This window comes from Phyllostomus hastatus, unplaced genomic scaffold, assembly GCF_019186645.2.
Source record: "Phyllostomus hastatus isolate PE091 unplaced genomic scaffold, TTU_PhHast_1.1 phas_contig_148, whole genome shotgun sequence".
In the NCBI taxonomy this organism is placed as follows: domain Eukaryota; kingdom Metazoa; phylum Chordata; class Mammalia; order Chiroptera; family Phyllostomidae; genus Phyllostomus; species Phyllostomus hastatus.
Genome location: NW_025333607.1, coordinates 12,240,598 through 12,383,709, shown reverse-complemented (window position 1 = coordinate 12,383,709; position 143,112 = coordinate 12,240,598). Strand labels below are relative to the sequence as shown.

Genomic DNA, 143,112 nt, shown 5'->3' with positions numbered 1-143,112 from the left:
GACACATGAACTGCCGCCCCACAGATCCCTTGAGCTGACGCTCAGTAACAGGCGGATAACTTCTGCTATGCTTGGGAGGTGCTGCGGAACAACCCTACCCGGGAAAAGACACCTGTACTTGTGTTGGGTCCAGGGTGATGAGTAGGAACTAACACTTAAGTTTTTAGCATCTTCAACAAAGTAACCAGCTTTTGGATATTTAGTAGCATGAGAATATCTAACATGTCTGAGATTCCAGAAAATATTCCTGAAGTCTGAATTAATTTACGAGTGAAAACAAAAAGCCCTATCAAGTTAACGTGGCAAGATCATTTTAGGTAGGGTAGGTCTTGGGGACAGTAGCTGGAAGAATGTTTGAAGAAAGAATTTGGAAACATTGTCTTATGCAATTGGGGGGATTTCACTTGGCTGAGGGTGTTAGGTGAGCACTTGAACAAAATCCCAAGTTCTTGCCCTTTTGATCTCAACAACCTAGACATGGGAAACGCAAATGTGAATATATTTAGGTTCTGCTAGCTGATGAAAACTTACAAAGCATAAAGGTGCTCCAGCTCCAATTGAACAGCCCTATGAAACGGGTGGATTAGCATACCCTGTTCTTAGGAGAAGAAACGCCAAGAAACTCACTGTAAACGGAGATGGAATTTGTTCCCTGGTAGGCTGTATCCGGGGCCTTGCTCTTCAACTGCCATGCTCTCGCTGTGAAATACGTCAGTGATTTGTTTTGGGGTGGGTGTGCTGGAAGTTTAACTAGTCTTGTCAGTAACAAATAAGGGGGAAAAAAAGAAAACATGCATCTGAAAACACACTCTAAGATAGCCCCTCCAATATTCTTTCCCTCAGCTCCATTAAATGTTGGCTCTTAGAAAGGATGTCCAGAAATTTCCACTTCACCACTGGCAGCATCCTAGGCCCAGCTGCTGTTGTCCCACCCGGACTGTTGGAATGACAGCCAGGTCTGCGTCCGGCCCCTCACCCAGCCTCCAGAGAAATGCTCCTAAAACATAAGTCATTGCAGGTCACTCCCCCACTTAAAAACATCTGCTGGCTTTCCATGGCACACCGAGTAACACCTGAACTCCGCTCACCGGGCCTGCGGGATCTGGCCTGGCCGATCTGGCCTGTTGCCACCGCTCGCTTACTGAGCTGCAACCAAACTGCCCACCTGCCCTTTGTCACATCCTTTGCTTTTATGTTCTGCATGTATCAAAATCTAAATAAGTTGTTTACTTTCTTATTGATTACCCCCACTAGAACTTGCTCCGAGGGGGTTACTGCATGTGCCATCCTAGCCCCGGCGCTGGTACATGGTACGCCTGAGTCAAGATGGGTTGAATTCGTATCAGAATGAATGAGTTCCCTCTTTCCTTCAGATCAAGTATACAGAGAGCCCCCGTGGGCCAGGCGCTGTGTGGGAATGCAGACAGGACAAGTTCCCTGACCTCGTGGAGCTACCTTCTAGTGAGGGAATCGGACGACAGGAAGTGAGATGCCTGGTGTATTATTCGATAGTGGTAGGTGTCCCAGACCAGAAAACGCAGATCACAGGTGCCATGGAAAGTGGTTGGGTGTTGGGAGTCAGGCCGCAGGCAGCATCCCTGAGGAAAATGAGAGCACAAATCACAGGTGTGAGAGGAGTGTCGCAGGCCCTACTGGGGGTCGTGTAGGGGACAAGCCTGGGGAAGGCAGGATCCAGCCTCCGGGAAGGCAGTTGTGGCTGCAGCGGAATGAGTGAGCAGAGAAGTTGGGGGGGGAGTCTGAGCTGGAAGGGGAGCCAGACCACGCGGGGCTTCAGAAGTCCTGGGAAGCACACGGAGCGAGGAGGCCTCCTTGGAGCAGCAGGACAGAGTGCTCGGACGTTTTAACAAAACCACTCCAGCTGCTCTGTGGAAAATAAGGGGAAAGCAGGAAGAAAAGTAACCTAATTGTGACATGATACGGTGGCTTGGGTGGTGGCGGTGAGAAGTGGCATTCTGGGTTTTTAAGATTTTATTCTTAGGGGAAGCAAGGGAGAAGGGGAGAGAAACATCCATCAGTTACCTGTCGCACACCCCCTCCTGGGGACCTGGCCCACAGCCCAGGCGTGTGCCCTGCCTGGGAATCCAGCCAGCGACCTTTCACCTCGCGGGAGGATGTCCGACTCACTGAGCCACACACCATCAGGGTGCATCTTGGATGTTTTTTAAAGGCAGCAGATGGCTAGGGCTTGCTGATGGGTATGGGCATGAGAAAGAGAAGGGTCAAGGGTGCCAAGGATTTTGGGCTAAATGGCTAACTCCAAGGGTGTGTGGCTGTTCTTGGAGACAAGGAAGACGGAGGGGAGCAGGACTAGAGAAGATAAGGCGCTTAGGTAGGGACACACTACGATGGAGATGCTTAGGCTTTAGAGCAGAGTTCGCCTCTACTATGGATATGGGCCTGGGGTGCAGGACATGGGTTTGGGCTGTAGGCAGTGACTCAGAACACATCCACAAATACCTGGTCTTAAAGCCAGGAAGCTAGATGAGATCCCCAAAGGAGCAGGCGTGGGAGGAGATCAGCGAAGGGGCCCTGTGACTGAGACACTTCGTATTCAGAGTTTGGGGAGTGAGGGAGAACTCCAGAGGAAACTGAGGAGTGGCCAACGAAGAAGGCCAGACAAAGGGGGCGCCTGGAGGCTGAAAGAAGACAATGCTCCAAGGGAGAGAGCACACGGTCTACCTGTCAAATACCAGGAGGTCGAGCGGGGCCAGGGGCCAGCATCTACCACTGGATTTGGCCACGCGGAGGTCACCGGTGATCTTGGTAAGAATGGTTTTGGTGGAATAGAGGGAATAAAATGTGACGAGAGTGGATCCAGGGGAGACTGGGGCTTTCGATGGAAGTAATGACGCTTCACACCACCACCAAGGAGCCCAGATGGCGTTGCGAGCCTCCCGATGTAAGGCACTGGGACACACGTTAACCAAAGGCTTCACCTGAATATAACCACGAGGAAACGACCCGGGAAATCCCAGGTGTAAACCATTCTGCAGAACCACTGGCCTGCACAGAAGGAAACAGGCAGGGAATGTTTCAGACGAAAGGCGGCTGCCAGGTGAGCCGAGGCGACACGCTGGCTCCAGGACGGTCAGCAGATGGCCGCACACCCAGGCCGCATCCCCAGCACTTCCAGGCTCTCAGTACCCGCAGCGTCGCCCCGCCAAGGACGGACTCAGGAGGGGCATTGCCCAGTCTCGGGGAATTGGGGGTGGGAAAGTGGTCCCCTGCCCCAACCCGTCCTCGGGAGCAGCCAAGAGAGGGGGCGTCGCTGGCAGGGCCCTGAGAACTGAGCGTTCAGGGTCCTCCCCGCTCCTCGCACCCGCATCCTCAGCCTCAGATCCGGGAGCCCTGTCCCCAGTACCTCTGGAGCTCATGCCCGTGCCCCCTTGCCCAAGTGGTCGCTCTGGTGCAGGCTGACCGGGGCTGTCGCCCTCTCCACCTTCAGGTGCCAGAGACCTTAGAACGGACACTTCCAGCTACCCGCAGCCTATCACGCCGCGGCCGGGCAGCACCGAGCCTTGCCTCTGCTGCCAGAGGGGGCGGTCGCCCAGACCACGCCCCTCGGGCCCCGCCACGCCTCCAGACCACGCCCCTCTGGGTATCGCCACGCCCCTCCAGGTCTGGCTCCTCGGGGTCCCGCCCTGCCCCGCCGCTGCGCTAGGCTAGGTCCCCGGACTGTTCAGTTCACGCGGTTCCCATCTCTCCACACATCCCGGCCTTCCAACGCGCTCCCCCCGGGGGGGGCGCCCCCCACGACCCCGGACGGCCTCTGCCGTCCCCGCCCGGGCCACACGTGCCCAAGATTAGGGAAACTTCCAGATCTCAGTCCCGCCGCGGGTAGGACCCCGGCTCGCTGTCCCCGCAGCTCCTCCTGGCCCTCGGGGTTCGGGGGTTCCCTCTGCCGGGCGGCGGTGGGCTGCGAGCTGCGGGCCTCCCCGGGCTCGGCCAGGCCGCGTGGCCGCCTGAAGGTGCCGCGCAGCCTGGCGAGGGGCTACACGTGGCCCTCTGGAAAACAAAGCTGGCTCGCGCTCAGCTGCCTCCCGAGTAGATGGCTGACAATGTAATATTTATGAACGGAGAGCCCATTAACATGCAAATACTGCGCTAATTCTCGCCGCAGCTCTGAGGGAGCGGTAGTTCCTGGTCGGCTGCGCCCGCAACTTGTCTTTGCGGCCCCGTCCCTCCTGCCCCGCGGAGGTGGGCCTCGGACTTCACACCAGCCGGACCTGCTGAGGCCGGCCGGGGAGCCGTGGGCCTCCACGCGGCTAGTTGCTGCGCCCCCAGCCGCCTCTGGCCACCGGATTCCCAGTCCTCCTGGTGAAAGGATGGGAGAAAAAATGACCAGGTGGTCCCCAACCCTAGGGAGCCACGTCCTTAGGGGACACTGAGGGGCGGGAGGCCAGCGCTGCGCGAAGGGGCTGGAAGGCCCCTTCTGACGGCGTCGTGCTGAGCAGGGTTTGTGCAGGTCAGGGCCAGAGACGCCCAGGGAGGCTTCAGAATCAGGTTTTACTTAAGTACCCGTCCCGTGGGGCTGTTCCAGAGGGTCAGTTCTGAGGTCACCGAAATGCCCCAGGAGCTGCCCCCGCTGGGAAAAGGGGAATCTGGGTGCTGGAGGAGTGAGGTCTTGGGAACGCCAGAGGCGGAAGGGTGTTTAGATGACCCGCATCAGTCTGGATGGGGGCTCTCTCCCGAAGTCCCCTTCAAGGCCCTCTCAGCCTCTCCCGTTGACCGGGGAGCAGCCTGGGGGACGCCTGGGGAGGGGGCCCCCAGAACAAATACCCAGGCCCGTAGCCCCTCCCCAGAAGTTTTTTTTTTAAGATTTTATTTATTTTTATTTTTAGAGAGAGGGGAAGGGAAGAAGAAAGAGGGAGAGAAACATCAATGTGTGGTTGCCTCTGGCACACCCTCTACTGGGGACCAGGCCCACAACCAAGGCATGTGCCCTAACTGGGAATTGAAGCAGCAACCCTTTGGTCTGCAGGCCCACGCTCAATCCACTGAGCTACACCAGCCAGAACCCTCCCCAGAAGTTTTAACAGAACCGTTTAATAAATCTGAGACCTTTCCCCAGCACATCCAGCGAGAGGACGGTACCTCCTCTCCTGGGGATTTCAGCTAGGTTCTACCTGGGGCCTCCCCAGAGCCCCTCCTCCCTCCCACTTGTTTTGGGGGGGGTCACTTAGGAAGACCACCAGCTGTCCCACACTTGAGGAATAAAGAACAATAGCTTTCAGTGCCCGCCGCAGTCCCCTCCATCCGTTTCCTGCTTCGACAGTGTCTGGACAGAACAGACCGGGGACGCCCCCTCTTACAGCGTCTGACCACCCCTACCTGCCAATCTTTTTTCCAGTCGCCACCTTTGATGCCAACCCAGATCAGCCAACGTCGTTTTTTGAGCTTCACTCCTTATCGCTGAGCAACCAGGAGCTCCCAGACTCGTCAGAGTCATGCCACGCAGGTGGAGGCCCCGTCCTCCGCCCGGTCAGCCTCTGACCCTGCACCTGTGGGCCTCCCACACCTACCTCTCCCTGGGCTTCTGTTTCCACCACGACGATGTGGGCTGCAGGGCGGGGCCACTTCTTCTGGAAGTTGGCCGAGGAGACGCTCAGAGCACCCACCATCTCTTAAAGCTGCAAAACCAGCGAGGTGGATGTGCCCTCCTCCAGCACGTGCAGAGGCCGTTCCACGATGAGTGGGGTGACACTCAGGGTGCCGTGGAATCTGCTGTGAGCCTGGAGAAGAGCCCGACCCAGGCCCCCGTGGACCTGCAGGCCCTGCGTCCTGCCCACGCAGACCCCGAGCCCTGACTTCCTGGAGAACCACGTCCTGGGTGAGCAGGTGAGACCCATCACGAAGTGGAAGACACCTGGCTCCCTCCGCAGGCTGCCAGCGCCCAGGCTGGGCTGGGCGAGCGTGTCTTCCAAAGGCTCACCCTCGAGCACCACCAGGAGCCTGTGGAGCTTAGAGGCCTTTGAGAGGCCCCTCTGCATCCCCCTGGGGTCTGGCTCCTGCCTGAGCCTCTCCCTGCAACCACTAGGCAGCCTCTCACCACCCCAAAACCTCTCCCAGGCCTTGGACCAAATGGAAACAATAAAGCTTTCTGCAGAAGGAACAGAAAAAACTGCTTTGCCCCAAATTTCCAGGGACCCTGGCACTTAATGTTGAAAATGGTTGACAAACAGTTTAAAGGGGGATATTTGGCTTCGTATGCAAGGCGAACAGATGTTTTTGAATATCTTCTTCTCCCTGTGCCAAGCGCCACGCTAAGCTCGTATTCTCATACCATCAGAGTGATCCTGAGGAACAAGTATCGTTTTCCCTGTTTAAGCAATCAGGAAGCTGAAGCTTGGAGCCATGCAATGACAGGCCCTTGTCCCCCAGGTATGAAGGGCCAGAGGCAGAATGATAAGATGGGTCTTGACTTCAACGTTGGCAGAATGAATTTCGATCATCAAGGACCGTCATGGGTACTAGCCAGGTTTCGTGAGGCATCATAAGCACGAACAGGGACCCTCCCTCAGCTTCAGTCGGTAGTTTTGTCCCAGCCACAGTGACCAGAGTCCTGCCGAGGCCGGGAAGTGCCCTGTGCTGGTGCCGCTTTGTGACACGGGGGAGCCACCTCTGCTTCCCCCGGCTCCCAGACAGCCCCTGCCAACCCATCTGTCTGGGGGCACACTTCCTGCCATCTCTCCGTCCAGGCGGAGGCACAGATGTGCCCCTGAAGTTCTGCCCACCGGGAAGACTCCCCTTCCCCCTGGCCTGCAGGGCCGCCCTGGAGTGGGGCCGCAGGGCTGCAGCCGTCCACTTGGGCTGGCGTCAGCATGCTGTGCAGAACCATCTGTAGAGCAGACCTGACCGTGTTCCTCCTTCTCAGTCCGCTGACCCCAGGGACGTTCTGTGACGTCCTGGGGTGACGGGGAAAAGAGGCCACGAAGCAACAGTGGCTGCCAAAGGCGTCTGAGTCACCTGCTCCCACATCTCGCGTCCTCCGAGCCCGCTGCCCCAGCCGGGCTCCCCTGGCCACGCCACGGGGTGAGCTGGCAGCGGACGTCGCAGCCAGGAAGTCCTCGCCGTGCCCAAGGGCACCCAGATTTTCTTCTGTGTTATTATCTTCCAGGAATGTCATGTAATTTCACTTTCGACATCTCGGTCTGTGATCCATTCAGAGTTCACGTTGGTGAAGGGTCCGCTCTGTAGTCACTTTCTTTTGCAGCGCCATTGGTTGAAAGCATCATTATATTTTAGTTTTTAAATTTACAAATGGTACAAATGGACCCTTTTGAGAGTGTGTGAGTGTGTGTGTGTGTGTGTGTGTGTGCGAGTGCACTTCTGAGAGCTCTAACCTTTGTTTAGTTAGCTTCAGGTGACCATCACCGCAGTCAGACACAAAACGGCGTCATCCTCCTCCCAAATTCCCTCGTGTTCCCCATCGGGGTTCGACTCTCTTCCTGGCCTCTAACCCCGGGCAGACACTGGTCTGTTCTCCGTCCCTAGAATCGTGCCTTTTCCACAACGCCATATAAACGGAACACATGCCACAAATGGACTCCAACAGTGTGAAACTTCCAATATTAGCTTCTTCCACTCGGCATAGTATCTTTGTGATTCTCCAGGTCACGTGTACCATAGTTCATTTTATCAGGGTTCCGTGCTCTGGGTGGACGTCAGCTTGTTTTTCCACTCACTCGCTGAAGAACAGTTGTTTCTAGTGTTCGATGACTTATTAGAGTTGCTGTCAACATGCATGTAAGGCTTCTGTGTGAATATGGTGTTCGTTTCTCCAGAGCAAATACCTAGAAGTGGGTCCCCTTGTTTTTTGAGTCGGTTTACATTGGACTCGCCGGGACTTGCTGGGGAAGGCAGCCCAGCACACACCCCTCCCAGGGTCACGGGGTTGTCTGAAGTGCACAGGTGTCATAGGGTCTCCGATTTGGTCATAGGTCTGTGGCGCTGGCAGCTGGGACTCCCGGGACCACAGCCCACGTGGCCCCTACAGGTCTGGAGGTTCTGCTGCTTCTAAGCCACTTAGGAAGCGGGGGCTCCCACCTGCAGGAGCTGCCTTCCCTGGTGTTATAAGCCGCCAGCCTTCTGAAGTCCTGCCCCCTCTCCAGGCCCTGACGGCAAGTAGACCCCCCAGGAGCTGCGGGGGTTTTGCAGCAGGTCCCCAAATTCTCAACCACTCTCCCCACTAAAGCGTGGGGTCTCGTTCCCCTCCCCTTGAACTTGGGCCATCCTTGGCAACCTGCTTCCAGTGAATAGAACGTGGCCGAAGGGATGCTGCATGACTTCTGAGGCTAGATTAGAAAAGGCCCTGGCTGGCGTAGCTCAGTGGATTGAGCACGGGCTGCGAACCAAAGCATCGCGGGTTCGATTCCTAGTCAGGGCACATGCCTGGGTTGCAGGCCATAACCCCCCAGCAACCACACATTGATATTTCTCTCTCTCTCTCTCTCTCCCTCCCTTCCCAAAAATAAATAAATAAAATCTTTAAAAAAAAAAAAGGCAAGAAGCTTCTGCTCGGAGCGCTCTCTCTCTCTCTCTCTCCCCCTCCCTCTCCCTTCCTCTCCCTCTCTCCCTCCCTCCCTCCCTCCCTCCCTCCCTCCCTCCCTCTCTCTCTCTCTCTCTCTCTCTCTCTCTCTCTCTCTCTCTCTCTCTCTCTCTCTCTCGGAACCCAAGCCCCATACCCTCGGAAAGCCAAGCAGCCACACAGAAAGGCCAAGTGCGGATGCCTGGGCCCCAGCCGCAGCTGCGGTGCCAGCCAACAGCCAGCATCCACCAGGCCCGTGAGCGAGCCCCGGGGGTCCCAGCCCCAGACACTGAGTCCAAGGCCACGCTGATGCTGAACGGAGCAGACAAGCTGTCCCCCCCAAAGGCCACCCAAACAGCAAAGGAAGTGGTGTCACTGTTGAACACAGCCTTCGGGCGCTTTATTACCCAGCAGCAGGGCAGTGGACAGGCTCCTCCTCCCACCGCAGACTCCCTCCTCTGCGTCTTACTGCTTGTCACCTCTCCCCACCCCTGGAGCACCCAGCATAATGTCTTTAGTGACACCCGTTTTGGGAAAACTAAAGCCAGAAAAAAGAATGTGATAATTTGCTAGTTATGCCTCCAGATATCTTCTCCCCTTCCTCTATAATTATTGAGTGTTAGATTAGGACATGTGCTTTAGCTGAAGACTACATTTCCCAGCATTCCTTGCAGCTAGATGTATCCTTGAGATTTAATTCCAGGCAACGGTCTGCGAGTGGAAGTGATGTGTTCAACTTCTAAGCCTTGGCCATAGAACCCTGGGCATGGGCTTCGCTGAACTCGCCCCTTTTCGCACTGGGACACAGATGAGATGCTGTCCCAGCTGCAGCCGTGCGGGAGAGGATAACAGTAGGAGATGAGGGACAGCGACAGCACAGAGGAAACCTGGGTCCCTGAGCGACCCTGCGGAGCACAGCAGCTTCTCCATCTTGAACCACCGCCGTCCGCCTCTGGGTTGGTGCCTGCAACAGAAAGACACTGTTATCTTGTTTGAATGACTGTATTTTTGGGTATCACCATTGAAGCAGCTTAGCCTCTGCCCACATAATACTGGCAGTAAGTGTCTCAAGCCCCGTGATTTCACTGTCCCTGAGTCAAGCACAAGGGAGAACCTGGCTGCTCCCTAAAAGGGGAAGATGAGCCCTGGCTGGCGTAGCTCAGTGGATTGAGCGTGGGCTGCGAACCCAAGAGTCGCAGGTTTGATTCCCAGTCAGGGTACATGCCTGGGTTGCAGGCCATAACCTCCAGCAACCGCACATTGATGTTTCTCTCTCTCTCTCTCTCTTAGTCTCCCTCCTTTCCCTCTCTAAAAATAAAATAAAAGCCCTGGCTGGAGTAGCTCAGTGGATTGAGCATGGCTGCGAACCAAAGTGTTGCAGGTTCGATTCCCAGTCAGGGCACATGCCTGGGTTGCACGCCATGACCCCCAGCAACTGCACATTGATGTTTATCTCTCTCTCTCTCTCTCTCTCTCCCTCCCTTCCCTTTCTAAAAATAAATAAATAAAATCTTTTTAAAAATAAAAATAAAATATTTAAAAAAAGATATGTGATTTACAAACATTAAAAAAAAGGGGGGGGGATGAGAACACAGGGAGGGAAAACACAACTAACACTCAGGAAGTTGTCCCGCCCTGAGCTCTCCTCGCAGGGCGCCGTCCAATTCGTCCCGGCAAAGGGGACGTGGGAACCCAGGAGAGGAAGAACTTCCCTTCCCATGGAACTCTCAGGAAGACTCTGCAGAGACACTGGCATTATGTTGAAAGTGAGGTTTGGATGGCTGGAGATGGGGGTCAGAGGAAGGGAAAGGAGGCGAAGGGTGGAGACAGGAAGTGTCTGATCCTTATGGGCGGGGGCGGCCAGAGAGATGGTACACAGTTTCAAGGGAGAGCTACACGTAAGCCCCAGGGCCCAGGTGGCAAACACCAGGCCCGAGGGCAGAACCCGGCCCTCCACCTTGTTGTATCCGCACGGCACCTTGTTTCTACCTGGTGGCAGTGCTGAGCTCTCGCTTCACTGTTAAGGAGGAGTTACATTTACACAGTCCTAAATTACATTTAGCCTTTTGAAGGCAACTGCGAGGCTGACGTGGCCCCCGGTGGAAATGAGTTTGATATCCCTGCCTAAGCCCGTACTTCGCGGCTTAAATTCAACGTGGTAAATTCACAGGTTTAGTATCCTAAATGATTTTTTTCTTGTTTTTATTAGAGAACTGTCTGCAAACAAATCCTTACTTGATGAGAAGTTTAAGCATAATTACATCTAGTAGTATATTACATGCATATTTCATTACTTTATTAAATCCTTCAAACAACATAGTTCTTGCAATCATAATTAACCTCTTTAGAACATCACCTCACAACGGAATGAATGAACCGTAAACCTGAGATGTTCTTTCTAAAACCCCCCCTAGTCTGTAACGTCTGCAGGGACCCCAGGTGACGCCAAGTGGTAGTGGCCCGAGGGGGCAATGGTGGTGGTGGTGCCCAGCTCACCCACTCCTACCCCCCTTCTGCTGGTGACTGACTTTCTGGCCACAAGGAAGAGCATGCCAGCCGGGCCTGGACTACGCAGTATCCCTCCCTCAGACCACAGTGATTGGACCAGAGGTGGTTATGTGGCCAAACCGGGGCCAATCGGAATTGCTCCCTAGGGCTGATGGGCAGAGGGAGGGAGAGATGGGGTGGAGGTGTTTTACCCGCAGAACTATTAAGCTGGGGTTGCCCCGTGGAGGAAGAGAGCCTGTTGGCAAGGACAAGCGGAGATGAAAGATGGACGGTGACCTCACGGAGTCAGAGTCCCTGCAGCTCTTCCTTCAACCCGATGACCTATTCCTAGGACCCTTCCAACTGCCGAACCAGTAAATCCCCCTTTGAGCCCCTTATCTGTCCCCTACAATCAAGTGTCCTGACAACACAAGGTGAACTGTAAGGGAGCCACTAGGGTCAGCCACATCGTACCATAGCTCACCACATTTAGGGTGCCCTTGACTGAAAAATATACTGGCGTTTACATACTACCAAGGAAGGGGAAGAGGCTGCCAAATAAACTCTGACAAACCATTGACTGTAAGATGCATCCTGGTTTCAGAAGCATGAAAATACGGAAAAAAGTATTTTCCAGTGCTGATGAAGAATGGTAGCTGTGTGCCCTCAGAGACTTGATCTCTATCATCCTCAGTATTTTCATCTATAAAGTAAGGATGACAATTTCACCCTCACAGGACCGTGAGGATTAGACGTAACAGATGTAAAGTATCTACACACACATGTTCTGAACAGCATTATTCCTAACAGCCAAGAAGTGGAAAGTACCTAAATGTCCATCAACTGGGAGTGAACGGACCGAAGGGGGTATAGCCACACAGCGGAATACTACTCAGCAATGAAAAAGGAAGGAGGAGCTGAGCCTCAGAGAAGTGAGACGCACTGTATGTTGGGTGGTTCCGTTTCTACGAAACACCCGGGAAAGGCAAACTGTAGAGACCACGAGGAGAGTCGAGGTTGGCGGGGGCAGGGTAGGCACAGTAAATGGGCGTGAGGGGTCTTACTGGGGTAATGGAAATAGTTTGAAACTGACTTATGCTGATGTTTGCACAGCTTGCTAAATTTGCTAAAAATTCACTGAATGGCATCCTGGAGATGAGTGAATTACACAATGTGTACAACATGATTCAATAGTTATAAAAATAGATGTACAATGTCTAGAAACGTTTCTCAACATGGTGAGTTACTTAAGAAACGGTGACTCTTCTCGAATCTGCTTGTGGCTCAGGTTCGAAGTCCATAAAGCCGCTCCTTCCTGGGCTCCTGGAAGGAGCAACACTGTGTTTCTTTGCTTCCTGATACTCCCTTCTCCTGGCCACACCCCCTCTGAGGGGCCGCGGGGACACACCTGCCCCGTTTTCCTCCCCTCTCTGCTCCTTCCCAGGCTTCCTGCTGGGTCCTCCCCACCTCCCCGGCTTCAATCCACGGGTCCCCCTAGATGGGCGCTATCCAAGACATTTAATATGAACCATTTGGGGAACTAAAACCTGCTGGGTAGCCATTTTTAAGAGAGTAAAAGGAAAAACAGGTAGTTTTAATACCAGCCCTGGCTGGTGTGGCAACTGATGTTTCTCTCCCTCTCTTTCTCCTTCCTTTCTACTTTCTCTGAAAATAAATAACATCTTTAAGAAAAAAATTTAAAAATTTTATTTACTTTTAGAGAGAGGGGAAGGGTGGGCGAAAGAGAGGGAGAGAAACGTCAATGTGCAGTTGCCTCTCATGTGCCCCAACTGGGGCCCTGACTGGGAATTGAACTGGTGACCCTTTGGTTCCCAGGCCGGCACTCAATCCTGAGCCACACCAGCCAGGGCAGAAAATTTTAATACAATTTTACTAACCCAATAGAGCGAAATAGTACCATGTAAACGTGTAATGGATATAGAAATTATTAGTGAGATATTTTACTTTTGGGGGACTAAATCCTGGAAACCCAAATGTATATTTGGCACAGCAGATCTCAGATTGGACACCGAATTTTTATTGGAAATTCTCGATCTGTTTTTAGCTTGATAAGCTCCACAATTGAAAAAGTCGATTCGCATAACCACATTGTTGCAAACATCCTGAAATTTTTTCCAAGAGGTGGATCAAGGAGCAGTTTTTAAATTTCAAGTTAATTAACACTGAGTTCTTCAGCTGCACATTTTCCACTAATTGCAAGTGCTCAGCGGCCCCCTGGGGCCGGTGGCTACTGCGTCGCACAGCACGAAGCTAGATAAATACCCGAAAAGTGTGCGTCTTCATACCAGTACACTCGTGCCGACGATTTCCCATATTTACCTCTGCTCTGCAGACCCGTCGAACAAGTGCCTACTCAGCCCCGCACCTGGCTGTGGAATGAGCGGCTCCCACGTACCCTGTTCAAAACTGCGCCCCAGAGAGAGGCTGACCCCACCCACCAAACCTGCAAAGCCAGTTTCCCCGTCTCGGGTAACAGCTGCTCTTTCTTCTGCCGCCCAGGCCGACCTTGGTACTCTCCTTGACTATTATTCTCTCTCTCTCCTTCCTCGTATCTGGCCTGGCGATGGAGCCTAAAAAGTATTTCCAACATCCCACCACTTCTTGCCACCTCCGCGTCTACCAGCCTAAGCCACGCCCCATCATCTCCGGGAGTTACGGCCGGAGCCTCGGGACTGGTTTCGCCGCTCTGGCCCTGCCCCCGCAATCTGTTCACCAACCAGGGGGCTGCTTGGAAGCGAAGTCGGCCGGGTTCTTCCTCTGCTCGGAGCCCTGCAGGACTCCATGTCACGCAGGAGACGGGCCCAAGTCCTTGCAGTGCCCCGTAAGGCGCTCCAACAGCTGACCCTGCCCTCTCCATCCCCACGTTCTCCTGGGCGCCTCCTCCACGCTGGCCTCCAGGATGCTCGGGAACACAGTAGGTCGCCAGAAATTTGCGTGGCTGGCTCACTCGGTTCCCTCGGGCCTTTATCCAAAACTCACTGTCGACCTCTCAGTGAGGCTTTCCCGATCTGCCCAAACCCCACTTCTCCCGAATGCACATTTCCTAGCCTCCTTCCGTTCTCTCCTTATTACCATCTAATAAATTTTACGTCCGTTCTGCCTCTTCTACTACAGTATAAGCTCCGGGGAGGGAGAGGTTCGTGTGTTTGCTTTTGCTGTTCTAACCCCACTGTCTGGATAGTGCCTGGAACTTCTTAGACGCTCAGTAAATAAATGAAGGAATGAACGAATGGCTTCCAAGCAGGCAGAAGAGGTGGAGCAAACCCCGGCGCAGCTGCTGTCTTCAGAAGCCTGAAGCTGGGGCCGGGGAGCCCCAGGAGGGCGGGGGCAGTGGAGTGGTCTGGGGTGGGCGTCGAAACCTTCCGCGCTGGAACTTTCTGTCTGAATTGCGGGAGAGGGCGCGAGGACCGCGGCGCCCGGGAAAGCAGCGAGCGGAGCGGCGCTTCCCAGCCTGTCGCCTCACGGGAGGCCAGGAGAGAGGCGGATTGGCTCCCCTCGCTACAGCTGCCCCCGGCCCGGGAGGCACGAATGCCAATACTCCAAAATGCAAATCGCATTTTCAAAGTGCAAGGAGGTGGGGTGGGGGGTGGACTTGTTTTGAGGATCCGAAGTGATAAGTGCCCCCACAGCGGAACGTGGAGGGCTGGTGGCGCTTTGTCCCGGGAAGAGGCGCGCGCGCGTCATGTGACCGCGCGGTTCCCAACCCCGCGGGACGCGCCGCCCCCGAAAAGGGACTGTGGTGGGCGGCGAGGCTGCGGAGGATGGCGGAGGACGCACGGCAGCGCGTAAATCCCCTGGTCTCCGCCGCTGGCCCGCCTCCGGGGTCTGTGTGGGCCTAGACCACGGCCGCTCAGGGCCGGGAGCGCGGCCTCGGGACCCGGGGCTGCTCGGCGCGGGCGCGCGGGGCAGGGGGAGCGGGCGCGTGCCCAGGTGCGCGCCCCCGGGCTGCGCTTACAAAGGGGAGCCCTTCCCTGGGCGCCCGCGGACCGCTCGGAGCGCCGCCCCTAGCGGCCCTCCGCCGCTTGCGTCCCAGGCTCCCCCGCCGGCCGACCCCGCCGCTGTCTTTCATTTCTTTATTTTGATGGAGGAAGGCGGAGTCGTCTATCTCGGAGTCGAAAATCTTTCCAGGAAGTTTGTTTGTGCCTATTAATATTTCAGTTCCTGGCAGCTGCTTTAAGTGCTGGGGGAGGGGCAAGGGCCAAGTTCAATGCCGGGAGGGGGAGCTGCTGCGCGCGGCCGGCTGTTCTCCGCAGGCCTGCGGCCGCGGGGCCGAGAGGCAGCCCCGGGGCCTCCCGGACTGGTCCCCCTCCGTGGGAGGCGGCAGCTGCCACCCAGAGAGCTGGCGGGCGCCCTGGGAAGCGACGCGCTCGGGGCAAGAGGCGGACCCTGCGGCTGCGACACAACCGAGCGCGCCAGATCCCTGCTTCCCGGAGCCGGGGTGACGGAGGGAATGGAGTGGGCCAGCCGGCCGCCAGATGTCCGCGATTAGCGAGCGGGGGAGGAAGGGAAGGCGGCGCTGGGAGCACCCAGGCTCGGGAGGCGTAGCCCCGAGAGCGAGGGCCACATCTGCCCTCCTGGGAACCGGAATCCGAGCCGGAGCCAGAGCCGGGGCCCTGACCGTGTCAGGACGCCACTTCTGACCTTGGTTGGGCCACGCTGCGGGAGGGCGCTGCAGCAGAAACTTGACCCTAGAAAGCAACTAGATGCCTCACAACCCTTGAAAGGTTATCGTCATCTTCAATCTACAAGCGGAAGTGTAGCTCAGAGCTAAGTTGACCTGCACGAGGTCACTGCTGCTGCCCTACAGCAAGGTCCGCGGTTTCGGACACACATCTTGCAAGCAAGGGTGCCCGGAAGCAAGTGCAACTGTGTTCCGTGGTATCAGCCTACAGGATCGGCCCCCAGGGGGGACCGCAGGAACCCGGAGGATTCTGGACTCGGAGGACCAGGTTTTACTCGTCCTTCACGTCCGAAGAGCCTGCTCAGGCTTCCAGCCAATCTCACGTCTGCAACGCCAATCACTTCGCCAAAGAAAATTTCCCTTTAACACCCATCAGACGCGCACTTGAAGGGTTGGCATAGCCACCTCTGGAGGCTGGGCTGCTGCCCAGGCTACTTCAAGTGATAACTGACTGTCCCCAGGGTTAAAAAAATGTAAGGCATTACACACAGCAACGTCACACTATGTCGTCCCCAGTCCAAAGTCACTCGTGGACACTAGGGCGACCTTCCTGCTCAAGATCATCGGCCCCACTCCGTGTGGGGCTTGCTGACCGCCTGGACAAGACGGGCGGAAGGCAAGTTTGCCTCATGAACCTCTCACTCTGATCCCCCGCCCCGCGCCCCGCCCACGCTCCAGCCATACGTGCTTCTCCCAAGTGATCAGAGCCCCACTAGCCCGCGGGCCAGAGAGGAGGGTGTGACAGGTTCAGGCATTTTGAGGTAGGACTTGGTGATGAGAAAGTCTTCCCTGACCCCCATCTCCTAGGAAAAGTACTCAAAAGAAAGCCCGGGTGGAGCGGAGCAGAGCTGGCCGCGGCCTCTGCCTTCCTGGGTTGCCCCGCGTGGACATCCCGTGGAGGAACGTCAGCCCTCTGCTGGATTCGGTCAGCAGGGGGCGCTGCGCTCCAGCATGGCTGCCTGCCGTGGGCTTCCTCCCCCAGCCCTGAGTCGGGTCCAGAGTGCCCTGCTTCTGTTTGCTTTCCGGCGGCTGAGGTTTCTGGGAGGGGGGTCCTGGAAAGGAACGCCTTCTCCCCAGCTTGGGTGGGCCAGGCCCTGCCAGCTGCAGAGAGCCTGCCAGGCTGCGGGGTGCAGGGCCTGGAACAATGGCTGGCGGCATCAGCTATTTTAATGCAGAGTTAGGCACACAATCCTTGCTAAAAATACATACAAAGGAAAACCCCAAAGTAGCTAAGCCTATTTTAATACCTTTTATTTTCCTTGTTCCTGGCTTCTTTGTCTTCCCCTTGCGACAGGGGAGCTGCATTTCCCTGGGGGGTCCACCCTGGATATGGTCGGGGCTCCCACCCATGTCCTGCGGACCCACAGCCCAATCTCGATCACGGCCTGGAACAGTCAGAGGGTGCAGAGGGGAGAAGAGGAAGGGCCAGCAACCATTCCTTTGAGTGTGATTTGCATTGAATAGAATGATGGCACCACTTCTAAGACACGGTGGCTAAAGAGGATCCTAGGGGTGGATGAGGCCTCTTCCCACTGCCCTCCCCACCCCCCACAGCCCTCTGTGGGGGGGACGGAAGTGTGCCCAGCACCTGCCTAGGAAATGGCTAGCATCGCCCTCTGCTGGGAGGGAGCACGTCCGACCGGCTCTGGGCTCCTGGGGGCATCATTTCTTACCTTTTCAGGAGGGAAGCAAGGGCAGCAGAGGCCCTTGGGGGTCAGCTGTTAAATTACTGAAACAAGGGGGCTGTTAGACTGATGGGGCTCTGATGCATGGGGGCCCACAAAAGCAACCCGAATCACAGCCTGTGCATGCTTCCAGATTCTGAAATCAAACCGATACAGACAACCCATCACAAACAGCCGATGAGGCTTTTAGCTCTAGCCTAGCAAAAATGTCCCTTCTTTGCTTCCGCACTTGCTACGTGTACGTCTGTTCCCTAGCTCCTGGAGGAGCCCTCCTAACCACTGCTGGTTTGGCGCTGAAAGTCCCATTCAAGTGGACTTTTGCTGCCCTGGCCAGGTGGCGCAGTTGGTTAGAGTGCTGTCCTGATGCGCCAAGGTTACAGGTTCGATCCCCTGTCAGGGCACATACAAGCATCAACCAATGAATGCATAACTAAGTGCGACAACAAATCAATGTCTCTCTCTCTCTCTCCCCTCTAAAAAGTCAATAAATTAAAAGAAAGAAAAATGAAGACTTATGCATCCAAGGCAATCCAACACGGTCCACTCACTTCCCTTCACTCGTGTCCTCAGCAGTCATGGCCCAGACCTTGGGGAGAGACCACAAAGACCTGGCCACAAAGACCTGGTTTTCAGGTACAAGGAACAGGAGTCGGGTCGGGGGAAGGGAGCAGGTAAACAATTAGCCACAGGACAGAACCCTGGGGGCCCTGACCAAGAAGGGCAGGAGGCGGAAGCCAGGGCAGATACTGGCCCGCAGATACTGGCCCCAAAAGGATGAAGGAGCATCCGTGGGCCCCCTGCTTCTGTCTCCCCCTCCTGCTCCCTGTGCCCCCCAGTTCCACAGCCAGTGAAGCTCACCCCAGAGCCCTGCCTGGAGCCCACACTTGGGGCCTCTTGTCGGTGCGTTCTCTAGGAGGCTGGGCCCTCACGAGCTGCTGACACGGAAGGGGGGGGCGGGTGTCCTGACTGGGGTAGAGCACAGATTAGAAGCCTGTGGACCAGCTGAGAGGCCCCTGCAATGAGGGGCGGGCCCTGCCCGGGTCCGAGGGAATGGGGAGCTGTGCCACTGCGTCCCTGCCTGCCCCAGGCTGGGGCTGCCATCTTATTGCAACGGCAGGAGCCTCAGCGGCCTGGGGCCCCACCATCACACACAGCCTTTCTCCATGGCACGTGGGTGCTTAGGGCCTCGTCTTGGGCCCAACCAGGGCGGTGTCCTGACTCTCCCCTTCCTCCGACTCGCGTGGCTCTGGCTGGCCCAGTGGGGACAGGTGCTGGTGGCCCCGTGTGCACCTTGGCTCCCTGTGAACCTAAGAGCGCCTCCCTCTCTCGGGCCTGGAGGGCCGCTGAGCCTTGCCTTCCCTCAGGGTCCCAAAGTGCCACTCAAGCTGGGGAGGGAGGGAACTCTATTCCAGGTCTCTGCCTGCCCCCAGCAGGCGGCTCCTGAGGACAGACCCTGTCCCTGAGGTGGGGGGCGGGGAGGTCCTGTCTTGTGATTTGGGAAGGGAACAAACGCCAGCTGTATTCTGGGCGGCACACGTGGGATCCTTTAGTGTTTGGGGAACTAGGTCGGAGGCTGGGGGGATTCTCCCTCGTAGGGTGATCTGCTAGAGCAGGGACTGTCACTCCCTGAGGATCACTCCCTGAGGGGCAGTGGCAGCTCCAAGGTTCATTAAGGAAGCCGGTGAGACGCACAGAGAGGCGATGAAGAATAATGATGATGAATGTGGGCGAGCTGAGCCCTGCGTCTCGGTGCTACCGGCCCCACGCGGGGCTGTGGATAAAACTGAAGGCCTCCGCCGCGTCGGCTCATCAAGGTAATTAGAACTGCCGTGGGGGAGGGGCAGTGCTGTGCCCTGACGGTCTCCCCTCTGACCTTGGCCCACTGACCACTGCAGCGGGAGGAAGAAGGGAAGGGGGGCAATGGAAGTGGGGTCTGCTCTCCCTCAGAGGCCTGGTTCTTGGGTGGGCTGCTTTGGTGGGTGGAGGACGTGGGCGGGGGACAGTTAGCCTAACACATTTTCCTGGCTGATTGATGGCTGACCGCAGGGGCGTGAGAGCAGGCCCTCAGCAGAAGGGGTGAGGCCACAAGAGGGGGCGCACAGCAGCCAGTGGCAGAGCTGGGACCCGGAGGGGCCTCCTGACCTGGGGGGCTGAGGGAGGAGCTCTTTCTCTCCTGTGAGATATTCCTGTCCCAGATGGGAGTCCTCGGCGGCCCTGAATCTTCGTCAGTCAGCCCCCAGTTTCACAGGCAGCAGCCCACAGACGGTACTGGGCAGCAGGGAGGGAAGAGGTGGCTGGGAAAGCCCAGAGGGCTGGAGGAGCCTCAGGGGGGCAAGGGGAGATGGAGGAAAGACCAAGGAGCTTCCGGAAGAAGGGTCTGGGCTCTGCCCTGGCCCCCGGACCCTCTGGCTGTCTTTCTGGCCCACCGGGACCCGTCACAGCCCTGCGGAGAGACTCGCGGTGGTCTCTGGGCAAGGCTCCCTGGGTCTCACGCCACAGACGAGGAAACCGAGTCTCAGAGAGGTCGAGTGCTTGCCCCAGGTGACACCGCTGGTGAGCAGTGAGGCCAGAGCTCATTACGCCGGATTAGGAGGAAGAAGCTCTCCCCGTGAATCCTAGGAAGACGTGTCTTTCCGCCCCACCGCACCTCGCCTGGAGAGGCCGATTCAAAGTCGGGGTCAGAACTGTGGGTGGAACAAAGAAATGATGCGCAAGTAGAAAACGCTGCCCGAGGTGCCGTCTGCCCAGAGGACGGAATCCCTGCCCCACCGTGGGCGGGGAGCCCCCCAGGGGGCGGCGCTTCTAGGCCGGGGCAGCACAGAGAGGGCTGTGGCGGAGGCAGCAGGCCATTCCCACCTGAGGCCTTGGGGGTCTCTCCACAGGCTTCCCGGGCTCCGGCCCTCGCCCTCCGGCCAGGGCGGGCCGGGCAGCACCAGAGGAGGACCAGGGCCTTCTGGCCTAAATTGGGGGAAAGAGGACCGCCCCCCCCCACCAGCATCCACTAACCGCTGCCCATCCTCAGCCAAGGCCCATGAGCTTGCGTATTCCACCAGCTCTTCGGACTTAATGAAAAATCCACAAAGTTCAGGGAATTTACGAGCAGTGAATGCCCGGTGGTATCTGCTAACGGGTGGCTCACTGCCCAATACCAAATGGCCCAGGGAAGGACAAGGCTTGGGTGACCAGCCCTAACCAGGGTGGGCAGTCGAGCCTTTCCTTGCTTCGGGGTGACCTGGGGCTGGTGGGCCGAAATGTGGTCCTGGAGCTTGACTGGGAATCCTGGAGCCCAAGCTCCACCCCCTCCTTTCTGTGGAGCCGGCCCAGTGGGTTCAGTGACGCCGCAGGGGGCATGTGAGGGGTGGAGCAGGGAGTGCGCAGAGACCCCGAGGGAAGGAGCGGCCCAGCGTTAGCATCCCCCAGGCTGGATGGGGCAGAGGCCTGGCGCCCTGCTGGGAGGGCAGTGGAGGAGGAGGAAACGGGGCCGCTGCAGCCTGTTCTGGCACCCACCATGTGAGCCCTAAGCCGGCTCCTGGGGACCACATGCCCGCCCTTGGCCCTGTATCCATTTTCACCAGGGCACACTTGTCTCCTGGGTCGGCCAGATTTCTCCTTCGGGAGGATGATAAAAGGAAGGGCCCTTCCGGACGTCCCAGGCCTGTACTGACTAACGAGAAAATTCCCAGCGGTAGGAGTGGGTACACTTGGGAATGAGGGGACTCCTCAGGGCTTGGTCTGGGCAAGTCCACCCATGCGGCCTCCCGAGTGGGCTCCCGGGAACCGCGCTGCGTTACAGACGGGCAGCGTGCCCTCTGCATTCACAGGCGGGACACCCAGGCACAGGGAGGGCCAGCCCCTGCCCCGAGGCCACCCAGCCACCCAGCTGCGTCTGTAAAAGTTGGGGCCTGGGACAGGGACTGCTCGACTGTCCCCCCAAGACACACACACATTCACACATGCCCCAGCCTTTCCCCACCAGCGGGCCTTGGTCGCCCTGCGCAGGGGCGGGGTGGCAGGCGCGTCAAATACCGGAGGTGCCCCGGCCCAGGGACTGGGTTCCGCGCTCGGCGGGGTGTTAGCAACCCGAGCAGAAGGCCGAGGGGACGGAGCCCGGGCGCCCTCTTGTGGCCGCCGCGCGAAGAAGCCGGGAGCCCGGCGTCCCCAGGCTCGCAGCCAAGCGGGGGCGGCAAGCGACCGGAGATCCCCGCTCGCGTGGGCGACAAGATCTCGCGGCTGCAGGCTTTTTTTTTTTTTCCTTACAAAAAGCAAGCATATTGGTGGTGAAACGGGATTTCTGTAAAATCAATAAGATCGATAGGGCCACCGGATCGGTAAAACGAGCGAGAAGCGCCCTCCCGCCCCAGGCCAGCGGCGGAAGCGGTGGGGAGCAGCGCAGGAGGAAGTTGGGGCTATTGTCGCGGCCGCCCAGTTTCCATTACCCGGCCGGCCGCCCGCCGAGGGCGCGGCCGCGGAGCCCCACCCGGGCGGGGGCGGGCGGGCGGGCAGTGGGAGCAGCGCGAGGGCACCGCCCGGAGGCTCCGCCCCCCGCGAGGCCGCGGGGCGCCCGCCCCTCTTTGTCCGCAGGCGACGCCCCGCCCGCGGCTTTGCGGGGCCCGCCGGGAGCCAATCCGCCGCGGCTGAGACTGCCGCCGGGCGTCCTCGCCCGTCTCCCCGGCGGAGAAACACCTCACCAGGAGGGGAGGGGACTGGCTCCGGGTCACCCAGCACAGCCAGGACCTCAACCCGGGACCCACCTCCCGCCCCCCTACCTGCGCGGGCGGAGGCCCAGCGGTCAGGGAAGGGCTGCCAGGTCGCTGTGGGGGACACAATTAGCTGGCTAAATAAATCCCCAGCATCCTCGGAGTTTTAAAAAATCGCCATTCTTTGCAGAGGCCGGTCAGAGGCGCCGCTTTCTGGTCTGGAAATCAGAACAGAAAGGGTAACGTGGTGCGGCTCCCGGGTGCTGCCGGCCCGAGACTACAGGCGCTTACATTTGGGGTCAGCTGCAACCACGGCACGGCAGGGCCAGCCTTGCCTTCCGGCCCAGGGGCGGGAGCAGCAGGAGGTGGTGGGTCCGGTAGTGCAAGTCTCCGGAGGAAGGGGGTTGGGTCGATGGGGTTAGGGCGCCCCTCGCCGGGGCCTCTGCACTCTCCAGAACCTGGCACGTGGTAGGTGTTCCTTAAATAAGCATCTAATGTCTGCAGGGGTGTTGTGACTTGCGCTGGGTGGTCTCTCGCTGAGCAGAGAAGGCTGGGAATATCGGAGGGACTATTTTGGAGCCTGGCAGGAGCTTAGGGGCTTACAAAGGCAGCGAGGGGTCCACCTGGGGGAGCAGAGGCTCCAGACTCCGTCTCCTTGGAGAGAAGGGTGCAGGGGAGCCTGAGGGCTGGCATAAGTGCCCAGAGGGTGTAAGGGGCCCCGTGAGTGCCCCGCCCAGGGTGGGGTGGAGGCTGGGCAAAATGATCACGGAAGCTTGCTGCTTGTAAAGGTGACAATTTACTACAGGAAGTGCAAACAGTGAATCACCGGCAATGTGTTTGTCCAAGGCAGTGGGCCGTCTTCTCTAGGGTTTCTCCTTGAAGTGGGGGATGATGGCGTGGGGAGGGCTGGCGGCCACGGCCAGAGCTGAGTCTCAGCTGTTCAGTTTACCTCTGGTCTTACAAACTCAGCAAGGTAGACAGTATGGGTTTGTAGAAGGAAAGGCCTCGCTCACCCTTCCCCGACTCCTCCCTCTCCAGAGCCGGGTGTCCTGACTAGCACCCCCGCCAGCCATTTTCAAATTTATGTGTGACCAGGAGGTCAGGTGTTTGGGTTTGTTTCTTTTAGCGACTGGCATCACACTGTAAATGTTGTTGTTAAAAGATTTTATTTATTTTAGAGAGCGGAAGGAGGGAGAAAGAGGGGAAGAGAAACATTAATGTGTGGTTGCCTCTCTATCGCCCCCTATTGGGGACCTGGCCCCCAACCCAGGCACGTGCCTTGACTCAGAATGGAACCAGCAACTCTGGGTCTCAGGCCTGCATTCAATCCACTGAGCCACACCAGCTAGAGCTAAATACTGTTCTGTAACATGCGTGCTGGGGATGCTTCCAGTGCAGCGCGCTCATAGTATAGTCACCTAATATTCCATAGAGTCAGTGCCCGCCATCTCAATGGCCATTTGGATTATTGCATTCTGCTCTGTTATAATAATCACTTTTGTGCACAAATTTCAGTACAGGGGCTGGAAGTCGAGGGAAGGTCCCAGTTTGAGTCCCTGTAGGTCTGAAGGTGAAGGTGTAGAACACGCAACGTGCCGTGCATACTGAGCTGGGTGGGAGAGTGTCTGGGCTGTGGATTGAGACTCTGAGGTCCAGACTCAAGTGTGTGACCAGGTAAGTTGCTGGTTTTCCTTTTGGGCCAGAAAAGGGCTGCGGTCCGCGTAGGCCCAGATGTGTCCACTAGGTGGCGCCACAGTCAGAAAGTGGAGGCCCTGGCTTCAGAGCCCCAGTTGCTGGCAGAGGTTCCAGCGTGGGACCCCTTCGTTCTACAACGCTGGGCAAGATTCTCCTAAGCCGTGAGCTCCCTCCCTTGCACACCTGGGGTGGGGCAGCCATGAATGGTTCTACAGGTGAGCACTGCCCACGGGCTCTGGCCAAGGAGGGGGACTGAAATTCAGGCTGTGGGACAGGCCCTGACAGCCCAGAGGAGGGGCTGCTTGCTTCTCATTCGCTCAAGTCCAGGAAGGGCGTGTGGCCAGAGTGGAGGAAGCGGCAGTTAGCCCTGGCTTCTGGGAGAGAACCCCAACCACCCGCCAGCACCGCGCAGGGCCCCTCCCCGGGAGGTGGGGTGACCCTCTGTTGCACTGGGTGGGCCAAAAAGCCCATTTCATTTTTTCCATAAAGTAAAAGACATTTTTTTCATTTTCACCAATAACTTTACTGATTTGGATATTTTCAGTACGTCGGCTATCTCCTGCTATTTGCTTCCAGTGGGTAGAGGCCAGGGGTGCTTTGTTAAACTCTTTCCAGTGCATAGGACAGCCCCACAGCAAAGAATTAGCTGGCCCAAATGTCAACAGCACCAGTAAACTCTGCAAACCACTTTTGACACATTCAGTCGGTCACAGCACCTTCTCCACACACTGCACAAATCTCTTCTTGTGTTTCAGTTGTGTTTTTCTCTTTCTTGAAATAGTAAAGCATAATACACTGAAAATGTTGGGTGTTTTCTTCCATCTTTAATAGTAAAGTGGCTACACAAAACCGACTCATCCTGGTAAGATTTTTAAAAAATGCACACTCAAAGGACAGCTGGCACAACACAATCTAACCAAATTGTTTTCAATGACATTAAAGACAGCTGAGCACTTGCCAGAGCCATTGTACAGAAAAAACGTGACGGACTTTTTGGCCGACCCAATCATCTGTGGCCCAGCTGTCCTCTGCAGTCCTGCTGCCCAGGACAGTTCTTGTCACCCGTCAGCACTGTCTTCACAACGTCGTGATGACAGCCCCACCTTTCCTGCAGCACCCTTGTTCTCGCCACCACCACCATCAGCCGGACCACAGCCTCCCCCGAGACCGCCACCTGCCCTGGGCCACCACCAAGGCTTCTTAACCGTCCCCACTTCTTCTCCTGCCTCCCCACTCCCGACAGAGCAACCAGGACACCTTTTCAAAACACAAGCCAGATCGTGTCGCTGCTCTGTTTAATGCCCTTCCTGCTGAGGCTCCCAGTGCACCCGGGCGACAAAGCCCTGCCCACCCTGTCTCCACTTTCCTCCCTGACCCTGGCCCCACTGCTCTGCCCAGGCCTCAGGTCCTGAACCCGGGCCACCCACCCTCCTTCACACACGAGCCATTACTTCCTGCTGTTCCCTCCCAGGAAGGTTCTGCCGCTACACGGTGGGTGGGCATCGTGGCACTTCCTCAGGCCTCAGACAGAATTTCACCCTTTCATTACCTGACGTCATCTCCTTGTTTACTGGGCCTGTCTCTGCCCAGTGGGATGTCAGCTATTGGAGAGCAGGGCCCTTGGGGGCCCCCAGGGTCACCAGCGTTGGGCACGAGAGGAGAGTAGGTGACAAGGACTATTTGTTCAATGAATTGTTAATTAAAATGCTGTAGAGCCCCTGGTCCAAACCACTTCCTAGCCCTGGCGGGCAGCCTGGTGACAGTCCTGTCCCTAGACGGAAGGCAGCACCTAGTGACAGGTGTCAGGCTGAGGGTGGGACAATCCTGTCACCCTCGGTGATGGTCGACTCCTGACCCTGCTGAGTGCACGCGCAGCCGGTCTGCACGGCCCCAGCAATGGGTCTGCCCTCTCCCAGTCAGTGTGGATCACCCCAGCTTATCTGCAGCACCTGTCCCCTCCGTGCCAAAGTCCACCCCGCTGCCTACCCTGGGGAAATGGCACTCCTGCTAGGGAGCCGACTCCTCCTCCTCCTCGCAGCCCGGCTGGCTCGAAGACAGGAGCGGTGGGAGCCGGAGGAGGGAGGCGGTCGTCCGGAGCACAGAGCGGCGAGCACTGACTTCTTCGGCTGCAGAGTCCTGTGAGAACAGGGCGCAAGCTGAGGGAAAGGCTCACATGTGTTTGCAGGGCGTCTCTGTGTCGCCACAGCCCGTCCAGGGGTTCAAGGCCAAAGCAGGAGCCTCCCTCGGCCAGATCCTCTAACCGGTGACACTGCTTCCTGGCTGCCCAAGGCACCTACACACCTGGCCTCCCGAAACCTGCCAAGAAGCCGCGCAGGAAGAGCCCCGAGGAGCCCTTTTCTTAGATTGCAGAAGAGGAAGCCCTCCCACCACCAAAAAAAGAGGAAGCCCATGAACCCTTGTGGACGCCTCCCCTGACGCAGGGCGTGGAGAGGGCTGAGGCCAAGGGCCTAGGAAGACCAGCCCACAGGAGACAGATGGCAGGGAGCTGAGGCCAAGGAGAGGGCGGGAGAGGGCCCGGAGGCGCGGCAGGAAGTCGGCAGAGACGGCTGGAGCAAAGTGCAATGGAGGTCTTTGAGAAGGAAGCAGTGAAAGGGGTCAAATATTGCAAGGCAGCCCAGGGTGCCAAGGTGTCCGCAGCTTTGACCACAGAGATTGCCGGGAAACTCTGGAGGGGCAGAAGCCAGCCCGGTGGTGAGAGTGGATGCAGGAGCCGCACCCCTGTTCCTGAGGAGCTCACACGCGTGAAGAAATGGAGACTGGGCACCAGCTAATGAGGATGGGGCTGGGCCACGAGAGCCTTGGAGGTGGAAGTTGGGCCTGCCCAGATGGCCAGGAAGAGGGCATGAAAGGTGCAGGGAGAGTCCCCGGACCGGGCTGGAGTGGGCCAGCCAGACGCAGAGCACAGGTGGAGGGGGGCCTCCTCACTCGCCCGCAGGAGGGGTGCTGGGCCTGCAAGGGTGATTGTAGGGGAGTGAGGGTCGCCCAAGGCTGCGGGAGGAAGCCCAGGGCCCTGCAGCCACAGGACCTGGGCCAGGACGCTGGAGAGGGCGCAGGGGCCAGGAGCTCTCCATCTGCTCGTACTGCCCACAAGTCTGAACAGGTCCCAGGGTTTTGCTTCCCTCCTGCAAACCCTTCCATGCGGCGGCAGTCCTGTTCCTCGTGTCAGGATTGTGGCTCCACAGGGGCCAGTTTCAACAACAGAGCACATGGACCGTGGGGGAAACTTCTCATAAAAGCCGGCAAACACACAGAAAGGGGGACTCAGGCCTGCATGCACAGGCAGAGGTGTACCAGCTCACCCAAGCATGCATATCGAGGGCCCACAAAAGTGGCTGGGGGAAACTGGGAAATTACGTTCCAGTGGAAGAGGAGCGGGCAGCTCTGAGCCTAGTTCTGGGCCTGCCGTGTGCGATTCTGTGCTGTCGGGTGGGTGCAGTGCTTCCGTCCCCTCACCCCCAACTTACTGTTACAAGGGGGTGGACGAGACAGCTGCAGACTCTCGGCTCAGAACAGCCTGTGGGGCTCGGCCTGGTGGCTCTGACCCCACGGCAGACGCCCCCACCGGGACTGCAGTCTGCCCAGCCCTGGTCCCCAAGGACGGTTCAAATCTAGAGCTTGCGCTAGCCACTCATTCTTTCAGTTTGCCCCCAGACTTTGGGCCATTCTGGCCGGCACGGAGCTCTTCACAGCAGGGCGCCGGGAAGTGTTCAGAGCAGGAAAGACGACCCTGGGGAAAGGTTTCTGTCGCGTCCAAGAGGTCCGTTCGCTCGGTCCACCCCTCCCATCGCACAGGACGGACATGAGTCCAGCCCAGAGGAGCCGGGTGTCCTGTCAGCCTCAGAGCTGGTGGCAGTGTTCGCCCCCACACTGGGGACTGTCCTGGGGAGACAGGGAGGCCGAGGAAAGGGGGAGGCAGCCCACTCGGGCACCAGCAGTCAGAACTCGGAGCCAGAGAGTGTAACGGACTCTGTGGGAGGCCCACTTTCGGGCCGGAAGAAACAGAAACCTCCGCTTTCGTGACAGGCCATCGCCCAGGGTGGGCGGGAGGCTATCCGCGTCCTCCGTGTGTCCTGTGCCGTGAAGATGCTCCCCGAGGCTCTCCGGAGGCGCACGGCCCCTCCGGCAGAACAGTCCTCGGAGCAGCCCAGCGGGGCATGAAGGCGGTGTCTGCCTCGGGGCTTGGAAGCTGCATCAGGGGTTGAGTGATGCTGAGGAGGCGAACGAGCCTTCTGCTCCGGGGAAGATTCTGCTCCGTTCTCCCAGCCCGCTCACGGCGACAGGTTTCTGGGGACACGTCTCTGCTCCCAGAGAGAATCAACCGAGGCTTCAGGCTGCCGCTGGTCACCTTATTTAGAAGAAGATGAATCCCGAGGAGTCCCTGACAGTCCCTGTGGGGGACCCTACAGGCGGAAACCACCCCCAGTCTCCTTGTAAGACTGCCGAGAAAAGAACCTTAAAAAAAAAAAAAAAAGGCAGCCCTGGCTGGTGTGGCTCAGTGGATTGAGCACCAGCCTGCAAACCAAAGGGTCGCTGGTTCGATTCCCAGTCAGAGCACATGCCTGGGTTGAGGGCCAGGTCCCCAATTGGGGCCATGCATCACTTATTCTCCCTTTCTCCTTCCCTTCCCCTCTCATAAATAAAATTATTTTTTAAAAGATTTTATTTATTTATTTTTAGAGAGGGAAGGGAGGGAGAAAGAGAGAGAGAGAGAAACATCAATGTGCGGTTGCTGGGGGCTGTGGCCTGCAACCCTGGTATGTGCCCTGACTGGGAATTAAACCTGCGATGCTTTGGTTTGCAGCCCGCACTCAATCCACTGAGCTACGCCGGCCAGGGCATAAAATTCCTTAAAAAATTAAAAGGTTCAGCAATGCCACACAACACATTTAACAATCAGTGTGTCCAACCCACAGGGTGGGAGAAAATATTTGCAAGCCATATAAGGAACTGACATCCAGATTACATAAAGAAATCAACGACAGGAAATCAACGACAGGAAAACAAGCCGATTTAAAAACAGGCGAAGGATTCACATAGACGTTTCTGCAAAGCAGATGCACGAAGAGCCAACAGACACATGAGAAGATGCTCAATGTGGTTAATCATTAAGGAAATTAAAATCAAAACTGCAATGAGACACCACATTTAAAAACAAGTGCTGGCAAGGCACTGAAGTCTCGTGCGCTGCTGGTGGGAACGGACCGCGGCGCAGCCACCAAGACGGCATGGCAGCCGCCCCAAGAACTGAAAATAGAACTACTGTATGACCCGCAATCCCGCTTCTGCGTGTACAGAGAGGCGCCGGCATCACTGGTTACAAAGGAAATGCAAATGAAAGGCAAAGAGAGACAGCCCTATGCAACCACTGTGTCGGCCATAAAAACAAAAACAAAAACAAAAACCGGGCATTGGGGGGGTGCGGAGGAAAAGGAACCCTCGCACATTCCTGGTGAGAGTGTAAAACGGCGCAACCACCACGGAGGACAGCTGGGCTGTTCCCCAAGACCGTACAGACGGAAGGGTCACGTGACCCAGCGATCCCGCTCCTAGGCAACTACACCCGGAAGAAATGAAAACAGGCTTTCAAACACGTGTTCCCCAGCGTTCCTAGCAGCACTGTTCACAAAAGGCCGAGAGACGGAACCCCCCACGCCCCTCAGCAGAGGAGCAGACAAGCTGGGGGCACCCTAGGGGCGGACCGTCGCTCAGTCACAGAGGCGCCAGGATGCGGTGCACGCTGTGACCTGGATGAGCCGCGAAGACGCGACGCCAAGTGAAAGGCGACAAAGATGCTGCGCGCCGGGAGGCCCTGCATACGCGCTGTCCCGAGCAGGCAAAGCCACTGAGACGGAGACCAGGTCAGTGCTGGCCCAGGGGTGGCAGCAGAGGGGAGTGAGGAGCGCGAGAATGGGAAGCGGCTGTTTAACGGGTGTTCTAGGGTGAAAAAACTTTAATAGAGGCGGTGGTTGCGCAATATTGTGGACGCACTAAATGCCACTGAAGTATACTTTAAAATGGTTAATGCGATATGATTTTCACCTAATGCAAAGAAAAAAAATCCAACGATGAGCTCCATGTGTTGATTACAGAAACACACCAAAACAAGTTCTTCGGGGAAAACAGCTTCGGAGAGGAGGCAGCAGGGGAGAAGTCATGAATTTGTATTCGTTTACTTGTTAGGAACACAGCACACACGGCCCGAGGACACTGCTTGCCTCCAGGGACCGAGGTTTGAGTCTGCGGCGGCTGGGGACAAGACGGAAGGCTCGTTTTCATATGAGCCTTTTGCATTTTGCACTATGTAAATGTTAGTATCCAAAAAAACTTAAAGGGGTGGGTAAAAATAAAATTCACATGGAAAAGAAAAGTAGCAACACTAGCCGAAACAATTTTGAAAAATGGGAAGGGAACTTAACGCACCCAGATACTAAGCTTATTTTAAAGCTGAAGTAATTAAGAAGGTGTGACATTGGTACAGTAGACAAAAAATAACTCATCAGAAGAGAGAGCCCAGAAACAGACACACACACACACACACACACACACACACACACACACACGAGCATACAGGACTCATAAATACATAAATAAAAATATATAATGATATCCTCTGCCTATTTGTATATAGGAAATATACAAATCTTTGTACAAAGGATAACTAGTCTATGAACATCAGTGGAATAAATTTAGTTATCCCTATACAAAAATGAACTCCTCACACCAAAAATAAATTTCAGGTTACCCGAGACCTAAATGCAAGGCACATTTTAAAACAGAGAAGATACCTTTACCTCCTTGGGGCTGAGAAAGACTTCCTAGAGAAGAGATGGAAAACACAAAGCATGAGAATTCAATCCACTTGCATCAAAACTTCTAAACAACAGAAGGCGTTACACAAAGTAAAAGGACGACTGGAAGTGTGGCACCAGTTACTGTGGATGAACGTGACTCAAAAACTGGCGCCTCCAGATAAAAAGACTCTCACAAATCAAGAAAAAGCCCAACAGAATGGACCAAGGACGCAAGACATGCCATTCGCAGAAGGCCAGCAATGTGAGGAGATGCTTATCCTCAGTGGTTACGAGAATAGAGAATACAAATTACACCGCAGATGAGAGTCTGTTTTACACCCACTGAACTGGTCAAGTGATCAAATCCGTCGGGAAGGATGTGGAACCCGGGAACTCCTGTGTATTGCTTTTGAGAGTTTAATTGGTACACACATTTTAAGAGCAATTTTGCAGTATCTATTAGAACAGTCGAAGACCTACATAGCTTATGACGACTCTGTTTCTTTGTATGAACACGGGGGAAATTCTTGCACGTGAGCAGACAGACATGGACGGGAACGTTGCAATAGTGGGAGCTGGAGAAAAACCCTGAATGTCCACAGCAGAGTGACGACCAGGCGCTGTCCACTCGATGGACGACTGTAGCATGTGATGCTAATCACAAAAACAACGTAGATCAGGAAAAAAAGTCAAATGCTATCATTTCATATAAAATTCAAAAATATTCTGCAAAACCATACTATCTCCTCTTCCAGCAACATACATTATTATAAACACCCTATGGCAGAGGGTGGGGGTAGGGACCGATTGAAAGAAGGTAAAGCGGCCATGGCTGGTATGGCTCAGTGGATCGAGTATGGGCTGTGAACCAAAGGGTCACTGGTTCAATTCCTAGTCAGGGCACACGGCTGGGTTACGGGCGTGCGAGAGGCAACTGATCCACTGTATCGCTTGCACATAGATGTTTCTCTCCCTCTCTTTCCCTCTTCCTTCCCCCCTCTCTAAAAACAAATAAATAAAATTTTAAAAAAGATAATTATCTTTAGGCAAAAGCAAGAGGAATGGTAGTCAGGAGAAAGCACACACTAACGTTTTATTACTTAGACAAGATCTGACGCAAATAAGGCCAACCAGCAAGCATGATCGGTGGGTGGTGGTCAGTGTGAGAAGGCTCATTTTATGCTCTGTACACTTTCCTGTATGCTAGAAGTAATTGTAACTAAAAAGTAGGAAAAGACTAGAAGGAAATGATAACTCTTTTGTCTTGGTGATAGGTTTGTAAATTTAGATTTCATCTATGTATGCTAAGTTTTCTCCAATAAATGGGTATGGCTTTTATAATGCAAAAAGTCAATGGAAGTTACATATTTTAAAACTCACCAGATAGACCCAGGCCAGGTGGCTCAGTTGGTTGGAGGTTTGATTCCTGCTCAGGGCACATATCTAGGTTGCAGGTTCAATCCCTGGTTGGGGCACGCATGGGAGGCAACCAATTGATGTCTCTCTCTCTGTCTCTCTCTCTCTCTCTCTCTGTCTCTCTCTCTCTCTCTGTCTCTCTCTCTGTCTCTCTCAAATCGATAGATACATTACCCCAAGGCCTAACCTGAAGAATGCAGGCCGAAAACAATCCGCTCTTGGGCTAGGCATGGCTGCCCAGCAGGAGACAGTGCAGCCAGAGGGGGCCGCGCCAGGTGACTACCTACCTGTTAAAACTGGGCCTCCCAACCACTCTGGGATGGGGCCCTGGAATGGGACCCTGGCAAGCCGGCTTCTAACCACGAACACAAAACCAATACCACCACTTAGGATGGCCCAGCAACAAAATTAAAAGAAATCTGGTTGCACGGGCTGCAAACCAAAGGGTTGCTGGTTTGATTCCCAGTCTAGGGCACATGCCTGGGTTGTGGGCTGGGTCCCTAGTGGGGGCCACGTGAGAGGCAACCACACATGTTTCTCTCCCTCTTCTGCCTCCCTTCCTCTCTTAAAAAAAAAAAGAATAAACAAAATCTTAAAAAAAAAAAAAGAAATCTGGGCTCTCAACCACTTCGTGAGGTGGCGGAGCCCACCTGCCCTGCTCATCTGTCTTCTGTGTTCTGTTCACAGTGTCAAACTATCTTATCGGAGCCACCTTATTTTTTTAGTCTCTGTTGTTCCAGATCAGCCAGTACCCTGACCAAAAATGGCAGGAAAGACCACTGAAGAGTTGTGCCTCCATTTAAGAACCATCAACCTTTTAAAAAGGCAACCTAAGCTCACTAAAAACCAGTGGCCAAATCTCCACCAATTCATCTATAAATTAATGCAATATTCCAAAGTAAATCTCAGTAAGATTTTTCATGAACTAGGACAAGCTCAGGACTAAATTCATATGGAAGGTGCAAATACAGTCAAGGAAAAGCATCAGAACAGGGAGATCTGCTTGTATAAAAATATATTTTAAAACTATAGTCATGTACAGTGTAGAACTAACAGATAAATAGAAAAGAATTCAGAATCAGACTCATACATATGTGGAAATAAGCAAAATTCATAAAAAAAATGAATAAAACTAAAAACATGGTTTATGACGAAACACAGACATGTACACACACAAAACACCATCAACAAAATTAACAGACTAGCAATTAAGTGGGAGGAGAGACTTATGTGCAATGTAGGATTAGTATACAAACTGTTTTTAAATGCTAATGAATCAATATAAAAGATTACCCAATTGCAAAACAGATAAAGGACGCGGGCAAGTTTAGGAGAGGAAATACGAATAACCAAGAAACACAGATGCCTGCCCTGGCCAGTGGGGCTCAGGTGGTTGGAGCGTTGCCCCGTAGACTTGAGGGTCTTCGGTTCAATTCCCAGTCAGGGCAACCAATCAATGTTTCTCTCTCACATCAATGGTTCCCTCTCTCTCCCCTGCTTCCTCTCTCTGAAAGCAATGAAACAATGTCCTTGGGTGAGGACAAAAAAATAGATAATTAATCTTACCACTTACCAGGGAAACACTCATTACAATGAAATTTCACTTTTCACTCATCAGATTGACCAAAATTTAAGCCTGATAATATCAGGTGTTGACAGGGAAAAAAGCATTTTTTCCCCCTCTGATACAGCACCAGTGGGAGGGGAAATTAGTTCAGCCACTCTGAAGGGCAATTAGACAGGATCTACTAAAATTAAACACACACAGAATTTATAATCCCGCAATCTCCTTTCTTGGTTATCTACTCTTAAAAGGCTCATGCAGACTTGCAGAAAGACTTAAAAAAAAGGGTGATCACTGGAACACCCCTTTTAATAAAAACTTAGAAGGAACCTAAAATGTTCAATAACAGAAAAATCACCGGAGAGCCACTCTACAGAAGACGACACAGCAGACTGAAAGAACGCAGCAGACCTGCGCTGTTAACAGGGACAATCCTCCCTGGCACAACCCAGAACTCACAGAAGCTGCAAAATGCAGACCGTATGAAACACATTTACATCTCTGCACTGTGCCATGTACTCCCCCTGGTTTATGCACCTACCACTGGAGGTATTTACATTAACCTTGACAAAGGGTAAACATTATCTTTGTATAAGATATGCAATTACAGGCTTTTTAAAATCAGCATTTGTAATCGACTGTGAACTCGCTCTTTTCATAAACAGATCTGCAGTCACCATCCATTGGCAGGTTGAACTGGGCGAATCACACACAAGCTTTCGCTACAGCTGGGAGAGATGGGTCAGCTGCTCCAATGTATTCCTTTGCCCCCCTTGCCCGACAGCCTGAGTTCACATGCCCACGTGAATTCTGGAAAACCCAGCCACCTAGTTTCCCCGCTGATGAACTAAGTATTCTAATCACATCACAACCTGCGCGTGGCGTGTCAACTCATAAAAATGGAGCCAATGCCTCCCCTTTGCATTACAAAACAAAGGAAGCAGAATAATAAGCACCTGAAATAAGGACAGGGCAGTAAATTAAAAATAAGGGTGTTAAAAAGGACAATAAGCAACTTGGTCGTTAACAACTTTCAGTAAAAAAGTTGAAGAATCCTGGGCAAATATATGGGGGATGAGTACAAATCTGAGCTCATTCATTCTGAAAAGTTAGTGTAAAGAAAGATCTGCTCTACTCCAAGCAGGTACACATGCACACATTTTTGGGTTGCTGGCAGAAGTGTTGAACTGAGAAAAAGCTGGGACAGACGCAAACGTGGCTTTTGGTTGTAGATTTGTACTCTAAGCCCGAGAAACCATTAGCCACCCCTGACTACTCTGAACTGGCTGCTGTTCCTCTCCCTTCCCACAGGTGGCGCACACTCAGCCGCACGGATTCCGAGGCGGCTCCTGCAGCAACAGCTGGCGGGACTGTTCTCCGGTCCCGCTTCCCGGTTCTCCAGCACAGCAAAAACCAAGAGGATAGCCTCATCCTCTCTCCCCAGATTTCAAAAGAAAAAAAAAATCAATGTCTGAGACCCTGCACATTTATTTCAGCGGGGTCTCGTTCACAACAGTTTGTGGCCAGGGCACTCGGTGCTCTGCGCTGCCACCCCTCGGGGCGTTCCAAAGTAGGCCGCCGCCCAGCACTTCCAGGGGGGACGGTGGGGGCTGGGCCGGGAGCACGGGGGCGGTAATTTTACAGACGTCACTGTCAGTAAGAAGAAGTTGACGCTTCCTTTCCACCACTAAACATCTGAAAAATTGTGATCTGTTTTAACTCACTGAGGTAATTCACGAAAACTAAATAATCGGCCAGAAATAGTTTGCTGTTGTTTTTTTTTAACCTTTTGAAACAAAAAAGGTCATTTAAAACATTTCTTCTTGTCCTACCCAAGTGAAGAAATGCAGAGAGGAACTGTATTAATGAAACATCAACAAGTTACAGATAAACATTTTAATTGATTAAATATATTATCTTCAAGATCCTTTTGAAATCGAGTTTGAACTGTGCTAGTCAACAGCCAAAGGCAGCATGAAAGTTTGAACCCGGAACATTCTGACGTGGCCACGCAACAGGAACCACTGCCACCTGACGTGACGAACACCGCTCCCAAGAACAATGGTATTTTTAGAAGGTAATTCATCTTAACATGTGCAAGGACAGGTCTGTAATCAAAGGCTGGGAGAAATATATATTAGTGCCTGCTTTTTAAAAGTTTATTTTACATTTTAAATACAGTATTTAAAAAAAAAAAAGCCAGGAGGTGCTGAGCCCCGTGGTTTCACCGAGGGACAGCCCGACAGTACTCCGCTGTAACAGTGCGGACACCCGTGAGCGGAGACTACGGAACCCAAATTAAAAAAAAACAAAACACAGATTAAGCACTTCTTAGGAAAAACAATCCAGTTTCTAAACGAGAGAGAACAGTTAGGTATGTACAAAACCAGGTATTAAAAAACAGAAACGCAGCACACAAAACAAACAGCCCCTTCCTGAAGTAGTGAACTGTAGAGACTGCAGCTAATCAGTGAAAACCCTCCTACGAGAAGTGATGATTGGAAACTTGGAAAATCTAAGTATTTCAGTAACAACATAGAGTAACAACATACGTGTGTATTGCCATCTTTGTCATCTGTGTTCTATCTGGACTACGCTCCCTTCTGAAAACAAGAATCTCTAGGCTAGTCAATCACTTGTATGTATTCAAGGCAATTAATGAACCCATATCTGTTTTCAGTAAAGAAAACAAAGGTGTACCTCCTCCCCTTGATAAAGACTCAATACAGATTAAAGCTATAAAAAATTTAAGCACGGGCATACGCACTTCCGATCCTCTCCAGGAAGCAATTCCGGACGGGAACCGTGCAGGGTCGGTGTCTAAGGAGTAACATTAAAAATGGACTGTCTCTGGCAGTGATTGCCGTATTAGTGCGATGTTACTCTTCATACACTGAGTTCTATTTAAATGATTTTGTATACTTTTATCCAGTAGGTGGCAATTTGAGTTTACAAAATCCCTAACTATATGCTTGTGTAGAAAACACTTTCAATTTGAGATGCTCTGTGAAGCCAAACAGAGACAAAAGTGAGTGCATTTTGCTTTGCTAGCGGTGGCATCAACACCAGATGCAGAGAAAAGGACCACGGGCTCGTGGAGGCTTGCTTCCACGGTGTCTGCGGTGTTCCACGCAGTGACACTGCAGCCCCGTTTGGACGTTCTGTTTTAAGATGATCTCAGAAAATAACTCTCTGTAACATAACTCTGAACTAAATAGCTGTAACCCAAAGCAAAAAACAATCTGGGTCATTCACAACCAGATTAAATTGAGGCAATTTCCCACCCCTATGATAATCCATGAGGTCTCAAGTTTTTAAGTTTTAAAAAATGGGGATCTTCAGTGTCAGCTGCACCTCATGTGGACTGTAACATCGGGTTTTCAAACGAGATAGGGCCCTGGAACTGTGAGCTCTCCTAAACACAGCAAGCAGGGAGCAATAGACTAACCTAACCATTAGCCAGCTGGGGCCGACCTTGGGATGTTTATTTTGGAGACTTGAAAGATTTGACATGTAGCTCATTTTACTTCAGTGTCCACTAGTGACTCTGCCGGTCAGCACCCAAGGGCTGGATGAGTCTGAGGAATCCCTTTAACCCCAAAGGATTAATGCTCAAGAGTCTCAAGGAAAGCCTGGTTCCCAACGAGAGTTCACAAACCATCGGACCACAACCAGCGGGTACACACTGACCGCCATGCTCCACCAAAGTCAAAAGAAACTTCCAGATTAAATGCCGTCTTCTGCCCAACCCGAGACTCCAGACTGCAGTAACATCTTTATCTAGTGTAATAGACTCTGTAGTAGACTGACTTTGACCTCCACAAAGAGTAGGAGTTGTCAAACTTGAGGAGATAGACTCCTCTCCCTGGGTATTGGTGGCTGCCCGCGTACACTTCTTCGTGACAGTCCCGCCGGTACACAGGCACGATCTCATCCAGCAGAGGCTTGCTGGCGTTCTTTTTGGCTTTCTCTTCACTGCTGACGTTTTCTGCGAGAAAGAGCAGAGACAAGTCATGAACAGATCTAGGAAAACCACACTGCACCGAGCACTGAATCGCCATCCTTTCTTTCGGAAACTTCTCATTAGAAATTCACTCGATCCATTCTACGACTTACTGCTTTCAAGTGTGCACTGGCTGGGCCGCGGGCTCACTCACTCGCACACCTGAGAGCCACTGCTACGTACCTAGTACCTAGCACTGCCGGGGCCCTGGGAGCCCAGGGGTGGGCCCTGGGAGCCCAGGGGTGAGCGTCTGGTGGTGGAAGCGGCTGCAGCCCCACCCCCACCTGCACCCTGACCACTGCTCTGATTGCTGAGCCCACTCTCTCCTCCCACGTCCATTCGGTTCCCAGCTCCTCCCGAAGGAAGACTCTCGCTCACCTGAGCAAGACCACAGAAACCCCGCTCCCCATCCTCGACAGTCTGGAAGTCCTCAGTTTTAGGATGCAAGGGAACCTGCGAGGACTGCTATTTTCTACCCAGCTTAAGTACAACAAGTAAAATGAGAAAACCACATGAGAGGTAGGCATTCAGAGACACTCTAAAATTTCAATCATTTTCACTGGGTTTGTGTAGCCTAGGGATGAGCCGAGTGACAAAAATATGAGCTCTGATTCCAGGTTTGCCCCAGTTAACAGTTTTCTGAACTATAATGATATGAGGCTGGGGGAAAACACCTCTAGGAACCTACAGGAATGAGAAGATATTAAACAGAAACAGCCTCCAGGGAAACAGGTCGAGGGAATGCTCAGCATAGAAGACCAAAGACCTCCAGGTTTATAACAGGCAGAGTGAGTCGGTGGCCGAGGTGGCTGTGGTGATGCTCGTCTACGGCCACCGCCAGGGGTTCACACGAGGGAAGTCTGCCCGGCTCCCAGAGTCTAGGGGAGCTTAAGGTGCTGCGATAATGAACTATCTATAGTGTGCACCCTGGAACACCAGGTAGAAACTACAAATAACGCTGTGTCACTGGCTCATTAGTTATGACGCACGGACCACAGTATGACATATGCCAGTGACAATGGGGGAAACGGTGCAGGGGAGGAGGGGGTGGGGGGTCATGTGGGGACTCCATGTATTTTCTTGGCAACTTTTCTTACAAGTCTGCAACTATTCTAGAATAAAAAGTTTGTTTAAAAAAGTAGACGACACTTATAAACAGGCCCAAATCAGCTCTGCCTGATCACAGCAACACTGGAAATCTCATGCCCTTCCTTCACAAACGCCATACACGGAGCCATTCAAAATGCACACTGCTGCCTACGGGGATATCCATGCAACTGGTTACTGCTCCATTAATTCGAGATCCAATTTTTGTTCAAAATCTGTAAAACTCAAGGTTACTAGGATAGATGAACAGTGCTTCCTTCATCAATTTAAGCAAAGACTCAGAACCTGGAAGCAAGATAGAAAAGGGGAGAATGACAGGAGGAGGATGGGGTACCACCCACCCACACTCCTTCAGAGAAAATTAACCCCTCTGTCTTTCAAGGCCTCATGGGAAACAACCACAGCAGCAAACAGAAACACTGGACTCCTCTCCCATCTGCCCGAGCTGAAAGGATCCCCACAAAACACACAACGTGGACGAGACGTGGTGGCCCGTGGCCTCGATGAGGCCAATGCGTGGACCAACAGTCTGTGAGCGGCATCTCCCATCGAGAGAAAGTTGTGCTCGCTCCTAGCAAATGGTTCTCAGGAGCAATAAATGCTCACTGTGGTTGCTGTTAAAGGAGGTTTTAATGGGTTAGTTTTGGCTGCAAGTTGTCTTTAGGTTCGAAACAACACAAGGACAGACAAGCCATCTTCCATCTGGGGGTGTTACAGGTTCAGGAGGGCAGGGCTCTCCCCTCTAGACCAGTTTTGGACCCCAGCCCCTTCTACCAAGGCTCCTCCCGACAGCAACAACCCAGAAACAGTAACAGCTAAGGGCTCAGGCTAGGAAGTAACGTCCTTTTCGAGGATCTCCAGCAGGCAAGCCAGGAGAAACACACTACCTACTTCCGAAGAGAGACTTCTTCTGTGGTTCACAAAGCTCTCTGCAAACACGATAATTTGTGCTCACATGCGCAAACTCTCCTTGCAGACACTGGTGAACAGCCTGGTTTCAACGAGCCCTGTGACGCACGAGAAAGGCCAGCCCAGCTCAGTCCCTGGTCCTGATGGCACGGAGGGGCCCCTGCTTGGCTGGGGTTTCTCTCCCACCTCTTTTGTTTTTTCACGCTGGTGTTTTTTCCCCTCTGGTTCGGTCAGTAGTATGTGCGGATAACCCTTTACCTTGCTGCTGGTGCTCAGAAATAAAGGCCACAGGAAACAGAACGCCATGTAAGACGACGAGCTCCTAGACGACAGTGGCCCGGGGTGTCCATACAGGGCCCCAACTGTGGCACGGTGTGATGACCACACCGTGTCGCTCCACTGTGTATCTCCACAGCTGGCATTTAGCCTCCCTCCACACACCTCCGATGACTCCCTCCCTCCCTCTTTAAATCCAGCTAATGTCCCCGCCCAGCCGTCCACAGGAGCAAGCAGGCTGTTCACCAGGTGCCTGAGAGCGAGTGCCCAGAACCGAGAGTGTCCGCCCCTCCTCCCAGCCAGGCCCTCCTCCCCGGCTACTCGGCTATTCGCAACCGGGGCCACAGATGCTCAGGCGCCTCCCAGGCACAGTGGCTCCAAGTCCCAGGTCCCAGCTCTCTAGCTAGCAGTGTGAAGGAGACCAGCTTCTCAGTACATGAAGCTATACATTTTATAACCTACTTCCTAGGCCAAGATAGTCTGGACTCTCTTTGGAAACAATTTTGTCTACTAAGAGAAAATAAAAAATTACATTTTAGTAAAACAGGGAGGAACAAGTGACAAAAAAATTTCTTCAGGTAGGATGTTCTGGTGAATTTCTGTATTTACATTTAAAAATTTTAGAATAATGACCTAATGACCTAATGACCTAATAATGACCTATAGTTAACATCAGAGTAAAATTTAAATAAATTCCAAATTGGCAGAATTTCTTACTTTCTCCTTTGAAATTTGTCAAAATGTCCTGGCACACTTAGCTTTTCACACACACAGGGCTGGAGGTAAAATATTCAGAAAGCAGAAAATAAATGGCTACAAAGACCCTGGCATTCGAGAAGTTCACGTTCAGGCACCAGTCCCACGCAGAGGCTGGTCTCCCTCACAGCCCTTCCAGCCCGAGGTCCCGCTAACGACCGGTGTGACCTCTGCCGGTGACGCGCCCACAGGAAGCACCTGGCTGGCCGCCCTCCGACCGCTGCTGTTTTTTGCCAACGCACAGCCCAGCAGCGACCCAGCGCGCGCACACGACGGCCCTACCTTCCTCCTCCTCCTCGTCGTCGCTGGACTCGCTGACGTGCACGCTGACGGCAGTGTTGGGAGAGTCTGTCCATTCAAAATACACCCCGAACCCAATGTCATAGCTGTCTGTGGCGAACTCCCAGAAGAGGTAGGACCCTTCTTCGTGGGTGGGAACTCGGACAGTGACCACTTCTCCTCGGCCCACCGTAATCACGGAGTCCGCGTCCTGCCGAATCTTCTCTTTAAAGTCTTTGATCTGGGGCCGCGTCCACATGGATGGAGCTGCTACTACCGGAAGAGATTCTAAAGACAACAGGAATGACAAAAGCTAGAGGATGAGCCTTCACCGGTGGGCAGCAATACTTGCAGAGAACCACCTGCCCAGCTGAACTTGGGCACCAAGTTCAACACAGTCTTCCCCAGATCGTGGACTTGGAGGAACATGAAAGGCCTGCCCAGGGAAGTCTCCCCGAAGTTACCACACTGAACAACGTCACGGGTATTCAGAGGTCACCACACCGCTTCAGGTCAGATAAGTGATCCAGAATCTTAGAAGTGGTTTTTCTTAACATTCTAATTACATGTGGGGATCTAAGAATGGCCCTGGGCACTTCCTCACTGGAGCCTTGCCAGTCTTTATCCTATCTGTAACAAAGTAGAAAGACCCAGACTCAGAAAGAAATTCACTTTTTGCTGTGGACAAAGAAAGCTGGGCTCCGACTTCGGTCTCTGCTGGAAGGAAGCCTTGACCTCTCCGTGCCCCCCAGTCCCAGCAGCTGTTCTGAGGGAACTGGGAGAGACAGAACAGCTCAGGTGGGACAGAACTGCTGGGGACTCGGCAAGGGGGAGGGAAGTCTGGTTACTGGGCAGTGTCCACGTGCACAGACCACTCCACGCGTTTTCCAGTCAGTCACAGAGCTTTGGGCAAAGGTTCATGTGAAAATATTCACAAAGTGTTAATAGGAAAAAGGAGGGGGGAATGTAAGTCAAGGCATTTCAAGGTCTTTTCTGAAACTATTCTGTTACTTGTTCTAAAAAGACAAGGATCTGAAACCCCCACCCCATCACTGTCCCTGGAATGCTCTTCTCTTCTCTCTTCCTGAGTTGACTCTTATTCTTGTTTCAGATTCTCAGTTCAAGTGACCCCTCCCCAGGACAGCCTCCGGTGACAGACCTCTCTGACCAGGTCACACCAGAGCGCACTTCTCTCCCCACCACAGGACTCACTCACCAGGGCCACCATTTACGTGTGTGTGTGTGTGTGTGTGTGTGTGTGTGTGACTCCGTCTCACCACCTGGCTGTGAGTGCACAGAACATCTCCAACTAGTCACTGAATGAATGAATCAGCTGCCCATCAGAAACCAGTAGACCTCTAGAAACGCTAAGCCATCTCCCTGGGTAACATGGCACTTTAGTCTCAGAAAATTCACTGCAGTGTGTGGCAGCCAGCCTCCAAGACAGCCCCCAGGAATCCCTGCCTCCGGGTGTTCGTGCACTTGTGGAGTCACCACCCAAAATGTGTTAAGGCTGGCGCCTGTGACCCATAGAATGCAGCAGCAATGCTGATGTACGCTTCCAAAGTCAGCGCATAAAAGAATAAAGCTGCTTCAGCTTTGTCCACTTCTTTAAAAAAAAAGATTTTATTTATTTATTTTCAGAGAGAGGGGAAGGGAGGGAGAAGACAGGGACAGAAATATCAATGTGTGGTTGCCTCTTGTGCATCCCTCACTGGGAACCTGGCCTGCAACCCAGGCACGTGCTCTGACTGGGAATCGAACCGCCGACCCTTTGGTTCACAGGCTGATACTCAATCCACTGAGCCACACCAGCCAGGGCAGCTTCATTCACTTTTAGATCCTATGCTTGGAGGGGAGCCAGCCACTGTGGTGAGGACACTCAAGCAGCTCTACAGAGAGGCTTCTCCAGGCAAGGAACTGAGACCTCCTGCCAACAGCCAACCCCCACCTGCTGGTCAGCTGAGGAAACCCTCTGGAGGCAGAGCCTCTAGTCCTAGTCAAGCCTTCGTGTGACTGCAGTCCCAGCCAACACCTCAAACGCAAGCTCAACTGCGTAAGGGACCAGGGCCACCAGCACTCGGCTAGGCTGTTCCTGAATTCTGACCCACAGAAAGAGCAGGAGGCAAAAGTTCGTTATTATTTTAAGCCGCAAAATTTGGGTGCAATTTGTCACACAGCAACAGATAACCAGTATCTACAATGAGACAACCCTAGGTGTGCGGCGGACATCTGATTTGCTCCCCTGCACTATTCCAATGGGTGCCAGAAGCATCAGATTCAGACTGTACAGAGTGAAAATGCATCCAGCCCTCGAAAAACTGTAACTGCTCTCAGAGATAGTTAGCCTGACCCCCTGACCTCTGCCTTCGTGGAGTCTGAATCGCGCCATCGGGACGCCGTACCTTTTGGTCCGTTTTCCAGGGCTTCCTCTGCAGCTTCGGGCTCCGGCTCCTTGTTGGGGCTGTCCGTGTGCGGTCTGGCCTGTCCGTTAACCGGCATCACATCGTTTGGTGCAGCTGCGTTCACTTTCGACGACGTCGGCAAAGCAGCCCCAGCCACTGCTACTTCCTGTTGCTTCTGTAACGCTGCCTGCAAGTCAAGGAAAAGTGCAGACACGCTGACCAGGAGGGCTAGCAAACGAGACATCTGCCCTGCACTGCGTTCTGACACGTGTTTCCACCCTACCCAAGCCTTCTGCTACAAGAAATTACTAGTACACTTCATCGGTTTTTATCCTATCCACAATGGGTAGTAACAGAACCCACAGCTAAAAGTGACACAAAATCAACAGGGATGAAAAACTAACTGAAAATCACATTTTTGTTATCTGGGGATCACTAGAAAAACTAACAAAGAAAAATTAAGTAGGTAGAAACAATCAACTCAAAATAAAATTATTAAGGGCAAAAACTGACCCAGTAACATTGTTCCTAAAATTCAGAGAAAATCTTGATAAAATTCAGGTGTATAAAATTTGAATCAGGAGAATGAAACTTGGTAAAAACCAATGGTCACAGAAGAAAATTCACAAAGGCAAAAGCTGTAATTGGAAAATCTGATATTGGCCCCCAAAGCAAATAAATCAAATATGGACAATTACACCAATATGGACAAAAAGAATCAATAAATTAAATTTTCAATGTAAACTACAAACATAAAAATTCTTACCACAATCAAATTGAAAACTGTTAATCATATTAAAAATACTGTCCTCAGAATTAAATAGGGTTATAAAATGGATCTTGAGATCAAAATACCTTCTCAATGAAAGTTCATCACTGTTTACATAATTATAATTAAAATATGTATATTCATGAAGTCAAAATGGGAGTAAAAACATCTTAATCCCAAAGGGCAATTACTTTGGGATATTCCTCTCTTATCTCAAAGATGATAATAGATATGATTACTACTAGAAACACTGAAATAACCCTAATACCTTCAGTAACTTGGAGGGAAACTTTAAGTTGAATTATACATATGGAAAAGTATACAAATCCTAAATGTACAGCTTGATTATTTTCCATAAATCAAACACACCCATGCAACCAACATGCAGATCAAGACATGAGCTGTCCCTGGCATCCCTTTCCACGCCCCCCCCCACCCCCACCTCCGGGAAACAACTATTCTGACTTGTAACACTACAGGCATCCTTGCCTGTCTTTGAACTTTATACAGATGGAATTATATAACATATGCTCTTTTTTTGTGTGTCTGTCTCTTTTCACTCAACATTATTTTTGTGAAGTTTCACCTACAGGATTACAAACTGCATTTTGTTTGATTGCCTTGCTGCAGAATATTCCATTGTGAACGCAGAAAACTCATTTATCCACTTTACTGCTGCTATATAGTTGGGCATTCAAGTACAGCTCTTTAAATATAAGTGAGCCTATGTTTACAACAGTAAAAAATATGTACATATGGAAAAACGCCTTTGTAATCTCATGGTTTAGGGATAATGACATATTGTGGCATATCTGTACACACCCTTCACTTAACTTACCACTCACAAACCAGTTACGTTAACAGCAACACGGCGCTCTGCTGCCAGGGCAGGCTAGTAGCACACGGAAGATTTTAAATACCTTTTCCCAAGGCCTCGATTCTCAGTAATTTTCATGTGAGCTTTCTAGAAAGAGTACCACCTTCCAGAAACAGTGCACACAACCCAAACAAGTCAGCACACTGGGGACACTGCTGCACGACGGGAAATGACGGGAAGCAGAACGAGCATCTCTGTTGGTGATGAGCCGGCCCGTCAGGTGTCCCCTCCCCGACCAGCCTTTCCGGGAGCTGTGGCAGAGCCTCCTTTCCCTGGGACCCCACTGCCCGTGGGTGTGCACTGATTACACATAATATGGAGATTGTAATTATTTACACACATCATCTTTCTTTTATACTTTGGGAAGTTTTTAAAAGCACAGAAAGGTACGAGGAGCAGTGTAACAAACACCTATGTAACTATGCCCCCAAGTTAACGAGGTGTTCGCATTGTGTCATTTCGCTCGGCATTCATGTAAAAATTAATACTTTATGGGGCTGAAGTTCCTTTTGTTCTCTTTCCAGCCCCTTTCCCGCTCTCCTTCCAGAGACAACCGATGGATCGGACAGACCGAGGCTGAGCAATGCGATCTAAACCACGGCCTCCCAGCTCCGTCTCAGAGCTTCTCAGGGTTGCCCTCCTCGACTGACTTTTCTTTCATTAAGTGATGGCAACCAATAAACGGGAATGTGTGGGAGCTATCTCATTAAAAAAATCATCTCAATGCCCATCAGAGCAGCAGAGAAAAGGGAGTGATGACGCTAACGTAGAAACAGGCCTTGGAGTACAGAAAGGAATCCCTCAAAACCACCACAATGTCCTGAATAAGCTCTGGGCTGACGTACTTTTCCCCTTCTCATGCTCTTTAATGGCTCACTAATGTAAAAGACTCAGAGGAAAAGGTATCTGAAGTAAGAATATTAATTTTCAGCCCTGGCTGGTATAGCTCAGTGGATTGAGTGTGGGCCTGTGAACCAAAGTGTCACAGGTTCGATTCCCAGTCAGGGCACATGCCTGGGTTGTGGGCCAGGTTCCCAGTTGGGGCCACGTGAGGGGCAACCACACACTGATGTTTCTCTCCCTCTCTTTCTCCTTCCCTTCTCCCCTCTCTAAAACATAAATAAATAAAATCTTTTAAAAAAATAAAACAAAAAAAGAATATTAATTTTCCAGGAATTTAAAGAGCTAGGCAAAACAACAAAGATTACTTCATTTAACAAGAAATGCTGAGCAACTAACTATAAGGTAACACTTTTCTTCACTCAGGTTTTCTGACAGGTGTTAAATGCTTTATAAATGAAAATTACTTTAGTAAAACACAGCCAGATTAAGTTTAAAGAGGCATTTCATGCCTCTGCAAGATGTACAAAAGATGGTAAAAGGAGTTACCTTCCAAAGGTAGGAAACACTTTCACAGAGTAGCTAGTTCTCATTTTATCCCTCTGATGGTCCTGTGGGGACAACAGGACACGACCCAGGATGTCACATCCCTTCTAACCGACTGGGAGAAAAGGCAGAAAAATCAGAGCCGTTGGGAACTTGTCTGAGCTTGGACTGGATAACGGCCAAGGCGGGACGGAGTCCGGGGTCCCCGGATCCGCCTGCTCACCCGCACCAGACACGGCTGGGGGAGGGCACTGGAGGGAGACCACCGGTGTGTTGTGGGGCAGCGCCGTCCAGCTCCTGTACTTCACGCAAAGGTCAAGGTGGGCCCAACCTGGAGCTGCAGAGCCAGCCGACGGCTGTAGGGGACGACGGGGTCCTCCCAGTGGAAGCTGTCCGGGCCTGTGACAGTGCCCTGCCCGAAGGACGTCCCTGAACTCACGCTAGTGACCCGAGTCCTCCTGGTGCCAGGACCACTATCAGAATCGACTTCAGGCTCACTGGAGTGACACTCGGTTCACACAACTCCTGAACACGCCTGGGACAATGTAACAGTGGCCACATCATCTGTCACTTTAGGAGCGCACATTTTCTTATATAATTGTCAGCATGACACTGAAGTTTCCCTTAATAAAGGTCACCTAAGAGTTACTCTATACCTGGGAGGCTAATGCAAAATTCATTAGCAACTGTTAAAAAAGAACCTGGGCTCTGAGGAAACTGAATCCTCCCCGGGCCGGCCGCTGGGCTGTCCGCCGTACCTGCTGCTGTGCGAGCTGGACCTGGTACAGCTGCTGCATGTACTGCTGGTAGTGCTGCTCCTGCAGCTGGCGGATGAGGATCTGCTGCTGCTCGTAGTTCCCCGGGTACTGCTGGGCGGCGTACTGCTGGAACTGCACGGCCGTCTGCGAGTTCAGGGCTGCCATTATCTGCTGCCTGGAAACAAGCACACGCACCCGTCTGACTGCAGTGGACTGGTCGTGATGGAATCAAGTGTTCTCGCTACGTACTTTTCTAATGTGTGACTCTTGGAAATGACCAGGCCAGTAATGTACGCTGATCAGCATGTGCCCAGGCCCAGAAGAAAGACTTAAGGAAATAAACTCAGCCCCTAATACTTCACCACCCAGGGTTTCCAAGGAAAACGGGCTGGAGAGAGGGAATAGTGAGCACACCGCCATCAGGACCACGGTCACCGTCACATCACGAGCCTCTCCGTGCCCTGGGTGCCCTGGCAAGGTGCCGGCAGTGCTGGAGGCGCTGCGCTGTCCCGCCCACTCTCCAGCCGCCCTCGGAGGCAGGCTGCACAGGGAGGACACGGAGGCACGGTCACTTGCCAGAGATGCCCTGCCCGTGGACACATGCCGGGGCCAGCACTGCAGCTAGGCAGACCGGCTCCAGCCTGCCCGAACCAGGACGCAGCAGAGGAGGGGCTGTCCCTGTGGCACTCGGCTGTTGGCCGGGGCTTCTCTGCCTCCACACGTGACAAGCAGCAAGAGGCGGATGACTGGCTTAAAGATGTTACAAGCGGAGGTGGCCCTGATAAGAATCGATGAAGCTGGTGAGGATGCCAGGGCTCCCAGCACTCAGTTTTAGGCCTGCCTCAGAAAGGCACGCTGAAAATAGCACCTGGGCACACTGCGTTCAAAGGCACTAACTCCCATGAACCATTACGACTCCCTCACTTTTTGTCACAGAGGAACCACCACATGCCTGAGACATACGAGCAACTGAACAGGGACCTCCAAGCCATCTGCTGACAGGCGGACAACAAAGCAAAGCCTCACCCACTCCAAACAGACGGGGCACTGGGCCCATCCCCCCAGAGCTGCGTTCCCGGCTTCTCTCCCGAGGAGGATAAGGCCCTGGGTGGGGCTGAAGCTTTCCTGAGGAACGACTCAGAAATGAGGAGAAATCGGCGTGCTCCAGTTCAACTCGTGTGCCCTGCTGCCCCGAGGGCCCCAGGCCTTCTTCCCACCGTGTTTCATGGGCGTCGGTCCCTTCCTCCTGGGCCCAGAGTGGCTCCTGGAGGAAGCAGGAGCCCCGAGACGGCCGCTCTCACAGCCCTCGCAGCGCTGGTTTCAGCTCCCAAGTCCTCCACCGGAGGACACCCAGCGCAGGTGACCCCGCCCAGACTCCCTGTCCTGGGAACTGGAAACTGGGTCTCTCGGAGGCCAACCTGTCTGGCAGGTGAACGACAACAAAAAACTCCTACATCCAGGCTGGCCTAGCCTGTGTGGGCCGAAGAGGACACAGACAGTGTGCAGAGAACGGGAAGACTAAACAGAGGCACAGGCTGAGAGGCAAAGACGAGAGGTCATGTGGACCCCGAGACGGGGAGCAGGCGACATGCTGTGCTCCTGTCCCAGTCCCTGGGCTGGGGAGCACATCCAACACCCTTCCAGTGCATTCGCTCCTCCTTCTGCAACCAGATGACGCTTCGGATGCAGCCTCTTTGGCCACAGACCATGGGCGTAAACAGCCAGTGGCTAATGCCGGCCTTTCTGCCAGCCACACAAACCGTGCCATCGTTCGAAGGCACAACACAATAAAAAGTCAGTCCCACACCGTGGCGCCCCCCACCCCCGCCCCCGCACACGTAAGCCACACTGCGCGCTTACTTCTGCTGCTCCAGCCGCAGCCTCTCCTCCTCCAGCCGCCGCCTCTCCTCCTCCTCCCGCCGGAGCCTCTCCTCCTCTTCCCTCCGGCGTCTCTCCTCCTCCTTCTGCAGGCGCTCTCGCTCTTCCTCCTCGCGCCTCCTCCGCTCCTCCTCCTCCTTCCTACAGAGCACAGGACAGAGAGAGTGAGCCCTACACAAAGAACCCTGTTTAAAAATAACTTCAGACTTTATTTTACAGGGAAAACAGACACAGCCTTTCGGAGAAATATGGAGCAGCATCAAAACCTGAAGTGCATACACTCCTCCTACGGAGTCGACCCCACAACCCACGTGATCCCAGCAACAACAATCACGGCTGCACGGCAAGAGAGCCAGTGTCCATGGGTGAGCTGCTCCTCACACGGCGACGACGCACCCACGCCTCGCACACGCGCTCCTCGCACACGTGCCCACAGCACCACTGGCTTTTCCCTCCTACGACCTGCTGTGGCTGCGATCCCAGCTGTGCGATCAATTTAGCAGCACGCCCGCCTCACCCGCGGAAGGACCGCTACACCAGGGCGGAGACGGCCCACCTCACACCACCCAGTCCCCAGGGCTCAGCGCGGTGCCGGAGAGCACACCCGGCCAGCGGACTGGGAGGGAACTGAATGGCCCACCCCGAATGCCATGCAGCCATAGAGGAAGGCTAGCACGAATGGCCTGATGTGTAAAGACACCAAACGTATTTGTATAACAAAAACAAGCAGGTAAGTACGCAGAGAAAGGTCTATAAAGATACACCTTGAATCTGGCAATTATTCTCTATGGAGAGAGGAGTGACAGTAAAGGCAAGGTGGGAAGGAAGGTTTTAAGTATGTGCCACATATACGGAAAATAATTGCTACAGCACGTGTGTATTATTTCTGAAATTAAAAGTAATTGTAAAGCTTTTAGTTAAGAAAGAGAAGAACACTCGGAAACCAAGGTGCAGCCCGTGCCCAGCTCTCCCCTAGCCCACAGCCCCTTTGCCAGGGAGCGCCTTCCTGGTGCCCCCAGTGCCGGTGGTCACGCAGGGTGGGGCGGAGCACCGGGAGGCCGAAGGCGGCATGGAAGAGCAGGTTTCTGAAGAGTCTCAGAAAAGACGCTATTCCTTGGTCCTACTATGAGCAACGTCTGGGTCACCCCCTCTTCTCCCCTAACTCCTACTAAGTCATTAACGACACCTGAACTCCAGCCCAGACACAAAATACAGTAATAACATGGCCTACTTTCAGTGCTTCACAGCTGGTACACAGGGCAAGCTGCTCCACAAGCCAGTGCTTAAGCTTTAGGAGAGAGGAAGTCTAGTCTTTAAATGCTTTAAAAGAATCCTATGTCAACTTAATCTAATGAAAAAGTATATTTTTAAAAGGAAAAATGCAATTTTAATGCTGAATAGTAACTTAACCATCAACTTCTCCTTAGCAAGGACCGTGAAGAGCAACACCTCATCGGCCCCGCATTGCCCCACAGCGGTGGCAGCGCGGAAATCGGTCTTCCCGCAAAGAAACCCCACTCCTCTTACAGGAACCCAAGCTTCTCCTCTGAACAAAAACAAGCTTCGAAGATGTACTAAGCTACTTCCTAAAAAATCAGTAGGTTTATTTATAAATGTTATAAACTAAACACTACTGAAACTTGTTCATTGAAAAAAAAAAGAAAACGTATCACGCTGCTCCCTATCCTCTGAACAGGAACCAATTACGCCCGGCGGCCTGCTGTAAACACACACACGTACGCACGCACGCACGCACGCGCGACCGGCCGTAACACAGTGGCGGAGAAGTCCGCCCTCCCGTTAAAGGGGCCCTGACCGCTGCACTTCCGGGTTGTCGTGCTGCCTTCTGGGACTTCCGGCTGCTCCCGCACTACCAGGCTACTTTCCCTTCTCACCTATTATTTCCATTCAGGTTAATGTGAGAAACCGGAGAACCAACTGTTTTTAAAGTGTAACATGATCTTAGGAAAAAATAGGTTTTATAGCAACATATTCATTATGTAGAAAATTTAAATATTCAAAGTTATTGAAAATATAACCTCTAGACAAATACGGTGGTAACTATAATTCTGCTGCACTCACAACCATGACAGAGAATCCCATAGACACAAACAGTGCACTCAGCAGCACCCCCACCCCCTGCCCCTGGAGATAAGGAATAAGCCATCTGGAAGCCAGAGGCTATATGGCATGTCTACAGACTGACATGTAGCACAGCTGACAACCATGATTCATACAAAGTATGAATATTCCAGAAACTCAAGGGAGACAGCCACAAAGGGTGTGTTAGACCAGAAGATAAGGAGGAGAGGGTGGTAGACTTTATGATGCTTCTTCAAAAATTTAATGAAATGAGCCCTGGCTGGTGTGGCTCAGTGGACTGAGCACCAGACTGCAAACCAAAGGTTTGCAGGTTCGATTCCCAGTCACAGCACATGCCTGGGTTGTGGGCCAGGTCCCCAGTAGGGGGCACATGAGAGGAAACCACACATCAATGTTTCTCTCCTCTTTCTCCCTTCCCTGCTCTCTAAAAATAAATAAATAAAATGTTTAAAATAAATTTAGCGTAATGACACGAAAGGAATGCTACCTAATGGATGGGTGGTTCCTCTTAAAGCTACAGTTGGACAGGGGCGGCAAGCCCCTCCCCAAACTCACAAATACCTGCTCGCATTGGGAAGTTTGAGCAATCGCCATCACTGGGGATCTGAGGGAAGCTGGGACACCTGATCGAGAACACTCCATAAAGCAAAGCATGAGTATACTGGGCTGTACAAGGACATAGGGTTTCGTGCCCTTAAACGTCACCTTTTTTTTTCTTGCTCTTCCTTCTCTATTTTGTGGGACGCAACGTACGTTGAGAAGAGATGGCAGCACCTCGTTAGAAGCTTGACAAACTCCACCATGGCGTCCTCTTTAGACATGTTCCCCAGGGCTGCCCACTCTCTCCTGCAAGGAAGAACACCAGGAGTCACCTCCTCTTCTTAACAGAAGGAGAATGAGACTTCAGTAAAACCTAAATATGAACAATTCTCAGTCATTCCTAAAATAAAGAATAATTCTAGTGTAAACAAAAGGCTCAGAACTTCAAGTTTCAACAAGCATGTACTGATTTACTAAATTAGGTATGCCATGTACAATCCAAACTTACTTCATGAACAACAATGTAACTGCACTGCTGACAATTTCCGTACTGGCAAAAGCATATCTAAGTTCTGTTTTACTTATATTTCAGCCTTAACTGGAAAAAACAGTCAATGTGTTCTTTCTGTCACAGCTCCATGTCCCAATGAGGGAATCAATCATGACGAATTCTAGATGGCTGTTTTAAATATTATGAGGGGAAATCAAATGAAGCTGTGCTTGTCTTAGGTTCATAACCAGATGAGTAAGCTTCTTCCACAATATTTAGCCGTAACAAAAACAGATAAATATCTGAAGACTCCAGAAGCTGCAAGCAAAAATGCTTGTTTCGGTTCTAAGCTAATAAACCAGTGATTTACATCTTAACCAACTTATGTTGTCCCAGTTTCAACAGTAGTCACGCTAAATTGGCTCCACAGCACGCACGGTTACCTCCTGTCATTCCCCAGCACGTCGAAGAAGCCAACCTCGGGACACGTGTCTGGGTTGTATGGGCCCAAGAGAACCTGCTTATGCAGGGCCACAAGCTTCAGTTTTTCTTCATAAGTTGGATGAAATGCTTTGCCATCTTTTTCTGTAAGAAAAAAAAAACACAAAGAAAATAATTAGCACTGGGAAAATAAAAAATTTTCCGCACTGTATCCTGAAGTTTTGCTATCAAGTATGTTACAAACTGCCTGTGATAGATATAAACACCATTACGGTGAGATTTTTTCCCAAACAGTAAATTTTAATAGACTTTATGCTGAATTAAAAAAACAATGAAGCCAAGTACCAATATTTATGTTAAAGCTACTACAGAGAACTCAGTAGTCAAGCTACTAGTCAGGCACACACATACAGGTGTAACACTGACATCTTGCACACATACAAAGCATGTTCAACAACCATCTTAAAAGTTTTTTTTTTAACTTCTCACCCAAGGTCATGCTTATTGATTTTGGGGGGGGGGGGGAGGGAGAGAGGGAGAGGGAAAGAGGGAGAGAGGGGGAGAGAGGGGGAGAAAGGGGGAGGGGGGGAGAGAGAGAGGGAGAGGGAGGGAGAGAGAGAGAGAGAGAGAGAGAGAAATTGGTCGGCTGCCTCTCACTCATACCCCAAATGGGGACCAAACCCATGACCTTTTGATTTATGGGAGGATGTGCCAACCAACTGAGCCACACCAGCCAAGGCAAAAAAGTTTTTTTAAAAAACCAGCTTAGTATCAACCCCTTTCAATATGACTGTACCTTTACTTTGAAAGGCTAGATTCAAAACACATCCATCCCACTGAGGCAGTAGGATGTGGCAGAAGGGGCTTTGGAATCAGACAGCCTGGGGGTACACCTGACCTCAGACACTGCCCAGACGCAGAACCACAAACCTCTCTGACCCATCAGCAGAGTAGGGCGTCTACTGCTGCTTCGGAGGCAACAGGCAATATCAGTGACAGTAAGTATTTGATCCTTGCCCTTCCTTGGTGTTACGGTTAGCTCTGACAGGTTTCCAATGGGCAACTAAGAGTGAAGTCAGCTGGACCTGTGAAGACCTAACTGCCAACATTCAAACGTAGTATGAAACATAAAAAAACCCAAACAATCCAATTTAAAAACAGGCAGAGGACCTGAATAGACACTTCTCCAAAGAGGACACACAGATGGCCAGTAGACATATGAAAAGATGCTCTTGTCACTGAATTATCACAGAAATGCAAACTAAAACCACAATGGATATCACCCCACACCTGTCAGAATGACTGTCATCAATAAATCAACAAACTGGCGAGGGCGTGGAGAAAGGGAACCCTGGTGCACTGCTGGTGGGAATGCAGACGGGTGCAGCCACTGTGCAAAAGAGTATGGAGTGATCTCGAAAAATTAAAAATGGAACTGCCTTAAGACCCAGCAATTCCACTGCTGGGATTATATCCGAAGGAACCCAAAACACAAATTCAAAAGAATACGTGCACCCCTATGTTCACTGCAGTGTTATTTACAATACCCAAGATTTGGAAGCAGCGCAAGTGCCCATGGGTAGATGAGTAGATAGATAAGAAAGCTGTGGTACATTTACACAGTGGAATTCTACTTGGTGGTAAAAAAGAAGGAAATTCTATCTTTTGTGACAGCATGGATGAACTTGGAGAGTATTATACTAAGTGAAATAAGCCAGAGAAAGACAAGTACCAAATGATCTCACTTATATGTGGAATCTAATGGACAAAATAAACAAACAAAAGAAAACACAGTAAAATAAAATCTAAGAAGCGGGTTCTCCACCCCCGGCCCCACTCTGTCTGGCCACGCGGCAGGCGGACCGCTACCTCGCCGGACTTCAGTGGCGGTCTAGGCATGCGCTCGGGAACACGAGTCCCAGCTGCTCCAGGCGGGCGGGAGGACACCAGGCTGGGAGGAGAAGGCAGGACTGGGACAGAAATGAAACGGAGTGCTTCCCTAGTAAATGGTAAGCCGCGCCCCCATCCTCCTTTCCCCAGATATATGGGATGGCTATTTTTTATTTTAAATTTCATGGTGCAACTTGACTTTTTAAATTGCTTTGCTCTGCATTTTGGTAAAAAGGTCAAATGAGTAGATCATAATACGTTCAATTTCAGTAATCAGTTAAGATTCTATGGCATACATGGCAGGCATAATAATACCAGCCCCCCCAAGCCGTCTACATCCTGACCCCAAACCCGGGGAATGTTAGATTACACTAAAAGGGGAGTTAAGGCGGCAGCTGACCTTACCTCAGACGACCCACGTGGGCCCAATGCAATGCCAAGGGTCCTTACAAATGGAAACAGAGCAAGGGTCGGAGGGAGACCTGAAGACGTTATGCCTTCTGCTACCTCTGGAGGTGGAACAAGAGGCCGTGAGCCAAGCCCGCGGGGGTCTCTAGAAGCTGGAAAAGCCAAGGCAACCGATTCCTTCCTGGAGCCCCCAGAAGGGACACAGCTCTGCTGACCTCCCCCCTTTTTAACCCAGTGGTGTTTTAAGCCACTAAATTTCTGGTAATTTGTTACAGGAGCAACAGAAAACCAATACAATACACAAAACACGTTTTCCCAAGCAATTAAAAATAGAAATGGCTTCTACAATAGATTTTGTACTCATTTAAGGTGTAAGCAGTTAACTTTACAGCCCTAATAAGACAGCATATATAATCTAACAGAGTATTACAACCACAGTGACCAAGCCTTGCCAAAGGCTTGCCAAGTAAAATTAAGTCCCTTGCACCTGAAATTAATCATACACAAGGTTATTAGTCTCACACCTTAATTGCTAGAGTAGGTTTACGGAGAAATCGTATTTTCTCCTTTTGTCTGGAGGTAAAGGATGTAACAAATGATTCTGATGTCCCATCCAGCCTTTATCTGAGGAAACAAAAGCCATAAAATATATGGGTTGGAAAACATGTTAAAGACAGGTGACTGAATTGCACAACCAAAGCCCCAGTCATTTGTCATTGGATATGCGATATAAAAAAGATGTAAACTGTAACATGAATAACCTAAAATGTGAGGGAGGGAGATACAAAAGTACAGGATTTCTGTGCGCTGTGGAAATTATGAGCTTAAACTGGTAGAACTATAAGACGTTCTATATAAGCCTCACAGTAGCCACCCCTCGCCCCAAACCCGTAGTAGATACGCACACGGAATCAAAGCGTGCCCACCCCGGAACTGCTGACCTGTGCCTGAACACTTCCTAGCGACGGGAAACTCGCTGTCCCAGAGCAGTTCCCCCGTCGCCAGGGAGCTGTGGGTTCTACTCCTTTACTCTTGAGTTCAACTCTCTCATTGCTATCTACAGGATCACTTCTCGTCCTCACCATTAAAGGAAACGCATCTGTCAGATCAGACCTCCCGACAGCCACACGACACCCACCATGTGTGCCCTGAGTTCTCTACCCCCTGGGCTGAGTGTCCACAGCCTCCCCCCCACCCACCCCCAAACCCCAGCTCGGCTCTGTACTAACTTCGTAACGTGGACAGACGATGCCACCTTCCCGAGCCTCAGGGCTGCTACCAGTGAAGTGGAGAAACTACCTTCTCCCGGGGGCTCCTGTGCAGGTTGGGAATAACAGGCCCTAAAGTCCTGATAGCACCTGCAGGGCAGACACGGGCTGAACAGCAGCCCGAGAGACAGAGGGCAGGGACCTAACTCCCCCAGTGCACACGCGGCTCTCTTCTGAGTGAGCTCCATCTGTGTCTGCCCTACAGGACGGGGCTGCAGCCTGAAGCCGTACCAGGGGCCGTGTGAGCTGTGCAGAGGAAGCAAGGCCATCTCCCCCCCACCTCCGCACCCCCATCCCAGGGACCACGCCCTCATCCGTAGGGACCTTAAGGACCGTAGGGACCCTAAGGCCACCCCTGCAGCTAAAATCAGACCTGTTTTCTCCCATGGCCCTCATCACGCGGCTGCCTCACAGGGACTACAGTTTGAATAGAATCCATTCTAACATTTTAGAAATATTAAAATTGAAATCACACCTCTCCCATACCGGGCTGAGAAAAAACACGACTGGTGAACTCTTATACCAGCTGCGAGAAAGTGTAACACGACGCAGCATCACTGCGTCGGTGGACATAAAACACTGGAAACCGCCCCGCATGGACAAAGTGCTCGATAAAAGTTGACTTCCTACCCCCATGGAGCCTACACGCTCCCTACCAAATTTCTGTCACCTCTTCAGCCGCAGAATACCAACTTCCTCGCACGCTGCTACGAGTTTACAGACGGAACTTCTCAGAACCCTGACAACCCCCAGTGAAGGAAGGCCAAGTTTAAATAACTGAGCGGCAGGACGAGGAAAAAGTGCTCTAGGTGCTTCCCACTCCCAAGTTGGACCCCTCTGCGCTGAGCCGGAGTGGCTCCCACTTCAGTGACCGCCAACAGCAAACAGGGCAGGGGCGGCCACCGAGTACGCTCGCCTTGGGAGAGGTCTGCGAGCCGTCCACTTGTGACCTGCGCATTGGTAAATGCAAGGCAGGCCTCCGGCAAATGTTAAAATCATTTAGATAAAGTACACACACAAACATATCCTTGAATACAGTCTTCGCACTTTAGTTCGGCTCAAATTGAATATAAACTAGCAAACTAAAAATTCAGATGTTTACGAAGCAGCGCTGTTGTTGGCAGGTACGATTTTCTTTCTCACACACGTCTGAGGTTTGTGCACCCTCCTATACTAGCGTGCACTACGTCTAGAGAGGAAGACAATAAGAGGGGAAAAAATAAACTCAAAATTTAATAGATATTCAATGGTAACAATTAAACTTGAAATCACCTAAGGCTGCCACTTAAGTCCAGGAAGCACACACTAATTATATATGTTACCAAAGGATAAATTACAGCTGCCCAGTATTTTAAATCACTAATGGGGGAAAGTAGCAACTTGAATGAAATCCGGCATGCCCCAGCTTTTCAGGGCCCAGGGTCGTGTGTAATTCCCTTGCCTTCCTTTGGCGCCTAAGGGAGGCGCCTGGGGCACGTGCACCTAAGTCCCGGGTTCCTTCTGCACGGCCTGTGCCCTCCTGTCACGCACTGACGCTGAGGTCGTCCTCTCTGGCTGCCACTGGCCAGGGCACTGATGTGCAGCAGGATTCTTTAGTCACCAACGGCGACCTTCCCACCAACAGGGAAACTACATCCTCAGGATCGGCCAGGCCGACGCTCTGGCTCTAAGGGTGTGGCTATTAACATGGAGACAGAAGACAAGAGGACTCTCTGAAACCCCGAGACCCCATACAACACCTCCATGGAGGAGACGCCCCTCAACGCCACTGACCCCTTCTGTGAGAGGGGCTACCCACCACCTCGCCCCAGCCAGGGGCCAGTCCCTGTGGGCTGGGGAGGGGAGGGAACCTGGGGATGGACATCTTGTCATTTTTTCCCTTCTTTTTCCCCTTTGAATAAATGTCCCTTTTTGAAGTAAAGAGAAAAACCATTAACGGGGCCATTTATGAAAGTTCTTGTAGATGTTTACGTGTAAGGAAAACAAAAGGAAATGGAACCGTTTCAGCACAACCAGACGCGCTTACCTCCTTGCTATGAGTAACATAACCAAGTGAAATCAACAGCAAACACAGCAGAAACCGAGTCCGAGACTGAAGTTCCTCAGCTAGTTTCCTTCTACCTATCATACCCCCCAAAGTACTTCCCTCCCCCTCCCCCAGATCTATCCACAGCAAAGGCACGGCAATAATGACCAGTGCAGCAATGGGCGCCCAGCTCCTAACACCCGAGTTAGGGTTCCTCTCGTGTCCCATCCCACCAAACGGAACCACGTCTCCTTGGGCACGTGAAGATGTACGTGGCGCAGCTCAGCACACCCGGCAGTACGGACGCCACGGGAGGCCACGGACTAGTCCTGTCGAAGGAACTCAGAAGCCAATCTGAAAAGGCCCCACTTTCTAAAGATGCTACACTGTGAGCATCAATAGTAAGAGCTAAAAAAAAATCAAGTATGTTTAAAGCATGAGTACATATGACATTTTAAAAACTGTCACTTTTTGAGGCTGTTAGAGACACTCATTGTTTTGGAAACTGATAACTAAAAGGAAAAAGCATTTACCTTTCCTATTTGAACAGAACCCCCCCCCCAAACCACACAGTATATGAGGGAGAGTATTACAGTGAAGGAAAGACAACCAGAACATCACTATTTTTTAATCCCCAATGAAATTAAAGCACGCCCATTTTCAATTTGCAAGAGCAAAAAGCAATCATCAGGTTAGCGAAGTGCAGGCCTCCCCAAGGTCCACTAGTGAGTCCACAGGAACCGGACTCCGCATTCCGGGGTTTCCGATGGGCACGCACTTCAGCCCTTCCGCGGGGATTCCCGCCCCTTCCCTGCCAACGCCCCGCCCCCCACCCCTACAAGGACTGTTCCAAACCTGCCAGCACTGTTGTGCAGAATTCAGAACAGAAGCTTCTCTCGCGCTTTACTTTTCCAGATATCTGAAGTGGTTCTCAAAAAAGTGATCTTGTATAAAAAACCAAAATGAATTTTTTCATTAGCTCTTAATGTTTTCAAGTAAATACAGGGTCTGGCACAAATAACATCTTTTTTTTTTTTTTTTTAACTACAAAATCTTTCCTTACAAAAGCAGAAGCATGTAATCCTGTAACCCAACACTATCACACTCAAGCACACCATGTGACGTTTTAGGTGAAATGTTCAGACTAAAACTATGATGCCATTACCCTACCAACCACACTCAAGCAGGTGGATCTGCTTGGACCCTTCTGCTGGGCCCTGTGCATTAAGTAAGTTCCAAAATGTGATGAGGCTACAGGCCAGGACCTTGAAAATACCTTCCTCAGAACATTGCCAGAACCCAGGGTCCCTGCCTGCTGCTCACCTCTTGTTGGGGGAGACCCGTCTGGAATCACACAGACCTGGAACCCACCCTGCCTCTTGCTACAAGTAACTTGAGTGGCCTGGGGCACGATCCTCGGCTAAGAAACCGGGCCAACACCCTCACCGAAGGGCTTGCGGAGGACTAAACAAGAAAGTGTGTGTATGCCCGACTTTTAGTGAACATCTGCTCAATAACTGGTGGCCATTACTACTCCGGAATTTCACGTTAATGCAACCATCTACCAGCTTAATGAGATGAGGTAATAAGGTGTTAGAGGAGGAAAAAGTCACCCCTACGAACTCTAAAATCAAAAATACAACTCCCCAAGTTAACTGCATCCAAAAAGTATGAAGGCTACGATAAAGCCAACCAACTTAGTACTTAACCCAGAGGTAAGAAAACCAGCTCACTCTCGCTAAGGGCATTGAACCACCTTGCTCCTCGCTCTAAAAGCCTTCCAGGGCTCCTCACTGCGTGCTGACAAAAAGGCCATGTACAAGGGCACTCCAGCGGGTCCAGGGTCGGAGGGCTTCCGCCAGCCCTCTCCATCACACCACTCCCTCCTACCTGCCCCGTCCCGGACCCGCGTGCCTCGCCCTGGGCCTGGCTCCGGGCCTGTCCCCCACGCTCTCCCCCACCCTCTGGAATGGCGTTTGCTCCCTGGATCCTCCACAGTGTCCTGCAGTTGTCACTGGGTCTTTCAGTCCTCCTCTGGCCTCTGAATTCCTTACAGGCCAGCAAAAGGGAAGGTACTGTTCACTCATGGCGGCAACCTAATATGAAACTTCACATATAAAACTCAACAAGGTCTGAAGTTTAGGTGGTGAAATGCTGACTTACATTTACTTGTATTTTCATCTGTTACTTTACTTTTACCTTCGTAAGAGTAAAAGGGCAAGTAGCAGACATAACGGCCTACGAGCACTCTGACGGGAATGGAATGAGAAACAGGCTTCCCGACTCCCAACCCAGGTTATTTTCAACAGCAAAATACCCATGCTCTCAAGATTCATATTTATTCCACTGCAGAAGATAAAGTGTAATGTAATTTCCAACTCTTGTGAAACGCTAGTACAAAACCATGAAATAATGTATTGATAAGAATGTCAAATATTACACAGGAAAAATTCACACATTAAGACAAAATAAAAAAACAAACACACACACACACACAGTCAGTCATAGCCCTGGCTGGTGAGGCTCAATGGACTGAGTGCCAACCTGCAAACCAAAAGGTTGGCTGGTTCGATTCCCAGTCAGGGAACATGCCTGGATTGCAGGGCAGGTCCTCAGTCCTGGAGCCCACGAGAGGCAACTGATCAATGTATCTCTCACACATTGATGTTTCTCTCCCTCTTCCTCCCTACCTTCCCCTCTCTCTGAAAGTTAAAAAAAAAAGTCATTAACACATTACTCACTCCACTTCCCATAATTTTCTTACTGCTTTTAGCTCCTTCCTTCCCCCTTCCTCAAAGGCATCTCATGTACCAACAATAGCCTCCTCATCGCTAGCTATGCAATGATCCATGCAGAAAGGCAGCCTTTCGTGGCTTTCTGCTATTTCTCCTTTTAAGTACTTGGATATTGCTTTCAAAGCCTAACTCAGAAAGTGAGTGAACAGTACCTATCCCTCTAGCTTTTCCATCTAAGGTCACTGGTAGATAACTAGACCCTCAAATTACAGGTTCCCTGAGGAGTCCTACCGCTCAGCAAAATATTAGGTTTGGACCATGAAATCATAAATCTGAACCATCGGATTTCATTTAATCCAGCTCCACATATATAAATAGGCAGAAAATGAGTCTAGAAGAGAAAAGGTAATTGTCTAGGTGGTATCCAGGGCTTCCTGACGCCAAAGCAGTGCTGAGTCTACTGCACACTATTTAGCGTTTTAATTTTTCAAAGAAGATATTAACTTCTATTTTCAAATAGGACAGGCTCAGAAAATGAAGTCACCCTTTTTTTTTGTTGTTAGTCAAGTGGCAAAAGCTGGGGTTAGAAGTTGGTTCTTTTCTATTCTTACACACTTCTGGTATAATATACTTTAACCTTATTGAATCTGGAAAAGTAAGTTCTATGAATAAAAATTTAAGGTAAAACGTAGTTATAAGAATTGTGCAGAAGCCACCAGAATTTTATGTTAAGTGACAAGAATTCATCACTACAGGAAACGGTAAGTTCAAGGGTCAAGTGGTCCAAAGCCCGCCAGCCGTTTCCACTTTTCCAAGCGAGGGAAGGCATACAGGGCTGGGCTCACTGTGCAGTGATGATGAATATTTCAAAGGTAAGCTTTTAACACAAAGTGCAATGAACGTGGAATGATCAACTGTTCTGGAAAATTAAAAAAAAAGAGACTGCCATTAGTTCACACACAATATTTTGAAAAAAGCAAACAACCTTTGTGTGTGTCACTACATTTAACTACTCAACTTCAGCTAGTAAAATGCGTACTCCAAAAGATATGCCCTCCACTTAACGTGTCAACACACTGTTCTGGAACCTAGCAACCACTTTTAAAGCCGCATTTGCGGATGTCTCTCCTTGCCCATCTGGCCCACGAGACCTAGCTATCTCTAAGGATCAAACTAACGGTCCCTCATCAGTCTTTCCCACTGCCAAGATCATGTGACAGGTATGACCACCATTTGACCAAGTGAGTCACCCAATTAAACCCACACACCACAATCCTGCTCTAAGGCAAAAGGCACTTTACAATTAATTCTGCGAGGAGCACAGATGACACCTTTAAACCTTACTCCGGGAATTCAGTCTTGGCATATTGCTTATAGGGTAAAATTTTAACCTTCTGGAAGTTACTAAGACATAGTGGGTACCCCTTCTCTTTCGAGTTTGACAAGCCGGAGGGGATGTGTTAGCTTAATACTTCCTCCGCTCTGCCACATCAATGCAAGGAGATCAAACCCTATTCGAGTGTATGGTTCCCCCGGCTGAAAAGAGTATGTAGGAACCTATGGGCAGACTTCTTCCACTACGGGAAAAGGATAAAAATCGGTGGGTGTGATGTGCCAAGCCAGAGGAAACAGAAAAAGGAATGCAGCGGTTAAAAAAAAATTCTAGAATGGGATCCTCTGGGAGAGAGAAGGCTCATTCTTCCATCCTGGCTCACGGAAACCCTAGAAGCTAAACCGGTTAAAATGCCCCGGTAACCTCGGGAAGGCGGGACTCGGACGACAAACCAAGGTTCCAGGCCCCTCAAGGGTGTGACCCAGACCCAGTGGCCAAGCTTGTAGTGACAAACTTCGGGTACCCCCAAGGACGGAGCCCTGCTCCGGTGGCCGCGGCCCGGTAAGGTGAGGGTAAGACTGGTCCAGTCCCCCTGGGAGCCACAGCCCGGGCCGGGCTCCCGCGGCCGGGCAGGGGTGGCGGGGAGGGGCGACGCCGGTCAGGCTCACCTTTGAAGAAGCGCAGCGCCAGGCCGTACAGCTCCTCCAGGCCGAAGCCCCAGCGCTGCTCCAGCCACCGCGCCTCCTCCGCCGCGCCCCCAGCCGCCGCCTCCCCGGGCTCCGGTTGCTTCCCGGCTGCGCCAGGGCCCCGGCCGGCCCCGGGAGGCGAGGGCGGCGGCAGCGGCGGCGGCAGGAGCGGGGCGCCCTCTGCACCGGGCCGCTCCTCCGGGTCCGGGCTTAGCGTGAGGCCGTCGACGGAGACCTCGAGTCGCTCAGCGTTCAGCACCGCCGCCATCTCCGGCTGCTGCGCCTCCTCGGCGGGGACAGGCGGCGGCCACGTATCGACTTCCTGCTGACCTCTGACCTCCACTTACCAACACCGGAATTTCCGGTGCTGAGAAGGCTGCAACGCTCCGCGAAAGGAGCCGAATCCCGGCGCCCCGCCCCTTCAGCACCTACAGTCGGGCGGGCTCCTCAATCACGCGCCACGCCCCCCAGCTCAAGAGGGTCCCGTACAGTCTGCCTGGGTACCCGCTCCATCCCCTCCAGCCCTTGTTCCTCCCGGGGACGCAGGCGACGCCCTCCTGCAGCCCCCGCCACACCGCCCTGTCCCGCGGGTTTCGGAGTCCGGCAGGGCGGCGGCAGGCAATGCCTGCGTGGTGTTTGTGCAAGGAGGGTGACTGCAAAGGCAAGCGCCCTACCCTCCAGGAAGGGACCCTTCCCATCAGTGGCGAGTTTGGTTGGCATAGTTCTTACACCACGGTTTCAATGCGGTCTTCCCTGCAACTCAGGAAATTCAGGGGACATGCCTTTTTTGAAGAAGAGGAAACTGAGGAAGCAGAGAAATCCAGGGGCTTCTCTGCGGTGGTTGTAAACTGGCAGATCCTGGATTTGCAGGCACTATTCGGTTGGTGTCCCTCATTAGGAAAAAGATACAAAAAACGACCAGCAGCCCTAACCTGTGTGGCTCAGTTGGTTGGCCGTCCTCCGGCAAAGCCAGGAGTCGCCGGTTCGGTTCTGGTCAGGATACATGCCTGGGTTGCGTGTTAGGTCCCCAGTGGGGGCGCGTGAAGGGAGGCAGCCCGTGGGTATTTCTCCTCTCACATCGATGTTTCTCTCTTTCTCTTTCCCTTTTCCTCTTTATAAGTAAATAAAACCTTTAAAAAATTACAAGTCAAAAGTTAAGAAAGTGAATTATTTTGGATGAGAAAGAAATCACATGACATTTTGAGAAGTACACCCACAAACATGACACAAATAACCACAACATCTCTATCAAATGCCTGACACACTTCTACGGGGCCCCCAAAAGTCCAGAAACATCATTGTTTCATTTTACTTTTTTAAAGATTAAAAATGCCCTTGACGACATTACGTGTATTCACCTGTGTTTCAAGACTTGAGGGCACCATTTATGGTCCTTTCCCCACATTTTTCAGTTGCACACTCTTGATCATCTTTTTCTATGACAATTATTTGGTCATATTTTCTATAAAGCAAATAGATTGGTCTTTTTTTTAGCATGGCGCTTAAAATGAGTTTTCTTAGTTTTAATTGTTCATAAATTTCAGCTTCACAACTCGTTACTGCCTCACTGGCAATTTTGTGCATGGTTTTTACTGGATCTCCAGCGTTTATCTGGACAAGATTTGTCTGCTACATTAAGAGGAGGTCTGATCCAGTAAAATGAATAAGACACGTGACTTCACATACAGACTTGCTGTGGTTCAACTACAATTTTGAGTCCCATAAACAGGAATTCTAATATATTCCATTTAGCACGATTCACATAAAAACAAAAATAAGTATGGTGCATTTATAAATGTACATATGACATTCCAAGGTAGCTTACTGATGAGTGAAAATCTCCAGTTTCCTTCAGTCAGGCTTTTTAGATTAGGCATTGAGGAAACTGATCCTTCACTTGTAATTTTTCGCTTCTCATGGTTGAAAGGATTTTCTATGGATTCATTTTCCCTTCCTTTCAAATACTCTTTCTGCTCTACTACCCATGCGTTTCCTGTGCCGGCCATCACAGAGCTCCTTTGCCCTCTGGCCCTGCACCTTCGTGAGGTGGTGCTGGCAGAGTCGGCGTAATGGGCAGGAGGTGTAGTCCAGAAAGCCAGACCTACACCCACGGAGAGCAGTCATTTCACTGTATGTGGAAATGACTGCAAACCACATCAATGAGTGCCAGTAAACCTGAATTAAATGGGCCCTAACTCAATCACTGTCCCTTCAGCCAGTCCCAAAAAAGCCCGTGGCCATGGCTATACTACCTCATGTTGGGGGCGGGGGTGGTGGGTGGGGAGCGGGGATGGAAAGAAGTCCTAAACATTTTACTTTAGAAACTTTTACAGAAACATTTGACCAAGTGAATATACTGCTGGGGCTCCTCCAGGGGCCTTGGAGGGGGCCTGTGTAAGGGAGGGAGGGGCCTGAAGCGTAAGCTTCATTAATTTATGGTATCCCATTTCTAGCTATAGGGGACTCCAAACTAATTCTACTACTCCAAGCCAAGTCACTTTCTCCCACATAGCTCGAACGTTTAGACTTGGCTTTAATTAGTTTTAAAACATGCGTGTTACAAGGCCTAACCTCCAAGAAGTCATAAATATATTACCTGGCTGTGTCTAGCTCGGTGTTCTACCATTAGTATTCAATAACTTTTGAGGGTAACATGAGAGGGGAAAATACAATACTTCATGGAATTATAGATTCTATTTCCCAAGTCTCCTATCTAAGCATTTATTTTGTAATCAGAAAAAAAGTTTTTTTTAGAGCAGTATGAATATTAAAAGCTATGGAATACACCTGGGAAAATAACAGGTAAAATATGATAATCATCATTGGCATTTTTTATTCTTATGGAATTTAACATATTGAATGTTCTTTTAAGAGTTTATGCATTTATTTTTAGAGAGAGGGAAAGGGAGGGATAAAGAAGGAGAGAAGAATTGAAGTGAAAGAGAAATACTGATCGCCTCAACCAGGTACCAAACAGGCAACCAGACATGTCCCCTGACCTGGAATTGAACCAGCGACCTTTTGCTCTGTGGGATGACACCGAACCCACTGAGCCACACCAGTTGGGGTACATTTTGAATATTCTTGAAAATTTTGCTCATCCTCTAGATCAAACATTTAAATCTTCTAATAGAACCATCAAGGAATGTCCTGTAGGTAGTTGCTCTTACTGACCTAAAAAATATTAGGGAATGTAACTTCCCTGTAACAACTCGGTGTGGGAAATGAATTCCAGATGTTCACTACAATAAAAGATCAAACTTTAATATGCCTGAGAATCATGTGAGGGTCTTGTTAAACTGCAGATAGTGACTCAGAAAGGAGGCAGGAGAGAGGCCTGAATGCCTGCTTTTCTGATAAGCTCTCTGGGCTGCGGCAGATGTTTGTGGACCACACTTTTAATAGCAAGAGTCTAGGAAACTTATTTGATAGCTTCATTGAGAGATAACTGGTATCCAATAAACTGCAAGTATTCCAAGTTTACAATGGGATGGGTTTTGACGCAGCACGTACCTGAGAAACCATTATCACCATTGAGATAACGAATACCTCCACCACCCCTTCTGTAATCTCCTCCTTCCCTGAGGCTTTTCAATGGACCTTTCTCATAATGCGCTTGTCACAACAGATTCTGACTTCTATGAACCGCTCAGAGAAACGGCCTGCATTTCCATACTTTGGTCTTTTGTCTGGGAGCAGGCACGCAGAGTTAGCAAAAAGGTTTATTTTCTGAAACCTTTCAGATAGCTTCCCCAAGTTTATTCCTATACAAAAGAGAGCACTTCTCAACCAACTGTCTTGTCTCTGCTTCTTTGTTTTGTGAATTTCAGTTACGCTTCATTCCATTCAGTCATTTGTCAGAAGTGTTACCATTTCCGAAATGCTTTCTTAAGTTTCTTCCCTACAATCAACCTTTCCCTTCGTTTTCTCCGCACATTTCCATCTGCTTTGGGAAATGCTGTTAGATCATCAGACAGAGACAGGGGTTAATTGTATGTTTCCTGCTTTACCTGGTGAATTAATAATCGACACTCGGTAAAAATTTGCAGGGAGTCCTATTTAGTAATGCAGGGCAATTTAGCAGTGATCATTATTTTCTGCTCCTTGAGTGCACGCACGTACCTGGAGGACAAAAGCCATGTCCCTGGACTCCCACGGTCCCCAGCGCAAGACAGGAAACACGGTAGGCACTCGGAATGTTTGACTGAGTGAATGAATGCAGGTATAATACATACAGTATCAGTTCAGCTCAATGCACATTTGAAGAGTGCCTTGTACTCCAGACACTGTAGGAAACCCAAAGGTGGGCTGTCGTGTCTAGGTCACGGTCCAGTAGATGAAGCCATGTGAGAGGCCCTGTGTTACGGTTGGGCTGCCAGTACTGGAATGGATTTATGACCTTGATCAGGTTACTTAACTTTTTTAAAAAAGATTTTTGTTTATTTTTAGAGAGAGGGGAAGGGGAGGAGAAAGAGAGGGAGAGAAACAACAATGTGCGGTTGCCTCTCACGTGGTCCCTACTGGGAACCTGGCCGGCAACCGAGGCATGTGCCCTGACAAGGGGAATCGAACCGATAACCCCCTTGGTTTGCAGCCCCAGCTCAATCCACTGAGCCGCACCGGCCAGGGAAGGTTACCTAACTTTTGTTCCCTCTCTTGTAAAATGGCGATAACAGTAGTATTCACTCCTTGGGTTGTTGGGAAGGCTGGATGTGTGAGTACAGGTAAATCACCTAGAAAAAGTCCTGCCTGGTACACAGTGAGCATTTAATAAACGTTGGTCGCTGTTATGTACGATGTTCCACTACAATGTAGAAGGGCCGTTACACTCTGGGGGCTCACAGGTAAGTGTGCCCAGTAATGTCTCTCACTTGGCTTACAGGACTCGGCCCCCGGGCCACATGTTTTATTTAGAACACTTAGCCATCACCTGGTTTACATTTGCTCAGTTACTGTAATGCTGTGTGGTGCACATTTTCATAGAATATAGGTTTTTAAAAGCAAGTAGCTTTGCTATATAGCTCACAGACTCCTCCAATATATTTGGCATGTTAGTTTCTTTTTGTTCCTGCAACAAGTACAAATGTAAATGGAAGAGGGTATGGGGTAATGGAAAAAACACCAAAAAAAATAAAAAGTGCAAATGGAAGAATCTTTATATTCAAAAGTAAACTTTACAAGCTGCTGTGGACTAATAACGCTTGGCTTGCCGAAGTTCTTGACTTTTTTACTTTTCATGTCCATATATGACTGTGTCCAGAATCTGCTATAAAATCGTTTGGAAAACTATTAAGTGATGTTTCTCTTTAAAAGCCTAAAACTTTATTTTTGTTGTAAAATATTGTAAAGCATGGTCTCAAACGTTTAAGTACACTTTGAATTGCTAGCTATTGATGGTCTCATCTGTAAACACTAAATTCTTCCCCTGGCTGGTGTGGCTCAGTGGATTGAGTGCTACTCTGAGAAACAAGAGGCCGCTGGTTCAATTCCCAGTCAGGTCACATGCCTGGGTTGAGGGCCAGATAATCAGTGAGGGGCATGCGGGAGGCAGCCACACATTAATGTTTCTCTCCCTCTCTTTCTTGGAAAATAATAATTTCTCTTTCTTGGAAGTTTCCTCCAACTTCCCCTTTCTCTAAAAATAAATTCTGTCACCTCCTGCCATTTTATCTTGTATGCATTTCAATGTGCTTTTTCTTTATGTGTATTATAAAAAATGTACTTTATGATCTCTTACCTAAATAAATACTTGTAAATGGGGGGAAGAAAGAGTTGGCCTTTTCAGTGTTTTAAATCTGAATTGGTTGCCAGCATTTTAAAAGCTGGAATTGTAGTGTAAAACCATCCAGATTTTTTAGTTACCTTTTAAAAATTAAGAAACTTTATGACACTGGCCCGGCATCGGTGTTAGACCACAGTGACCTGGAGCGAAGTAGAGGCCGTTTCCTTGAGGAGGGGCATCACTATCAAGTTCGCAACAGTCGCCGCAGCCTGTCTGTCTGTCCCTCCCGGTCTCCTCCCGCTCTCAGCGCTTGAATGTCAGGACTCCTTATCTCCACCTGCTGGCCAGAGACGGTAGCGCTGCCCGAGACGGGCTGCCCCGGTACTCCGGGGGCTGCCAGCCTCGCACCCCAGGCTCGGTGGCCACCTCCTGGGTGGCGAAACAGGGACGGGGACAGGACATTTGCCCCGGGGCTGCAGAGCTAGGACAAAAGCTGGAGCTCTGGGTGGGTCTGCCCCACGCAAGGCGCTGTGGATGATGAAACTTTTCTAAGTGATGAATATTAAAACCAAAATTCAATTAACTATGCTAGAAGAAAGACTGAATTATTTTCCCATTCTCTCAATAGAAAATTAAATCATGAAACTGGCATCATATGGAGACCAAGGAGTATGCAGCCAAAAAAAAAAAAGGAAAAAAAATAAATGTAGAGACGTGTAAGTCAAATAATAATAGTAACAATAGCTGTAATTATTACTGTCTTTTGAGCTTTGTCACACTAGTCAGCTTCTTTTTTAACATTTGTGATCATTGTGGTTTTGTTTCTCATTCTAAATAAACATTCATTGTTTGTCCCTAATTTTCTATTCTTTTTCTAACAAAACTGCCCCCCTCCCCCCCGCAGAATTCAATAAGCTTCAGGCCCCACAGATTCTGAATCTGTGCCCTCACTTGGGCGGGATACTCGAGGGCTGCTCTCGGAAGAGCACAGCACTCAAGCCAGAGGCCCGACGTCCAGCATGGCCCCGTCGCTCACTGGTCTTGTGACTCTGAGCCAGCCTGCGCTTCCTTCCACACTCTCACTTCGACAGCACGACTTTCCTAAACCTGCACACGTGCCTGAGCTCCCTGGTGGCCAAGCTGAAGACTGACCGAGGTTTCCCGGTGGACCCTGGCACTCCAAAGCAATGTAAAGAGAGATCTTTCTCTGTGAAATGAAGAAGCAGCCTCCATCAGTGTCAGCTGTTTTATTATTACTACTTTTATAGTTTTTATGGGAGTCTCCCAGAATCCTGAGTCAGCAAGGAGGTAAGGAAAATCTTGTCACCAAACCTCCAAAACATAGTGACAAAGCCCAGCTCCTCCCCCACACCTGAGCTGCTTACACGGAGCCTGTACGTGTTTGTTGTACTGATAGAAAATTGTGGCCGCGTGGATGAATATGAGGAAAGCATACACATGCAGAACTCTGCCCCCCAGAGAGCCGCTGTGAACCCAGGTTCCACTGAGGGTCTTAGCGTTGCTTCCTCGGGGCGCCCACCTGGCCCAGCCCAGCAGAGATCGCTCTGTGGGAGGCAAAGTCACCTCCCGAGGCCCCGTGGCTTTGCCTGGGGTGGCCAGGCAAGGACGAGATTTGAATTCAGTCTCCTTGTCGAGGGCTCAGAGTCCCTCAGAAGGGCACCAAGGTCCAGACACAGGGTTGTTTATTACAACAGTGCTTATAACAGAAGAAATAGGAGCAACCAAAGTGCCCAGTGATAAGGGACAATAACACACCTAATGGTGCATCCATTCGGTGGCATTCCAGCAGACCTGGCTGGTGTGGCTCAGTGAATTGAGCACTGGCCTGTGAACGCAGGGGTTGTGGGTTCGATTCCCAGTCAGGGCACATGCCCGGGTTGCTGTCCAGGTCCCCAGTAGGGAGTGCATGAGAGGCAACCACACGTTGATGTTTCTCTCCCTCTCTATCTCCCTCCTTTCCCCTCTGTATAAAAATAAAGAAAATATATTTTAAAAAAATTTTAAAAGATGCCCCAATATGGGGAGATAGCAAAAATATGTTACTGCAGTAGAAAATCAAGGTGCAGAGTCCTTTGGGCTAAAATATTTGTATAGCTAAAGAAATCAGTATACATGAGATAAATGAGAGAGGCTTTAACTTTCACTTTTTTAAAAAACATTTTTAAACACAGAGTAGATGCGAAATAAATGCTTATTCAGTGACTAAGTTTGGTGAATAGGTTGTAAGCCTTTCTTTCTGACCTTTATTTCCAGAATTAAAGTCACTGCACCAACAGAGCTCAGCCCCACAATCTCTGAAGAGCAGGTTTGGTGACAAGGTTATTGCAAATGTGACCTGTGCAGCTTTCCTCTTCGACCCCAAAAGCTCGGCCATTTTCACACATGCATTTATGACGTGTTTCACCCGTCACTTACTACACGCGCAGGACGGAGCAAGGGGCTGGAGCAAGGGGCTGGTGTTAACTTCTCCCACTGTTTTCAGAGTTCCCTTATTCATTCCACGATGCTTGCGGGTTAGGAACAGAGCCGGGAGCGTCTGCGCATGACTTCCGGAGCAGCAGAGAGGCCGCGGGATGCTCGCTCCTGTCCGTGGAACCCCCTGGGCGGCAGCTGCTACAGGTGCGGAGGGCGAATGGGACGGCTGCTGCTGGGGCGATGTTTGAAATCGCGAACAATGCAGTGTGTGTTAAAGCAGATGGTTGCGGACGGCCGTCCGTCCAGCGGGACACGGGAAACCGCGCGAGCGGACTGGGGCGTGATAGGACATCCTGTGCCCCTGGCCCCACCCCTGGATCACCAGGCCCTTGTCCCCAAGGCTGAGAAAGGCAGAAAGGCCTGGAGGGGAGACACCGCCCGGGAAGAACGGAGTCCGGGGCAGCCAGGCGAGGCCTCAGAGGCTGGAGCTCTGCAGGGCCGGTCACACTGCTTATCTTCACACAGCAGGAAGCCCTGACGCCCAGAAGAGTGTGGTGTGCGGACCCCAGAGCAGGGATGAGGGTGTTGGCTTCCCAGGTGTCAGACAGCAGGATTCTGGCTGAGGCAGATAGAAAGGTGATAATCAAATAACACCCTCCCAGTAAAGCACCTTAAAAGGAGTACCAAGAGTGTGCCAGCCATGCCTGCCCCCCTGGCACACAGGGCTGTGTGCCAGGTGACAGCTACCTATTTCATTTATTTTATTTTATATATATATTTTTAAAGAGTTTATTTATTTATTTATTATTTAGAGAGGGTAAGGGAGGGAGAAACAGAGAGAAACATCCGTGTGTGGTTGCCTCTCGCATGGCCCCCACTGGGGACCTGGCCTGCAACTCAGGCATTTGCCCCAACTGGGAATTGAACCTGCAACCCTTGTTTAGAGCCTGCGCTCAGTCCACTGAGCTACACCAGCCAGGGCTCTATGTTATTTTTTAAAAAAACCCAGCCCTGGCTGCTGGCTCAGTGGATTGGGTGCTGGCCTGTGAACTGAAAGATCACCAGCTCAACCCCTGTCGGGGAGCATGCCTGGGTTGCAGGCCAGGTCTCCAGTTGGGCGTGTGCGAGAGGCAACCCACTGATGTTTCTCTCTTACATCGATGCTTTTCTCCCTCCCTTCCCCTTTCTCTGAAAATAAATAAATAAAATCTTATTAAAAAATCAAAACCTAACAATTTCTGAGCTGCTTGGGAAGCCCAGCTGTAGCTGCTCTCTGGTCAGCGGGGAGGGGGCCAGGGCACACACCCCCCGGGACATGCGCACAGTCTCCAGCCAGGTGGTGGGGCCAGGGAAGCACCTGCCGGGCGTGCAGCCACCTCTACCTGCCACCTCTGTCCCTACACAGCACTCAGGCTCCCTCCGTTTTCCTCAGCCTTCTGGGGCAGAGGGCCTGGGTGCCCCTGGGAGTCAGGGGGCCCCTGCACAGTGGGCGGGAACTTGTCAGACCCCCGAGGCCCTCTCCTCTCTGAAGTGGACTCTGTGTTAAAGAAACGGTGACACTTGTTAAAGATGGCACGGCAGATGGCACTCAGGACTGTGGTGATAGACACTGGGACCGCTACCGCAGAATTCTGCAGGGGAGGGAGAGAGACTGGCCCCACCCCCAAGTGCAGCCTGGGCAGGTGGGAGTTCACAGCCAAGCAGCAGCGTGGGGGACGGTGGCTGGGAAATTACTGAGAGGTGATTAATAAAATGACATTAAAACTACTAAAACTCCATCGGGATAGGGGGGACTCTGGCTAAAGTGGTCTAATAGGGTTCTTGCTGCAGACAGGCCAGAGTGATCAGACGTCATTGAGGTGGGGGGCGGGGTGGAGGATGAAGAATCGGATTCGTTATGGGGGGGTGATAAGGCATTCTTATTAAAACTGGATTTCACCAGGAAGTGCACAGGTGGGCCCAGGAGAAGCTTCTGGAGCCGGACTGCAGTTCTGTCGAGCAGAGAATCCTTGCCACCCTCGGGCACCACAGCTCCCTTCTGCACGCCCAGGGTCCTGGCGCTGGCCCAGCGCCCTGACACGGGACGCGGTGGGAATCTCAAACCGGTGTCCCTCCAAGTTGTCCCGGGCAGCAGCAAGAGTGTTGATTTGGAGTCTCCCCGGCGGAGAAGAGCCAGGCAGGACCTCGAACCCCTCTCAGCTCTGCTGACTGAGACTTTGGGGCTTCTTCCCGCCCTCCCCTCTCCTGGCCGCTGGCTGTTGTCCGTGGTTCCCGCCAAAGAGGGTCAGGAGAAATGAAGACATCGAAAGCTCCACTTAGCCTCCTGGGATAGTCGACTGGCAACTCTGTTTTTAAAAAAGAGTGGGTCGAGGAGGAGACTGGAAAAAAGGTTTTATGTGGATTCCAGTTCCGCCCTGTTCTGCCTGTAACGTGCAGCGGAGCAGTGGCGGAGAATGCATTCCTAACAGTTCTGCACCCGGAGGGTGCTTCCAAAGACTTGGACTTGCAGGTTCCGTTTCCAAATGCCCCGGCTTCTCCCAAAGAGACTCTCCATGTGGTGGGCAAGGGCGTTCCGATTAGCACCTGAGTCACAGAATTCTAGAAATCCTCCATTCCAGTCCTCAGACTACACCAGCACATTGGAATCCCCTAGGGTGTTTTAAAAACTTCTGATGCCAAGGTCCCACCCCCGGAGGCTCAGATTTCATTTCCTCTGAGGCGCACGCATCCTGGAGTCAGTGTTTTAAGAAACTCCCGGGGCCATTAGGATATGCAGTCAAGTTGGGGGACCTCCTGCCCTCAGCTTCCTCCTCCACACACCAGGAAACTGAGGCTCAGGGCCTCCACCCCTTGGGCCCAGTTTCTTCCGCACATTAGCCCCAGCCGCCTCCTCCTCGGGGAAATGACAGATCTGTGTCCCCGTCGGGGCCCTCGCGCCCTAGGTGCGGCTCATTGGCATGCTAATGCTCCAGCGGCCTCACCTTTGGGCAGCTTCGCAAGTACCTGTCAGCGGACCACTTCCTCCAGCCGCCTCTCCAAGGCTTCGGAAGCTTAATGCGGCCCCAAGACCCTTTCATCCCCTCAGTGCCTTTCATCTGAGCCTTTTAAAGGGCCGTGAAAAGTTTCAGCTATCAAAGAGCCCGGGAAGAAGGTGGGAGGCAAGAACCACCTTCCCCATTTCACTGCTGGCAAAGCTGAGGCTTCTGGGAGGCGCTGTCAGGGGCCCCAGTGGAGCCCTCCCGTTCCTCTTGAGATAAATCAGTTGACAGAAGCCTGCAGAGCCTGCAAGGAACCCCACTGAGAGCCTTCTAGAAAGAGATGCTGACCCAGACAGCTGGTCTTGCTTGGACGCCCGGACTGTAATCTCTTGTGTCTCAGCACCTTACAGGGATGCTGTGCTCCTCACCTTTGCACCGTGGGGAGCTCACACCTGGCCGCCACCGTTGGAGCTGGTCCCCGAGTTCAGCACACACCTGGGACCCTGCCCACCGGGAGCTCACAGGCCAAATGGGACCCGAGATGAATACACCTGAAAACATACTTGCGAAGCAGTGGGTGAGATGCGACAGGCTTGCAGCACGGGTGCCGGCCAGGAGCCCGGCCAGGTGGAGGCCCCGAGGCCCTGGAGGGCGGGAGGGGGTGTGGACAGAGCCCAGGGTCCCTCACTCAAGTCACAGCGCCGCCAGGAACCTCCTGAGGACACGGAGGTGCCCGGAGGGCTGTGTGCTGTGGTGCGTCCATGACCGCGTACGTGCTGGCCCGGCGTGGGCTAGCTGCCTTGAAAAGCCCTCTTGCAAGTGCGCTCCTTGGCTCCTCAAAGACACATTCTGTGGGTGAGGAGAGCAAAGCTCAGAGACAGCTGATGGGGGACAGAGGAGAAGACAAGCTCGAGAGCCTGCACCCCGCCTGGGTCGGGACCTGACCCAGGGACTCCCGGCGTGAGGTCACTCCGTGCCCCGTGCACCGGAGGCAGCCAGAGCCTCAGGCGCTTATTCCTGATGAACTGTTCACCAAGCACCAGTGTCGAACACCCCAGGCTGGTGCCCGGCTGGTGCCGGGGCTCAGCTTCCGCCAGTCTCCCAGGGATGGACACAGTGACCCGGTGACCCAGGGCTGCAGTCGGGAAGGCAGGATGTGTAAGCGGCACTGCTGGGAGCTCCCTGCCCCCCTCCCCAGAAGACCCTGGCCTAGTGTTGGGGTCAGGGCTCCACTGGGCTGTCCACACCCACACTACTCTGTGGGACAGAACCCCGGGCCACCCAGCTCAGGTCAGAAACACGGGCGACTGCGTGGGAGGAAGGGAGAGTCCCTCGGGTGGGGCTGTGCGTGCCGCCGGTGTGGCTCGGGGTGTGGGCCGGCACCCAGGCACTGCTCTGTGTGGTGCCCGAAGAGGCGCCTGCTGCAGGAAGAGCCGCGGGGCTAACCCAGGGAGAGGCCGTTCAGAGGCCGGGAAGGGTGCTCCTCGAATAGCCTCTCTCCATCCTGCGCTGGCAGCCTGGAGCCACCCCTCCAGCCCGCAGACTCAAGGTGCCTCCTGGGCTCCCAAGTCCAAGGTGCCCCTGGTCTGCCAGCCACGCTGTCCACTCAACCTCATGCCTCTCGAGGCTCCAGTGGGCCCGGGTTTCTGACCCTCTCCGGACCTGAAGACTGTCAGAACCTCTTCGGGCCCAGGCGAAGGCTGTCGTCCCCAAGGCCCCAGCTCAGACCAGACCTCTTGCCCCAGCCCTTCTTGGAGTGAAATAAATGACTCTCGTCTCCTCCCCCCACGCCACCCTCAGACGCTCTCTGAGCGGGTCTGGCTCCGGGAAAGCGGGGTCTTCCCAGGACTGGCGCGTCCCGGGCACATCCCCAGTCCTTCCAAACCTAGAATGCGTGGCAGATTTCAAGAGTTTAAGAATAACTGCATAACAATAAATACAGATGCTTGAAAAGCATGAAAAGGAACATGGGAAAGCCCCTCTCCCCACTCAACCACCCCCTCTCCCCACAGGTGGGCACACACACAGATTTTGGGTTGCCAGCTGTGCGTTTCTTCCAATGAATCAATCTGAGACATACCGAGAGCCTGTCACAATATCATGGTGTGCCAGGCTCTTGGTGGGGAGGCGGTTTGGACAAACTAATATTACATGTTCACGCCCACAAAGAAATTATATTCAGGTTAGGGAAACACCATTAGTTTCATAGACATGAAATTTATATTTATTATACATATAAAAAGCACACACCCACACGTGTACCTGTGTGCAGGCCCACACACAGGTACATGTACACACACAGAAAAGGTTTCCCGTGAAAGGGCTGACAGCAGCCGCCCTCAGATCTGTTTGCGGGTCTTTTCCTCTTCTCTGTGGTTTACGTCTGATTTCTACAGAAACTAGGACTCCTGTGAGATGCCCGGGAATCCACGGAACTTTGAGGGGCAGATGAGGGCAGGTGGGCCGAGAGAGAGAGAGAGAGAGAGAGAGAGGCCTGTGGTTTGCAGGGGACAGAGGCCCTGAACAGGGTCTGGCAAGGTGGCCAGATGTGGACAGAGTATCAGGAGGAGGGACCAAAGCAGCTTGGAGTGGGAGTGCACAGTGGGTGGCAGTGGACCAGTGGGGATGGAGAGGGGCCTGAAGGGGGAGCGCAAGCCCCGGATTGGTCAAAGGGCTCTGAGGCCAGTGACCTCAAGCCTCCTGGAAACCAACGTGCAAAGGCCTACAGCCATCAGTGCCTGCAGGCCCCCCCTCCCCAGGGACCTCCAGGCTGAGCTGTGCTGGGATAGGTCAGTCCCATAGCAGGCACCATGGAGAACTCGCAACAGCGGGGTCTCCAGCTGCCGTGAACCCAATGCGGTCCTCCCTCCTCTAGAAAGTTGCTGGAGTGGGCTCCTCGGGTCTGCACCACTGGGAGAGCACCCCTGTGTTCCCCCACCCCCTCTTGCCCAGGGCTCAGAGGTAGGTTCCTCCCACCACTTGCACCTCAAAACACAACCTTACCGCCTCCCCATAGGGCTGACCCAGGGGATGTGCACCTGTGGTTGCAGCTTGCAGTCTCTGCTCCCAGACTTACAAAGAAACACTAAACTGACCCTCCAACTGTGGGGGTCTTTGCCACCTTGGCTGACATGACTTCTAGCCCCTTCATCTCAGGACAGGAGCAAACAGAAGAGAAAAGACAGTTCCTGCAGATACCCCAGGACTCATCCCAGAGCCCCCAGAACTTGCACCTGACATCAGGGAGAGGACAGGGGCCTCCCTGGTGAGGGACGGTTTGCTGGGTTCTGTTCTGGTCCTTCGTTTCGGCGAGAGTGGTTCTCCCAGGCGCTGTGTATTTCCACAAGGCAGTAAGGACTGCTGCTTAGGCTCACGGTTTCATGAGAGGCTGCAACATGGGCACAGTCTAACTCCACCATGCCTTCTGCCTTTATCTGCTGGATACTTCTACCAGGAGAAAGTTTTCTTTCTCAAACAGTTTACCCTGAGTTACACTCATACAGAAAGAGCAGGATAAGTGCTTGCTTCCTTCTTCATGCGCCAGAACAAAGGGTTTGTTCCCTAGAACCTCCCAGACATGGCGGTTTTTGTTTTTCAATGATGACTGTGACCTGGTGGGTTTTAGTGTGTCTGATGTGTTTCACTCTATTGCTTTGATTCTTATTGATCCTCAGACTGTCCTGTTTGAGAGCTCTGCCTCCATAGCTTCTAATAGTTTTGTCATTTTCAGATACGACTAAGTATTCCAGACTTCCCAGGTGTTTGGGTAGGACGAGCTATCCCAGCCCAGACTTGGTGTTGCTTCCTCTTCTGTCCAGACGGATGCTGGGAGTTCAGATTATTATGAGAGCTAAGTGCCCAACCGCCTGAGAGACAGGGACAGTTTATTTAAACCTCCGTGTTGGTGGTGTACACTAAAGTGGATCAGAATCTATTTGAGCACGCCCTATTATATCCTACGGCCTCCAAGAATCTGTGTTTGCTGGGGACAGTTCAGGGTGGTGTTTGATATGCCCAGGTGCCTCTCAGCTACGGTGGGCTTCGAATCTCCAGCACAAGGCAACCTTGAAGATGCCTACCCAGTCCATGCTGGCAGGGACACGGAGTCCAGCATTGACCTTAGGTTATTCTGGGTATCAGCTGACACTTTTATAAATTATTTGGGGGCAGAAAAGAGAGGTATGGGCAGATGCTGTGTTCTCCTGACGCCTCTCTCTTTACTTTTCTTTCCAGTGAGGCCTCATGGAAGACCCGTGGTAGGCACTCATTCAATACAACGTCACATCCCCGCCGAGAAAGTCAGAGAGCTCCTGAAGCCAAGTTAGCTTCGCTGTGAGGTTGGAAGAAAATGAAGTGATCAAATGAAGTGGGGTTTACATCAAATGACGATGTTAAAGAGACTTTCTGTGGTATCACAAGCCCGTCACCAGCCAGCGTGAAAGGTCCCTTTTGAACACGCACTGCTTACGAACGCTGCAGTGATATGAGATGTGGCGCCCAGATCCGGCTACGACTGCCTGGTTTGAAAACAGAGGCAGAGTTCCGTTTAAACAGCACCAGTGAGGGTCCACCATTCTAACCCAATGTATGATTTCATGCCAGGTAGACACCTCTTTGTGTCTACGTATAAAAAACTATCAGCAAAGAGAGTGATTTGCCAGCCGATGATATAAAGGCTCACCTGGTGGCGGGGGGGGGGGGGTCTCCCTTGCTCCGAAGCTTTGGGTAGAAAAAGCTGAAAGAAGAAAAGAAGTATAAGAGACACAGCCCGTTGAGTTCAAGATGTATTTTGTGTTTGTTATTTGAATGTATATGGGGTCGCACTAAACCACAAACAAACGCTTCTTAGCACGGATCACTTTCCGGGCACATCACTGCCTTCTGGGGGCGCGTTGTCTCTCAGTCTCTTGCAACCACTGGTTCTGACCTGAACGCCGGGGTCTGAAGAGGCCCGGGCAGGAGGGGAGATGAAATCAAAGCGAGGCCAGGATCAAAGGGGCAGACAGCCCCGGGGTCTCAGGGCGAAAGCAGCGGAGCCACCGACCCCCCCAGGCAGCCTCTCCCCGTCCTCTCTTTAACAAACAGCCGGGGCTCCACGCCGCCCGCCGGGGCTCAGGGCAGTGCAGAAGGACTGACTCAGACAACAAAGAGACCTGGGGAAGAGAGTACTTAGCACTTAGAGAGGACAGGCAGGCCCCTGAGAGATCTGGGGGAGCCAGGAACCACCGTGGTGGGGAATGTGGGGGGCAATGCTGAGGATGCAGGAGAGGACAGCAGTGGACAGTAGCCCCGAACCAGCAGCTCCATCCTCCCCCCTCCCCCTGAGGTGCTTCAGACAACCCCCCCCCCTTTTTTAAAGCTTACTGCTTTCCTACTGCATCTTTACTTATATTTGCTGGCCTTCCCCCACTTCACAGAAAGAATCCTTGAGCCTTGTCTTCTCTGTCACCCTGCCCTCCCCTTGTGTCTATTTCATTTGACAGGCCAAATACAGCTCAGGGCCAAAGCAAACCAAGCGGGCAGCCAGCGAGCCTAGGTGCTGGCAAGGGGACTCCTGTCCTCGACCTTGGCGACAGCGTCTTCAGCTAGCCCCGAACTTCACTTGGCTGCCCCGAAACTGCTTACACTGGCTTACTTTGATTGGAAAAAAAGAGAAAGCCCTACTTATAGAGTCAACTTGAAATAGACTTCAATGTCACAGATTATCTACTTGGGAAAAGTATATTGCAATAATTGCTTTTTAAGATATTGCCCCAAATTGGGCTCTTTTCCATTTTCCAATTTGGGATACAGGTATAGAAGAATTAACAAATTATTCATGGTACATTTGCAGCAGGGTAACTGAGTAAGGAATCTAGAAATTGCATTTAGAGCAAACCACTTACGATTTCATAGGTGTCCGTCAAACCAAAGGGAAGTGGGAAGCTAACTTGAATTTTGAGTGCGTGCACACGTCAGAGCTTCTGCAGAGACCAGCGGAAGCTCCGCTCTTGCTAACCCTCACCAACGAAGACCCCAATGGCACTGGGAAATCTATTCCCGGGGTGAAATGATCTCTCTTTCCAGATCTATGACACTGCACCCTCTGCTTCATTTTTTTTTTAAATTGAGATCTCACCAATTTTCCCACTAATGTCCTTTTTTTTATTTCCTAAGGATCCAACCCAGAATACCACATTGCATTTAGTCATCGAAACACTAGGTTTTAAACATAGACTTACAACATTAATACAGGCACATGATTTAATAAAATAATAACAAAGCTGCACCAAAGGGAATACAGGAAAGACTTCCTCTCCAACCCCTCACTCCCAGTCCCAGCTCTGGGTTTCCATTCTAGGCTATTTTTAGGCGCATGCAAGCAGACACAATTAAAACTTCATTTTAAGCAAAGGGAGGAGAGAAGGGGAAAGGCTGAAGTCTTAATTCAGTATAGATGATAATACCACACAAGCTCTCGGGTAAAGTCATAACGTAACGCTTGTTTAGTTCGTTTGGATCATGATTGAGCCACAGACTGAGTGCGGGAATTTCTTGCCACCAGTGTAAAAGGCGGAGAAAGGCTGTGGTTGCCCCCGGCTGGACGGCCTCCGCAGGCCACCCGCAGTTTCCACGTGTGGTCGGCCGCCACATTCGCCTCTGCAGGTCCATTTTCCGGGCCCACCGCAAAGCAGACCCGCTCGCTCGGGGCCTCGCCAGTGTGCCCAAACAGCAGGGGAGTGAAGCTTGGCCAGAGGCCTCGGGAATTTCCACACAGGCCGGAGAACCCCCAGGACTCCCAGCCCTTGGCAGAGCTTCTGGGTTGCTGGGCCATCTCTGGCTGTCAAACCTTAGCTGGCAGCCAGCAGCCAGCAGCCAGCAGCCAGCTGCCAGCAGCCAGCAGCATACACTGGTTTCCTCCTGGGTTTGGCTTCCTGGTGCTCGTCCCTACAGCAGCGGAACTCAGGTCTGCAGAGATCTGGCCCTGTCACCGCTGCCTGCTCCTGGGAACCTAAGGAGCCCCATGTGCCTGAGAGACAACACCGCCCACACCCACCCCCACCCCTGGAGTGGGGAGGACAGGGGGCTTTGCCTTCTTCCTGAGGCGGCAGGGGACTCCGCGGTGAGCCTGGAGCCATGTCTCGAGGCCAGCCTGGAGCAGTGGCTTTGGAGCCAGTGGGCCTGTCCAGATGGTGAACTCTTTCCTGATCCGTAAAGATGGGACAGAAATGCCTAATTTATAGAAACACACTTAAAGCACGACCTCACACAGGGACGCTTCGGAAATGGCTTTTGAGTTAATGAAAGAATGAAAGAGCACAGAACAATAGAGGGTCCGCCCCGTCCCCAATTCCATATCCTTCTGCCTGAAAGTCCCCAAGGAGCAGGCAAAAGAGTAAGGGAGGAAGGGTGGAGAGAGGGAGAAAGGAAGAAAAGAGGGACGGAAGCTTGGGGCAGATGGAGGGGCAGGCGGTGAGTGTTACTGGGTTGTCTCTTAGAGCCTCAGGGGCCATGCAGGGGTCTGGGACAGGCCCTGACACCCCCGCCCCGCCAGGAGAAAATCGAGCTCAGAATGCTTCCAGCAGCACCCAGAATCCCTCCTGCGGTGACAGCTGGAATGTCCACCCAGGGTGAGAGCATCCAGGCTCTTGCTGAGGTGGCCCTGCAGCATTCTGGAATGGATGGCGCCAGGACGGGGGCCCTGAAAGGCCCTGGTGAACTCAGGGCTCAGGTTCTGGGAGCGGGAAGACCTGGTCTCCTGAGTTCCTCTCCTGAGGCCTCGCCCTGGTCTGTGTGTTCCCTTTCTAGCACGTGCATCCCGGGACAGCCGCTTCCTCGAGGTCAGTGGAGGGGCAGCACAGAGCCTGGTGCATAGTGGCAGGTGTGTCCACCAGTTGCCCATAGACTCCAGTGAGAGAAATGGGTTTCTGCTCCCTAAGATGAAATGGGGAGGTGGGGGGACGACCCTTAAACAAGGGCAAAAAGGTAGAGGCTAAAAGGAGTGGAAACTTCTGGAGCCCCTTTCCATCTCCTCCCTTCCAGCGGGCTGTGTCCTGAGCATCAGTGGACGCCTCCAGAAAGGCCACATCAGCGTCTGCTAAAGATCACCGTACTTTCAAAGCTGCGCGCTCAAGGAATCCTTATTCCCAGGCCCGCGCCACGTTCCAGGCAAAAAAGGGTTGACCCCGCCCCCAACCCCCAGTTCCCCAGGGTGAGCTTACTGCCTCCCTTTGAGGTCCCTTTATCTGCGCCCCCTCCTTCCGAGTCAGGATGTGTTAGGGAGGCTTGAGGAGGTCAGGGGCGGGCTGTTTGACCAACCTGGCCCAGGGTCTAGCACGTATCAGGGGGGGTAAATAAATGCCTTTGAAGATGACAGGCGGGACCGCGGGCAGGGCTCACCACCAAGCCCTGCAACAGATAGGCTGGCCCGAGGCCCCCCGCGCCGAGTGGGTGACCTGACCCCTGGGGGAGGGGGTCGCTGTGCCCCACTGGCATAGGCGGTCAGGGTCCCAGGCCGCCCCTCCCAGAGCACAAGCGTCCCGGGGATGTTGATTGCGGCCCAGGGGCTGGCGGGCGGATGGACGGGGGAGGGCCCGGGAGGGGGCTCCGGGCCCAAGTTCGCGCCTCCCTCCCCGCATCCCACGGGCAGCGGAAGCGATTATTCCCACCGGTGTCTGGCGGGGCCAGGGGAGGGCTCACACCCCGGGAGCCACGGGCCTCCCTGCGTCCACCCCTTTGATCGCCCGCCACCCTGGTCCCCTCCCTGGGCCCTGGGGTCCGTATAACCGTAGCCTGTGCCCTGCTCGGGGGCACACCAGGGTCGCGCAGCGATGGCCGCGGCAGGGTCCCGCCAGTTCCAGCTCGGGGACAGCGCCTCATTCCCGGTGTACCGGCCAGTTCACACGGGCGGGACGCTGCTGCCGCCCCCGGGCCCCGCCTCCGCCCCGCTGCACCCCGCGAACCCCTCGGGCCCGGGCCCGGATCGCGGCGCCCCGGCCGCCTTTTCGGGCTTCCTGGGGAGGGGCCCCGGCCCCGCCGCACTGCCCCCCGCCGGCCGGGACGCGCCAGCGCCCCCCAAAGGCGCGGCCGCCCCGTCGGCCTCCCAGCGCCGCAAGCGCACGTCGTTCAGCCCCGAGCAGCTGCAGCTGCTGGAGCTGGTTTTCCGCCGGACCATGTACCCCGACATCCACCTGCGCGAGCGCCTGGCCGCGCTCACGCTGCTCCCCGAGTCCAGGATCCAGGTGAGCGGCGCGTCGCCGGGGCGCCCTGGGTGGAGGCCCTGGGCCCGGTGCCCGCGCGGTACCTGAGCCGCGGTGACCTCGACTCCAAAGCAGGGACCACATCAGTCCCCACCGCACAGGGACTTGGCGAGGCTTCAGTGAGATGTGACTGGGGGGGCGGGGGGGCTCGATGACCTCTGTTACCGGTAAGTATGATTAGCCGTCCCCCCAACCCCCCCACCGCCGGGAGGCTGGCCGGCTGGCCCCTGGAAATGGTCAGAGAGTAGGTCCTGAGCCGGAAGGTGATGGGAAGTATTTTCCCACTTCTTCCTGGAAGAAGAGGCGGAGGAGGCCCGGCTGGGCTTTCCCTCGGGCAGGAGAGTGGCAGAGGAGAGAGGGAGGGCAGGCCGGGCTCCCCAAGTCAGCCTTGGGCCCCAGGCCACCGTGCTGGCAGGGCTGGGGTCTCGAAGTTTGGTTCCAAAGGATGGAGCACCTGGGGATAGAGCTGGACGCAGAGGAGCTTGTCAGAATGTGCAACAATCGAGTGCAAGGTGCGGTGATGGCTGAAGTGAGACCGGAACCCTGGAGTCCGGTGGTGATGAGACGTGCGCCCCTTGCAGCCCCTTCGTCTGAGCCCCGGCGCGGTTTGAAGTAGGGGCGCTCGTTTCCACCCCGGGGGAGAGGGCGGGCTTGTAGCTCTGCACCCCGTGGGGTCCCTGTGTCTGCTTCCACGGCTGGTGCAGTGGCTTCTTCCTGAGTGGGACACCTTCAGTGTTTGTTGGGAAACAGTGGGCAGAAGAGTGACGTCCATCGAACAAAATACCTCCCTGATGAGTTTGACAAGGAGTACTTGCACTTTAAAAAATTGATTTTCTGAATTATTGTAACATCTATCATCTTTTTAAAAAAGATTTTATTTATTTATTTTTAGAGAGAGAAGGGGGGAGAGAGAGAGAGAGAGAGAGAGAGAGAGAGAGAGAGAGAGAGAGAGAGAGACATCAATGTGCGGTTGCTGGGGGTCATGGCCTGCAACCCAGGAATGTACCCTGGCTGGGAATCGAACCTGCGACATTTTGGTTCGCAGCCCGCACTCAGTCCGCTGAGCTACGTCAGCCAGTGCTTTATCATCTTTAAGCATAATAGTATTGTTTTCCCCCAATGGAAGTGCTTCTGCGCCCCAGTATGGAGCCAGGAGCTGGGGCGTATTAATCGGGAGCTTCTGCTCCGGAGTCCAACCAAAAGCTGGTTTTCTGTCCCCTGCTCCAGGTGTGGTTCCAGAACAGGCGAGCCAAGTCTCGGCGCCAGAGCGGGAAACCCTTCCAGCCTGCAGGCCGGCCGGAGCTCCTCCTCCCCCACCCCGCCCACGGAACTGAAGCCAGACGTTTGCGGCCCCAGCTGCCCGCCGAGGTGGACGTGAACTGCCCACCTGATTCCAGCAGGGTCGGAGGGGGCAGCTCTGACCTTAGCTCACAAGGTCAGCACTGTGAAACCTATTCGCTCCCGGAAGACATTGGTTCAAAACTGGACTCCTGGGAGGAACACATCTTTTCTGCCTTTGGTCACTCCTGAGGATTCTGGAACTCAGGATAAGCTCGGAGGAGCCACGACGGGCCGGCAACCAGGGAGACACGTCAGAATGCGGTCCTTTCTGGCTTCCGTGTTAAGGACAGTGTGAATCCTGATGACGGTTCTGACGTCATCTGTCACCTGGGGAGGCTCCTCCCCTTCGCCTCCGAGCCTGGGCCCCGGCTCATTTGCTTTTCCCTCTGTAATGCGCCCACACCCCACCAGGACTTCTGGCTGTTTCCACCTGCACATCTCCAAACCTGCACGCTCCATTCGGTCTCGATCCGTGTTCCTTCTTGCCGGTTGTGTTATTTTTGAACTGGTTTTAAAAAAAAAACTCATTATCTCAACAACAGTGCCTGAGCTTGACTCAGTTTCCCGTTGGGCTCGACAGCCGCCGTCTTCTCACGTCTCCTGAAAGGTTTGTAGCCTTAAACTGTAATCCAGGGCTGCCCAACCTTCGGGCGTCTCTGGGCCACACTGGAAGAAGGGTTGTCTTGGGCCACACATTAAATATGTTGCGACACATAATCACACACAAAAAATCTCATAGTGTTTTAAGTAAATTTATGGTTTTGTGTTGGGTGCATTCACAGCCATCCTGGGCTGCCTGTGGCCCACGGGCCGCAGGTTGAACAGCCCTGCAGTCTAACCCATCTCCATCTACCGTCAACCCAGCACAAAGCTTTACTGCTTTTTAATTTGGTCTGTCACCTTTACACTCAGCTGTAGCTTCAATGATTCTGTGTCCAGATTATTTCAAGTGCTCCCTGCATCTAGGTTCTCAGCTTCCAAAAATTACTCTATTAGGTCAGATAGGTAAATTGCAAAACAGAAATAAATTTTTGGACTGCTTAATTAAAATACAGAGTTTTGGGTTTGGTTTTTAAAATTGTTAAGACAAAAAGTGTGAAATACATTAGACTTTAACAAATGACTGATTTTAAAAACTTGACATAGTTTTTTTAGAAAGTTAAGCTAAGAGTTGGTTAGAAAAAAGCAAAGTCATGCAAAAGGGATAATAAAGACTCACCCTCAGGACAAAATTTAAAAAAACTGTCGAAGAAAGTTCATTAACTTCTTTAAGTCACATATCCAAAGATTTTAATAAAGCCATATGTGTAAAAGTAAAAAAAGAAAAATTACTGTCTTTGGAAATCTGTAGTAGTCTCCGACTGCTACCAGATTATAGAAACCTTTGGTAACCCCTCAGATACACGACAGCTGTAACCTACAGAGTAGGTGTGGAGACCTTCTTAAGGTGACCCATCCGTGAGTTCTGCCTCTGTCTCAAAGACACTCCTTTCAGCTTCTGGGACTAAACAAATACCTCCTTCAAACACCGGAGAACCCCTTCTCTCTGAAGTCTGACACTTTCGCTAGTTCTAGCTTCGTGCCTTTCCTTCGATCACTCCAACGTTAATTATCCTTAGCACTTGTTACTGTACTTCTATGCAACTTTACTGAATTATTAAATGCTTCCCACAAATGCTTCATTGTAATTCTATTTAAATAATTTCTGTCCTTTAGACAGTGTCTTGCTCCAGAGTTGTTCAGTATAATATATTATGGGGCCATGAAAAAATTTCCAAAAGAACTTATACCAGCAGGCCACTGTGCTGAGAAATTTAACTTGGTTAAAAACATATCTTTGGCTTGATCAAAATCTAGTCTCATGAGTCTTTTGGTTTCAGGAGATCTCTCTATCCCAATTTATACATTAAGAACATACATAAATTACTGTTTCTAAGTCAGCCTGAGATAAGTTATTGTTTTGCTGTTCTGAGGGGTTTCAAACTGCTGAAGGCCAAAGGAAACTGTATGGGAGGTAACCAGAGGAGGTTTCTTTGTAAACTGCACTTTGGAGAAGGCTAATGAAAAGCCGTGGCTAGGGCCAGGACCCGCGTTCGGTGGTTCCTAGGAAAGCCTGAGCCCTGTTGAATGTCCTCCAGCTTATACACGCCAATTGCCCCAATGTTCATAGAGGTGGTGTTCAAACGGCTTGCACTTCCCAGGGTAGCAAATCCACGGTTAAAAGCAACAAGCACATAGTTCAGGCTTTCGCAGCAGACTTGACTTTGGAACCCTGAGAACTGTTGGAAACCACAAATGAGATGGTAAACATTAGCGATTATTTCAAGTGTTGGCCATGTGCCGAACACCATGCTCAGGGCCAACTGCGGGGGCAGCCAGGTGTCACGGGCCTTCCTTTGCATTTAGACGTGTGACATGGCCAAACGAGATACCTTCGCTGAAAGACCTAACACTTTAGAGTCCACTAACGATCACATTTACAAGCAAATCTTGCAATTAGCTTATTAATTGTAGTATTGCATTTTTACTGTTGTTTTCCTCAGGGAACACTTTTTAAAATTTGGTTACATGGATCTTCTAAGAACAGTAGTCTGCACTTCTTTCAAACTCCTAAGAGACCCTAACTGCTACGTGTGTTACAGGCATTCTCTGTTTAGTCCTCACAACTGCCAAATAAGGTCTATTATTTAAAGATCAGGAAACGTAGGTTAAGTAGAGGTTCACAACCACACGGCTAATAAAAATGACAGCCGGGACTCAAACCTAAGAGTAACTCACTCCGTCGCTTACCTACCACCATGTAATGCCTCTATACTGGCCTGGCCTTGTTAAACCTGGACTAGTGATGACATCACAGGTTTAAAGGCAACCCCCTCATTAGAATTTCTACATCCAACTTATTACTGTCTCGTCTTTCAAAGCGATCATCAAGAAAGAACACACTTTTATTCCAGTGCCACTAATGTTAGAGCTCGTTTGAGACCCTCATTTGTTCATCCATTCCACAAATATTCGGTGCCATATCCTAAGAAGCCTAAAACACCAACACAAAAGAACCTATGCATCCCAATGTTCATAGCAGCACAATTTACAACAGCTAGGTGCTGGAAGCAAACTAGATGTCCATCAGTAAATGAATGGATCAAAAAACTATGGTACATTTACACAATGGAATTCTATGCAGCAGAAAGAAAGAAGCAGCTCCTACCCTTTGCAACAGCATGGATGGAGCTGGAAAGCATTATGCTAAGCGAAACAAGCCAGGCAGTGAAAGACAAATACCATATGATCTCACCTTTAACAGGAACCTAAACAACAAAACAAAGAAACAAGCAAAATGTAACCAAAGATACTGAAATAGAGGACAGGCTGACAGTGACCAGAGGGGAGAGAAGAGGGAATTTCAGGGGAATTTCAGGGGAAAAGGGGAAGGGTTTACAGGAACAAGTATAAAGGACACATGGACAAAAACTAGGGGTGGGGGTGGTAATGGGAGGGAAGTGGGGAGGGAAGTGGGGAGGGGTGGGTGGGCGGGCTGGAATGGGAGTAAAAGGCAGACAACTGTACTTGAACAATGATTAAAATAAAAAAAATATATTTGGTGCCTGTGAACAGATGCTTTACCAAGGCCTGGAAATAAAATGATGAGAGAACCAGAAAGTCCTTCCCCTCATTGGGCAAAGAAGGCAGCTGGGATGCAAAAGAAATATAAAATCGCACATGTGACGCGTGCTGGAAGGAACAGTAGGAGGGCCTGGGTGGTGCGTTGTAGCCAAGGGAAGCTTCTGAGGAAGTGATGCTGAAGGTAAGGAGACTGCAGCTGTTACCAAGGTGAGGGAGAGAGGTAGCCAGGGGTCTGCATGTGCACAGGCCCTGGGGAGCGAGGAGCAGGACGGAGAAACTGGTGGGGGAGGCCAGGCCATGCCTGGCTCTGTGGGTCTTGTACAAGTTCCGAATTGTCCTGAGAGCCCTAAGACTTTAGATGGGGAGAACAAGAGCGATTCTGCATTTTAAAAGTATTGCTCAACGACAGCTGCTGGGTGAGGACCAAGTGAACCCTGGCAGCTGATAAAGCAGGAGACGGCTGCAGTGTGCCGGCCAGTGGTGGCCGCAGCTGGGCGGAGTCGCAGTGATGATGAAGCTGGAGAAAGGTGCGCGAATCAAGGGAAAACGTGTGGCAGGCAAATCTTTTGGTAGGTTCTCCACGGCAGCAAGGCAATCTGGTATCTGAACTGATTACAAGCAATTTGGAAGCGAGTCAACCTAACTCGTGGTGTGCTTGCTCCTCGCTCAATCTGGCGTCGACAGCTTTCTTTAGAGCTGCAGGAAGCTGCGAGGCAGTGGCCGTCTCACTCCAATTCACGTACGGACGACCCAAAAGGACAACTTTGGATCGTGCTGACTTCTTCTTCCCCAAACAGAAATAAAATTCAAACATATTTTTGGGCACAGTTCCTGCAGTCAATACGTGATGGCACTGGAAGTCATGGACAGCACTTAAATATGTGCTAAATGAGTGTGATTTAAGTGTGACAAGTAAGCCTTAAGAAATGTAAAATGCAAAAAAAGTGTAAAATATACTTACCTAACGCTAGGCAGGACATATTGAAATGGACCTCTCACTAGGTCCATAGGTAAGACCAGTAACTTATTTGCATAGTGTTTTCCACAGTGACGTAGGGTGGAAGAAAAATCCTCCTTAAGATAATACTGGATGGTATTGTAATTCAGAATAAGTTGGTAATTAATCTGTACTGTTTCCCGTAAAAATAAAAGTTAGTAAAAATTACAGTTTATTAAAACTTCTGAAGCAGAAGGAATACCTATCAGCTTATATTAATTAAATAAAAATGTAGACAATATTAATTTTCATAGATCAATTTATTTAGAATTACAAATATTAAGAATAAAAGATTTATGCTTTTCTTAATTAACATAACAGTTGAGCTAAATATAAACTCTGCACTGAAGTTCTGCAGTGGCACAGAATATGGAAGCATTTTTAAACTATACAAAAATTTCAAATGGAAAATAATCTTGTTTCAGTTTTATTATACATTAACATATAAAAAGCCTCATTTTATGAGACATCTAAAAGAATTAAAGCCACTTCTACAGCTATATCTTAAACTCCAAATCTGAAAACAATTTATTATATTTTGACTTTATAATATTCTATATTAAAACAAAGAGAATTCCAAATACACACTTTTTACAAGATTAACATTTTAGGCAGGGTTTTCCTTAAAAAACAAAACAAGAAACCAAAACCACAACCAAATACAAACCTTTTTTTCCTGTATTTCACAGCACTGGTTATTATATGTTTTCCTTATAAAATCTTTTTACTTTATAAATGGTATACTGTTGGATTTTAACCAGCAATCTGGTTCAAAATTTGTGCAAATAAACAAAAAATACGAAAATAGTGTGTTATCAGTCTTTCCTTTTTTAATAAATCTCATAACAATAGCGCTTTTTGCCCTGAATTGACAGGAAAAGACATGCCAAATCCACTCGCTGAAATTCAGCACTTTGCAAGTTACGTTTTTTTCCTGCTCCTTCATTTTCTTTCAACAAACAAAAGCTTCTTTTATAAATTATGATAAATTAAAATATTTATTATTATAAAACGGTCTACAGAACCATGTCACGTTGCAAGCACAGGCTCCATATACTTGCACAGCCCGTACCTCCCACCTGCGAGGTGGTGCCTTCCTCCGACTGGGGCTTCCCCGATCTCACCACGTTCTTTCGAAGACTGAGATGGCGATCAAGTAAACGAACTGGAGATGTCATGTTCTAGATGGAATTTCCACGCTGCCATGCATGTGCATGAAAAGCCCGTGTTTCTTCGTGTTCTCCGTTACAGTTGTCTGCGTGTGTAGGGTTGAATTCATGCACATTAAAGAAAAGGGTCAATGTATTCTTCCGTGAAATTATGTTCAGACATTTTCAGTTTAAAAGCTACTGACTGATAAACATACATAATACAAGCAATGCTACTGCAGCTGAATAATGAAAGAAAAATAAATATATTGATGGTCAGCAATGCTGGTTCAAGAAGCAGTACAGTATATTAAAATGCCTTATTTGGAGGTCGAAATTTCCCTTGTCTTCCAGCAGCTGGGGTATTTGGTGTTGGAAGCCTACAGAAAGGAAATGAACTTCTCGCAGTGTCTATGCGGTTGGGGTAACAATCCCTTCCTCAGTCTCTGTTGGTGTTGTTTGCTGCAAAGGCATGTAAGTTTCCCATCTGGCTCAGGCCACTCTGAATATGTGCAACATGGATTTCTACGTTATTCTGAAAGCAACTGAAGAAAGAAGAAACATGGTTAACTGCTTTATTTCACTACATTAAAAACAAATTTAATGAGAAAGAGCTTAACGTTAGTTGGGAGACAGCTAAGATAAGGATCCCAGGGAAGGAATACATCTCCCCTTCACACGAGCCCTAATTCTACATCGAAGTCCCTGGAAAAGTACGCTCCAAAGGAGGAGGAGCCAAGGAGTGCTGGAAAGAGGACGGACTCTTTGACTGGGGAATCTCGACTTCTAAGTTAGGCCTCCATGCTAAACCAAAACCTAAGTACTATATGTCTTCTAATTCCTTTATATTAAAAACTCCATGTGAAGTTTCTATTCTATCAGACTGAATACAAATGAAAAGCTCTTTTGCAATTTATTTAAAGGATACAAATTATATACATATTGGGTTGGCCAAAAAGTTTTTTTTTTTTCCTGTAAGATGGCTCTAGTAGTACTTAGTTGTCTTCAACTTCATTCCAAATGATTTTGTTAGACTGCATTATGACAGCTGACATATCAGCAGGCATTTAAAAAAAATCAAAGTCAGTGATTTTTTGGTATGGTCATTTTAATACTGAAAATGGAAAATACATACAACATTTTCTACATATTATGCTTTATTACCTCAAGAAAGGTAAAAGTGCAACTGCAAAGTGAAAAAGACTTGGGCAGTGTGCGGGGAAGGCGCTGGGACTGAGCGGACGTGTCAAAAGCGGCCTGCCAGGCGTGGTGCTGGAGGGTCCTCGCTGGACGCCGGGCCGCGGTCGCGAAGACTGGTGGAGGTTGACAGTGATCAAACCGAGACATCAATTCAGATGGCTGACAACCCAAAATATCCAAACCCGTAAAGTTATTGGTGAAAATGAAATATGTGTCTTCTATTTTTTATGGAAAAAAATAAACGAACTTTTTGGCCAACCCAATACTTCACAACTATGCACAATTCTTAAAACCTGTACTGGAAATCGCTATGAATTTAATATAAAAACCACTAGGGTGCATCTAATGAGTTACCTGATATTAGAAGCATCTATTGTACTCTTGATATCATTCAATGAATCTGTGAGTGATTTGAATTCAAAGGAATTCAGGTCTCCTCCTTCTGCTAGACACTAAAGGAAAAAATATTTCAAAATTTAAGTGGATTACAGTTCAACTACAGACAAGAAAATACCGGACATAATCTATGTCATAATTATTTTAGCGACAAATGAGCAAAGTTTACGTCAGTGTCAAAATGAAGGAAGTATTTTCTCCGAAACACACCTTAATCTGTAATAAAATAGCGGTTAGCCTGGAGATGAGGTTCGTCAGGTTTTCGTTCCCCACACAGGGCTGCCCCGTGGAGGAGTTTGCGTGCCGCACGATCTCCTGCGCCTCCTCCTCGCACCTCCGCCTCATGTCCGTGGGCTGGTCCGCGGGCTGGAGCCCCTGGTCTGGAGCGAGCTGCACGGGACGATGGAAACACAAGGTGCACATTCATGAGGCTGTCTCGTTTGTGTGCTGTGCCTGTTTTCAGATTTGGATTTTTACAAAACCAGCATTTATGACAAAAAGGTGGGGCACTCTTACCTTAGAAGCTTTTTACTCCTAGAATAGTTTTCTAGAGAAAAGAGAATTCTAGGTAATTCTCTTTTCCCCAATGGGAAATTTCCCACATTCCCAAATTCACTATTTATGGCTTATTCCATTTGACTTAACATTTGATCTCTCTCTGTGCATATCTAATTCTTTTCCCTTATACGCTTTTATCCCTAAATACTCATTTGTGTTTTCTCAGTACAAGGATATTCTCTCCCATAAGAATAGTGCAATTATCACACTCAGGAAATTTAACACTGATATAACACCATTTTCTAACAGACTATCGTCAAAGTTCATTAACTGACCGATGATGTCCTACACACGGCTATGTTTCCCCTTGAATGCATGTGGTTGTCACGTCTCTTTAGAGTCTTTTATTCTGGAACACTTCCGGAGTCTTTCACGACCTTGATCTTTCTAAGAAGCACCAGCCAATTATTTTGCACAGTCCCCTCAGCGGGGGTTCGTCTGTTCCCGGAGACTCACTGAGGCTGCGCAGTCCAGGTGGGAGCTCAAGGACAGCGATGGCTGCTTCCTGGGGCCCCGTGATCAGGAGGCGGAGGCACTGGCGCTGACCTGTCCCGTCACATGGTGTCGTCTATGACCGCTCGGTTAAGGCAGGTAAGTGTCTGCCCGATTCCCCACAGAAAGTACTTGTGACGGGATGTTTTGAGGCTCGGTAAAGATTTTGTTCCTCATCAAATTTTATCCGCTACTTTTAGTATCTGTTGATGATTCTTGCCTTTACCAACTTTTCCTACAATGGCTGACAAATGGTCTTTCTCATTTTTATTGTTCCTTTTATGTTCATTAGTGGGTATTTTTCTGAAAGAACTTTTCCTTAAAAATTAGTTAATTAATTATTAGTGGACTCATGGACCACATTTTATTCAGTGGGTTATAATCTCTTCCTATAATCACTTATGCTGAAGCTCGAATGTCCCAGATCTGGACAGTGGAAACCCTGTCAAGCTGGATCCTTTTGATATGTCCCCTTGTTCTGGGGGCACATTTTACTTCCTGCCACAAGGAGATGGTCCAGGCTCGTCTTCCACTTTCTCTGTCCTAGCTCTGGAACCAGTCCCTTTTCCAAGGAGCCCGGCTTCCTTTTATCGGAGAGCAGCGCTCAGAGACCGAGGCTGGGGTGCGAGCTGTGGCCCGTGAGTGCGTCGGGGTGCCGTTGCTCTAGGCTCGCTCAGCACGCCTCCACACTCAGTGATGGTCATACTGTAAAAATAACCGTGAATTCATACAGATTGCTGCCTATTTTAATCTAATCTGACGACCCACGGGCTCCGTCTCGTCTTCCCCTTCTTCGCAGGGGCAGACCTGACTCCCGTTCTTCTCGGTACACTGGTTTACTCGTCCGCTCAGTCCTGGAACACAGAGTCTCAGAGCTCTCATCCTTTACCGCTGTGAGAGAAACTGCACCAACTGGAGTTCGATATTTGTTTAAAGTCTGGTTTACAGGGTATACAGCCAAAATGCTGTGGCAAAGTTACGTGGATTCACGTTGTCCCCTCAGGTGTGTCCATGCTGTCCCTTTGGAGTGCGGTCAGGCTCATTTGTTTGTATTGCGTTTACCCATATTTGCTAGGGAAACAAACACTTAGAGAAATATCAGTCCTTCTCACTCCCCCACCTCCACCCCCACCCCATTCCCAGATTGTAATGGTTTCTGGCTTATCCTTCCTGTGTTTTTGAAAGACGAAGCAGATACATGTGTATTTTATTTCTGCTTACCCGAAAGGTAACACACTATATGTACTTTTTTGTATGTTACCTTTTTCACTGAATACGTCCTGGAGGACCCGCATCAGTAAATGCAGCGCGTCCGGGCTCGCTCTGACAGCGGCACAGGGCTCCACTGTGTGGACCGCTAGACATTAGATTACTGAGGCCCTGGGTCTGGGCATTCAGGACTTGTATCATATTTTGTAATTACCAGTAATGCTGCAATGAGTAGCCTTGTCCTTTAACACTTGCTTAAAAAATTGCAATTGAAGTTTCACATCAGTACATGAAAGTTCACAAATCATGAAGTATATGGGTTAATGAATTATTACCAATCAAGTATGCCTGAGAAACCAGCACCTAGGTTGAGAAAGCGAGCATCGCTGGCCCCTCGAGGCCGTCCCGACGCCGTCTCCCAATGTAATCCTCTGAGCGTAACAACCGCCCTGACTTCAGGCATCACAGACTGGCTTCTGGTGGCTTTTGAGCTTTACATAAATGGAATCACCCATTATACGCATTTTCTTTTGTGTCTGGCTTTATCTGTTCAACATTATATTTGTGAGTTCACCCATGGTGCTGCGTGTAGTTGAGTTCATTCATTCTCATTGCTGAGTAGTATTTCATTGTATAATTTTATGACAGTTTATTGATTTATTCTAATACTGATGGGTATTGAGTGATTACTAATTCTTGGCTATAATGAACAGTGATGCTATGAACATTCTCGTATACACCTTTTGGTAAATATCTGTTCACATATATGTTAGGTATATGCTTAGGAGTAGAATTTCTTAGTCACAGTGTCCTCTCTGATATATTCCTATTTCAAAATCAGTATTGTACCTCCACAAGAGTATTCTGAAAATTAAGTTAATTTTTCTTCATTAGATAACGAGCCTATCACAAATGACGTTGTGTAAAGAATGAAACTATACAAAGAGACTGATGAGCAGCCCACTGCTGCTGCACGACTGGCTCTGTTCTATCAGCTCAGCTTGCTCGGCCTGCAGCTCTCACAGCAAGCAGCTGGCCCAGAGGGAGAAATGCATTGGCTAGAACAGCACGTTTTGCTATGGAGTATGTGATAACTACTAGAGAAAAAACTGATGGCTGGAGGAATGAGTAAAATACACTCAGAGTCTAGTTGAGGGTCACCACAGTTCATTTCCCTCAGTTTAATTATCGTGTATTGACAGTATTGCCATGGCCGACATATGGGATTCATCAATGAGGCCAGTGTCCTAGAAACCTAACTGTTTAAGAATCTCATATCACAAATAAATGTGGCTTACTGGAAACATGAAACCTCTAAGGAAAAAATAACTGCAGGAGCATTCTAAACTCATCTCAATCATTTAATTCAAATTTTAGGTGAAACGATCGAACCACATTCAAATACACAATTTTACATGCATGATAATGATAATTCACAAACAACCCTATAATCTATGTGTCTGTAGTTCGACAACTCACAGTTCTAATGGAAACTTTAAAGGAGGAAGAAACAAAATTGTATACACAGCATGATCATAACCTAGTGAGAAAAAGCATGTAAAAAATCGATATATATAAATAAAACCAAGGACAAGTAAATCAAAATACGGTCTTTGGAATAATAGAATTAAGAGTAACTACTTTTCTAAATTTTTTTGCTGTGCTGTATCAGTCATAATCCAAACAAATGATAAGCTCACTTGGATGTAAAGCACTCTGTGACACTGATGTTATAAGGAATACAAATACATAAAATATGGTTCTGCCAAAGGATTTTTTTGAAGATATTGGCTTAGTTTGGATTTCCTAAAATGTAAAGGTAACAGTATTAAGCTTCAAACAAGAAAGTGTAGAGGGCACAGCCCCTCAAGGGAAATTCGTGCAGGTCACCCACCTCATAGCAGAACTGCTGAACTTTATGCAAAACTTTGTTTAGGTCCTTGTTCAACTGTTCGAGCTCCAGAACAATGGTCGCATACCTCCGCTGAAATTCAATGCCAATGGGCAGGGAATATGATTTCTGAGAAGAAAAGAATCAGATTTGGATGAGGAATTTTTTTAAGCAGTGCAATTTCAATGATCTAATAAGAGGTCTGACTTACCTGGTACCAACCAAAGGTCATTGAAATTGTCAACACTCAATGACATCTTCTTGTGTGCACAACATTATGTATTGCTTGTTTGTTTATTTTTTAAAGGATTTTATTTTTATTTATATTTAGAGAGAGAGGAAGGGAAGGAGAGAAACATCAATGTGTGGTTGCCTCTCATGTGTCCCCTACTGGGGACCTGGCCTACAACCCAGGCGTGTACCCTGACTGGGAATTGAACCAGCGACCTTTTGCTTCACAGGCCCACACTCAAGCCACTGAGCTACACCAGCTGGGGCTATTTTTGGAATTTTCATTTGGTCCTTCTTACTGCTGTAGTTTCCAGTCCTCATCTAATAGTCTCATTTTTTTTCTAGTATCTTTAAACAAATTAAGCATCTAAAATCTATGCCTAAAAATTCCATTATCTAGAATATGTCAATTGTCTATACTTTCTTTCGGTTTTTGTTAGGGTTATCATGTCTCCCATTGTGTCTGGGATTTAAAATGGAGTGTTAGACACTGTATGTTGAATATTGTGGAAATAATTTGAGATCTAGTATGATGTCATATTCCTTAAAGAGGGCATAGTTACTTCTGGTGGGCTGCTTAAGGCCCTAGAGTTCTAGAATCTCTTAGTTCAGTTTCAGAGACATGACAATCCGAAGCTTCCATGTTCCAGGTTCCAACCCAGAACACGGAAGGTGTGCCAGCTTCTCCTGACCCTTGGTGGGACTTTGGACTCTGATTTTTTGTCCTCCCTACCCTTGTAAGCCATTCAAGAATGCGACTCAGCTTCTAAGCCATCTTTTTTGAAACTTGCAGAGCCAGACTTCCCCTTCTGAGTTTACATCTTTTCCCAGATTCTGTCCCTGTAATTATTTAATGCCTGGTTAATACTCCAGTGTCTTATTTTTATGTTTTATTCCAGAGGAAACAGTTATTCTTAGCTATTTGAATTAGAAAGGTTAATTCAGCATTGGCTGGTGTGGCTCAGTGGATTGAGCATGGGCTTGAGAACTAAAGGGTTGCTGGTTCAATTCCCAGTCAGGGCACAAGCCTGGGTTGCAGGCCAGGTCCCCAATTGGGTGCACACAAGAGGCAACCACACATTGATGTTTCTCTCCATCTCTTTCTCCTCCCTTCCCCTCTCTCTAAAAACAAATAAATCTTTAAAAAGATACGAGACAACGTATTAAAAAAAAAAAAAAAGGCTAACACAGATCACCTAGTCTACCATTACCAAAAGCAAAAGAAAGCCTAATTTTTCCAAAATGATATGTTCAAATTCTTTTAGAAATGTGTCTGTTTCTTTAGAAAATGTGTCTATTTTCTCCCGATAATGTGGGTAAACGCCACATTTAAACTCTGTGACTGGGTTGAAGAAGGGACAGGAAGAGGCAGACACTGAATCGATGTCTTCTTCACGGCCTCCCATATCTGCCCTTCTCCATCACGCGTGCGGCTCTGGGCCTGCGGCCCCGCCGGGGCTCCAGTGTGCAGCCTTCAACCGTGGTCTTTGTTTCGTCCAGTGCGTCAGGGAAATTTAAAAAATCCTTCATACCTTGTTAAATATCTGCTTCCATTTATCCTACTTACTCCTTTTGTACTTGTTCTGTGTGAAATTATAAGGGCTAGGAAGAGAAGTGTTCAGCCTACCACCTTAAACTAGAAGTTTCATGAAACCTTTTAAAAGTTCAAACACGCCGACCCAGCCATTCTGCTGTCCAACGATGGAGGCTGCAGACAGACCCAAACAAACGCACAAAGCTACATGGACACGAGCATTTACTGCAGCCCCGTTTTGGTCAAGTAATGGAAACGACCCACATATCCATTAAGGGATTATTTAGTTGATGTACAATACAGAAATTTTAAAAGACTGAGATAAGTTTCTAATGACAGGATTCCATTTTTGTCAGAGAATAATTTTCAAGACCATATGTGATAGTCGTATGTACTTCCTCTGTGTATGTGCATATACATCCACAGAGGAAGAAACCTATATGCTAAATTTATAGTCTATACTAAACTGAATAGCATTTATTTACAGGAGAGCCATTATAAAGAATTGTTTTCTTTATTAAATAGTTTTATAATATTTGAATTTTTATAATAGAAGTTATTTTTAACCACAAATAGAAGTTATTTTTAACCACAAATAAAGCAAAACAAATAATAAAACATATTAAAACAACTAGATTTCTACAAAGTTCTCATATGCCAAGAAGCCAAAACAACATCAAAACAGGCCTCTATGTAGGAGAAGGTAACACTGCTCGGAGTGGGGTAGCTCAGTGGGTTGGGCACTGTCCTGCAAACGGAAAGGTCACTGGTTCAGTTCCCAGTCAGAACACAAGCCCAGGTTGCAGGCCAGGTCCTGGGTTGGGGGCATGCGAGAGGCAACCAATCAAGGTTTCTCTCGCAACATCGATGTTTCTCTTCCTCTCTTTCTTCCTCCCTTTTCCTATTTATTTATTAAAGAAATACAATTACTTATTTAATGTTTTCAATTTTTGATAGCCTATTCATCCGATAATTTCATATCAAGCCTAAATGAGTTAAGTAGGGACCAAGAAGCCTGTTCTGGTACCTTTGCATAGCAGTATGATCTTAGACTAAAATCTCTTGACATTTTTGGTCTTCAGTTTCCAATTCCATAAAATGATGGATTTGAATTAGATAATTCAGACTTTAAAATTCTACAACCCTAAAAGAGAACTGCTCCTCATTTAGTTATGCATCTACTTGTCCAGCCACCCCTGTACCATCCCCTCCCAGAGCTGACTGATGTTACAACTCCCTATTCCTGCACACATGACAGATGTTGGTGGTCAGCTGTAACACTCCGCCCCTCCCCCCCCCCATACTTCCATGCAGTCATTTTCCCTCCACTGGAGACGGTGTGGTACTGGAGATGAACTCTATTCACCATCCTAAAAATCCATGAGCAAGTTATGACTTTCAACATAGTTCAACCTAAAATCTATATTAATTAAACCTATTATTAATCAATGTCATCCCAGTAAGTTCAATAAAAAATAAGACAAAACAAAACACCAAAAAAAAGTTCAAAAACTTTCTTGGCATTTTCTACATAAAAATAAACAACTCGGATAAATCTCTCTTATGAATAAAACTGTCATATTTCTGGACTGATTAGGCTAATAAAGTAGGATACACAGTGTCCAAATAACCTGAAGATGCCAACTTATGTGTTTCCTGACTTATTTATTCTGCATCACTTTTAACAACCTCTGTTAACAGGACTTCCCTAGTTAGAGGCACCAACGCTAGGGATTCTACACTCGCGCGAACTGTCAAAGAACCCGGTACACCCAGGAACCCTATGCCACTGCACGGGCAAGGGCACAGCGAGGGGCGGCTAGTGCACTGTACTGAACTGCTCACCCACTTACCGTGTGTTCAGTGGGACAGGAGATAGTGCCATCAAATGAGGATTTAAAAATAACATTTATTTCAAGGTGTTCTTCCATACAATATTTAAAAATCTTTAGATATAGAAGCCCCCACCATTTTAAAATTTGACAAGCAAAAAGAAACACCTTACCAATTTTTCTGCATCTGTGTTCATTTCCCTTAATTTCTTGATATGTTCCTTTTTAATCATGAGAATTTTTGATAATCTCGTCTATAGAGGAAGAAGAGATGTTTTAGAACAAATACAGACATTTACGTATATCAGACATCAAATTTCCAACTTTTCACTAAGACATTTTAGCAGTAGATTTTCATGTTTCAATATAGAAATAGCATAGACCTTTTATTTTATTAGTCTGATTGGCTGACAAGAAGATATGTAAAATCCACTATTCATATCCACCAATATGAGTTCATATTGATACTTTTTAAAAAAGTAACCTCTGTTAGAGAATGCTAGTGACTAAAATCATTATTTTATAAACTGAAAAACAAAGAAAGAGTCAAACATTTATTCTGCCTTTTCTATACAAACTAAACCATTAGGTAACCAAATAACAGATTAGGGGAAACCTTTCTTTATAGAATTCTTTCAGTTAACAGTGAAGGGTCGATAGAATGAGAATAGCATCATTTTACAATCCTAATAAATGATGGACCTAGGACTGATCAACAGTGCCAGCTAACATGATATTAAAAAAGAAAATAATATGTCTCCTATCACAATATATAACCATCTATAAAACCAGTCACATAAAAACACGTAAACCAGCCAAATAACCCAAATCTCATCAAAACTACATATCCAATGAGCAATTTACAAAAAATACAAAAAACAGAAGAACATGCTGAATGATACCACAAGGATTCTGCAAAATCCAGACTATGTGAGACTCTATGGGCAAATAATCCAGTTTCTTTAACAAATAAATTGTATGGGGAAACAGAGCATCCAATATTTAAGGGGAAATGAAAAATTTAACTGCTAACAGGATATCTGATACTATTAAGACATTTTTGTTAACTTTTTAGATGTGACAATGGTATATTATATATTAGTTATATTTCTTTAAAAAATAAGAGCCCTTATCTCTTTGAGATACATAATAAAATATTTACAGATAAATGATACGCTGTCTAGTATTCGCTCCCAAACAACACAAAGGGAGAAAGTAGGTGGGGGTAAAGATGAAATAGGACTGGTCAGGAGTTTTTTTGGTTTTTGTTTTTAATCTATTTTTATTGAATTTAGCCAGAAGTTGTTAATAATGGCTATAGACAATAATGGATACATAAAAGCACATTATATAATTCTGTCTGCTTTTAGGTTCTTTAAATTTTTGACACAAAAATTTCTTAAAAGTTGGCCTGGTGATATACGTTACATACTTGTTCACACAGACCTGTATTTACTGCTCAGCAGGTCCAGCGCCCTGGACAGCTCTCCCTTCTCTGAGTTACCAAGTTTTTACGGAAATTTGTGTGACTTTTTTTTGGCGTTGGAAGCAGTAAAAGATGGAATGAAGGCAACAGTCTCTCTCTCCCCTCTTTTGTTTGTTTTAGCTTTGTATTGCTTATTTGTTTTTGATAGAAAATCACTGTTTCCTTTTAATTATTTTCAAAACTAAGTTCTCTATAACAAAGCGGGTAGATGTTTTTAGATTCTTCCAAATCTCTAACCCCAGGAATAAAAAGTTCTCTCAAAAAGAAAATTCACTGTAAACTATGAATTATGAAATTTGCAAAAATATTGTAACGCTTGTTTTGTTATAAGAAAAGTATTAGAAACAGAAAAAATAAAAACATATCCATCTACTTATCCATGTACTTCAAAGCTTAATATTTACAAGACCAAACCTGAGTTTCATAAAACCTTACATACTACACAAGACAAAAGGCCTTTTATTTTTACCTCTCAGATAGTTTAAAATAATAATGGGAATGATTACATGATTTAACTAGGCTTAACATGTAGATTATGAAGTTAAGAAATAAAGCACTGAAATCAAATATCTAAGCATCAGTAAAAGTATCAACACTTTAGCCCTGGCTGGTATAGCTCAGTGGATTGAGAGTGGGCCCGGGAACCAAAGGGTCACCAGATTGATTCCCCATCAGGGCACACGCCTGGGTTGTGGGCCAGGTCCCCAGTAGGGGGACATGTGGGAAGCAACCACACATTGATGTTTCTCTCCCTTTCTTTCTCCTTCCTTTCCCTCTCTCTAAAAATAAAAAAATAAAATTTTAAAAAATACATATCAATACTTTAGACCAGTGGTACTCGGTTTCTGGCTCCCCCTGCTGGTGAATCTCAATCTCTCAATCTCTCTTCTCTCTCTCTCCGCTTTGTTTTCACTTTCACTATTTAAAGAAAGCATGCCTTTAAATAACAAGTGAACAAGGGTTCTGTTTGTGAAAAGCATAACCTTTGGCTCTTTTCATAATTTAAAATTTTTATATGAAAATATCTTATTTACCTTTGGGAGCCAAAAGGCAAAATAAAATTCTATATTGCAAGGAAATTTAACAACACATGACAGAAATACAAAATAGTATATATGTGCACACAAATGGCAAGACTTCTCCTCAAAATAACATCAACTGCAAAAGGTGACACTGAGTATTTGAATGGACCATGCTATATAACATAACACATGTAAACTTTTTATTTATAAAGACTGTCCCAAGCCGAAGTATTTTTTCTTCTCTTTTTTTCTTTTCAATCAAACATTAGACCATGATTCAAGCTAAGTAATTCAACCTAATTTTCAAAACAAATGACTCATTACATTCTTAAGAGTCAGGCTATTCAGGAAAACTGTTCTGTATAATAATCCTACACTTGTTTCAATTTAGGCTTAGATCTCTCAGTGAACAGCTATCTCTAGTCTCAGAACGTTCCTCCTAACCAAAGAGCTAGCCAACACATCGCAGCTGTTCAGATGACTGATAATGGCAAAATGCATTGAGATGACTGAATAAAAGCTTCATACTTATACAAGTTAGTAACAGCTTACCATTCACAGTTTCACAGGGCACAGGCTAGAATGTGAGAGTCCTTAACCTAACAAAACAATAAGAATCAAACCCAACTAAAGCCTAACAGACCTCAAAGTCTATTTTGGCTGTTATAACTTTTATTTTTAAGCTTTGATGGAAATAACAAAGTTCTTAAAACCAATACAATGATTAAAAAATATTTAAATATTAGGTCCTAGGAAAACTTTCAACTTCAATAACACAAAAGACATTGAGTTTTTTAACGAACAGTCAAGACATTCAGAAAAATTCTTACCACTTGGATAAGGAATTCTACTGGAAAGCCACCCAAGGTTTCGGTGTCAGAGCCCGCAATTTTACTTTTCCAAGGTGACTGCCCTAACAAAGGGTCATTATCCTGTAGGTACAAGCAGGAATCATTTAACCATGGGCTGTTCAAAAGGAAGTATCTGATATTTAGGTGAAGAGTAAATTCTACTATAATTAATATTATAGTAAAAATCCACTTTTTCCAGCAGTGATGACCTCCCCATGACAACACGCCTCTCGCAAAGGACCTTACTCATCCCTCTCCAGGAGAGGAGAAGAGGAAACACAAGAAGCAGAGCCGGGTGCAGAGCCCCAGTTCCTGCTTCCGGGACGTGCAATGCCCAGGATGCTGTAAAGTCACCACCGTCTTTGGCCACGCACAGACGGTCGTTTGTGCGCTGGCTGCCCCACTGGCCTCTGCCGGCTGCAGGAGGAGAAGCAAGGCCTGCAAAAGGATGCTCCCTCAGAAGGAGGCAGCACTAAAAGTGCCCTGAATCCAGGCGAGTGGGGAACCACCCCAATAAACACATTTTGGATACAAAATATAAAACTAAAAATCCTACCAAAAAATTTCCAGAGTTGAGGCAACTATTATTTTATTTAAAATCTCAAAGTAATGTGGGTACTCCCTGAAGTTGCTGTAATAGATGTAGACATAGTTTACATTAATAATAAGCATTTAAATTGCTGATGACATTTTAAAAACGTTACCGTGCTTGGTGCCGGGAGAAGAGGAGTATAATGTAACCGTGGTGGAGTCATTAAAAACCGAGAAGGCCGCTGTTTTTGTCCAAAGGCAGCAATTGGCATTGTCTCATGAGGCTCATTACTCTTTGGGAAAAAAGAAAAGTCCACAAGGCTTGTAGAACTTGCCAATCAGTACATATTTCTGCATGTTATACATGAGCTCACACGCTACGATTTATCAGAGGATATATTATTCTACAAAGATCAAAGGGCTAGAACTTAAGTCAGAGTATGAAAATACTATTTTGCTACCAAAAGACTGAACACATAAAACAAGAGAATTAAGAAAAGAAAAAGACAAAAAGACGGTAACAGAGGATCAAAGATGAGTATGGAATATTAAAGTGTTCTGTGGCCACCCTCGGTTGTCTGTGTGTTAAAGACTATCTCAATATCACCTCCTATAAGAGAGGAATATCACCTCCTGGCCAGAGAGGAATACTTGGGTGATCTCATAAAAGGAATTACATTGATGAAACAGAAAGCAATTTTCCTTTTTTAAAAAAGATTTTATTTTATTTATTTTTTTGAGAAAGGTGAAGGGAGGGAGAAAGAGAGGGAGAGAAACATCTTGCCTCTTGCGCGCCCCTAGCTGAGGACCTGGCCCGCAGCGCAGGCACGCGCCGTGACTCACTGAGCCACACTGGTCAGGACCAATTGTTCTTTTTTTGAAAAGGGAGGTTGAAAGATTTCATCCTTTAATGCAAAAACTTAAGGTTGTGTACTTTGATCTATATTTAGTCCAAATGGTCTTTCTCTCATATTTGTTCTCTAGAAATTATGTTTGATAAGGAAACCCTCACAATAAACAGAGTTATAGTTTTTAAAAAGTTCATATCAGAAAGGAAGATTCTTCTACTTTTGCACTAAGCAGATAAAGAAATTTTGATTTTTAATTTTAAGCTCATACACCTTAAAAATCAAGTTTATAACAAAGAAATGAAAAGGGGAACAAAGGGGGAACAGTTTAATTTTCACAATGCTTAGAGGCAAACAATTCTGTTATAATAAGTTCATTATTCATTTTTTCAAAACTTTGTTAGACTGCATAGATTTATTCCTAAAATTATTTTAACTCATTAGAAAGGTGTATAATTTTCATGACTTTGCTAAATCAGCCATGATCATGAAATAATGGCCCTGTAGTTTAATGGACTGCAAAGAAATTCAAGAGATCTGAATTCTAGTCTCACAGTCCGGAAACCAGCTCCACAGCCTGGCTACATTACTTACAGTAATTTGTAATTACCAATGTCTCTGTATCCTACCCTATGTAATTTTGGGGATAAAACAGGAGAACAAATGTTGAAGTGCAAGATGTTACTTCATACTTTAAAAATCATTTTGCAGGAGAACTATAACAAAACAGCCAGAATGAAAATGTTCTGTAGCTCACTCCCCAAGACCATGTATAGTCAGGAGTGATCAGTTCCGTCACCCTCAGGTGCTACTGGTGAAGGTACAACAGAGAAATGCTCGATTCTCAAAACTGTGGACGACTCAAGTATAGTTCTGCTCCAGGGGTCCAGTGGGCAGGAGCTGGAACCCCTGAGGATCTTCTCCTCTGTGACCTGAAATCTTGATTCTATCATATAACACAATCTCTATGAAAATTCTATATAACGTATTTAATATGCATAATATACATATACAAACATATATGAAATACTTACGAGAACTTCATAGTCAGGGATAGTGTGGGTTCCAAGCCCCGCCCTATCAAAAGTCACTCGGTAAGTGGCGTTGTAAGTATCCACGGCAGCTATCTGCCCAGTGAACAGGCCATCGTGAACTCCACGTAATCGTGCTGAGAAAATAACCAAAAAAGGCATGACGTTTGGAAGTTACAAAGAACTCTCAGTTATAAAACTGCTCCAAACATCTAATTTAAACTGTAGAAAGTACAGTATTGTTGTCTATTATAGCTTCAAAAAACAGTGCACACTTTATTTTCAGTTCAGAGAAAAAAAAATTTTTAAACAAAAAACAAAACTATAAATGATGATCCCTATTTTGATATATGAAATCACATATCTACCAAACTTAAAAGAAAGTATTTTTAAATCACTGCTTCAAATTCTGAATTGCAAAAAGAAAAAGTCAACCAAAGAACTTTGGTCATCATGCTAATGAGTGCCCGAGACTGCCCTCCTTGGGAAGGCCTGACTGCAGGGGTGGCGTCTGGGAACTGGACTCCCAGAGCATTCCCCTACTGATAAGGGCGGTTCCCTGGGCCTAGACTGTTTGCGAAAGTGACGTGATTTATGCTGCATACCTGCTTTCCTTCAGAAGTCTGGAGTTCCAGTGTGTGCTAGCACGGGTGCCTACACGAGCAGCCCCCAGTAGAAACCTTGGGGACTGAATCTCTAACAGGTTATTTGGGCAGACAACACCTCAAGTGTATTACTACTTTTGCTGGAGGTATTGAGCAAGTTGTGTGTGACACTACAGGAAGGGGATTTTTGGAAGCTTGAACTAGCTTCCTCTGAGCTTTTGCTCTGCACACCTGTTCCCTTTGCTAATTTTGCTCTGTATCATTCTCTGTAATAACCAAGGCCATGAGTGCTGAGCTTTCTGAATCTTCCTAGTGAATCGCCAAACTTGGGGGCCCTTACACAGATGAATTTTTATGTCACTATTATTTAAACACAGTCTGAAATAACATCAGGAAAATCCAAGAAAACACCCAGCATGAGTGAAAAACATAAGAATAGCATTTAAGGCATAAAACTAGACAAAGTGACACATTTTATATGGATAAAAAAGTAAAATACACAATACCGTTATAAAAGAATACAAATATTTTATGTAAAGCTGTTTAAAAGAATCAATTGATTAAAAAACTACAATTATAGGAGGCTAAAATATTCTGTCTTTGACAGATCAGTTAAGGGAAAGGTAAACAGGTACACAGAAGATATAAATAATAAAGTTGAATAAACAAACATAAATACAGAAAAAGACTTCGGTTATATGGCAGTATGAACAGGTTTTCAATTCTTCTTGTGAAAGACAAGTATAAACCTGTACAAGATCGTCACACACAACCATTTGCAGAGAACACTTAAGACAAGCTCAGTGTTGAAAACCCGCCGGAGCTGCAGGTCAGGGGAAGGCAGCGGCCTTTCTGCACGAGGCTACTCACACCCCAGCACCACCACCCACTCGGCTGGTAAAAGGGTTTTATGAGTGTAAAAGCTGGTCATGCAAACCAGCAGCGCTGCTGCAACAGGGGTAGATTACATGGGGACCAGTAGGTAAAAACCTGTGACTTCGCCAGTTTAGAGTGATGAACTCAATCAGGAAAGAAAAAGAAAAACTCACAGCTTCCGTAAGCCCACGGGGCAGGCCTGGCTGTGCTGAACGGCAGAACAGCCAAAAACGTAACAGGGAGATCCCGGAAACCAGAAAGCCGTGAAGGGGCTGACATAAGCGCCCCATAAATCCCTGGCTGAGAACACTACGTGGGAGGGTGGGGGATACCTGAGAAAGTCCGGTCGAAAGGGAAAGCTAAGGCTTCCTTTCCTCCAGAAAACATTCCCTGATTAACCATTTCTCAAAACCTTTCAGAACAACTACTAACCTACCCACTCACATAAAACCGTGCTATTTCTTGTACCACGTAAGTTGCAGTTTTAGTTTACCAAATTCTTTAAGATTAACTTAAACTTGGCTTTGGCGGTGCTTTCTATCCATGTTATAACTGAAGCGAATATACAGAACCACATCTATAAATTGACAAAATTTATACCCTTATAAAATTTTGAGTAAACTACCAAGTGAATAATTTAGTTTTATTGAATCATCAGAAATGGACTATTTCTAGACCCAGGGATCATAAGAACAATGGTGTTTATGCACTACCCAGAAGAGACTGCTTAGAAAAGGAAAAAAAAAAAAGAATAATTTAAAACTCTGAAATTTAAACGATTCACAGATGAAGACACAGTCATCTCTACAGTAAGTATATTGCTGTAGAACGATAGTTTAAGCTTTCTAAATTTAAAAGCCGCTTCTCTAATAAAGGTTATTTTGGAGAAAAATCACAAGTCAAAATATTAACAAGCGTATTTCCACTAACCCGTAACTTTGGTTCCAATAACCAGGGGCAAAGGAATCTCATCTGGGAGGTCCTTGAACTGTGAAAGGTCCGCGACTTTCTTTTGTTGTAAGAGCCGGATTTTCTGCCGCTTCTGTTTCAGTGCTGATCTCTCTTCCTCAAAAAATGCAGAAGAACACCTAGAATAAATTATGAAAATAAAATAAAACAACTATCCTACACAAAAACTTGACATCAGACCCTGCATCTCACTGTTCTCTTTCTTCCTCTCATTCTTCTGAGTACTGTATTTAAGAACAAATTCTTAGAAATAATTGTTTCCTTTCAAAATAAGTTACTCTTACATCTTTTAAAACACAGGGCCTTGCAAAACTCAAAGGTATATAAGCAAGTCTAGACTATTCCTTCCTGCGAAGCAGGAGGACTTGTTTACATCCTTGACAAAACTGGAGCTGGATGCCAGTTCTTATCTAAGGACAAGGTTCAGTTCTAATATTCTGTTCAGAAAAGCATGGTATTTCCTGCCACCCAGTGAGCGTACCGACATAGGAACTGAAGATGAGACTTGCCACTGTGTAAACTTTTAAACATTCCTCCTGCCTTGAAGAGTGAATACTGAATTTACTCTTTAGGGTCTGTGTGTCTTCTGGTTTCAAATTCTGGGACGAACCAAAGGTATTTAAACATAGGTTTCATACCACAAAGTACATACCTATGAAACCATTGTCGCAGTCACGATAATGAAACTGAAGACACCAGCTTTCCCTAGAAGCTTCCCTGTGCCGCTCTATTTCCCCTTCGTGGCATTCCTTACACTTCTCTGCTCCTACTTACCAAGCAACCTCCGAGCTGCTTTCTGTCATTATCACTTCTAGCTTCTAAACTTTTATATACATGGAGTAATCTGCAATGTACTCTCTTGCCAGGCTTCTTTCATCCAGCCCAGTTATTCTAAGATTCATTCATGTTGTCATGCGTCAGTCCACTCCTTTTTACTGGAAAACAGTGTTCCACTCTACGCTGCATCACACACTGGTTACCCATTCACCTGTTGGTGCATGTTTGGGTTGTTTCCAGTTTGGGGTTATTACAAGAATGTCGATACGAATATTTTTGTATAGGTTTTTATATAATCATATACTTTACTTTCTCTAAAGTGAATACCTAGGAATAAAATGGTTAAGTCAAATGATCAGTGTATGTTTAACCTTTTAAGAAGCCAAAGAAGCCAAATATCACCAAAGAAGATACACAGATGGCAAACAAGCATATGAAGAGATGTTCCACACCATACGTCATTACGGAAGTGCAGATAAAATGAGACACCACTACACCCCTATTAGAATGGCCAAAATCTGAAACACTGACACCACCAAACGCTGGTGAGGGTGTGGAGCAATGGAAACTCTCATTCTTTGCAGGTGGGAATGTAAAATGGTACAGCCACTTTGAAAGACAGTTTGGTGGTTTCTTGTAAAATGAAACATATTCTTACCATATGACCCAGCAATCACATTCCTTGGTATTTATATAAATGAGCTAAATAGTTATGTCCATACTAAAATCTGCAGGATGTCTACAGTAGCTTTATTTCTAATGATCAAAACTTGGAAACAACTGAGATGTCCTTCGGTACGTGAATGGTACATCTTAATAATTAAATACTGCTCAGTGCCAAGAGAATGTGCTATCAAGCCACAGAGAGGGACAGAGTGACCTTAAATACGTGTCACTAAGTCAAAGAAGCCAATCTGAAAAGACTACACGCTGCATAATTCCAACACGTGACACCTGCAAATGCAAGACTACAGAGGACAAAGCGACGGGTGGTTGCCAGGAGCTGGATGGAGGAGGGAGGGTGAGTAGGTGCGGCACAGCGGATCTGCAGGGCAGTGACCGTGCTCTGGGTGACACCATAACGGTGGATAATACGTCATTACATATTCGTCAAAAACAACAGAACACACAACCCCAAGAAGGCACCCTAAGGTGAACTGTGGACTCTGGGTGATTACGGACCCCCGAGGCGGAGGGCGCTGGTAACTGAGGAGAGTATGCGTGCGTGGAGGCAAGGGCGTAGGTGGGAAATCTCTGTACCTTCCTCTCCATTTTGTTGTGAACCTAAATCTGCTCTAAAAAAATTAAGTCCTAAGGAAAAAAAAAAGGAAAAGAATAAAGAAACTGTTGAACAGTTTTCCAAAGTGGCTGTGCCACTTCCTGCCCCTGTGAGCAGTGTGCGAGAGACACCTTACCCCCTGCCTCACCAACGCTTACCATGCTGAGCCTCAGACATTTTTGGTATTTGAGGGACCATATTTTAATTAATCATTCCCCTATTAATGGACATTTAGGTCGTTGCCAATCTTTTGCTACTACAAACAGTATTGTAATAAATAAATTTGTACATGTAATTTTACCCATGTACAAGTTTTCTGTGATATAATTTGACAGAAGTACTAGGTCAAGGGGTACGGAAACTTGTAAATTCAGTAGATGTTACCAAATTGCCCTCCACAGAGATCATACAAATTTAAATTCTCGCCAGAAAGAGGGACTATTTCATCACACCATTGCCAACCCAACAACATATTAAAGCTTTGTGAACTTTGTCAATCTGAGAGTTAGAGAACAGTATGTGAGCATACTTTGTATTTCTCATCATGAGTAGGACTGAACTCCTTTTATATGTTTAGAAGAGCCATTTTTTTCTTTACTATAAACTGTTTATAATCCTTTTTATTATGGGCTACTTGACTTTTGTTGTTGATTCATAGTCGTTCTTTACACATTAGGGAATTAGCTCTTTGTGATAAATGTTGTAAATATTTCAACTTCATTTATGGATTTTTGGGGAGAACAAAGCAAAATGTCCTTATTTTTATAAAGTAAAATTTATTGATATTTTCTTTCATGGTTCCTAGCATTGGAGCCTGTTAGAAGGAACTTTTCCAATTCAAAATTAAGCAAAACTCTCCTTTAGGTTTCATTTTTAAAATATTTAACTCTTTGATCCTTGTCCAATTTTTCCTGGTATAAGGTGTGAGGTATGAAACCAACTTATTTCTTCTCTAGATGGCTACACAGTGACCTCCATATGCATTAAGTAAATAATTTGACCCCCTTCTCCCCCATGTATCTGAGATTCAACAGCAGTTATCATGTACCAAATCCCCACAGGCATCTGTGATTCCATCTGGACTTTCTCTCCTTTTCAATTCATCTTCCTATTCGTGCACCACTACCACACTATTTTAATTATGAGTACTTTATCATCAATTTTCATATCTGATAAATGTAATTTTCCTTCACTACTTTGCTTCTTCAGAATTTTTCCTGGATTTTCCTGCTTGATTTCTCTTCTTCTAAATGTGAATTTTAGAACTGATTCATCCAGTTAAAAAAAAAAAAAGGTGTACCGATATTTTTATTAGGACTGATTTTAATTTAGAGATTAACTTAGGATTTTGAGTCTTCATATTTCCGTATCTGTATCCTACCCATTTTCTGTTAAGTTCCTTCCTTAACAGAAAATGGGCAGGATACAGATATTTCATCTTTTTTTTTTAAAAAAAAAAGATATTTCATCTTTTAAAAAAAAAAAAAGATATTTCATCTTTTTTTTTTAAAGAATATTTTGAAAAGTTTATTGTATCAATGATTTGTACTGTACCTGGACTTCATCAGAACAGAAAAACTACAAACTTCTGTTGAAAATAAAGACTTTAACTGTTAGTTAGTCTTAATAAAGTAGAGAACTATAAGATTAAGCAGTGTTACGGTAAGATAATTGAGGAAAAACTAACAAGAGAAATACAATGACAGTCTTACACAAGCTGCAGGTGTATAACAAACAGCACAATGAACTAACCAATATCCCATTCGGATGGACAGTTAGAAACAACGTAACTCAACTTGCGGAAACATGTGAGTCACAGCAAAGCCTCCCCAAACTGCCTGAAGTAAGTACCAAAGACCATAAATTACCAGTATGGAACACACTAGCGTATCACATATCGATTTTGTTATTGTAAATGAGGGAAATATTAAAAACATTACCAGTAAGATCATCTCTTTTTTCATTTAAGTGTCTTTTTAATTTTATTTTTCAAGCAATCATGCTTAAACACAAAGGATAAAACAAAATTTGCCAGTTCAACTAAATTTCACACTTGCATTTCATCACTATCTCCAGAAATCATTAAAACTGACTTCCATTTCTACTTGTACAAGTAACTAATTTCTAGACCTTCCTTGAATTTTCCCACTATTTAAAATTAAAAAAAAAAAAATCTTACACATGCTTTTTACTGGGCAAGTAGACATAATATGAGAACTAATGATCTAATTCTTCTAATATATTTCAAGATTCCACTAAAAAGTACTAGAAGGTTGTATAATGTGTTAGAAAGCAGGAAAACACTGGAAAAGGAAGTCACATGAAAAGTAATTCTCAGAAAGTAACATATTACATAGACTCACTTGATTACTGTTTTTATATAAATTAAAATATGCATTTGTGTGAAGGCTCTTGTGATAGTTTCACAAAAGATAATAACAATGTACATATAACCTTATAGCTTCATTAAATACTTTTTGGTGCATTCCTAAATATTTTTTGAAACACAGTGGAGTATATTTACATGTAACAAAATTATATTCAAAGCCTATGATGTGAACAAAATTGAAATTGTACACTTAATTATAAGATATGTAAATTTAAAAAGCTCTTAAAGTTGCTTACTAGAATATATTTAACATATAATTAATCATTCTGAAAACTTATATTTTAGTACTAGTCCTCTTAAAGATAAAAAATCAATGTAGTAATGATACTATCAACTTATTGATTTTATTTTAAACAAAAAGATTATTACCTCCGTGGTTTTCCCATAAGCCGCCTGATTTTTCCCCATTCTACTCTTGTTAATTTTCTCGTTTTCAAATTAGGAAAAGATTCCTTTAGACACACACAGAAATCATTATCGCCTTCAAAGAGTGGTCTATAAAATACAAATGGCATTTTAATGGTTAATATACAATGTGATACTTGAGACATAAAATTAAAAATATGCATTTCAATTTTCAATGTCTAATTGCAAAATGCCAAACTTTCCCTTCTACCCAAAACATAAACACAATAGGTACATATTCAAAATGCTAAAGCTAAATTAAATCATGGCATACATGAAACAAATAATATGTAAAAGTTACTCAAGAAATACTATCTGTGCTTGAGATGTCCAGGAGACACTGACTTTTGTTAAATTTCCCATGGGAGTCTGTCCTCTGTGGGGGTCACCCTGGCACTGGCGTTGCACCTGGTAAGGATAAACAATGTCGGCTACGAAGCACCTGTCCCAAAGGTAACACCATCGTCAAGGAGTCCTCTTTGAGATTCAAGTAGTTTTAGAAAACTAGAGAACTCCAGGGAGTTAGATTAGGAATTCCAGAACTCCTATCATGCTAGGACACCCCCAGAGCTTGCTTATACTCCTGTGGAAAATCTGTGGACAAAAATAAAACAATTCTATTCACGAGTTTGGGTAACCAGGAACCAGTAATAATACACAAGGGTCTTGGACTTAAAAATGAACATTCATGAGATTCACAAGCTTCGAGCAGGCAATTACTCTGGAAAGCAGAGAGGGGAGATGAAGGTAAGTAGCCCGCAAAGCAAGTGTTGAGAGCTGGCATGGATTAGATTAGGATGGACAAGAAATCAGGATTTTTCTTCCGTAAATTCTGTTGAATAGATCTCACTCAAATTTCTTAATGTTTTATTTAAACATTTATGTGTAACTAAAGTACATAAGTACTACAACATGAGAAAGAGTATCCTAAAAATCTTATTGGATCAGCTATTTCTCTACTATCATACTAGCACTTAAGATCTCAAGATTTATAAAACAAGTTCCCTTCACTGCAAATAATGGTGCTGTGTTTCACAATCTTTGTAAATTATGTAGAAATTATACTTTCATTTTATTTTTCACTAAAATGTACAATAACTTCTTCAAAAGAGGAAAAGGGGAAGAAAACTAAGAAATGGAAAGGGATCAAACAACAATGAGGAATAGAGAAAGGAATTTAGAACCGAATAGGATCAAAATGGACCTAGAGAAAAGGTTGTAGCTTATGTTTGAAAAACTTAAATCTTTCGTTCAAGTAATACTCATGCCACAAGCCATGATACATACTTATCGATGTTGGAGTAGAACCACTCATATATGCACCATTTATGTGCTTTGGGAAGCTTGAGTAGGTTACGTAATCGAAAACCAATCTTCTGTGAGGCTTTCTTATCTGGTGTTGACATTGTTGCTGTAAATTTCTGTACAATAAAAAAACAAAGATTAATTATAGTTCCATTAAGTGAAAAAGATTATCTATAACACTGAATACATTTGTAAAATGGTAGATTGTGGTTAAGTACTCAAGAAGATTCAACAGTATTCAACATGAAACTTTTGTTACTATTTAATAAACATTCTGATGAATCCTAACAAAGCTCAAGCCTCCAGTCTCACAACACATTCTGACGAGGAAGGTGCAACACTCGCCCCCGCCATGCCCGCACCGCAGTGCAATTTCAACTCAGGCATGCAGGCAGAAGCTACTTATGAGAAATATTCCTAGAGTTCTTGGGCCAGGAGAGTTCCAAAGAGCTCTGCTACTCTTGAGAGAGTGTGAGAAAAAACAAGCAAGCGAGCAATAGGCCCAGAGGACTTCCAGTGAATTCTATATCAAACCAAAGCTCCAACACTATTGAATTGTTTCAAATCGCTGAAGAAGAAAAATATGTTCCAAACTATTTTTGTAAAGACAACATAACACAGATAATAAAATCTGCCCAAGTATAATAAAAGTTTAATTAGTGAGTGAGAAAATATCACTCATTTCTGTGAATTTTAAAAATGCTTGGAACGATATTCTGCGTTCATGGATTGCAAAAATTAATACAGTGTGGGGCAAATGTAGGTATACAGTTCTTTGTATGGAAAATAATACAATAATTAATAAATAATGATATAAGAATAAATTGTGTTTTGCATACTCACAACTGTAAACCTACATTTGCTTCGCCCTGTATTTTTAAAATGTCCATAGTACCCAAAACAATCTGGAGATTTAATACCATCTCTATTAAAATTCCAATGGCATTTTCACAGAAATAGAACCAGCAATCCTAAAATTTGTAAGAAATCACAAAGACCCCAAACCTCCAAAGCATCTTGAGAAAGAAGCACAAAGCTGGAGGTTATCATGCTCCTTGATTTCAAACTATATTGCAAAGCTACAGTCATCAAATCACAGTGTGACACTGGCACAAAAACAGATACACAGATCAGTGGAATGGAATAGAAAGCCCAAATACAAACCCATACATATGATAAATAAATTCAAAGAGCCAAGAATATTTAATGGGGAAAGGACAGTCTCTTCCATAAACGGTTCTGGGAAGTCTGGAAAAATACATGCAAAATAATGAAACTGAATTACTGTCTTACACCATACACAGAAACTAACTCAATATGTATTAAAGAACTGAATGTAAAACTTGAAACCCCAAAAGTCCTACAAGAAAACATAGGCAGTAACTTCCTTGCCATTGGTCTCAGTGATGAATTTTTTGGATTTGACAGCAAAAGCAAAGGCATCAAAAATAAAAACTAACAAGTGGGACTGCATCAAACTAAAAAGCTTTGGTACAGCAAAGAAAACCAAAAACAAAATTAAAAGGCAATCTTCCGAATGGGAGAATGTATTTGCAAATTACATACTAAGAGGTTAATATCCAAAATATATAAAGAATTCATATAACTCAAGCAAAAAAACCAATCCACCAAAAAATGGGCACAGGATCCAAACAGACATTTTTCCAGAGAACACAGACAGATGGCCAGCAGGTGCACGGAGAGACGCTCCGCATGGTCAACTGTCAGGGAGACACAAACCGAAGCACAGTGAGGTGTCAGCTCACACCTGTCAGGATGGCCATCGTTAAACAGACAAGAAATAACGAATGCTGGCAAGGATGTGGAGAAGGGGGAACCACTGTGTATTCCCGGTGGGAATGTAAACTGGCACAGCCACTGTGGAAAACAGTATGGGGATTCCTCAAAAAGTTGAAAATACAACCACCACATTATCCAGTAATTCCATTGCTGGCTAGGTTATCAGAAGAAAATGAAACACTATTTGAAAAGATATATGCCCCTCATGGTCACTGTAGCATTGTTAACACTAGCCAAGATATGGAAGCAACCTAGGGGTCCATCATGAGTGAAAGAATAAAATGTGATACACACACACACACACACACACACACACACACCAACCATAAAAAAAGAACGAACTCTTGCTCTTGCAACTACACAGATGGATCTCGGGGATATTGCATTAAGTGAAATAAGTCAGACAGACAAGGACAAACACCATATGATCTCACATGTATAATCTAAACCAAACAAAACCTAACTAACAAAAAAAAGTCCAAACGCATAGATACAGAGAACAGACTGGTGGTGGCCACAGGCAAGAGATGGGGGATAGGCCAAACAGGTTAAAAGGCAGAAACTTTCAGTTACAAAAGAAATAACTCATGGGGGTGTAAAACAAGGTATGATGACTACAGTTAACACTGTATTGCATATTTAAAAGTTGCTAAGAGAGATTTTAGAAGTTTCATTATAAGAAAAAAGTTCTCATTATAATTTGTAGTTGTGGTGTCAGATGTTAACTAGACTTATTATAGTGATAATTTTGAATATATACAAGTATCAAATTATTATATTGCACATTTGAAAGTAATATGCTTTGTCATTATATCTTTATTTTTAAAAAGCTTAAAAAAAAGAAAGACTGCTACCAGATAAATACCGTCAAAACATCAAAAGAGTACAACACAACCAACAGGAATTTATGTAAAAAGTCCAAGGATAATAAACAAACAAAACAAACAAAAAAAAATACAAAGGTAGTCCAGCATTAAAAGACTGTTAATATAACTTGCCATTATGAATAAACCAAAACATATGATCACCTCCGCTGATGCTAAAGATATTTGACAAACTTCAACATCCATTAAAACAACTCTTAATAGAACAGAAATAGAGGAGACCAGTGAAAAAACACCATATGCCAGAAGTTAAATAACACAGCTAAAGTAATGCTTGGAGGAAATTTTAATTTATAGGGTAAATGCCTATATTGAAAAAGATGTTTAAATGTGCACACCCTGTGATTCAACAGGTCCACACTGTGGGCATCTGCCCTAGAAAAAGATACTACAGCATTGTCTGTAATAGTAAAGCCTGAGAAACCACTTAAATGCCCATATAGGAGAACTCATAAATAAATTACAGTATCATAAGATTGAATACTATGTTACAGTAAAAAAAAAAATGGAATAGTAAGGCCTGCCTATCCTTCCATTCCATCCATCCATCTAAACCAACCAGCACACTAGACCTCAAAATGTTTCAAGTGAAAAAAATAAATTACAGAATGATGCATGACATAGTATCATGAAATTGAAATTATAAATGTAATTTTAAAACCACATATATTAATACTATATATTTTCTGTGAACATAGTTTTAGAAGTATTAAAAGGTCAAAAGGAATAATTAAGCTAACTACAGTGGTTGCCAGAAGATAAGGGAAGTAGATCTGGCGGGCAGGCAGAGGTCAAAATTAACATTTTTATTTTATTATTTTTTTAGCGGGTCTTCTGGTAAAGACAGGAAGACTTACTAGACAAATTCAAAAAGAGCTGTAAGCACCACTAACTTTTTTATTATAAACTTTCTACTTTGGAAACATTGTGGATTTATAGAAAAGTTGTAAAGATAGCAGAATTTTCCTATGCCCTTCACCTAGCGTTCCCTAACATTAACATCTTACATAACCAAGGTTTGCCAAAACTGAGAAATTAACGCTGGTACACCACCATTAATTAAACTACAGACTTCATTTGGGTTTCTCAACTTTTTCTACTCGTGTCCTTTTTCTGTCCCAGAATCCATAGTGTACTTAAAAAATTAACTTTTTAATGCAAAGTTTTTTTGTACTTTTTAATGCAAAAATAATTAAGCATAAATAACCAAATTACTATAAAATAGTATTATCAGAAAAAGTGCTCTGTTTCCACTGAGTTACTGACCCAGATTCTTAAACGAGGTATTGATGGCTTACTGGATACAAAACTGCATTAAAGATCCCCTGTTGAGTGTGGGGAAATGTATTCAAACTATTAGTGGAAATTTAAATTATTACAACTTTTATGAATAGATTTTTTTTGGCAGTGTCTTCTGAAGTTTAAAAGTTAATACCCTTGTAGCAATTACACTTCTAGGGCTTATCTGACGCACAGAAAACGGAGAACGGCTGTTCTTGGGCACAGGGTCTCTTCTGGGGTGATGCAAACGTCATAAAATTGGTTCTGATGGTCGCTCAGCTCTGTGCCTGTACTAACACCACTGAACAGCACACTTTAAATAGATGAACTGCGTGATATGTGAATTAAAGGAAATACAAAAAGCAGGGCTCTGGAGACGGGATGCCTTCCATTTTAGAATCAGCCTTCACTTCCTACTTTGTGATCCTAAGCAAGATACTTGTGGGTCTGTTTTCTCATCTGAGAAACGGGAGATAATATAACAGTAACCTATCTCACCAGATTGCTTGAATCAAAGTAATACAAAAGAGGTGCTCAGAACAAGATCTACATACTAAGAACTCAATAAAGTTGGTTTCTGTAATTTTTTAGCTTTGGGCAGTGCCCTTTAAAGAAGCACAGACAGCCCTGGCCGGTTGTAGCTTGCTTGGTTGGAGCATCATCCTGTAACCAAACGGTTGCAGGTTCGATTCCTGTCAGGGCACATACCTAGGTTGTAGTTTGATCCCCCCCGTTTTCTCGCTCACATTGATGTTTCTCTCTCTCCCTTTCCCTCTGTCTAAAAGCAATTAAAAAATGTCCTCGGGTGAGGATAAAATAAAAAAGAAACACAGACAGAATACAAGAATTTAGAGGGTGTGATTAGGAGCGGAAGGGAACAAGCCACGTCGTGTGGATGAAGACTGAAAGAACCAGGCATGTTGGGGCTGGAAACAAGGAGACTCGAGCAGCCTCATGTCACGCTCAGAAGCAGAAAGGACTCTGCAAAACAGTCCTACGAGGAATGATGTGCCTGCAGGGAAAGGCAGTGGATGGAGTTGGGGCAGGCTGGCTTTATTACAGCCATAAAGACTGCAGTTTTCTGTGTGCTTGGAAATTTCCCTAATAAAAAGCTGGAGGAAAAAAAAGAACTTTAAAAACATCCACATTTAGAAAATTTTAAAAACTAAAGAGTTAAGTCATTCAAATCATCCTAATAACACAGCTCTACTCAAGTTAATACAAGAGTTATTTAACTATTTTTTTATATTCATGTAACCTTGTATCCAATACCTACTGAGTCAAACAATGCACATATGTATTCGTTTCAATTTTTAATTGAATTTTAGATGCTTATGTACATTTGTCCTTGACATTAAAAAAAGTTCAAAATACATTTTTGTCCATTTTACAGAACATGAACATATTTTATTATTATATATTATCATAAAGGTATGTAAGACTTTTTAGGGTTTTTTTTTTCGGGGGGTGGGGGGAGGTTAATTGCTAGTCATACCTTTAATTCCTTTGTTGCCCAATCCATGGTTGAGAAAAATCACCTCTACTATGGCCCATCCTACTGGAAAATCTTATAACACTTTTGGGGAAAAAAATGACAGGGAAGTAGAAAATAACTATACCAAAAATTATAAATTTGATCAGAAAAATTACATTATTCTTTAATACTTTGTTATCCAATTTTCATTCATTCCTTTGATTTTTACATATCCACTAGAATTTTTTAAAAAGATGCCAAAAATGAAAAAGGAGATATAATTTCATGCTGTGTATTTTCTCCACGCTAAACTCCGAGCTGATTCCATACTGTCAAATCCGTTTGCTCACAGTCCACTATCTCCATGCTTAAGGGAAAAGTGTGTAAGACTGAGGACTGGCTTTCTACTCTGGTTTCAAGGTTTGAAACCAGAGTAGAAACGGTCTTTTCTAGGTAACTAAAATAGGAGTGGAGCTGGAGCACCAATTTAAAGAAAAGAACTTGTTACTCAAAATGTAACAGAATTAACATAAACTTTATTGCACAGAGCAATTGCTTACTTCCTATCACGTGAAACAAAATGTCAGCACACACATACCTGCGGAACCATTGCAACCCTCTGGTTTCTTTTAGGTGACCTTGTATTTATTTGCCTGTCATCTTCATCAGAAAAGAGTCGACTTCGTTTTGAATTTCTGAAAGGCTATGACAGAAAATTTTTTTATTTCATGAAAAGACTGAACACTTCCCTTTTTTGTTCCAAAATATAATTCTGTACTTGGAAAATACAGCTAACTCTGGATTATCAGCCACCACTACAGAAGGATGAAGTATGGGTAATACGAAACATGCAAGGTCAAAGACAAATGATCTTAGATTTAAAGAGTAATAAGATAAATGTTTATGCAATTGGTTTACAAGGAAAACACCTAGCTGATGACTAAAACCAGAATCTAAATCTTCTTAGCACATTGGCAGCCTGGAATGAAGATGGGATAATAAATTCTGGAAATTCCAGTTCTTGTTGTGTTGGTGTTTGGATCAACACCAGCTGGGTGTATCACATAATACACCTTTTGCATAGGGCTGGTCTGGGGCAAAGTTACTAGATCATTCTAGAGGGTAAATCTAAATGTATATATTATTAAACTAGATCTGCTGTCAAAAATTATTAACTGAATTTCCATTTGTAAGTAAAAATATAAGATACCTATAGCAGATACTCAACAAATGCCTGTAGAACTAAAAAAAAAAAAAAAAATTAGGTACCCAAAGTACATCATACACTTAAGGATCTATAATATGAAACATTTTATAGTCCATTCTACGTTCAGAAGTCTCATTAATAAAGAATGACAGAAATAATACCCCAATAGTACCTGCATCCTTTTTCAAATCCTTCTTCCACTATTTAAGACAGAGCTTCACACCTCGTTGGAAGGGAGGCAGGTCCAGAGGGCTAGCAACATGTGGGCAGTACCCAACTGGGCTAAAGCTAGAGGTATGGATCTCTGAAATTAAATCTGCAGAGAGTCTCAACACCCCGCGGCCCTGGCAGGAAGTGCCCTCTCCCCTGCTCCTCCTTCCCCTGAGAGGAGGGAGAGAAGGATGGCGACAGAATTGATAGAGGGCAGAAAGTCCTGCATATTCACTGTGGCCAGATGCCCAGGTTACTGTGACCACTGCTGTCCACCCTAGCTCCAGACCTGTTTCATGAGTGATCCCTAAAGCCTCCTGGTTACCTAAGTGGGCAGGGGAGGAGCAGAGGTCCCCCAAATCATTAGTCCTGCCAACTGTACGTTCATCTCTACTTCCCACCCCTAAATGCACCTGCCATTGACCTGCCCAAGATTTTATCTTGTCCTGGCTGGGGTGGCTCGGTGGACTGAGTACCGGCCTGCAAACTGAAAGGTCACTGGTTCAATTCCTAGTGAGGTCACATGCCTGGGTTGTGGGCCAGGATCCCAGTTGTGGGCATGGGAGAGGCAACTGATCGATGCATTTCTTGAACATCGATGTTTCTCTCCCTCTCTTTCTGCCTCCCTGTCCCTCCCTATAAAAATAAATAAAATTTTTTTAAGGAAGGAGACAGATATTTAAAAAAAAAAGATTTTATTATCTTACAACTTATTTATACATCTTTTTGTAGGGACCACAACCATGTAAAATTTTTACTACCTACTAATAATATGATTTTGGGTTGTTAAGAGTTTTTCCTCTGTTTTTGCCTATTTAAAAAAAACTACAAATGCTTAATAATGACCAAACTATCACAGACTACAGATTATTTATCTATGTATGATCATATACTGCTCACTGACACTTAAAGACTCCAACGCTTGCCTCGGCCGGGCAGCTCAGCTGGTTAGGGCGTCATCCCCACACGCCAAGGTGGCAGCGTCAGTCCCTCGTCAGGGCGCACACAAGAAGTGACCAGTGAATACATAAATAAGTGGAGCAGCAAATGTGATGTTTCTCCCTCCCTCTCTCTCTCAAGTCAATCAATAAAAAAGAAAAAGACTCAAGTGCTTGAAGTTGGCGGAAAACCCTGAACAATGTCTACTGTGCTATGAAAATCTGTAATGACAATAATACAGACAATTTAGCTCATACTTTAAAGTGTGAGAAAAACCGATTCCTTACCATTTCCACAGCAGAGCCTGTATTCCTGCCTTTCCAAACAGGTGTTTTTTGTAAAGAACTGAACTTTTCATTCCATGTGTTAGATAAGCTTCCCTCTGTAATAAATAATTATTACTGATAAGATTTAAGTTTAGTTCAAAGGATTTCATGCTGTGAACATTGCCTTTTCAGTAACAGCAATATATACGAAATATTTGCCAATATGAAAAAATACACTGACCATAATGATTTTAGTTTATTACAAATGAAAGTTCTCTTCTGTATTTTTTGGCATAATTTGCCATAATTTGGCAATATATCTTGAAAATATTAAACTTTTTTATTAAAACATGTGGCTTCTTTCTTTCTGGCTTTAAATAATTCCTCCATTTTAATTATCCGAGAACCACCTCATAAGTACAGTCTAACTGAAAATGGGGAAATGAAAAAAGCTTCTTCTAACCTTACATTTAAAGCTTCTATCTAAATGTTTTCTGCTTCAGTATGTAAAACCCTTGATATCAAAAAAGTGAAATGTGAGGCATTTCTGTTTTCCTTAATTCAAAGAAACGTCTTGAGTTGTATGCAACCAGAAAAAATTCAAACAAGTAACTAGACATATGAAAAGGATGAGTTTAATTTTTATAAAAAGGATGTGTTTATATAGAGACTTAGACAAATACAGTCAGTTTCATCTCCTTCTAGCTGCATATCTGCATTTTTCTAATTTTTTCTATTAGAAATTTATATCACTTAAATATTTTTTTGAAGAACATGATTTTAATATTCAGGAAAAAGAATGAAATACTTTTTTAAACACTTATTTTAATAAGTACAAAAGAAAAGAGGTGGCCCTGGCTGGTGTGGCTCAGTGGACTAGTGCCAGCCTTCGAACCAAAGGGTCACCGGTTCAATTCCTAGTCATGACACATACCTGGGTTTCAGGGCAGGTTCCCAGTAGGGGGTGCACAAGAGGCAACCACACACTGATGTTTCTCTCCCTCTTCCTCCCTCCTTTCCCCTTTCTCTAAAGATAAATAAATAAAATCTTAAAAAAAAAAAGAGGTGGGATGGTGTTGATTTTGGTAGGCAAATAAATTAGGGTAACTGGAAGACAAGAGTTCTCGGGCCAGAAGGACTGAATCTGGTAAGTTACCAACTCCAAGTACGACAAAGTAGTTTTGAAGGTAAGACTACTAATGAACATTAGAGTATCTAGCTTGGTTCCAAACGTACTTACCCAGCAGAACACTGCTCAAGGTAAAATTTAAAAATGAACTATATTAACAGGGTTTGGTCTGATTAATACTACTTACATAAAGAAATAGCAAGACCAAGCAACATATCTTTTTCTCTTAAAAAGAGGATTACTGCATTCTTTTATTTTTAAGAGACTTGCATTATTACTGAGAAGGTAAGATTCTTAAAAAATAAACTGCTATGTAAAAACACAGCTTAGAACAACTGTTTAAGAAATGTTTACAAAAAGAAATGTTTTAAATCTAGTAAGAAAGTTCTTTAATCAGTAATTCTAGGGAAACATTTTCTTAGTAATTTCTAACAACCAAGCACCAATTTTCATGTAACAGCATATGAATTTAAAGTTATCATCAGTGAAACCCAATAATTAAAAGCTATAATGAGTCATAACAGAAAAAGAAACACTATATCCAAATTAATTTAATGACTTAAATTTCTAGCTTATGCCATACCTAAAGAATCATTCTGTGAATCTTACCTTTTAAACTGACAAGGGCTTTTGCCGAAGAGCCTGCAATTAAAACAAATCAATATTATTTCATAATCAAAATGAGAGAAAAAGAACTTGGTTTTCTCTTGAAAGTTCTCAAGAGCTTGGGAGTAAAAACGATCCATTTAGTTTTAGCAATGTTGACTTTGAAGTGAGGGTGGGTTGTGTAATCAGAAATAACTAGTAGACAATTCAAGCTATAGACCAGAGCTCAGATGAGGTAACGAAGAACTGGAGAAACAGTTGGAAGACTCACTGAAGTTGTGAGAAATTAATTAGACTTTGAAGTCTAGTTTTAAGTCAAGGAGACCTTTCCTAGGGAGAAAAATGTAGAAAGAGAGGAAAGAGGTAGACCACAGACAGAAGCAATTTTGGATCCTCATCCAGAAGTGTGCTGGTGTTGGAGAAGGAAAAGAGAAAGGGAACCAATGTTTATTGAGGCAAAGTTCAGAAGAGGAAATGGAGTGGAGAAGACAGACATGACCCAGGCACTGTCCCAGTGGGCAGGAAGTCCCCTGGATGTCTAGAATGCAGATGTGCACAGCACCTACAGATCCGAGCTGCAAAAGATGGTCAGAACGGGCCAGAGGGACTAGCATAGAGTTGGAGGGGATCACTGCCTAAAAAAGCTTTAGTGTGTATTAGAATCACCAGGAAGCTCCTCAAACACACAGAACGTGTACAACTAATTCAGGTCCTCAGGGGACCCTGTTGCAGGTAACCCTCAGGCTCACTGTGGGAAACACGGGGCTACTGCTGGTGTGAACACAGGATAGGATCTACAGGTGAGGGCAAGCAGGAGCATCAACAGAAGTTTTAGGAAAGAGGAAAGATTTTAAATTGAAAATCTCTAGATTGTGTATGTGAGTTGCAAAAAAGTCCAAGTCATTCTAAAAATAACAAAGGGTGATCTCTGTCACTTGTATGTGGCATTTAAAACAAACGAACTCGGGTATATATACAGAGAACAGACTAGTGGCTGCTAGGGTGGAGGAAATAGGTGAAAAGGTACAAACTTCTGGTTATAAGACAAATACATCCTGGGGATATAATGCACAGCATGGTGGATGTGAAAGTTGCTAAAACAGTGGACCTTAAAAGTTCTAATCACAAGAAAAAAAACTGTAATGATGCGTGGTAATGGGTGTCACCTAGACTTACTGTGGTAGTAACTTTTGTTATATATACATACACCAAATCATCATATTATACACCTAAAACAATATAATGTCATGCCAGTTATATCTCAATTTTAAAGAGAAATTAACAGAAAAAACCCTTTTCTGTGCTACAAAAGAAAAATTATTCATAGAATTATAGATTAGTAAATCTTCTTTTAAGTTAAAAAAAAATTGTTTAGTCCTGGCTGGATAGCTCTATTCATTAGAGAATTGTTGTTCATTAGAGAATTGTCCTGATACACCAAGGTTGTGGGTTCGATCCCTGGTCAGGACACATACAGGAATCAACCAATGAATGCATATATGAGCGGGATAACAATTGATGTCTCTCTCTCTCTCTCCCCCATTCCCCCATTTCTCTCAACTCAATAAATAAATTTTTTAAAACTGTTTAGAACATCTTTTGCTTTTCTTTTACTATAGTCAAACTATTTACCATTATTTGTTTTCAAATTTGTTTTACTTTATAACCAGCTACTTTAAAAAAAAAAGATTTTTATTTATTTATTTTAGAGAGAGGAAGGGAAAGAGAAAAAGAGGGAAACATCAATGTGTGGTTGCCTCTCTTGAGCCCCCTACTGGGGACCTGGCCACACCCTAGGCATGTGCCCTGACTGGGAATTGAACTGGCAACCCTTTGATTCACAGGCCTGTTCTCAATCCACTGAGCTACACCAGCCAGGGACAGGTACTTTTTTAAAAGATTTTATATTTTTAGAGAGAGGAAAGGGAGAGAGAAACATCAATCAGTTGCCTCTTGCATGCCCCCAACCAAGGACCTGGCCTGCAACCCAGGCATGTGCCTTGACTAGGAATTGAACCGGTGACCTTTTAGTTGGCAGGCTGGCATGCAGCCCACTGAGCCACACAAGCCAGGGCTACAACCATCTACTTCTCATCTTGGTTACTCTGATATCCATTTATGTTTCAGAGGCTATATAATCTAAGATCAGGCAGCAGTAAAATTATTGGAAAAGTGGTCAGTTACTTGAATTGAGAAAAGACAAGTTTTTAAATGGCATGTTCAAAATGTGAGTACACATCTTTAAGGAGCCAGTCCATCATGATACTACACACATAAAAATCAATAAATACACAGTGATCTCAGGGGATAAAGAAGAACATGAACTTACACATAAATCAGTGAAGAAAGATGAGTTCTCCTTGGTGTTTAACAAAAGCAGCAGAGTTACAACTCATAAATGGGCAACAGACCTTAAATGAAAAGCAACAGAGAAAGTACTGCAGTTCTGGCTATGAAACATTTTTATGCATTTCAGATCCTTAAACCTCAATTGACTTTTCCTCCATAGGGCAGTCTGAGTGGCTTATAGAATAACAGACAACCCATCAACATTAGAGCCAATGTTGCTTCACTCTACTCTCTTCCTGGATGTGGAGAATGCTTAACAGGACAACTCAAGAGCTTCTGTATGGCAAGTTGAAGTTCAATGACCAAAGGCAGGAGTGTTGTGGGGAGAGCCGTCAGGGAGAAATGCTGTAAAGTCTCGCCAAAAACCAGTCATACAACACAACTGGGAAGCAGCAGCAGTGGACCACACAGATCCCCGTGGCTACCATGAGAAACACGGCTCTCTTGAGAAGCAGCAGTGACCAGTGTACCCACGTGCTGGGCTCCTGCAGACAGCCGGCTGCACCCCAGCCCCTGCCGCCCGCACCTGGGAGAACACAGCATGCAACGCAGCCGCACACGGAACTTACGGTCAAGTGAGGGGAGACAAACAAGCACTACCTGAAAAAAATTCTGCAGGAACATAAGAACTGAGAAGGTAGGGTGGGGCTGGGGCAGAAAGACTATTTTTCTACAAAGTCCTCGTGATTGGGTTCTCTGAAAAGTGGTATCTGAGCAGCCATCTGAGGGAAAGGGGAGCAGCAAGGATCTCCATCCCCGCCCCATGAAGACGGGAGCTGTATCTTGGGGATTCTGACCACCACTTTTAACCTTTCTCCATTTTTGAGAGACAGTGTCGCACAGCGGTTGAGAGCACAGATTGAGACTAGTTAGTAATCTTGGCTCTGCCACATCCTTGCTCTGTTACCTTAAGCAAGTTACTTAACCTCTCTGTGCTGCTGATCGTCATTTGTAAAATGGGAATTGAATTAATTTATACATGTAAAAGTGCTTAGAGAACAGTGCACATAGCACATGGCTAATTTTTATATTATGCTATTAGTGTTACTTTGACCAATTAGAAAATATCTATTAGATTAAGAACCTGGATTTTAGCCATGGCTGGTGTGGTTCAGTGGATTAAGTACTGGCCTGCGAACCAAAGGGTCTCTCCGATTTGACTCCCAGTCAGGGCATGTGCCTGGGTTGTGGGACAGGTCCCCAGAGGGGAACGTGCAAGAGGCAACCACAGGTTGATGCTCTTCTCCCTCTCTTTCTCCCTTCCTTCCCCTATGTCTAAAAATAAATAAATAAAAATCTTAAAAAAAAAACACATGGATTTTACAGGCACGTGAAATTAAGTTAGAATCCTGCTCTAACTGGATATGTTCATTCATTGAACACATACTCACTGACTGCCTGACACAGAACTGTTGCAAGAGCCGGGTTAACAAAAGGAAAAGACAGACTCTGCTCTCTTGTGGGAAGGGACACACTCTAGGAAGAGACACACAGTAAATGAGCACGTAAAATAACCACCCTCGTGGCGGGTGTTATAAAGGAAGGCGATCTCAGCGTGGGGAGTTACTTTACACAGGGCAGCCAGGGAAGGCTTTTCTCAGGAGCGAACATTGGAGGGACCAGCCATGAGAGAGCAGGAGGGCACACCAATGAGTCTGGGCAGAGCAGTGGGTAAAAAAGCCCTGAAGTAGAAAGTTCAGCATATTCAGGGAAGGGAGGGAGGGAGGGAGGGAGCTTGGAGTAGCTATGGAGGGGCGAACAGTATGAAAAAGGTCAGAGAGGCCTGGTGTTGCACACGGGCCTGGAACGCACACGTGAAGAACAGTAATGCACCCTCCCCAGTGCAGCTTCCAGCCCGAGCTCCCAGCCACATTGACAGATGTGAAGTGCAACTGTGACAGCTGCCACTCAGAAGTTGGACAGTGACACGCAAAAATTTAATAAGAAGATGTAATCTTAGTCAGGGAGGACAGAAAACAGCTGGGATCTAAAGGACAAGCAGAAGTTAACCAGAAGGGAGGGGAAGGAAGAACACTCCAAGCAGAGAGAAGGGCGTGTGCAAAGGCCCTGCAAAAAAAAAAAAAAAAAAAAAAAGGAAGAAAAAGGAAAAAAGAGAAAGCCTGGTGAGTACAGGGAATGAAAAAGATCCAGCTGAGCTCAAAGGGACGGAATGCGAGGAAGAGTGGTATAAAACGAAGCTGGAGAGGTGCGGAGAGGCCAGACCTTGAAGGGTCTTATAGGTACTAAAGTGTCTGAAGCAGCAGGATGACATTATATGTGAGTATGTATATGTGCACAAGTATATATATCACATATAAACATATATTTTATATACACATTTTTAATACATATATATTTTTATAAGGATCACTCTGTGAGGGCTGAGGTGGTGGTAGGGGTGAGTCGGTGGATTATGAGAGGCTGAAGGCATTGGTTCAAGGAAGAGATGCTGTCAGCTTGGGCTAGGGTGATGGTGAGAAGTGGGTGGATTTTTTTTTTTTGGAAGGTAGATGTTACGAGGCTTAGTAAGCCTTAAATATGGCAAGTAAAAACAGGGGAAGTTCCAAATGTAACCTCCAGGTTACAGCTGAAGGCACGGTGAAGCCATTCATTAGGAGAGGAACCACTGGAAGTATCTCTGTCCTGGGATGGAGTATGAGGTAGACCTTGAACCCGTGATGTTTGAGGGGCCCCAGGCATCTAAGAGATGTGAAACAGGCAAGAGACATCAAGAACAGGAGCTCAGAGGAAAGATCTGGGCTGAAGACAGCCTCAGTCTCCTCGTATATAAAATTAAACTAGTAAGAGTACTTACCTCAATTGAAGTAAGCATTAAGTGAGCAAATGGGTATCATGTTTTGTACAGCAGCTGGTTTATACTAAGTACTCAATAGATGGTAGCTTTTAACACTGATAATATTATACCAGCTATTGGCTAATTTATTAGCTATTCCCCTTGACTAAAACTGGCAAAGAAACATATAGCTATTCCCTGCACCTGTTTTCAAGACTCAGCTCCAGCTACATTAGTAATGCCTCTTACCCTACATTTGACTGAAGTGTTTGTGTCTCTGATGTGTGACACTGTGCGACAAGCCAGGTACGGCAATCCCTGCTTTCAACAAGCTGTGGTCTTGGGGAACAAGATGCACACCACACACGCCCCCCCGCCCCCCACCAACGTACCAGAGATGCCACAAACTAACAAAGACAATGTTACACAATTTGAGAGTGTAGCTGGAATTAAACCCTGAGTCCCAAGTCGCTACAAAGATCCACGGCAAGTCCTCACTGAACACCGAATGACGAGTAAATGTTCCAGATGACAGTTGTTAGAAAACCACTTAAAACGCCTCTCCTTTGAACAGGATGACTGCAGTAACCAAAGCGACAGCGCTAGTGGTTGTGACTTCTAAGAAGTGATGAAACACCTTTGTGATGAAGATAGCAAAGATTTTCAGGAGACAAATACATTGTGCTTAGTAGGCCCACCCTCACCTGGGAGCATCCTAAATCACAAGCCACTGTCTGCTCCAAACAAAAACAATAAAATCCCTGGAGGCTCTGCAGCTGTGCCCTACCCAATACAGCAGCCACTAGCCACGAGCCACGACTTACATTCAAATGAACGAAAATTAAATAAACCTCAAAATTCAGTTCCTCGGTCGCTCTGGCCAGCGGCAGGTGGCTGGTCACTACCCTCTCCAATGTGGCCACACAGAACACTCTCCTCACTGTGAAAGTCCCACTGGAACTCAGCACTGGCCCGGGGCAAACGTAACATGCAAAGTCTTTGAATGCAACCTTCCACCAGTCTGGCCACTGAGCTGTTATTTTAACTTTACAGCACATTATAAGAGTGTATCACAACGAAAACCAATTGGCTTTCATTTTGAAAGTGTCTGTTTGCCTCTTGTCCAGATAAGACTTCACAGTGATTGAACCCTTTGCTTTTGTTACACGAAAACTCTCAGAAGTGGTATAAATACATACACTGAAGAGTGAGCAGTGGGGATCAGGACCTCCTTGTAATTAACGAAATGACTCGCCTTCTCATATCCTTTACGCAATATAGTAAATTACAACAACATTAAGTTCCCTAGCGCTCGACCTGGGGAATTAGTGCTGTTCCTTGCTCAGCACAGGTGAGCGCACAGGTGGGAGACGGCGGGGCGAGCAGGAGCAGGCAGGGGAGGCGAGGCAGTGCGCGGGGTGGGTGTCCGGAAGGCACAGCGAGCGCGCGCCGGGCCGGCCACGTCCGTGGATAAAGGTGTCCCCGCGAGTCCTAAGACACTCGCACAGAAGAAAGTCGGTGGGATAGATAGGGCCCCCCCCCCCCGTACACTTGCGAACCCCGCCTGGATCATCTCGGGAAAGGTCCACGGCCACCTGTGGTCCCAGGGGAAGGGGCCAGCCCTCTGACACGGAAACACTTCCAGGGGTGGACACACGGGGAGGAGGGGGGTGGACAGCGAAGATCACAAGTGCCTGTAGAGGCAGGAGCTGTGACAGGACAAGATCAGAGGCTGCCGCGAGAAGAAGGGGCCGTGCCCACCCTCCCCAGCCCGAGCCCGTCCCGGCCCCGGGACAGGCGGGTTACATAACCTGCCAGGCGTCTCTCCGCGCTCGGGCAGCGGTGCCGGCAGCGAGGACAGTTCCCGCGGCCGGGGGCCCCTCTTCCCCCACCTCGGCCCGGGGCCGGAATCGGGCCAGGGGAGCAAGCCACCGCCTCCGCCCCGCACGGGCTGGGCCCCCGGGCTTTCAGTTCCGGCCCTGGCGCTCCCACAACCCCAGAAACCAACACACAGACACCATAACAAAGGCGGCGACGCGGCGGCAACACCGGGGTGGGACGACGAGGGGGCCACGGCGGGGCTGGCAGTCGGCCCACCTGCCGGGCAGAGGGTATGGCCGCCCGTCCCGGCCGGTGCCGCCCGGCGGCAAGCGGCCGGCGGGAAGCGGGGGGTGCTTTGATGTGCTACTCACTCTCGTCAGGCAACTGGTCGAGCTCCGCCATCTTGAACGAGCCGCGCCGCTTTTTCAAAGGCTGCCCGCCGCGGTGCATTGTGGGGCGGAGACTGTCTTTGCGAGGGAGGTTCGAATGCAGAGCTCGCTGCCCGCGGCGCCGCGTCGCGCCGCGCCCGCCGCGGCCGGCGGAGGGGGGCCGGCGGAGGGGGGCCGGGCTCCGCCCGCGCCCGCCGGGGCTGGGGGCGCCGCGGGGCCGGGCGGCGCCGCGCCCCTCCGCCCCCGGCCCGGCCCGAGGGAGGCGGCCGGGAGGCCGCGCCCAGAGGCCCGTCTCGCGCCGCCCGGGCCCGGGGCCCGGCGCCGGAGCGCGGGGTGGGGGGCCGCGCGAGCTCCGGGGTCCCGCCGGCCCCACTCCCGGCCCGCGCCGCCCGCCCCCTCAGGGGCTCGCTCCCGGCTCGCGGTTCGCGTCTCGCGCTGCGGCTGCGGGAACTGCAGGCTGTGCCGAGTGGGAGAGGGAGGGAAGGTGGGAGGGAGGCCCGGGAGCGCCGAGGCGGGGCAGGGGGGCGGCACCTGTGGGCCCCGCGCGGGGACGGAAGCCCCTGGTGCCGGGTGGCGTTACCCGAGGGGGCTCTACTCCCAGTCCGTTCTCACGGTTCCCCAAACCCACGTTTCTCCGGCGTCGCCGTCCCCTCCCTTCTCCGGAAAAGCCGGGGGAGGGAGCGGGGAGGAGGGCTCAGGCCGCAGCCCCACAGCCGGTCCGTCCCCGACTCCGGGTTCCGGTCGGGGACACCCTCCTCCCTCCTGTCGGAATCCCAGCGTGGAGGAGAGACCTTGAGAGGTCACGAAGTTAGTCATTTAGGTCATGGGCTCAAGAACTGTTTTGCTCAGCTCTTTCATCCAGTCGGCGCTAGACGAGGTGGTGAGCTGGGAGAGAATTACAAAACCAGCGACGGAGGTTTGTGGAGGATGCCGAGCCAAGTCGGCAGGGACACCACGCGACAGTCGGGTCCGCTGAGCGGCGCGTTTCGAGGACGCTGGGCGAGAAGTCAGCCAGTGCTGGACGGAGCCGGGAGAAGACGCTCACCATGCCCGCCTGCGGCACTGCCCAGCGATGAACCCCTGTTGCTTTTCCACAATCCACTTAACAAATGTGAGGCGTTCCAGCTCTCTCAACCCCGGAGTGTAACGGGAGTGGGGGGAACAGGGCAGTGCGACACTGAACATACAACAAGGGTGAACGCCAAGAACTAAAAAGTTAAAAGGTGGTAGCCTGAGATGAGGACAGCGGAACACAGGCCAGCGCACCCCGGCGTTGAACTTGCTTGGAGACCTGAAGCGATGGAGTGGCAGGCTTTTAAATAGCGGTGGCGGCACGTTCCCCCATGTGTGTTGGGGAGCAAAAATGTGGATGAGGGATGGATTGGAGGGAGACAAGACGACAGTCCTGGGAACCAGTCGGGAGGAAGCTTGCCGGGGCGGGCAGGCCCAGGACGGGAGGGAGAGGTCGAGGCGAGCTACCCTGGAGCTTCAGAGAGGGGGCTCTGGGGCCCAAGGCCCGGCTGGGGTTCGGGGGGCTGGTGTGTAAACTCGGGCAAGTTTGTTTCTTCATTCAATTCCCTGTGCCTCCGTTTCTCATGTGTGAAATGCAGATAGTAACAGGGCGGTTTTGAGGATTAAATGAGTTGATGGCTGTAAAAACCCTGTACTTTCCAGCACCCATTCTGGCTCAAAGGTGAGCTGTTGCTACCACTACTGCAGAACAGGGAATGTGATTGGTGGTGCCAGCTGGAGCCTCGGGTAACTGGGTGCTGCCGCTTGCTGGGGGCGGGGCGGGGAAGGCAGGATGTGAGCAGAGGTGTAAAAATTCAGTTTTACAAAGTAATCCTTCCTGGATAACTTACCCCCTCCTGTGCCTTTTAAGCACATTCTGATCCACCTTCTAAGAAGATGAAGAACAATGGATCCCTGGAGTGAGCCCCTGGGGGGTGGTGGGCAATAGGACACTATCAGTTGGGAGATGGATACAAGGAAAGGTCAACCCTCTGAAAATGAAAGGAGAGAAACAAACAAACACAAAGCAGGTTAGGGGAGTGGAAGTAAAAGTTTAAACCATGGTCAAGGCATCTTCAGACCAACACAAGTCGGGTTTTATGCTAAGCCGGTTTTCACACACAATAGCGGGTCTGCTGTTTAAATATGTATTTTTAGACCCCACCTCTGGTGATCTGCATTTTAAACAAAAACCTTAAATGAGTTCTCACACTCGGAAGCCTGGAATCGTATCCCTGCAGCAGATCTACCACTTACTCGCTGTGTGACTGCAAACAAAGCCCTTAACTATTATTCTCAATGATGCTCTTTATTAGATATTTATGAGGGGGGTCTTAAAATCTCTGGTTTACTCGATTCTCCCCAAAACCTTGTAACTTGTTCAAGGACAACCTCCACCAGGTGATAGAATCAGGGCTCTGGCCTCCTTTTCTCACTTCATTTTCTTCCTCTGTGATGTTATGATAAGATCCGCCACAGGACTGTTACATTCTAAATTTTGTATTTCAGTTCACAATGCCATGATTGCATAAGAGTCACTGCTTTAAGGAAAAAATTGGACAAGGATACTAAGTCATAGAAAATCTAGATAAAATACTCCATAAGAAAAATAAACAGCCACATTTTAGGCGTATCAGGTTTGATCATTTCCAGTCCCACGGCCCGTTTATCAAATATTGCGGGGGTTTTTTTTTCTGTATAGACTTGTGTGCTTCAAAGGACATTATCAAGAATGCAAAAAGACAGCCTTCAGAATGGGAGTAAATATTTGCAAATCATATATGGAAAGGGACTTAATATCCAAAGTACATAAAGGACTTATAACCAAAATATATAAAGAATCTTACAACTTGATAATTAAAAGAAATAATCCAATTAAAAAATGGGGAAAGGCCTCAAAAAATGTACAATAAACCAAAAAGATGCTCCCCATCATTAGTCATTAGGGAAAGGCAAATCAAAACCACAATGAGATACTACTTTACGCCCACTGGGGTGGCTATAATCAGAAAGGCAGATCATAATAACAGGTGTTGACAGAGTTGTGGAGAAATTGAAACTTGTCCACAGCTGGTGGGAACATAAAACAATGCAGTCACTATGATAGTTCCTCAAAAAATGAAGTAGAAGTACCATATGATGTAGCAATTTCACTTCTGAATATAGGCATACGTCAGAGATATTGTGGATTTGGTTCTAGGGCACCACAATAAAGTGAGTATCAAAATAAAGCAAGTCATAATTTTTCTGCTTGGAGGAGCTGGCCTTCAACCTGTTAAAAAAATCTGTGAAGCGCAGTAAAGAGGTGTGCCTGTCTATGCCAAAAGAATTGAAAGCAGAGTCTTTAGATATCTGTACACCCGTGTGTTCATTGCAACATTATTCACAACAGTCAAGTGGTAGAAGTAATCCAAATGTCCATCCCTGGATGAATGGATATACAAAATGTGGTAGACACATATAATGGACTATTACGTAGCCTTAAAAAGGAAGGAAACTCTGATACATGCTACAATGTGCTTGAACCTTGTGGATATTACACTAAGTGAAATAAAGCAGTCATAGAAAGACCAATGCTTTATTATCCCATATATATGCGGTACCTGGAGTAGTCAAATTCACAGTGGCAAAAGAAGAATGGTTGTTGCCTGGGGCTGGGGAAAGGGGAAATTGGGATTACTGTTTAGTGGGGTCAGAGTTTCAGTTGGGAAAGATGAAAATGTTCTGGAGATGGATGGCGGTCATGGCTGCATGGCAGTGTGAATGTACATAATGCCACTGAACTGTGCACTTAAAAATGGCTAAAATGGTAAATTTCATATTATGTATCTTTTATCACAATAAAAATCATCCTTTGCAAAGACAATACACACAATATAATCCCATTTACCCAATATAATCCCAAATATACAGGCAAGGGATTAAAATCCAGAATAACACCTGGCTGGCATAGCTCAGTGGATTGAGCTTGGGCTGCGAACCAAAGCATCGCAGGTTCGATTCCCAGTCAGGGCACATGCCTGGGTTGTAGGCCACGGCCTCCAGCAACCACACATTGATGTTTCTCTCTCTCTCTCCCTTCCCTCTCTAAAAATAAATAAAATCTTTTTTAAAAAATCCAGAATAAAAGATATCCAGTAGGGGCTATACCTGGGTGGTGGGATTATGGCCAATTTTTATTTTCTTTGTGTCTGTACTTACCATTTTTCTACAGTAACATTCTTATTACTTTTGTAATAAAAGCAGATATTGAAATAAAGGTGTATCTCAATACTTTTATTTCTCAATAAAGCTGCTACAAGAAAAATCTCAATAAAGCTGCTACAAGAAAAATCTTACTTTTCAGACTTTTTAGGTTTTGTCTTGATTTAAAGATTCTGGTAATCACTTTTTATGGAATCCTTTTCTAAGCCAGGTAATGAAGATGCAAAGTCAAAGGCACTCTGCTGGGCCATTTCATGGTTTTGTTTATTTATTTGTAGGGAGATGGGAAGAGAGAGAGAAAGAGAAGGAGAGAAGTACTGATCTGTTGCCCCTCACACATGCCCTGACCCAGGACCAAACCCGCAAACAAGGCATATGCCCAGACCAGGAATCGAACCAGTGACCTTTTGCTTTGCAGGTTGATGCCCAAACAATTAAACCACACTGATCAGGGCTCCGCTGGGCCATTTTAAACAATAGCTACGAAAACAAAACAAAAAATCCCCATATCAAACTGCTTTCCTTTCCACTCTATCTTTTCTGCCAGACATTCTACTTACTATCCTGCAAACTGTACTAGAAAGACAGGCTGTCCTTCCTGTGGACCCAAGTGTCTACAGAAAGATGCAAAGGGCATTCTTGAAAGATCCTGTTTCTTTAAAATAACCCAGCCCCTAGGAGGGTCATCAAATACCTGTGTCTCCTGCAACTCAGGTAAAAGTATCATTTATTTTTTTTAAATAGAAGGGATTGTTAAATCTATTTCCTAAGGTAGTAGTGAGAATTAAATGAGATCACTTATGTAAAATACCTGGCCCAGCTCCACCCTCCCCTCACCACCACTCTGCTATATCCTATTTCCCTAAATGGTACCCAGAAAGGACTAAATGCTGTCAGTTGTATTTCCAAGACACAACTTCTAAAGACAGTATGCTTGCAAAACTTACTGGTGTATCCCAGGTCATTTGTGGAGGTCTCTGTTTTTCAATCTGCAACATGGACCCAAAGTTAAGGAAAACCACCACATCCTTTAAGGGACTCCAGGGACTTTTCCAGGGACTCTATTATTCCTTTAAGGAATAATAGCAACCTCGTTCATCAGATATCTTGCATAAAAGATGAAATAGCCCTGGCTGGTGTAGCTCAGTGGATTGAGCGTGGGCTGCAAACCAAAGTGTCGCAGGTTCAATTCCCAGTCAGGGCACATGCCTGGGTTGCAGGCCACGGCCCCCAGCAACTGCACACTGATGTTTCTCTCTCTCTCTCTCTCTCTCTCTCTCTCTCTCTCTCTCTCTCTCTCTATCTCTATCTCCTTCCCTTCCCTCTCTAGAAATAAATTTAAAAAATAAAATCTAAAAAATAATAATATATTTTTTAAAAGATGAAATAGTTATGATAGATGATCCCATGGGAAGGAAAGCAGAGAGCCGTATTTCCCCCACACGTGAACATAATCATTGTCCAGAATTTTCTGAATGAATCAGGGGACATCATCTAGGGGGCACATGTGGCCAGGCTCCCCAAGGCCTGTCATCAAGGAGCTTGTCATCAGGGCTGCCCAAACCAGAAAGATTGTTCCTTCAGGACATGGATGTGTCCATGGGGTGTCAGGAAACATTAACAGCTGAATGTCATTGATTTCTCTTTCTCTTCTTCACCCCCGGTATTCTGAGCCATTTAACACCGTACAATTATCCAGTAGTTGGGTGGCAAATATTTTACCTATGGCAGGCATTAGGCAAAATTCAGTGTGACATAGTGCCTAGTCTTATAGATTTTATGGTCTAATGGAAGACAGACAGATTCTATCGGCAATACAATTAGTGTGAAGAGTGCTACCGTAGCGTTGAGGACAGGGTGCTTGAAGGAGCAGGTGTGGGGGCCAGGAGCAAGAAAGGTTTTTCAGGCACATGGTCTCTGAACTGAGACTGGAGAATGAGTAGAAGTTAGGGAAAAGAAGGGAAGAAGAAAGTAGTACTACTGGCAGAGGGCCACGGGCAAAGGCCCAGAGGTGGGAAAGAACATGACCTTTACTCCAGGGACTCGAAGTAGTTCAGGGGGGCCGGAGAGTTTCAGAAACGGCAGGAGGTAGGTGTAGAGCAATAAACAGGGATCACCCAAAAGTTGGGGGGACGTTTTAAAACTTTTCCTTAGGGGGAGGGGGGTATAAGGGGACTAAATGGGAATGGAAAAAATACAATAAAGATTAAATAAAAATTAAAAAAAACCCTCTCCTGAAGTGGGTTTTGGTAGCTATGGAGATATGGCTCTCAGCTCTCCCACTGTGAGGAGTGCCGCTGGCTGACGGCCTCCAGCTGCTGCACCCTAAGATCTGACACAGCATTCACGCCGATGCCGTGCCCTCCCCAGGCTGCCCCTTGGCAGTGACTGAGCATGGCCACTTGCACCCGACCATTTGGTCTCCTGTAGTGGGTGATCTTCATCCTGGGGCTCCTGCACACCATGGTCTGGATTGGCTGCATGCTCACCTACAGAGCTGCCTGCACACGATGGTGACCGTCGGCCAATGTGTAGGATGTATGAACAGAGGTTCTGTGACCATTTGTTCTGTGGATTGTTTGGAGAGCAGGATATACCAGCTTGTCAGCATTGTTTGGTAATTGTAGCTTTTCGGTGGAGCCTTGGGGATTTCAACGATTACCGGGAAAGGCTGGTGTGGAGCTGGAATATGCCTACATGATCGGCTCGCTCTAAGCGCTCCCCACCCTACGGGAGGGGTCCTGTGAGATCCAGCAGGGGGAGGGCACGGACGCCCATGCTGGGAGCTCCAGCCCTTGTTGTTGCATAACTTCTCCTGCTGTTACTGCCCTGTGTGCATCCTTTGTTCTGTGCCGAGAGGACCCTAATGTAAACTATGGGGTTCGGGTGATGATGTTGTGTCCATGGCAGTTCATCATTTGTAACAAAAGCACGGCTCTGGTACTCATGAAAGAGCTGGCCAGGCCCCCAGGAGGAGGAAGAACCAGCAACAGGGTGGCAAGTGTACACTGTGATTTCATTCCTCCAAGGGACCGATGTGTTCAGGTGACTGAGCCCCAAGGAAGGGGAAATAAATGCCCAGGTGTGTCAAGGACTACTGACGCAGAGTCTGAGTGCACACCCACAGTCATCGGCTTGCAGTCATCAAAACGCCCCTATAAAGATGGGGTGGGGGCAGGAGGTAACAAATGGAGTCCCGATTAAAGGCTGGCTTGCAACAGGCCCCGGGGGTCTGTGGACACCCTTGGTGGTCATTTCCGCAGGCCCTGAGACTAGAGCCTGAGGTCTGGAGAAAGCCCCTCCCTCACTGAGCCCTTGGCCTGTGGGGTAACAGCTACGGTAATGGGAAAGGTTAAACGGGGCAACTGGCCACCTCTGAAACTCCCCTCTGCCCTTCCCCACAAAATGGAAAATAAAAAACAAAGTCAGATCCTGGGGGTGGTGATGGTGAAGATGAGCGCCACCAGTAAAGGATGTCACATCTCAGATCTGGTTTTTAAAAATCTGTTTCAGTTACTTGTATAATCATTCAGCCATGCCCTCACATTTCATGTTTTTTCATGTTCAACAAATTGATTCAAAAAAAGTTATCTCACCGTGTAAAGAAAAAAGTCTGTAAAGTCATTTTAAACCATGACGTTATCTTGATTTAACTGCCTGGCTGCTTTTCTCAGGAGTTCTAATTCTCCCTGTGACAGATAACAATAGCTCTTAATTTCATAGGCATCTGGGTCTGAGGTTCGTCTTCCTCCCAAATACAATGTAGTCAACGTCATGTTCACTCTAAATATCTTCAGGTTGAGCCTTGTGGGGAATTTGTGGTAAATAATTAACACCTTCTGGGAAACCTGTTCCATGGGAAATTTTTTTTTTAATCCTCACCCGAGAACATTTTTTTTTCATTGCTTTTAGAGAGAGAGGAAGGGAGAGAGAGAAACGAAACGTCGATGCAAGAGAGAAGCATTCATTGGTTACCTCCTGTATGTGCCAGGACTGGAGACTCCATGCGCCCTAACCGGGGATTGAACTCAAGACCTTGGTAGGTGTCCTGACAGGACACTGAACCCACAAGCTTCTGTTTACAGGATGACACTCCAGCCAACTAAGCCACACTGGCAGGGCCCATGGGAGTTTTTAATTCAGTTTTGCCCAGGGCTCTGTGCTGCCTTCTTCCTCCTGTTGTCCAATTGCATTGTTTTCTTCCCATTCTTCCGGAAAACTTACTGGATAACTACAAGTATTGGGAAAACAACCGAAAAAGGAAATTTTAGCATCATGGCAGTAGCTTATTTTCCATGTTGAGTAAAATGACACTTAAGGTTCGATGCAATAGTCTTTTCTCAACTTTTTTTTTCAAGTGACAATTTGTTTTGGTTTTAGGTCCAATTTTATTGTTACCTTCATCGATAAGAATGCAGATCGCTGTCAGAAAACGAACCTGTTGCTCCTCAAAGTTGCCACCGGTTATTCCAGGCATGTTAACATAAGTCTCTTCCGTCCTAAACGTCCGTGATCTGCCTGCAGCAGAGGGTTCCGTGGCTGCATCAGAAGCAAGAACCAAGCACAGGCTGCGGGGCTGCAACTGTGTCTCCCCTGGGGTCTGCCCAAGGTCTTCTTCCTTTCCCGCTCTTTGCTGCAGTTAACGGGTTGGAGGATAGGAAGCTCAGTCAGTGAGTCTCACCCGTAGGGATTGCGCAATGGGATCCAGAAGAGTGGATTTGGTCACTTTCTAAGTGGCTACACAATAAAGCAGAAAATGGTCCTTTTCTCTGCCTCTGTTTTCTGCCCTGTGGCTAGGAAAAGCAGACAAAGCCAGTCCCCAAAGAAAGGAAAGTGGTGGACTCCCAGGAAGCTGTTGAGTGAGGAGAGAGTCGCAGCAGTGATTTCCCTGCCCCCAACGCCAACCCTGGGGCCTGGTTCCCTTTCTCGGCCTGCACTCCTGCCCTGGGGTTCATTGCAACCTGAGGCCCCACTGACCTTATTTCTATGCTGTAGTAAAACTAAACTGCGCAGGTGCAAAGGGTGGGGAGCTAGGAAGAAAGGTGAGAACAGCTGCGTTTATTTACGGGGTGGGGTTGTGGGGGAATTTTCATCTTATTTTTTATTTCTTTAAATAGTTGGTACCAAATCAAGATTTTAAAAAATTGAAGTTTAACGTATGTTTAGTAAAGTGCCCAAATCTTAAACAGGTAACATCTTGACAATTTTTTAAAAAATCAGCTTCATGGAGGTAACACTAATACATAATAGAATGCACTCTGATAAACAAATAAAACGCACTCCTTTTAAGTGTACAATTCGGTGAATTTTGACACCTGTGCATACATCACTATAAGGTACATTTCCATCACCAACAAGTTCCTCTCACTCTCCTCTGCATTCGGTCCCACCCCTCCTGGCGCTAGGCAATGGCCGATCTGCTGTCATTTTCTGGGATCTAGATGCTTTAGCTCAACAGTAATGTTTCTGAAACGTGTCCATGTGGTTACCCGTATCAGTAATTTGCTCCTTTTCATTGCTGAGTAGCATCCCATGGTATGGACACCCCAGTGCGCGTGTCTGCGTGCCTGTAGATTCTCACCATCTGCGGTGTTGTGAATAAGGCTGCCATGAAAATGTGTGCGTGGGTCTTTTCGTGATTATGTCTTCATTTTTCCCTGGGTAAACACCTAGGTGTGAAATGTTTGGCCATAGGGTAGATGTATGTTTAATTTCATCAGAATCTACCAAATAGTTTTCCAAAGTGATTGTGCCATTTGACAGTCCCACCAGCAATGTCTGAGAGTTCCATTGCTTTGTGACTTTGTCAGCAGCTGGTATTAATCAGATTTTTTTTTTTGCCATTTTGATAGATGTGTAGTGATATCGATTTCTAGATTCTTTTGTGGTCAAGGAGCATTCTCTATAGTCTCCCCATCCTTTTCAGTGTGGGACTTACTCTATGCCCAGGATATGGACTGTCTTGGTGAATGTTGTATTTGCACTCGAAATGAGTGTGTATTTTATAACTGTTAGCTGGAGGGCTCTCTCTATACCAGTCAGGTCAAGTTGATGGATAATGTTCAAATCTTGGTCTGTTGATTTTCTCTCTACTTGCCCTATCAATGACTGAGAGATGGTTGTTGAAATCGCATCTGTAACTGTGGATTTGTCCATTTCTCCTTTCAGATCTGCCTGTTTTTGCGTCCTGTCATTCAAACCTCTGTGATTAGAAACATACTTAGGACTCTTCCTGATGAATTGCCTCTTTTGTCATTATGAAATTATTTCAAAACATCTTTGGTAGTATTCCCTATTCTGAAGTTCGCCTTATCTGGTATTAATTTAAATTACTTATGAGTCACATTTGCATAGCACAGGAGTCTCCCCTTACCTGTGGGGGAGGCATTTCAAGACACCCTTCCCCAGCAGATAGATGCCTGGAAGTGAGAATAGCACCAAACCCTGTACACATTATGGTTTTTTTTTTCCTATATATATGTACCTTTTCACTTAAAGGGAGCACTTTACGGCTTCTCGTTGGCATATCCAAATGCCCGCATCACCATTCCGGTGCTGCAGGGCCATTGTTAAGTATAATAAGGGTGACTTGAAGCAGCACTGACACCTCAACCGCTGATCTGCTGGCTGAGACAACTGCTGCGTGACTGAGGGGTGGGGCAGGCTGGACGGTGCGAGATTTCATCACGCTGCTGAGAACGGCGGGCCATTTAAAACTTCTGAATTGTTTGTTTCTGGAATTTTCCATTTCATATTTTCAGACTGCAGTTGACCACTGGTAACTGAAACTGTGTAAAGCAAAACTGCGGATAAGGAAGGGACTACTATATATATATTTTTTATTTTTAAGAATTAATTAAGCCCTGGCTGGCATAGCTCAGTGGATTGAGAGCGGGCTGTGAACCAAAGTGTTGCAGGTTCGATTCCCAGTCAGGGCACATGCCTGAGTTGTAGGCCACAGCCCCTAGCAACAGCACATTGATGTTTCTCTCCCTCTCTTTCTCCCTCCCTTCTCTCTCTAAAAATAAATAAATAAAATCTTAAAAAGAAAAAGACTTGGGGGTTTCAATGGTCTTGTTTTTTTTAAAGAATTAATTAATCCATTTTTTTAGAGAGACGGGAAGGGAGGGAGAGACACATCAGTGTGAGAGGAACATTGATTGGCTGCTTCTCACATGTGCCCTGATCAGGGACCAAACCCCCAACTCAGGCATGTACCCTGACTGGGAACAGAACCGGTGACCCTCTGCTTTGCGGGATGATGCCTAACCAACTGAGCCATACCAGTTAGGGCTATGTATCTTTTTAGGTGGATGAATGAAATCTGTCTGTGTCTGTATATTCAAAGTACATTTCTTTACACTGTGTAGTTTGGTCTTGCTCTTCAAATCAGTCTGACACTCTCTGCCTTTAGTTGAAATGTTCAGATCATGTATATTTAATTGTTATCAGTATGGTCCAATATTAGTTTGCCACTTAGTAGTTGTTTTCTATATGTTCTCATCTATTCTTTTTTGTTGCCTTTTGACTGTTTTTCATGATTCCATTTTCCCCGTCTCTATTGACTTGTTAACTCTACCTCTTTGCTATTTCTGTTTCTCTGATTGGTTGGAACCG

At 47.7% G+C, this 143,112-nt stretch overlaps 3 protein-coding genes, 1 long non-coding RNA gene, 1 other non-coding gene and 1 pseudogene across 10 annotated transcripts; 2 read left to right on the top strand and 4 right to left on the bottom strand.

Moving 5' to 3' along the window:
* Nucleotides 1-8,920: 8,920 nt before the first annotated feature.
* On the bottom strand, nt 8,921-13,511 carry LOC123833295. Its single transcript, XR_006788195.1, has 2 exons — nt 13,376-13,511; nt 8,921-9,512 (listed from the first exon to the last, which is right to left on the bottom strand). It is a non-coding gene; the product is annotated as an uncharacterized LOC123833295 (long non-coding RNA).
* A 21,976-nt stretch (nt 13,512-35,487) lies between these two features.
* ACBD3 (acyl-CoA binding domain containing 3) lies at nt 35,488-63,362 on the bottom strand. The gene is made up of 8 exons (XM_045817448.1): nt 62,912-63,362; nt 52,586-52,727; nt 51,818-51,958; nt 48,992-49,150; nt 47,132-47,306; nt 43,342-43,528; nt 40,940-41,224; nt 35,488-37,594 (listed from the first exon to the last, which is right to left on the bottom strand). Exons 1-8 carry the CDS (start codon nt 63,195-63,197, stop codon nt 37,383-37,385), a joined length of 1,587 nt encoding a protein of 528 aa, XP_045673404.1. The 5' UTR covers nt 63,198-63,362; the 3' UTR covers nt 35,488-37,382.
* A 19,513-nt stretch (nt 63,363-82,875) lies between these two features.
* MIXL1 (Mix paired-like homeobox) lies at nt 82,876-84,834 on the top strand. The gene is made up of 2 exons (XM_045859387.1): nt 82,876-83,286; nt 84,532-84,834. Exons 1-2 carry the CDS (start codon nt 82,876-82,878, stop codon nt 84,832-84,834), a joined length of 714 nt encoding a protein of 237 aa, XP_045715343.1.
* A 4,673-nt stretch (nt 84,835-89,507) lies between these two features.
* On the bottom strand, nt 89,508-131,927 carry LIN9 (lin-9 DREAM MuvB core complex component). 6 transcript variants are annotated; one of them, XM_045817458.1, is made up of 16 exons: nt 131,263-131,350; nt 126,257-126,338; nt 123,931-123,963; nt 122,214-122,308; nt 120,169-120,273; nt 114,114-114,247; nt 112,791-112,916; nt 107,938-108,095; nt 105,530-105,663; nt 103,821-103,940; nt 103,096-103,197; nt 99,931-100,011; nt 96,164-96,289; nt 92,221-92,400; nt 91,969-92,066; nt 89,508-90,959 (listed from the first exon to the last, which is right to left on the bottom strand). In XM_045817458.1, the coding sequence occupies exons 2-16, from the start codon at nt 126,258-126,260 to the stop codon at nt 90,854-90,856; spliced, it is 1,602 nt and encodes a 533-aa protein (XP_045673414.1). In that variant the 5' UTR covers nt 126,261-126,338; nt 131,263-131,350; the 3' UTR covers nt 89,508-90,853. The 6 variants fall into 6 exon arrangements, with proteins under 6 accessions (XP_045673414.1, XP_045673425.1, XP_045673418.1 ...); XM_045817469.1 differs by lacking the exon at nt 131,263-131,350 and adding an exon at nt 130,882-130,900; XM_045817462.1 differs by lacking the exon at nt 131,263-131,350 and adding an exon at nt 130,270-130,288.
* Nucleotides 103,331-103,592, top strand: LOC123831885 (annotated as a pseudogene).
* On the bottom strand, nt 117,641-117,703 carry LOC123805776. Its single transcript, XR_006783374.1, has one exon. It is a non-coding gene; the product is annotated as a U7 small nuclear RNA (small nuclear RNA).
* Nucleotides 131,928-143,112: the final 11,185 nt, after the last annotated feature.

Coding starts and splice junctions, on each gene's coding strand:
- ACBD3 (XM_045817448.1), bottom strand. CDS start 63,197: ATGGCGGCGGTGCTGAACGCTGAGCGACTCGAGGTCTCCGTCGACGGC. Junction 51,959..52,585: donor GTGCTGGGGAATGACAGGAG/GTAACCGTGCGT, acceptor TCTTCCTTGCAG/GAGAGAGTGGGCAGCCCTGG. Junction 43,529..47,131: donor TCCAGCTCGCACAGCAGCAG/GTACGGCGGACA, acceptor CTTGACTTGCAG/GCAGCGTTACAGAAGCAACA.
- MIXL1 (XM_045859387.1), top strand. CDS start 82,876: ATGGCCGCGGCAGGGTCCCGCCAGTTCCAGCTCGGGGACAGCGCCTCA. Junction 83,287..84,531: donor TCCCCGAGTCCAGGATCCAG/GTGAGCGGCGCG, acceptor CCCCTGCTCCAG/GTGTGGTTCCAGAACAGGCG.
- LIN9 (XM_045817454.1), bottom strand. CDS start 131,341: ATGCACCGCGGCGGGCAGCCTTTGAAAAAGCGGCGCGGCTCGTTCAAG. Junction 120,274..122,213: donor CAGGCTCTGCTGTGGAAATG/GTAAGGAATCGG, acceptor TTTCTGTCATAG/CCTTTCAGAAATTCAAAACG. Junction 96,290..99,930: donor ACACAGATGCAGAAAAATTG/GTAAGGTGTTTC, acceptor TTTTCTTCTCAG/AAATCATATTCCCTGCCCAT.